This window comes from Hydra vulgaris, chromosome 04 (assembly GCF_038396675.1).
Source record: "Hydra vulgaris chromosome 04, alternate assembly HydraT2T_AEP".
NCBI lineage: Eukaryota > Metazoa > Cnidaria > Hydrozoa > Anthoathecata > Hydridae > Hydra > Hydra vulgaris.
The window spans coordinates 50212182-50355000 of NC_088923.1; the positions used below are offsets into that span (position 1 = coordinate 50212182).

Sequence of the window (142819 nt, forward strand, 5' to 3'; positions counted from 1 at the left end):
AAGTATTGATATAGGTCTATAATTGGTTATGACTGAACGTTCATTGCATTTAAAAATAGGAATTACTTTTGCTAATTTAAGTACATCAGGGAAAGTCCCCGATGTTATTGATAGCTTAAGTATATGGATCAGAGGTCTGCTTAGACTGATTTTATAGAAGATAACTAAATCGCTAGTTATTTTATGAAACCCTAGTGCTTTCTTTTTTTAAGAGGAAAAGGCTTCTTTAAATTCTTTATAGTTGAATTCATTATCATACATAATAGCGTTATTTGCGGGTTTTAGATTTAAAAATATTTATAATTTTTGTTTTGTATCTCATTTTCAGTGTTTTTATTTTTTTTTTTAATTTTTTATAGAGTTTTTGCTTCTTTTTTATCAGTGATTTATCCATCCACGGATTGGCAACTGCTTTTGTCTTAATTTGTATGTTCTCTTGAGGACAGGCTTTATTAAAGCAATCTTGGAATATATCTAAAAAATTATTAAAAGCTTCGTTTGTGTCATGACATCTATACACGTTGGACCACATTTCTTGTTTTAGTCTAATCGATAATTCATTAGTTTTACTTGTTTCAAGATTGCGTTTTTTCAAATTTATAACTTTTGGTTCACAATCAGACATGGATTTTAAATTTCTTACTTTTATAAATATCGGAAAGTGATCGCTAATATCAGTCATAAATATCCCGGTTTCAAATTCCATTTCCAGGTTACTATTAATTAAAATATTGTCTACTGCCGTTGCCGAGGTTTTTGACACTAGTGTTGGCTAATTAATTGCTGACAAGACATTAAATTTAAGAAGTATATCAAAAAAGGATTTTGTTTTCGGAGACTTTGAATAAGTTAGAGAATCAAGGTTCATGTCTCCAATAACGTATAAAGTTTTATTTTCTTTATTTATTTTTTCAATCGTATTTTTGATAAAAGTTTGAAATGATTTGATTTTGCCACTTGTTGGACGATAAACGCATCCAATTAAAATATTTCGAAATTTTTTATTTACAACTTCAATGAAAAGGCTTTCATAATTATTGTTTGAGAAGCATAGTATGTTTTTTACCTTAAACTCATGCTTTTTCAAGACATAAAGCCCTAACCCTCCACCATTTTTATCCACTTCCTCTTGTTTGACTAATAAGTTTATAAGATGGCAAATTAAAAGTAGAATTTAATTCAAGAGAATTTTCAAAATCATGCCAAGTCTCTGAAAGAGCTATGACGTCGAACGTGTAATTTATAATATTTAAACTCTTTTAGTTTCTCAAATTTTTGCTGCATGCTTGTTTATAAGCACAACTGAAAAAGAACAATGATCGTTTTTTATTTTAAAGCCAAAAGGATCAATATATGTGTGTCAATTAAGTTTATTTGGGTTTCTTGAAAAGTATTTATATTTTCTTCAGACAGGTTATTCAAAAAGTTACCCTCAAAAGAATTTATATTTTCAAAATGCGTAGCCGTTTTTAACGAATAATTAAAAAGATCAAATAAAATATCCATAGATAAAAAACAATGAACTAAATCAAAACTTTAAAAAAATCTTACTCGTTTCTGTGCGTCAAACAACCAGCTGCGCTGTGGTCAATTTCTTTATTTTCGTGCGTCGAATTAGCAATTACTTTGTGGATGTTTTCTTTAAATTCGTGAACAATAAGTTTATTGTACACGACTTTAGCGTAATGACCATTTTGTCGATGAAGCTTGGCCTGCTCAAAACGTTCTTTTCGTATTTTTCAAGTCGTAAAAGTAACATCTTCATTTATAAAGATATTTCTCCCTTTTAATTTCATTGCTTTTTCTAAGATTACCTTTTTATCTTCATAATCACGAAGCTTTAGAACAATTGTTCGAGCTCGTTCTACTTTAGCTAGTCTCACTCGATGGGCTCGTTCAATCTTAATATCTTTCTCTATTCCAAGTCGTACGTTAAAAAGTGTCTTTATTTTTTCTTTTGTTATATCCCAATCTTTTTCTTCCTTTATTTCAACTACCCCATTGATTCGTAAGTTATTTCGCCTATTTCTATCTCTGTTATCTTCGCTCTTTAGTTTTAGTTCGGTATTGTCCGAAGATATTTTTCCCTGCATTTTTCTGACATTTGTTAAATCTTCACAAATCTTTCTCCTACTGCTTTAACTTTGTCTTCGCATACGCCACCAACGAAATTTAATCCTGATTTTATATAGTCTAGTTTGCGTCGAACATCTTGGAAGCTTGTTTGAAAATAATCAAACTTTTGATTTATGTTTGAAATATCTTCACGAAAAAAAGATAAAATCGTTTCTTTTTGTGGATTTAGCATTTCCCTCATCATAACAATGGAAACAAATTCGTCCGATTTAGCCATTAGATAAATAATATTCCGTAAAAATGATATCCACGAAACTTTTTTTTTAACTTTTTATCGCTTCAAAGAAAAACGCGTCCGTTCATCACGTTGCCCAATTCAGAACTCCATAAGTTAGTATTTTTTAGTTAGTATTTTTTAGTTGGTATTTTTTTAGTTAGTATTTTTTTTAGTTAGTATATTTTTAAGTTAGTATTTTTTAGTTAGTATTTTAAGAACTACATAAGTTAGTATTTTTTCTAAAATGCGTATCTAGACAATTTTTCTAAAATGCGCAATCTAGACAAGCAGTTCTTGCAAAATTAATTGTACAGGCTAATTTTCTTCCAAGTAGTGAGCGTCACTGCGAACTTTGTGTGCACTGGCGTGTTAGAAGCAATTTTTTGCCTTCAAGTTGTTTTTTAGATTGAAACTAAGGAGAAAAAAATATGTGCTGAAAAATTTTTACATTTGGGGCCGGGACCCATGACGTCTAATTTATTACAGACAACAACAAAATTATCGTAAATTTAAAAAATATACATATGTTATACAATAGAGTTTGTCAAGTGGAACATTAAATATGTTAAAACCGTAAGCCAAGTTTACTTCCCAAGATTTTACACCTTATTGAGTATATTATTTACAAACCCAGAATTTACAGACAGGCACGTGAAGACAAAAAAAGACAGATTTTTCATTCCAATTTTGTTATATATCCAGATGAGTTTCTATGAGATTTATAGAATTTTTATTAATGTAAACTTATGTTCTAAGCAATTATCTATTGAATAAATGCATGATGGATGGTTTTAATGGAATTTTGAAGTTGTTTAATTCGTTTTATTTTTCATATTGCAAATGTCATTATAAATGCTCTTTAATAAAAAGATTAGTTTGTTTATCTTTTTTAAAAAAGCTTGAGACTGTATTGGCATGGATACCACAAGGCATCGCTTTTATACATTTGTGAAAAAAGAAAAGCCATATCCCCTTCTTTCCTATTCAGGCAAAAATTGATTTGAAAGAATTCGTCCAGTAAAACAAAAAGCATTTACAGATAAACTTATATTTTTATAAAAAGATCATATAAATAACACAACGCACTAGAAATGATAATTAAAACTAATAAAATTTGATAAACCTAAGCTTATTAATATAAACATTAGTTGTATCAGATTCACACCCTGTGCATTTACACATATCCGTACACGCAAAGTTGTTTTTATAGCATCTTTTTGTACTGCAAGTACCGCTACATTCAGAAACACTCAATTCAATCTAACCTAATGGAGCAGGAAGGCAATCTGTTATTATTGGATCAATGAATTCACCATTGACCTCCCAGCCAAAGTCTTCAGGAGAAGGAAGATTTTGTAAAGGTTTGTGAAATCTTCTTAACACTGGACATAAAAAAAGTGTTCTAAATATTTTCTATTATAGAGCGCTCATGGTAGGAGGTAACTGCGCAGCATCTTGACGATACTTTAAGAAAAGATACCATCTTAACTTAGTTGTTATTGATATGTTATTTGGGCATATTTTTTAATTCATATGAAATGAAAACAAAACTCTCTATACCCTAAAAAGTAATCTAATTCGGCAATGACTCAGTATTGATAACGTTGATAATGCACACTGAATCTTGTCATCCGCAACCATGAATGACTTCCACTACACTATGTACTACCGAATGTTTTTCTTTTGATAACAATTCTATCTCTATAGAATTTCATATTCATCTGTGGAAGGCAGGGGCTGTCCGTCATCTGTAAAAATTGATTTTGGTACAACAGAAAACCCGTAGTAGCAAATACTATCCTATAAGTCTAGATCTGATCGTTTCCGTGCCGTAACAAGAAGTTATGAAGTAATGTTTGTTCTTTTTTTAGTTGAACAAGTTACTTCTCAACACTAATAGTAATTTTTTTCCTTGTGTTTTCAACGTTAGCAGCGCACACTTCTTAAGTGGTGACATTGATTCAGACCCTTTTACATCGCTATTTTGAATCAAGCCTTTTACACCGCCATTTTGAGTCAAGCCTTTTACATCGTCATTTTGAGTCCAGCTTTTTACACCGCCAGTTACTTTCATCATTTTGTTTTCTTACTCCAATTTGTGATCAGAACCAGTGCTTGGGAATGACATTTCCCTTTTACTTATTGCAATGTTCTCTTTTGGATTATTCGAAGATTGTATAGGGCTGTTCCACGTTGTCACGGCGTGACATTTGACTTTTTTTTGTGGGAAAAACATCAGATTTTAGCGCATTTAAAATTAAAAATTTAAAAATTAAAAATAATAAAAAGTTTTCATATACATTACAGTTTCTAAAAACAAAATTATTTAGTTTTATTATTTTATAGACTTTTAGGTATACGCATTAAAAGGTTGCGTCACGATGTTACAAAAATTTTCTACCGTTTTCCGTCATTAGAAGAAATGACAGTAGTTCAGCTCTTGTAGATATTTTGAAACATTTTTTTGTTATGCCTTGGATACTTAAAAGGTGTTATAATAGTTTCATAACATTTTTAAAATGTTTTATAAATTAAAATGAAGACACCACATAAATATACGTCACGGTGACGTCACGGTGTGACCAGTACAAATTCTTTGAATATTTAAACTGTCCATGCCAGCTAAAAGTAGTAAGTAATGTTACTAATTTTGTGTTCCAATGTGCTGACTGAACTTCATCCTGCCAGAAAGTTGAGAAGTTTTCTGCAAAGTCAACTTGTAACAAAACTGAATCAAGATTGCTTTTTAAAACTTTTGTTTGGCTTTCATAACTCATTGATTGTTTTCCTTTTATAAACTAATGCAAAAGAAATTTGGGGAGCATTTTGCAAACGTTGTTATACAAAATTATGGTTTTATCTTTTTTTATAGCTTTTTCGAGGTACTTAGTTCAACTAAGTTGTGTAACTTTTTCCCAAAGGTACCAGGTAATTTCTTTATCGTGGTTTTTTTCATCTAATTGGTATGTTTTGAGAAATACCTTTCCGTCCTTACAAGCTTCACAAAGATTATTCCAACAGTTATCATTTTTCTCGTCACACACTAAAATATTTAGTAAAGCATGCGAATAAAGGGGAATTTTCAAATCGATGAAATGTAATGCTTTGAGTGACAAGATAATGCTTTTATGTTTTTGACATGAACAAACATTTCTAGGCATTAAGCTTGATAAAAGTATATGGCCTGGTCTCAAAGTAGCAAACTTGGATTTACTGATTGAAAAATGATTTTGTTCGTTTTTAAATATTTGATATGCTTTCCTTATATTCATTGTTAAATACCTTTTTTGCATTTTCTTGTTTTCTTTATTACTTCTTAAAACAATCGTATCTCTTACTCCAGGTGCCTGACAGGATATACCATCTTGTTCAAAAAAACTAATGACGCATAGCTTCGTTTCATCATTAAGAGCATTAGGTTCATGTGTCGGTTGCATATCTGGTAAATTTTTGTTAAACTGAATTGCAAGTTGTTTAGCAACAGTTGCTTTTTTAAGAGGAGAATTTGGAAGTGCACGTATTGCTTTTTTAACAGCTTTACCAAGTGAACAAGATGATTTGTAATCAGGAGAGATGTTAGATGTTATTTTAGATGAAGAAACTCTGCTCTTTTTTTTTCTTAACTTGTCCTTTAAACGTGCTAATTCAACATTAGAATTTCGTTTTTCCTTTTTCCGTATCGAGTCCTTTTCCTTTATAAAATCTGGACCAATTTTTTTCATTTGTCTTTCACAATACTTTCTCTGGCGTTCAGCATGAGTCAGAGGCACTTTCATTACTTTTAACGAAGAAATAAGGAATTGTATAAAAAATAAACATTCATAATAACTTCAGCAATGGCGCGACAAAATTTAAGAAAAACTAAATAACAAAGGCGTTAGTAAAATATGTCTACATATTTACAGGTACACCTACACGTTTAATAAAAAAACAATGTTAGTTATATTAAAGGAGGTTTCAAAACTTATCCACAAATAAAAAACAATAAAGATACTACAAATGTTAAACCAACATGTTTTTGCGTAACATTTTCATAAAAAGCAGTCTTTAAAAAATTTAATTTTAAAGAATGTCACGCCGTGTCGTCACAACGTGACATAAACTTAAGACACCTAACACAAAAACTAAAAATGTTTAAATTTAAATATCTATTGATATTTATTGCCCTATTTTAGTTACAAATAATTTATAAATCTTTATTTAAATAAATAAATATTCTTACGCAAGAATGAAAAATGTTACTATTAGTGTCACGGCGTCATGTCACAGCGTGACAAACTTAAAGAAGACAAATAGAAATTTCTCAATGAAAGACTATTTAATTATTATAATAAATTTTCAATTTGAAAAGCAAGAGCCCCATCTATATTTTGCGTGAGACAAATCTACATAGAAATTTGAAAAAGCTTCAAAAAAAAAGGTTTCAAAATGATTTACAAGAAAAACAATTTAAATTTGAAGTCTAAAAAGGTTTAAGCATTAAATCCTAAAATCCTTCGAAAACTAGTTCTACATGTTAGATATTTTTAGAAACCTTTAACTTTTGAATAATACATTTAGTTTTTTATTTTCTAGGATTTGAATATTATATTAAACTTTTTGTACTACGTGGAATAGCTCTATAACATTGGATTCAAGTTCAATCATTGTTGCCAAATATAACGGAGTAAGTCGAGCATAATTTATCTGGCCAAACGCAAAGAAATATATTACCATACTGTCAAATGAAATAAGATGTAATGATCAGTTTTTTCACAAAATGAACGAACAAAGAGTAGCAAAGCTTTACACATAATCATGTTGTTACGTTAAAATAGCGGTTTTGTGACTTTTATCGAGTTCATCAAAAATAGTAAAAACACTGCAATCTTTGATACCTAAACTCTCGGTATCAGTTATATGTCTCTTTATCTTTTCCGATTCGAATTTTATTTATGAGTTGCGAATGTTGTTATAATGAGATTTTTAAAAAATGTTTGTTCAAAGAAAGATAAATATTCACATGCGCTTCCATGCATTGCTACATGTGCTTTGCGTCAACAATTTAACGTAACGTTGTATGTCCACAACTAAGGAGGGGGTGGGAGGGAAGAAGACTAGGTGTGAATGGAGGAAATGAATCTTAATGGACATGTAACATCCAAGTTGATGGTATTTTTGCAGAAGTACTGTTACCGATTGAATGCAGTTATCATCTCTTTTGTTGCTTAAAAATCCATAAATCACTTCCTTAAGAGCTTCCAAATCCCCTTCAAAACTTTGTCAAGTGCAGGATCTTTCATAAGTTGACGTTAATGTGGCACAACAAAAATACCCATTTTAACTTTTGCATCATGTATTTTTGGAAACTTGTTTTTTAAATACCTAAAAGCCTGTCCTTCTTTGTACATACCTTTGACAAAATTTTTCATTAAACCCAACTTAATATGTAATGGTGAAAAAAATCTTTTTGGATCCACGAGCGCTTCAGCAATAACATTATTTTCACCTGTATTGAGATTTCTTGCAGGCCAGTTTTTTTTCATATAATGTGAACTTCTGTCTCTACTGCCCCACATTCACGAAAAGCAGCAGTATTGAGTATACCCTAATTGCATTCCTAAAAGTATACCAATGACTTTTAGATCACCACAAATATTCCATTTGTGTTCGTTGTAATTAAGGAATCCAATACCGGTATACCGGGATACTAAAAACCGGGACTTCGGTCAATTTTGTCTAATTTCGAATACCAGTATTAAAAGGCTTTTTATCATTTTTTATTTTTATTAATATTTGTATACTTTATGTACTTTTTTAAATTGATTTATAACGATAATTTCAATTAAAGTATTACAACATTTAAGTAGATATTAAAATGCAACTATTTTTGAGACGTATTTCATCGACGTATTTTAGATTATAAATATACGAAAATTCGTAAACAGTTGTTGCTTATTTTTAAAATATTTTTTATTCTATAAATAAATAAAGATTTATTAGAACAAGTTTAAAAAAAAATACATGATCTAAAGGACATACAGGTCCAATAAATAGACACTGACAATATGCCCTTAAATAAGAAAACAAAGTACATAGGAACAAATATAGTTTATAATAGAAACATTCAAGAATTCATTTATTTACTTTATAGACACAATGTTTATCGAAATTGCACGATTTAATTTTATTTTTAAAAATACAAAATTAGCATTTACAGCTTCTGATGTCAGATTGTTCCAGATATTTACAACTCGTTGAGCAAAACAATATTTGCAAATGTCGAGTTGACATCGTTGCTTTCGAATCCTAAAAGTATGACCACGGGTGTATTTATTATTGTTAATTTCAAAAAACAAGTTTCTATCTATGCAAACCAAATTATACATAATTTTGAAACGTATGACTAAATCATGCTTTAAACTTCTGAGTTCCAGAGAATCCAAACCAAGCAACTGAAAACGGCTAGAATAGCTTAAACAACTAATATAAGCAATTTTTTTTGTGAATCGTTTTTGAATATTTTCAATAGATTTAATTAACATAGTTTGGTGTGGCGACCAAACTGGAGAGCAATATTCAATAATTGGTCTTCTATAAGTGGTAAATGCACGTACTAGCATAATAGGATTGCAAGTTTTAAAGCATTTTAAGATTAGGTATGCTCTAGTATTTGCTACACGAATGACTCTGGGAATGTGTTTTTTGTAGTTTTGGTGGGAGTCCATAATTACTCCAAGATCTTTAGGGTTAGATGACCAATCTAGAATACAATCACCTAACTTGTAATTAAAACTAATACTATGCAATGGAGAAAGTGCTATTCTGTGTGAAAAACATTTTTTGCTGGCAATTGGCAATTGCCAAGTATCCGACCAAATAATTATTCTATCAAGAACAACAGTTAAATCGTGGCTATGATTCATATCGCGATACGAACTGTATAACTTTAAATCATCAGCAAAAAGTTTTATTGCACATTCGGGATTGTTTACTACAGATGATAAGTCATTTATAAATAATAAGAACAAAGTTGGTCCTAGCACACTACCCTGAGGTACACCACTTACAATTCGAATCGGATCTGATAAAGCACTACTAATCTTTACCTGTTGAGATCTGTCTGTGAGAAATGCAGTGATCCACTTTAAAAAGTTACCACGAATATTGTATAATGAAAGTTTATATATTAATTTTGAATGAGATATGGAATCAAACGCCTTTCGGAAGTCGATATATATAACATCTGTAATCAGATGATTGTCAAGTGCAGTACTCCGATCGTTAGCAGGTTCTAAAAGATTCGTACATGTAGAACGTTTATTGAGGAAACCGTGCTGACTAGGAGATATTATGTTATATTTATTTAGATATTGAACAATATGTGAGTTGATAATTTTTTTCATGATTCGACAACAAGTACAAGTTAAAGAGATGGGTCTATAGTTGTTAGGATCCGATGTAGCTCCGTTTTTAAAAATTGGGGAGACGAAAGCTTTGCGCCATTGATTAGGTAAAGCGTTTGATGTAAAACTAGCCTCAAAAATATATGAAAGAGGAAAACATAAAACATGAGCTAACTTTTTAAGAATTAAATTAGGTAGTCAATCAGGACCGAACGAGGTACTTGGATTAATTCCCATTAGGGTTTTATACACTGACTCCACGGAAAAATAAACCGTGTCAATACTTATTGGATCATTAACATAAGTAGCAATATTAGACAAATAGCAATTATCGTACGTAAAAACACTTCCAAAGTGATTATTAAACACGTTAGCAATTTCTATATTACTGGAAGTGACCTTGTTATTGTTATTTATTTTTTTCTATCACGTGTTTAAACTCTTTGTTTGAGAAAAACCTAATATATAAAAGTAAAGTTGTCAAACTCTGATTCATTGACAACTTTTTGATGAAACTCTTCTCATTATTACTTGCCTCATTTTTGAAATTATTTAAATTCCCAGTAGGTTTACAATTGCATGTTGTTGTTTTTATATTCTTTATTGAAACAATCATAAGTGCGTATACTTTAAAGCAATGCGTTAAACATTCTTTAGTTCTTGAGTTCTTGATTTTACATGTTTAGTTACTCGGCGAGGATCTAAAAGTAAAATACGAGTTCACATTTTTGCAAATTACAAAATCTTTATATAGCTATTTCTTTGATAAACCTATTTCTTTTTAATTTCACTCTCCATCGGCTAAATTATTATTCTAATTTAGCCGATGGAGAGTGAAATTAAAAAGTTTATTGTGAGTTCAAAAGATAAATATTCTGTTTGGTTTTTCTTTCTCAAAGATGAAAAAGGGCGTAGTGCAAAGTGTAAGAAGTACGCAAAAATTTTAAAAAAAGCAGGTAGCTCAACAAGGGCCTTCATACACATTTAAAAACAAAGCATGATGTAATATTACGAAAACGAGATGCTATTGAACCTCTTGTTCAATATCTGATACGCCTCCTACAAAAATTACTAAATATTTTAAAAAAACTACAGAAGACTCGCTGGCAACAATCTTATCTAGAATGACAGTACTAGGGTTTCCACTCAGAATTTTCATAACATCCGATGGGCTTCCACTCAGAAATTTCATAACATCCGATGATCTTCGAATATCATTATAAGCATTAAATTTAAGTAATAAACTTCCGAAATCCGCCACGACTATACAAAAAATTGTCACTAGTTATAGCGAAACACTATTCGACTATTACTATTCGACAGTTAGTAATTAAAGAAATATCAGAATATAAATTAAATGGAAAAGGTTTAAGTATTACTTTTGATGAGTGATCTTGCTTAAGGAACCAGCGATACATAAACATAAATCTTCACTCGGAGTCAAAGTTTTGGAATTTAGGACTTCTCCGAACCTGCAGAAAAATGTCTCTTAATTTTAAGTGAAAAATTGAATCAGTATGGTTTGTCATTAGAAAAGAATATTGTTTGTTTAACAAAAGATGGTGCAGCAGTTATGCAAAAAGTAGGCAAATGCCCATTCAACTTGAAAGTGTACATGTTCTATATAAAAATGAAACAACCGAAGAAAGAACCTTTTTGCTCGAATGAATTAATAGACTTCTATTCAGATGCCGAAGAGCACGAAAACTATTGTGCATTTGACAATATTTCAAATCATACAAGGAAGGATAAGTGATGGATTACAATATACAAGAACAAGATACAGAGTTAACGCATAGTCAAATTGGTCCATTTATACAAAAAGTAAGGAAAATTGGGCAAATATTCAAACGTTCACCTTTAAAAAATGAGGTACTACAGAATTATGTAAAGCTTGAACTTCGTAAAAAATACTTCTTTATTGCAGATTCCAAAACTAGATCGAATAGCCTAGCAATTACAATGCTTTAACGTTTTTACAAATTAAAGTCATACATTCAAAAATCGATATAGACATAAAACTTAATAAAAACTTTACAGAAACTGATTTGGAAACAGTTTCAGCTACTATTTCAGCACTTTTGTCGGTAAAATTAGGATGCTAACTTAATTTCTGCGGATGCAGCATTGACATTTATGTTTGACAGGCTATGTGAAATTAAGTCATCATTGAGCATAGAATTTATGTGTGCTTTAAAACAACGTATTTTTGCAAGAAGAAAGCAGTTTTCCAATTTAATTTCTTACCTGCATAAAGGTCTTGACAATGGTATTAGAAACTCAAACTTATTAAATTTTAATTTTCCACGTGCATCAAAAGCGAGTAATCTCAATTCACTTATGGGCATTGTAAATCACAAGGGACTTTGGAATCAAAGCACTGCTGTTAAAGAACGAGCACGAGAAATTCTTCATTTTGAGTTAGTGAAGTTGAGATTGACGAAGGAAAAAGTTCTGAGAAATCAATGAAAAAAGACACGTACAAGGCCATTTGTAAACAAATAACTATAAGGTTGTACGGAAACAACCACAACGCGCTGGTGATACAATCAAGTGTCTAAAAAAAGAAACGAGTCTCTTCGAAGATGTGCGAAGAAAATATCTCCTACAGGTTTATGAACTTCTTTTAACGATTCGGCCAACTAGCGTAGAATCCGAAAGAGCATTTTCTGCTGCCGGTATTACTTTAAACAAGTTGCAGTGCATAATGGACAACAAAACTCTGGATGCTCTTTGTTTTTTAAGAGGTTACTTTCCTGGAATAAAAGATAAAGGTTTTACCAAATAGATCAATAAATTTGCATTCTTTTTAAGTTTTTGTGATATTTAAACTTATTTACTTTGCTTTAAAAATTTAAAATATTGAATACCGATTTTAATACCAGTATTCCTGTATTATATTTTTATAATACCGAAATACCAGTATTGATTTTTTGAACGGTATTGGATACCCTAGTTGTAAATAACTGATTTGAGGAGAACTTTCCTGTTTATATAAGTCTCTTTCATGTGAACTGCATGATCGATTGAAACAGAAGGACGACGGTTTCCATTGTGCAGTTATACAGCCTCCAAGCTTAGCTTAGATGAGTCTATGAATAATCTCCATTCGGTTGGATCATAGTTTAAATTAAGACAATAAATTAATCCAAAGACATCAATGCAAACAACAAGACTATTTTTCTTCTCAAAAAAAAAAAAAATTCCAGATTCTGCTGCCGTTCTCTGTAATTTGAAACTAAGACATCAAATTGGAGAAGGTTTGACTGCTTTAGTCTTGACCCTAGAAGTTATGTCTTTTTCTGTGACAAATTCAGATCTCGAACAAGATCACTTGCTTCTACTTGACTCATTATGTGTTGTACATCATCTGCCAACACAAAACCAGGATCATTCGATGTGGAAGGCTTGTTTTTTTCTTTTTTTTCTATTTCTACTTCATTTCTGCCTTGGTTTTCTGCTTCTAACTCACACCATGGGTGGAGTACGAACTGGTAAACTATCCGAATGTGGAACAGGTCAAATGACAAAGAGAATGACTCTGATATTTAACTGTTCCTTTTTTCTTCAAACCTGCCTTAATTTGTGAGGTCAAGCAGAAATCGCAGTCATCTGTATGGTTTTTAGGCTCCCTCTATATCATAGCAACAGCAAAAGCCAAAGCTCTTTTTTTATTTTTCAAATATTCTCGTAGTGTACCCGAAGAAGAGCTACAGGATATATGTGGAGCCCATGACTTATACTGGTCCCCTACATTCATATCGAAGTAATGCTAGTTCTTTTCTGTGAGGAAAATGTAATTACACAACAAGTGTAACATAAATTATCCACTAATATGTTCATAATATATAAAAAATGTCCACTTCCTTGGCATGCTGATTTGTCAAAATTTACACTAATAAATAATAAAAAAAACTAAGAATAGATTAGAATTCATTTTGTGATCTCATTCGTTTACAGTTAGTAACATCCTTCTTATCAGTTTTTTATCTTTTGTTTTACTTATACAATTCCAAAAAATCAAGATGATGATGCTTTATTTATTTTATTTTTATTTGACGAATAAATATACCGGATAAATTACTTCAGAAACTATTGAAATTCTAATATCAATATAAGTCCTGTTATAAAATATAATAAAATTATAACCAATTGAAGTAATAAATTTATTTTTAAATAATGTTATAAAAAAACATTATTTAAAAATAAATTTTTAACTTATTTTTGAATTCAGTAAACGAGTTGATTTTCCTAATTTCTAATTGGCTTTTTTTAATAAGCAGTTTTAAAATAACTACTCATGTATAGTGTCGATTCTAGATCGATACCAAGGTATTCATAGCTCAAGGTAAAAGATATTGAGTTGAAGTTCTAAAAAACGTTCATTGTGTTTGGTTGTCTTGATAGAGATATCATAACTTTACTTCATTAAAAAACAAAAGAATCATTCGATACGCAATGAAAAAACATGCCAATCAAACAACTTAAATCCTCATAAAACGAACTTTTATTTGATGTATATAATGGATAATTGCTTTTAGTAGAAAATTCAAATCAATTAAAACTCTTTTAACAAAATGCGTCATTGATATATAGCAAACCTGTAATGAAAAAACCATTTATTTGAACTTTTTATGCAAATGGTATAGAGTAGAAGCGGGTCAAACCGATCACCGAACAATAAAAATAAAGTAACTTTATTATTTTTTTAAATTTTTAAACTATTTTTTTTAAATAAGATAAAAAATACCAACAACCACATTATTTATTTATTTTTTTTTTTTTTTTTAATTGTAATTGTAATTTTTATATAGCATGCAGAAATAAAAGATTTAAGGTTTACATTTTTTAAACAAAAAAAATCTGAACCCATTACAAAATTTTTGGCAACATGTTTTGTTGCAGAGCCAAGTATTGCAATTTGGATTCTCGCATGACATCATGTCCGAATGTAATTTTTTTTTACACTTTCTGCATTTAATAATTTTTCTTCTTTTGGCTGAAGGTGTTGTAATCGGTTCTATATTTTGAGTTACATCTTTTTCTGGAGCGTTTGGCAATGGCATTATGAGTTTGCAGATGGTTTTACGCTTTTTAGCTTGCTTTTCAGCTAATTTGAGTTGCTTAACTTCTCTTTTTTTGAGATGATCTGTAATACATTGGCCAGCAATTTTTGAAATATTAGGTTGCCTTGATTTTTTTACATGAGACTGATTTTTCTTGAAAAAAACTCTTTAGCTCATTTTCCATTTCGATTTTCATTCTCTCATGTAGTGCTCTGTACTTCGAACCTCGAAGCTGCTGTTGCTTGTTCAGAAGATAATGCTAAAGACTTTATTGTTTGCAATGGCATTGAAGGCGTCGGTTGGTTAAACGTTTCGGAGATAGCTAATGCCAGTTGATTGATTTTGTTTTTGTTAAGTGGAAATAACCCAGTACAGTCAAAACCAGTAATAGCGTGCAAACGTGTAAAACACTTACCGCTCTCATTCAAATTTTCTTTATCTAAGTTTTTGCATTTTGTGTCTTTGTTTTATAAGAGCTGCCTTCCACACTTGCTTAACATGGCAATAGACACCTCTGTCCAGTGGCTGAAAAATGTGAGATAGGTGGGCTGGTAGACAAATCAAAATTATATTGTTTTTCCGAGATAGCAATACAGCTGCTAAACTGAAGTTAGGCGTATGCCCATCAAGATGTAAAATATGAGTACCATTAATAGCTTGATATTCTGGTATGTACACTTTCTTCAACCATTCAATAAATGTGTCATGCTCCATTCAACCAGATTTAGAAATTGAATATTTGGTGCCAGTCGGACCACCTAAAGCCCACTCACCTCTAAAGTTTCGTTTTGCTTTTTATACCACGAATGGTGGTGTAAAGTATCCATCAGCATTACAGCAATTGTTCACTGTATAATGGATTTTTTCATTGTTACCAGTGAGTTTCAAAACACGCTTTGCACCTTTTTGACATACTACAGTTTCTTTGCCTTGATCACCGTTTCATCGCAATTCCAAATGTGACAAACATAAGTTATCCCAGGCAATTGATATTGCTTAGTGAAAACTTCAAAAAAAAATTATCAATTATTTCTTGCGTACAAGAAGCGTAAAAATTTATAAATTATTTAAAGAAACTAAGAAACAATCAACAAGTGATACGATTTTGGTACGTAATGAAAATATCTTATATATTGGCCATTACGTTTAATTGTGATCAGTAATATATGCATAGACGTTAGGAAGGAAGTTTAGAGTTCAGTTTAGGAAAGAACGACAGAGCGTCGTTTAATTTCGTTATAAATTGAGCTTTAAGAGTTCCTAAAATTATTTATTAAAACAAAGTTATGTAAAAACCAAACAAAAATGTTTTCAATAACTTTGAAAACTTTTTATTTTAACTGAGTACTTTTTTAAATGAAAAAATTTCCAAAGTAATGCAGAATTTAATCTTTTATTTAGTTGTGGTTTTAGATTGCGGGTGTTGGTCTAGAGCATTTATACGGGCGTGTGTGTACGTTTGCGTATAGAGCATTTATACGGGCGTGAGTGTACGTTTGCGCGGTACAATTACAACGACTATAAAAACCTGTATTAAGGCTGAAAATACTGGTAAATAGAAGTTCGAATTATTTATAATATAAATTTCGTTTAATAACTCAAAATATCGTAAAAAAGTTTTTTGCTTTGCGATATTTCGCAATTTTAAACTAGTTTCAAAAAAATAGTGCTTAAATAAAAATCGTAATTGGTGTTTTTAACAGTTTAAAAGAAAAAAAAAACCTAAAGTCATTCAAATAAAATATCTGTTAAATAACATGTTGTCATGGTTTTAAGCATAGGTTAAGTAAATCTCATATGTAAAAAAAAATCTCTCACGCGAATTTTATTTAAAGTTAATTAAGGTCACTAAGCTAAAAAAGTGTCACTAATATTAATTTTTATCTAAATATTTTAAATGTTTTAAATATTCTATTTATTCTATTATTTATTCTATGTACTTCACCATTTTTTTTGTTTTTGAAGTAGTATCCCGTTATAAATAAAGAATAAAAACAATATATCAAGACTTACAGATAAACTATGATTTTATTCAGGTTATAGATTAGTTATACTTAGCTATATTTTTAATTGAGAATTTTGTTTAATAGAAAATTTAATTCAAGTTTAAAACAATATACACGTAGTTTTTGTTTATTGTATGGGAACCAACTTAATGCAGGGTATGTAATAACTTAATGCAGTGAATAACTATGACAAATTCAAGGAGTCTTAAAATTACATTTTGTAAAAACGCGTATATTTTTTTATTCTATAAAAAAATTTTCACAAGTTGTACAACTGATGTTAGTGATATTGGTAGTGGTGGGGCCAACAGCAAAATTTTTGGAAACTTTGCTTTTTTAACCGGTTATTGCTAGCAAAAAATTTTAAAAACTTGATTAGTAAAAGGACGGTTTTGCGATATTTTTGAAAAAAACCTTTTTTTCTTAATGTAAAGGCGTGATTAGGTAAAAAAAATCGCTCGCGCAATATAAAAAATAACTTATATAAAAATAATTTATCGCCTTGCCTTGCCGGAGTAATAAGTTTAAAAAATAAAATTTAGTTTTATATGTAAAACAAAATCTCGTGCATAAAAATTTTCACCATATTTTAAATAGAAAAGGTGCTAAAATTTTGAATTGTTTTACATTTGTTTTAACTGTTTATGGTGATGCTATTTACCAGTTTTTTAAGTATTAGTCTTAAAGAGAAAAAAAACTGAATGAAAATGATAGTGTTAAAAATTATGAAAAATGTAAGTTTGCGGTCAAAAATTAAAATTCTGATTTGTGGAAATTGTAAAATGTCGAAAGAAATTTTTTTTAAAAAAGAAATGGAAACGATTTCGAAACAACGACAATAAATCTTCGTAAATATTTTTAATAAGCAAATACAAAATAATCATCTGAAGACTCTCGATGAAGACTCTTGTTTTTGATTACTTTTTTTATATTTTGTCTAGACAAAGTAATAGAAAAGTTAAAAAAAAAAAAAAAAACGCCTTAAAAACGTTTGATTTACAGATATTTAAAAGATAAAAATAAACTTAAACTTTCATGATGAGATACTTAATAAAAAAATAACCAAGAACAAAACGACAAACGAAAGTATCACCTATAAAATTTAAAGCATTAAATTTTATCGGTGAATTAATTTTAGAGAAGGAATTAAGGAGAAATAATTTTTGAATTGTCTATTTACCTGAATGTGTCAAACAAACTTGAAATAAATTGGAGAATAAAGTTAAACTATGTTGTGCAAATAAGTTTTGTTTATTATAATATAATGATGAAACGAAGATTTTTCAAGAATGCTACATACTAAAAGGTACAAACATATACTTCAACGAAGAATCTCTCTTAAGACAGTAAATATTAAGACGAGACAATAGAAGTAACAGGAAGATGTTTAAATGTTAAAAAAATGTTGCTATTAGGTATGATAAAATTGTAAGATAAAAAAATACTTTTCTTAAAAGAAGTGCAAACAAATCAAAGTATTTATTTAACTAACTTTGTGAATTAATTTAAAAACAATTATATGATAAACAATTATAAATTAAAAAAAACTTTATGTTAAAATGGCGGGAACCAATATTTTCAACATATCTTAGAGTAGGCGCTTCGGTCGATTTTATTAACTCGCATCTGAAATTTTAAGTTTTAATTTTCAGGATCCAAATTTTGTTTCAAAATGAGTCCAATTAATTTTGTAGCAGTTTTGCTTATCAAGAAATTTGCATTTTTATAATACCTACTTCGACTTTTTATTTGACAAATGTTCTGTTGTGTTTAGATCAACACTTAGGCTGGCAGATTCTTCTTTAAACTAAAAACCACATTCGATGTGCGCCCACCTCACGGCGCCTATCCCTAAATCAGTTATTGTATATACACTCAACTGCGCCTATCCCTATATCAGTCGATATATGCTCACTCATTACATTGTTCCCTTAATAGTTTTTTGTTCGGCAAAATAATAATAATTATGTCGTCCAAATTTTGTAATTAAAATAAATTTTTTTTTGCACCTTTTTTTAATTTGTTGATTTTTTCTAGCAAAGATATCCGTTTTAAATTTTTATTACGCGACAAATGACATCTGGATGACTTTCTGGAAGACAAGTAAACAACAAAATGTACTAATATGTCAAAATTTGGATTTAACATTCGAATATATTTGTCAAATATTATTCGAGTAATTGAGTAAATACTTAGTATTTGATATTCGAATATTATTAATCATTATTTATCGAGTAATTAACGTTTAATCTTAGTTTGTGATTTAGCCTAAAAAACATTTTAATTCTATAAAATACTTTCATTTTGTTAGACAACATAAATAACGCTTATGTTTATGGTTTTTATTTAAACTATTTTTCTTGCGCTATTTGTGAAATAGTGAGAGCGAGTTAAACGTTTAACATAAAATGTGATATTGGTACAGGTATATTAACTTATCATAATTTTATTGATTATTATTTGAGTATTGATTAATATTATAATAAATTAATTTAAAAAAGTGTTTTATAAACATGTCATTGTAATTGTAATGTTTACACAAAGAGTAATATTTATTTAGCTTAACTACAACTTCTCAAGTTAAATCACAAAAAGCCATAACAGTTCAAATTATAAGCAATTAACTAAAGACTGGTGAAAGATTAAGTTAAACTCTCAATGAGTGGACAACTCTTGAAATCAAACAATATTTCAATTTAATGAGTTTTTTCCAATCTTTTATATAATCAAGTAGAATTAAATTCTATTATTAAAATTCAAGAAATTAATTTAAAAGTTCTTAAGGATATGTAGGTCGTTCTTTCTTCTTTAAAAGTTGCTGTTAAAGCACTTAGCAGAAAAAATGCAACTTTACTAACATGCGAAACATTAGCATATGCCAAATAACTAATGAAACGGTTCCAACAGAAGCAAAAAAAGGCAAATAAATGGTGCAGAAGATTCAATATATTTATATGCATATATATATATATATATATATATATATATATATATATATATATATATATATATATATATATATATATATATATATATATATTTATATATATATACATAAATTTATTTATACATATATATATATATATAATTCAGCCTGAACATAAATCTGAGGCCAAACCTAGATCAATATTAATTTCCGATAACTTAAATTCAGCAATATATATATATATAAAAAACATTTTTAACTCCAATCAATGGAATAGTTTTAATCGTTTAAACAAAGAAATTCAAATATATAGAGCCATTGGAATCAGATTGCGAAATATGGATTTATTATATAGTGCTTTTCTAACCATGGAACAAACTTCAACAGCGAGTGAACGAGTATTTTTAATACCCAGAACTTTGGCGACAATATCTTAGTTATTAAACGCATATCTTTTTAAATTTATGTTTTTCAGCAAACTTAATGATGTATTTTGATTCTCGCGCAAAACAAAGCACACTAAACGGTGCATTTTGTTTTTTACGCGAAACAAAGGAGCTTAAACGATGTATTTTACTTCACACACGAAACATGGCAGATTAAATGATTAGTTTGCTTCTCGCGAAAACAGGGCACAATTAAATTAAAATCATTTTTAGAAGTCAAAAACAGTGATACAATTTTAAAAAAATTTTATTTTTAACACTTTCACATCTGTCTCAAATCTGTGATCAGTTACTGAAATAGGTTGCGTTTGTGCAGTTGCATAATTAATAACGTAGTGGCACTTCATTTACTGAAAACAAATTTTAGAAATTTTTGAGAATTTTATAAAAGTTTTAATTGAGTAATAAAATAATAGAGTAAAATTGAGAAATCTGTAGTTAAGCAAACTTTCTTCTAAATAGAAATTTCTTGTCTTAAGGAAAATATTATATTTTTCTTAAAACAAGAAATGTATTTCTATTTAGAAAAATATTTTCTTAACTACCGATAATGGATTTGCGACATTGCTGTGAATCTTAAAACAAGAAATATATATCTAGTTTTAAATGATACATTTTTATAACTATGGGCGATGGATTTACGACTTTAGTGTGCATTTATTATTCAAGAATCCATACCACTCTTAGAGCTCTATGTTATTTATTGTAATGTAGATAATTTTATGCAGATGATATCAAGTTATTTATTGCTATATTATTTTTATTATATTGGTTAAAAAAAAGGAGAAAGGAGGGTTTAACTTATAAAATTTATTTTATACCTAACAACATATTATTTTATACCTAACATTTCCTCATTATAATATTATACAGAAAAAATAAGAAAAGGTTAAATATTAATTAAAAGGTCCGAGAACGCCAGCAATCCTGCGAATGCCAGCGATAAATATAACTACAAAACTGAAACCCTTCATACAGCTAGAAAAACTCTTACAAAAAACAATTTTTGAAATGACGTTTTCTGAAAGTTTAATCTTTATGCTTAACCTTTCTTACTAATCCCGTAAATAATTTTTCTACTTGAAAAGAAAACACGCAAGTTTTAACAGATTTAAAAAACTTTCAAATTTTGAAAATTGGTAAAAATCATTTAAACTTTAGTATCAATTTATTATTAGATATATTATATTTGCATTGTTTTTAAATCTTATTTTGGATTATTTTAAGATTTACCACTAATTTGTTGGCTGTAAGTTTGAATCAAAAGGTGTGAATTTAGTGTGTAAGAGCTTAAAGCAATTAGTTCGAGAAATTTTAATGTATTTCTAATTCTTAAGTATTAAAGACATATCTTCTTAAAATTGACCATGATGATAATGATGATGATTTTGATGCATCTTCTTTAATGCTTATAAACTAAACATAGTTCAACGTTTACTATTTTTGTTTAATTTCAAATTATAAAGACAAATGTTAAAAATGGAGTTATTAGCAACACCGGATAACAGATAGGAGAGTAAACAAAACAAAGCAAAAATGTTATCTTGATTTTTGACCTATTTACAGCTTTTTGTGCGGGACAATGTAATTTTTGAGAAAATTAAACTTGAAAGTTCGCATTTTTTTAAAGTTTTATAAGTTGAGTTTGATAAAGAAGTTAGTAGTTTTTTTCTGTTTTTAAATGTAGAGTACAGTTTATATTACTGGTAGAAAGTTTCACATCAATAATATTACAAAAATTCCGCAAAAAACGGAATTTTTGTAATACTATTGAGCTTACCTAGTAACTTCTAATTTTAATTGCATAATGGCTAACATTATTATTACTAATAACAATTAAAATCATAGACATAAGTTGTTTATGTTGTTTGAGCAAAGCTACAGTCAGGTTGATGCCTTAAAAAACGTCAGTGTTTATTCCGTATCGGCTTTTTGTTTGGGGCAAACTGGTGCTTTTTATAGCATTTTATTAATATGTCCAACTTGTTTTCAAAAGGAACATGTGGACGGTTTCTTTATAACATAAGAGAAACCTTTGGAAAAACTTGGCTTATATTTCGTAAAACACTTTTATGTTTTACAAAAATTTTCGTAAAACATAAAAGTGTTTTACGAAATATTTTGCTATCGTTCGCTTCTCTCACGTTGAAAGTAAAAGTAATTCAAATTAATTAATAAAGTTCTTATTGTTACCATTATTAGTAATAAATTGTAAATACAACAACTTTGTTTTACTTTTATTTTTGACTCTTTTTATTAAATTCTATTTACAACTTTTATACAGAAACAAAAATTCTGGAGGGCGTAATTATATACAAAAATAGCTTATGACTTGACTAATAAATTACATTAATTAACTTTAATAATATTATGACAAGAATTTTATAAACGTAACAATAAATTTTCATAACGATCAGCTATTATCACATCACCCCAAGAACTGAAGTTTTTAAGTAACATAGTCATTTAAATATGTCGGCTTTCTCCTTTCACTGGTTGATCGTCTGATCGCTGATAATAAATTTTCGACGATTTCTCTGCCATCAGCTTCCTCCTCAGCGTCAACAACTGTTTCTTCAGTTCCTTCGTCTTGTGCAGCAAAAATGTTAAATCTTCAAAATCACTTTCATCATTGTCAACCTCTTCACTGATAACAATTTTACTTTAAGCGTTTGAAGAATTTGAGGCAGGAGCTATTCTCACGTCTCGCACATGTCTTGGTACACCATTAATTTCAATATTTGTGTTTGTGAGTATGTCAGTTACAGTAACAATTTTCCAAACTGAAGTGAAATTTGCATCAGCGGGGCGAATATAAACTTTTTCTCCAATTCTATGAGTTTTCATAACTTGTCGCAATCTTTCCTGAGTTTCAATGTTTTTCTTCTCTTGAATTGGTAGACGCCAAACGTACTTATTTTTTTGAGAAGCAGGTGCAGATTCCTCCTTTGTTCCCACCGTTGGTGTTGCATTGTACCAAAATACCGCTACTAACGGACATATTTGTGGCTTCGCAGCTGTTCGTTTTACTGTGCGGTGGTTATGCTCCACAATCCCATTTCCTGATGGTCTATATGCACATCTATACTTCTTTTTTACACACCATTTTTCACATATGTTTGAAAATTTACTAGACTTAAACACCGCTCCATTATCCATCAACAGTTTTTGCGGTGGGCCATGCTCCCTAAATACGGACTCAAATGTGACTTACTACATTTTTGGTATCTTCGCGAGGCAACTTTCTCCAAATTGCAAACCGACTTGGTCCACAGTCAATCGTTGTTAAATATGGCAACCCTTTATAGTGAGTCACATCACAAGCAATTCGATACCATGTGTCTGGTACATCTAGCACTCCATTTTTCCATTTTATTGGCGCTGGATTAATTGAATTACATTGACAACATTTGCGAACACATTCTTCAACATCTTTTTTTAATACGTGCGGAAGTCTTCGTTGCACTGTAAACATTGTCCGATTAACGCCAAAATGATGCTTTGAGTGACAATTACCGATTTCTTTAGCAATACTTACTCCACATAGCTTTTTAGTATTTCTTCGTGAAAGCTCATTTAACCAAGTCTTTAGAACTCTTGTCAACACGTCAGCTTTGTTTTCTATTCTATTGTAATTATTATAAATACCGTTAGTAGCGGTATTTTGGTACAATGCAACACCAACGGTGGGAACAAAGGAGGAATCTGCACCTGCTTCTCAAAAAAATAAGTACGTTTGGCGTCTACCAATTCAAGAGAAGAAAAACATTGAAACTCAGGAAAGATCGCGACAAGTTATGAAAACTCATAGAATTGGAGAAAAAGTTTATATTCGCCCCGCTGAAGCAAAATGCACTTCATTTTGGAAAATTGTTACTGTAACTGACATACTCACAAACACAAATATTGAAATTAATGGTGTACCAAGACATGTGCGAGACGTGAGAATAGCTCCTGCCTCAAATTCTTCAAACGCTTCAAGTAAAATTGTTATCAGTGAAGAGGTTGACAATGATGAAAGTGATTTAGAAGATTTAGATATTTTTGCTGCACGAGACAAAAGAACGAAAGAAACAGTTGTTGACGCTGAAGAAAAAGCTGATGGCAGAGAAATCGTCGAAAATTTATTATCAGCGATCAGACGATCAACCAGTGAAAGGAGCAAGCCGACATATTTAAATGACTATGTTACTTAAAAACTTCAGTTCTTGGGGTGATGTGATAATAGCTGATCGTTATGAAACTTTATTGTTACGTTTATAAAATTCTTGTCATAATATTATTAAAGTTAATTGATGTAATTTATTAGTCAAGTCATAAGCTATTTTTGTATATAATTACGCCCTCCAGAATTTTTGTTTCTGTATAAAAATTGTAAATAGAATTTAATAAAAAGAGTCAAAAATAAAAGTAAAACAAGGTTGTCGTATTTACAGTTTATTACTAATAATAGTAACAATAAAAACTTTATTAATTAATTTGAATTACTTTTACTTTCAACGTGAGAGCAGCGAACAATAGCAAAATATTTCGTAAAACACTTTTATGATCAGTTCAAGAAACAGTCAATAAGCCAAATTTTTCCATAGGTTTCTCTTATGTTATAAGGAAACCGTCCACATTTTCCTTTTGAAAACAAGTTGGACATATTAATAAAATATATAAACAAGACCAGTTTGTCCCAAACAAAAAACCGATACGGAATAAACACTGACGTTTTTTAAGGCATCAACCTGACTGTAGCTTTGCTCAAACAACATAAACAACTTATGTCTATAATTTTAATTGTTATAAGTAATAATAATGTTAGTATGTTAGTCATTATGCAATTAAAATTAGAAGTTACTAGGTAAGCTCAATAGTATTACAAAAACTCCCTTTTTTGCGGAATTTTTGTAATATTATTGATGTGAAACTTTTTACCAGTAATATAAACTGTACTCTACATTTAAAAACAGAAAAAAACTACTAACTTCTTTATCAAACTCAACTTATAAAACTTTAAAAAAATGCGAACTTTCAAGTTTAATTTTCTCAAAAATTACATTGTCCCACACAAAAAGCTGTAAATAGGTCAAAAATTAAGATAACATTTTTGCTTTGTTTTGTTTACTCTCCTATCTGTTATCCGGTGTTGCTAATAACTCCATTTTTAACATTTGTCTTTATAATTTGAAATTAAACAAAAATAGTAAACGTTGAACTGTTTAGTTTATAAGCTTTAAAGAAGATGCATCAAAATCATCATCATTATCATGATGGTAAATTTTAAGAAGATATATCTTTTATTTTAAAATTTCTCGAACTAATTGCTCTAAGCTCTTACACACTAAATTCACACCTTTTGATTCAAACTTTCAGCCAACAAATTAGTGGTAAATCTTAAAATAATCCAAAATAAGATTTAAAAACAATGCAAATATAATATATCTAATAATAAATTGATACTAAAGTTTAAATGATTTTTACCAATTTTCAAAATTTGAAAGTTTTTTAAATCTGTTAAAACTTGCGTGTTTTCTTTTCAAGTAGAAAAATTATTTACGGGATTAGTAAGAAAGGTTAAGCATAAAGATTAAACTTTCAGAAAACGTCATTTCAAAAATTGTTTTTTGTAAGAGTTTTTCTAGCTGTATGAAGGGTTTCAGTTTTGTAGTTATATTTATCGCTGGCGTTCGAAGGATCGCTGGCGTTCGCAGGACTGCTGGCGTTCTCGGACCCTTTAGTTAATATTTAACCTTTTCTTATATTTCTGTATAATTTTATATTGAGGAAATGTTAGGTATAAAATAATATGTTGTTAGGTATAAAATAAATTTTATAAGTTAAACCCTCCTTTCTCCTTTTTTTTAACCAATATAATAAAAATAATATAGCAATAAATAACTTGATATCATCTGCATAAAATTATCTACATTACAATAAATAACATAGAGCTCTAAGAGTGGTATGGATTCTTGAATAATAAATGCACACTAAAGTCGTAAATCCATCGCCCATAGTTATAAAAATGTATCATTTAAAACTAGATATATATTTCTTGTTTTAAGATTCACAGCAATGTCGCAAATCCATTATCGGTAGTTAAGAAAATATTTTTCTAAATAGAAATACATTTCTTGTTTTAAGAAAAATATAATATTTTCCTTAAGACAAGAAATTTCTATTTAGAAGAAAGTTTGCTTAACTACAGATTTCTCAATTTTACTCTATTATTTTATTACTCAATTAAAACTTTTATAAAATTCTCAAAAATTTCTAAAATTTGTTTTCAGTAAATGAAGTGCCACTACGTTATTAATTATGCAACTGCACAAACGCAACCTATTTCAGTAACTGATCACAGATTTGAGACAGATGTGAAAGTGTTAAAAATAAAATTTTTCTAAAAATAGTATCACTGTTTTTGACTTCTAAAAATGATTTTAATTTACTTGTGCCCTGTTTTCGCGAGAAGCAAACTAATCATTTAATCTGCCATGTTTTGTGTGTGAAGTAAAATACGTCGTTTAAGCTCCTTTGTTTCGCGTGAGAAGCAAAATACACCGTTTAGTGTGCTTTGTTTTGCGCGAGAATCAAAAATACATCATTAAGTTTGCTGAAAAACTGTAACGTAGACTACCATCTGATGCTCCCACCAACTCGGATCGATGTGTATTTGCATATAGGCGCATCTATGATCAAGCGTTGCAAATTTGTCACCAACAGTTCTCAATTTTCTAACTTTTTCATCACATGCGTCGCTTGAGGCATTATGTGAATTAACATACTGATTCAATTCGCGAAAGTCCAGAACAGGTCGTATCTTTCCTTTATTTTCCTGCTCAACAGCCATTAACGGGAAATTCCCTTTTGTACTTTTTTCTTCTTTGTTGCATGCTTTCAACCAGCCATTTTTTACTCATAAGTCCATCTCGTCATTAAATTGATGTAACAACTGGGGTTTTACCTTGTACTGCGCGGCAGAATTTCTCAGTTGTGGTTGACCTTGTTTCCATTTATATTTAGCAGTCCACTTTGTACCATCAAAATAAGCATCAAAATCCTTGTCCTTTATACCAACAGCTTGTTTCTCTGCATGAATTGAAACAAAACCAAATTCAATTTTTCGATTTTACAAATGCATTCCTCCATAGCGATTAATGACATCCATACCAATAATAGCATCAATACCGTTGACAACACTTTTTAGAATCATTACTGATGTTTTGAGTTATTTTCCTTCAATAATCAATGTTACTGTAGCTTCTCCCTCCGTTTTCACAAATTCTCCATTAACAGCCAACACCATTAGTTCATTTCTTCTGATATTAACACCGGCTTTCTGAGCCATGTTGTTTGAAATAATAGTTCGAGCACATACGCCGTCAACCAGTGCTTTTCCTGCAAAGGTGTTCACCTGCACAGTGCATATTGGAAGCGCCGTTAGTTGTTTAGGGAAACAGCTGGCGCTAACAATTCCCCATTTGAGTTTGCCTGATGCAACGAACAAAATCTTGCAATGTGTCCAGATTCTCCACATCTAAACCATTTTATTCCATCGCTAACAATTTGTTTCTTCGAAGAACAGATTCGGGCAAAATGTCCAGGCTTGCTACACTTGTAGCAGTAAAATTCAGTAGCGGATAGTTTTTTAGCATGTTTATAGAAACCAGAGATTGTTGTTGAAACACACTCTTCTTTTGTTTTTTCCGTCATGAGTACTCGTGCATGATTTAATGCAACCTGTAACCTGATCCCAAATATTTTCACTTGCGCTCGTAGCTGCATTAAAATTTCACCCAGCAATCCAGTTATGAACGCTCTTAGCAATAATTCTTCGCTTTCAATGTTGGCCAAACCCATAAGTTGACGTAAACTGGCCAAATACACATCAACAGATTCACCGTCATTCCATCTCCGATCTCTGAACTGCTCGTAATCTTAAAAATTATTGACTGCAAATGCATCTAGTAGAGCTTTTTCAATGTCCGCAGCGGCGGTTTTTTGGTTCTCTCCAAGTTGCTCATATAATGCGAACGCACTGCCTTCAAGAAACAACGGAATGATCAATGAAAGATTGCCCATATTTTGCAACTCTCCCACTAGTTTGATCTTTTTCAGCCACACTACAACGTCTCCAGATCCATCAAATTTTCCAATCATTTTCGCCATAGATGCCATACTGCCGAAATAGCTTGTTAATACAACAACTTTGTTTTACTTTAATTTTTGACTCTTTTTATTAAATTCTATTTACAACTTTTATACAGAAACAAAAATTATCGAGAGCGTAATTATATACAAAAATAGCTTACGACTTGATTAATAAATTACATCAATTAACTTTAATAATATTATGACAAGAATTTTATAAACGTTACAATAAAGTTTCATAACGATCAGCTATTATCACATACAGTGTGAGACTGTGTAGTTTGGTAGAAAACATCTTCTACCCTCTCCCAAATAAAGTTTGGTTAGGTCTTCACAGTATACCTATTGGAGATAAAAAAATTTATTACGCAGGAAAAGTTAATAGATATTAATACTATTTAAAACTAAATAACAAAGTTTCCGAATAATTATGTTAAAAATATGACAAATACGGAGATGTATATCTCCGTATTTTTATTCTTATAATGATCAAAGGTTTAATAAAAAAATTTCAAGCCTTAACCTATCAACTTGCGGCTTTTGACAGACGGAATCTTTTCAACGTTCTTGAACCAAACTTCGTAAGAAGAATATTTGTGGCATGGTTATTTCTAAGATAAATTCGTATTGCTGTACTTGGAAATTGACCTTTGCACTGTCTGAATCGGTCTTGCGTGTAACCACTACAAGTTACCATAAAAATTAATTTTAAATTATGGCATGCCGAAACGTTTATAATACAGCAGTAAAAAATTATGAACGGAAAGTTCCTTATCTCTGAAGAAGAAAACTTTTTCACAGCAGATCAAACAGTTAGAAATTGATGATGATACCCCCTCACGTTAAAACCGTGTTGTCAGCTCTGCTGTGGCATAAAATGTATAAATAATTATAACTGTATAATTATTGTTTAAACTGTATTGTATAAACTGCATAATTATTGAAATAGTAAAAAAATATTTTAATGACTGGGGCAATGACTGACTGGAGCAATAACTGACTGGGGCTAGAAGAATGAAAGTACGGTCTTATTACGAAAATAATATAAGGTATATTAATGCCATTACCAGACAACTAGATTGATAAAACATTGTAATCAGTATTTTATCAGCATTTTAGGTGTTTATTTAAGGTTATTAACGTTCCAACTAGTAAATATCTATAAAATAATTTTTTTTAAATAAATAATTGATTGTTTTATGAGTAAAGCCTTCAAACTTTATGAGTAAAATCATCTAACATAAAAAGGTAAGGTGGTTAGCTGGTAAAAAATCATCAAAATTCGTTGTTTTTTTTTACTGATTTGTATTCAAAATTTATCTTAGATTTCAAAAATATATATGATTATAGTGTTTTTTTTTAATTTCTTAATTAAAAAAACAACAGTTTTTTAGGTTATGGTAAAATTTTAATTCAAAATATTTTGCGGCAAACAAAATAATTGAAATCGACCGACTTTCTTTATTACTTTATCTATATTTACATGGGATGACTACAAGCCTGTATGTCCTTTTTTACTGCTTCTAAAAAGCAATGTGGTGGAGACACTTCTTAAAAGTTATAGATTAAAAGAACAATTTTATTGAGGCATTATGATATAAAATTTAGAAGTGCTTTTATACAGTTTTCTTCACAATGCTTTTTTATTTTATTGCTCTTATTTTGGATGGCAAATAAAAGAAACGTTGCCAAGAATAGACGAAGAAGAGTAAATTCAAAAAATCAACATACAACCTTAAAAAATAATGTTCTTCCAGCAGAATCAAATATCAACAACGAAGAAGAATCTAATCCATCTACTAGTTCTTCAAAATAGAATAAATTGATAAACAAGGTCTCAGTTATTAATTCTGATCTTGATAATGAGCAAAGTTTGTGCAACAACAGAGGTATAAATGTTTGCCATAAAGATTTCAAAAAAAATGGCTTTAACATTCAGTTTCAATTTACTTGTCTTAACTTTTTGTCAGATCAGGTTACCCTGCTACTGGTAACATGTAACCCAGTACAATCTGCTTCATGTCCTGCTGCCTTGTAGGATACGCCTTTTTAGGCAAAGGCTAGGAGATGCCAACTCCGATTTAAAACACCCCCTGCCTTAAGGCTCTTGGTTGAGTAAAGGCTAGAGATGGTGTCTCGATAAAAATACTCATCTTGGGCAGATGTTAAATGCACCCAGCTACTGTCTTGTAGAAGGCCTCCTAGGCAAAGACTTAAGGGGTAAACAGATTCTATCTGTTGACCAGCCTCGCACCCCTTCTTCATCTATTAGGCTGGCGCAGATGTATTTTTATTACATTGTTTCCAGTTTAGGATGTTAAATGCTGGATATTCTTGACTCAATGCATGGGTTTGCTTGTGTCACTGTTTTTATGACTGGGCAACTCATTCTATTATCTCCTTATGAGGGTAAAGCTCTAAAACTCAGTTTTATGGTTCTGAGGCCGGCTGGTAGTCAGGTTTCCCGAACTCTGTGGTAGCTCTCAGAGAGGCTGATTCCATCAACAGCTGAAAAATATCAAAGTATTAACAGTGCCATGTTGCGCATGGATGTTGTCCCTGTTTGTACTTTTGGTGTGCATTGCGGAGGCCACATTTGGAGCCCTTTGTTACGGCTTAGGGTTTATTAGTAGTAATTAAACGGTGTTCTGAGTACTATCTCTGCTTTGAGTCAAGTTCTTCAATCTAATTTAATAATGAATAAAGTACCAAAAACTATAAAACACAAAAAACCATCATCATCACCAAGTTCTCTAAACCTATCATTCACTAATATTCGTGGTCTTCGAAGTAACTTTTCTTCTGTTGAGCCTTATCTCTTGCAAAGTTCACCAGACCTACTTGCTCTTTGTGAGACTAATTTGAGTTCGGCTGTCTCATCTTGTGATCTTAGTGTTGATGGTTATCTTCCTCTGATTCGTAAAGACTCCAACAGTCACATGCTTGGCCTGGGCATACATTCGTAAGAATTTACCTGTTTGTCGTGAAACTAGGTTTGAATCCACAGACTATTCTTTCATGTGCTTTCGTTTAGCACCACTTCACTCTATTGCCTTTCTCTTTGTTCTATATCGCTCTCCTTCATCTCAAGACTGCACTCTTTTTGATGTTATTTCTGATCATATTGACCAAGCCCTCTCTCTTTATCCATCAGCTAATATAGTTGTTGTCGGTGACTTTAATGCTCACCACTCTGAATGGCTTGGCTCTAGTGTCAGTGACTCTGCAGGCATTAAAGCCCACAACTTTTGCCTTTCTCAATCCCTAACTCAAATAGTCAACTTTCCAACTCGCTTTCCTGACAACCCTAATCATTTACCTTCTCTACTCGACTTATGTCTTGTTTCTAATCCTAGTCAGTGCTCAGTTTCTCCACATTCACCCTTAGGTGCTTCTGATCACAGTTTGATCTCTTTAAAACTAATATCTCATTCTTCTTCATCACCTGAATACCCCTATTATCGAACCTCGTACAACTACAGTAAAGCTGACTGGGATTCTTTCCGTGATTTTCTTCGTGATGGCCCTTGGGTAGAAATCTTTCAACTTCCTGTCGACAAATGTGCTTCTTACATAACTTCGTGGATTCAGGCTGGCATGGAATCTTTTATTCTCTCTCGACGATTCCAGGTCAAGCCTCACTCTCCTCCATAGCTTTCCTCACACTGTGCTGCTGCGATTGCCAATCGAAACCATTACTTCCATATTTATCAGCAAAACAATTCTCCAGAAAACAGACGTCTGTTTATTACTGCTAGAAACAACTATAAAAAGGTTTTGTCTAACGCCAAAACCCGCTATTCTCAGGTCATGAAATCTCGTATCTCATCTCAAAAATCAGGCTCTTGTGACTTCTGGAGAATCTTTAATAATATCAATAAGAAGGGCAAATCTATAATTCCACCTCTCTTGTATGGTTCAGACTTTGTCACCTCACCTAAAGACAAAGCCGAACTGTTTGCTAAAAACTTTTCATCAATATCATCTCTTGATTCCACTAATTGCGTTCTACCTGATATTGCCAACAAACAGGTTGATCCATTGCTTGACATTCATATCACTCCAGCATCTGTATCTAAAGTGATTTCCTGCCTAGACTCTTCTACAGCTTGTGGCCCAGACAACATACCTGTTATTGTCTTGCAGAAGTGTTCTCCGGAGCTGTCGTCTATACTCTCAAAACTATTCAACAAGTGCTTATCAGAGTCTTGTTTTCCAGCCTGCTGGAAAGCCGCATCTGTTATCCCTATCTTCAAATATTCTGGGGAGCGATCTGATTCGTCTAACTACCGTCCCATAAGTCTTCTTCCTATCATAAGCAAGGTTTTTGAATCTTTAATTAACAAACACTTAATTTCTCATCTTGAATCTAATAACTTACTTTCTGACCATCAATATGGATTTCGATCTTCTCGTTCTACAGCTGATTTGCTAACAGTAATAACTGACAGGTTATATCGTGCATTAGATGAAGGTGGAGAGGTTAAGGCCATCGCTCTTGACATTTCAAAAGCGTTTGATAAAGTTTGGCATGCTTGTCTTCTCCATAAGCTTTCTTCTTATGGTGTATCCGGCAACATCTTTAAGATTATTGAATCCTTCCTTTCCAATTGTAGCATAAAAGTTGTCCTCGATGGACAACACTCTTCTTCTTATTCTGTAACTTCAGGGGTTCATCAAGGTTCTATCCTTGGCCCTATACTCTTTTTAATTTACATTAACGATCTTCCAGATATTCTCACATCTAAGGTGGCATTGTTTGCTGATGATACTACTATTTATTCTTGTCGTGATAAGAAACCAACACCCTCTGATTGCTTGGAGGGGGCATTTGACCTTGAAAAGGATCTCACTTCTGCTACAGCATGGGGCTCACAGTGGCTGGTGAACTTTAATTCAGATAAAACTCAATTTTTTCAGCCAATCGTTATCGCAATAATTTTGATCTTCCTATATTTATGAACGGTGATGTACTCAATGAGTCACCTACTCTTCATCTTCTAGGATTAACTCTTACTTCCAATCTTTCCTGGAAACCATATATCAAATCGGTTGCAAAATTAGCATCTGCTAAGGTTGCATCTCTTTATCGAGCTCGCCACTTTCTTACTCTGGATTCTATTCTCTATCTCATTAAATCTCAAATCCGGCCTTGTATGGAATACTGTTGCCATATCTGGGGCGGATCTGCTAATGATGCCCTTTCTATTTTGGACAAGGTGCAAAAACGCATTGTAAACATAGTTGGACCTGCTCTTGCAGCCAACCTTCAACCATTATCACATCGTCGTAATGTTGCTTCTCTTTCTCTTTTCAACAAATACTATAATGGGCACTGCTCTAAAGAGCTAGCATCTCTTGTGCCATCTACTAAAATTCATTCTCGTGTTACTCGTCATTCAATTAAGTGTAATCCTTTTTCTGTGACTGTTCCTAAGTGCTCCAAAAACGCTTATTCGTCTAGTTTTTTCCCTCGAACATCAGTTCTTCGGAATTCGCTTCCTTCATCTTGCTTTCCTGATTCATATAATTTGCAATCTTTTAAATCGTCCGTCAATCGTTATCTTGCTCTACAATCTTCATCTTTTCTCTTCCAGTAACTTCCAACTTTAATTAGTGGCTGCTTGCAGCCTTGTTGGAAGCGAAGATGTTTAAAAAAAAAAAAAAAAAAAAAAAACTGGAGCTGGTTTCATAAATGTTTTTCTTCTCCTGACATTCAACTTACAGGAAAAGATAATTGTGGTAAAAAATTATTTGAAGTAAATTTAAGATCAGCATTTTGTGCACTGGGAAAAGGACATGAAGCACTAAAAACTTTTGCAACCGTTATGAATATGCTTTCACCAATTGTTCATTCAGCATATGATGATATCAATACATTTCTTTTACCTTTTTTATATTGGCTGTGCTGTTACTAGATGCAGATGAAAATTTAAGATTGAAGATGCAGTTGAAGAAGCAATTGAAGATTTAAGGTTTAAGGCATTAAAACCTGATAATATCAAAACCAACATTGTTGACTGTCGAATAAGTTTGGATGGTTCGTGGCAAAAGCGTGGCTATTGTTCACTGAATGGTATTGTCACTGCTATTTTAACAGAAAACAAAAAAGTAATCGATTACAAGAATTTTTTAAAGTTTTGCAAAGGATGTTTAAATTGGGTAAATCGAAAAGGAACTACTAAACACAATAAATTGATCAAAACGCATTAGTGTAAGTTGAACCATGTCTAAAGTTCAGGAGCAATGGAATCTGCTGGTGCGATGGAAACATTTTCTTCATCTATTGAAAAATATTGTATTCGCTGTTATCATTACATTCGTGATGGTAATACTGAAGCTTATTAAAAAGCAAAAGAATATGGCGAAGCCATATGGCGAAGATTTAGAACCGATAAAATCTGAATGTGTAGGTCATGTTCAAAAGAGACTCGGTACACGACTCCTTAAACTTCGTGTTAGCATGAAAGGTGCAACCTTATCAGATGGCAAAAGGCTTAGCGGTAAAGGAAGTTTAACTTATGAAATAGTCAATAAAATGCAAAACTATTTTGGCATGGCTATTCGCCAAAATTCTCTTGCTCGTTGGAATGGTAACAAAAGTATTGCTCTGTACATGATGAAAAAAGGAGTACTGACAGTGTTATGGCACTGCCACAGGTGTTGAAGATCATAAAATGTGTCACCAGTTTGTCCCCATACTAATAATAATTGGTGTAATTACTGGAAAAATTTCATGCAATACAAGCCAACAGATAGTTTATCCATTGCAGTAAAAACTGCCGTCTATTCTATTTTTACGGATTTATGGGTAGAAAAGATGTCCAAAAGATACATTTCAAAATAAAATGTATTTTTTGGACATCTTTCTAAAGTGGTTTCAAAAACCACTTTATAAAATGGATTGCTTCTGCAATAATAAATTTTAATGATGGTATATCTGGACAAGTGTAACTTTCTGATAAGATTGGAATGTCTTTTGGAGCAAAAATAATAATTGGTTCAATCAAAAAAGACATTCTACGGATTAAAAATACGAGCATCAACAAAAGAGGTTATGAATAGAAGAAAGTTGATTAGAGCTGTAAGAAAAAGTTATTTGGACAAAGAGAAAGAACTAGAAGGAGAGGAATCATATCAACTTGGAAACTTTTGAGATTTTTTTCCTTTATGTTTCGTTTTTTTGGTTTTCAGAATTCTTGTTGTTGGTTAACAAAAACATAGATTTCTAAAGATCTAGTAGAGCTTTTATCTTGAAATTTTCAAGACATGTTAACTTAAACAGTACCAGTGTCTAAAGCAGAATAATGCTATATACTCAAAGACTTAATGAGATATCAATCACTAACCACTGAACTATTTATGGAAAAATTAAAAATTAAAAGAATCTCCGCCATTTTGAAACCGTTGATCAGTTTCGAAAACTCTTGATTTAGGCACTTGTTAAGTATATTTTGTCTTACTGTAGCACATTTCAAACAGATACCAGTTGTAAATCTTCAAAGAATAATGTTTTGCTTTTTAGTTGATTTTTTGAATTGTTGCTGACCCATCAAAAAATAATTAATTCTTATAAATTTTTTTTGTTTGAAACATTTATTTTTATGATGACTGTTGTATGTATTTGTTTCAGTATCAAACTACAAATATTAAAGAAGATAATTTTTTTTACCAGCTTATCACCTTAAAAAGTTTGATACTGGGCCGACGACACGGGTTTTGAAGTGGAGGGGCACAACCATCAAATTTTTGAGAAGTTCTCTATGTCTAGAGTTTTCTTTTAAAAAAAAAGTCCTTTAGAAAAAAAGTGGGGGGAGCGTTTCCCCTGGCTTTCCCCCCCTTCCTCCCCGCCCGGTGTCTTCGCCTCTGGTTTTAAAAAAACAAAAATATTTAAAAATTCTATGTTATATATTAAAATGATGTTAATATAAAGTTAATATGAAAACATATTACACCAAGATGCATCTTTTCGTTTTTGCCGTTAAATAGGCATCTAAAAGAAAAAATTTTAATATAAATTTTTAAAACTAAAGTTATAAGTATAATGTGTTTTTAGTGAATGAATAATATTTTAAATTTCATTAAATGATACTGATTAATATTAATAATCGATTTTAACGATCAATCTTGTAGCGACGAGGACATTTGCGGATAGAACGTATGAGAGGCGTTTAAAAAAGTCGTACCACTTGCGGTTTGGTCATCCTAAGCAAAGATATGAATTATCGCAGGTCGAAAAAATGAGTTATCGCAGGTCGCACTATATTTTCAGTTCTGAACGTTTTCGCTTTTGTTTTCTCATATTTGTCGATTAAACCTTACTCGCATCAAATGCGAATTATAAGTGCAAATAACTATTCCGTATATCTGTATCTTCCTGTATCTTTTATGTAGTAAAGATATATATTAAGCGTATGTGAAAAAAAAAAAAAAAGCACAAAATTTTATTTCAGTTTTATATACTTTAATCTCCCAATTGTGACATTTAACATCGTAGAGATTTAATATCGAAGAAACCTATTCATTTTGCCCAAAATAAATAGGTTTCTTCGATATTAAATTTTTACGATATTAAATGTCATAATTTTTCTAAACATTGTAATTCATATAACACTAAATGAAAGCAGCAATATGTCATCAAGCATGTGAAATTATTATAACGTCATTTAGTATTATTAAATGACACTAAAAAGTTTAATTTTGAATCTTTATTATTAATAAAGAATTAAAATAAAACTTAGTGTATAAAGTTTATACACCAAGCTTTGATAAATCTACCAAATTAATTGATTTTTTCGATGTTTAATTTAAAAAAATTTATTATGTATTGTAATACTCGTGACAGCTAAATAAGAGCATAAACCGAAATTTACATTTCTAGGCTGACCTGGAATGGTTTTTTAGTTTTTAGCAAGTAACACCAATTATGGTACATATTAAATAGTATACTCTGGCCACCTAGTGCAGACAAAATATCTCACATTATACAAGCTATCAAATTTTTATTCTTTCATATATTAAAAATGTTCCCATTATACATCATTTAGTGGTCATTATTTTTATTTTTTACTACTTGGTTTAGATTTCACAATTAAGCCATGCTTATAAAATCGCACAACACACTCACACATGTATGTGTGCATGTATGTATGTATGTATGTATGTATGTATGTATGTATGTATGTATGTATGTATGTATGTATGTATGTATGTATGTATGTATGTATGTATGTATGTATGTATGTATGTATGTATGTATGTATGTATGTTTGTATGTATGTATATATAGCAAGTCTATACATATTAAATATTTTAACCTATCCATAGTTAAAAAAGTTAAGCTAACAAAGCTTCTTAAAAAAGCTAAATAAGCTTTTCAAAATAGTAATCAAAGACTCATAATTTAAAAAGCCAGCTCCTCCATGCTCCTTAGAAAAAAAATGAAATCAAAAAAGTAGATAGAAAAGCTTTATCAGTTGTTTATTTTTTCTTTAACCTCAGTTAAATGAACTAGAATGCAAGAAGATGTATAGTTCAAAAAATAAAATTTCTAGATGAAGTATATTTTTTGCCTTTTTTTTATTCTTTAACTTTTGATTTCAGAACAAAATGGTTAAATGATATGGCAACCAATACCATTGAACAAGTAAAAATTGAGCGTTTTGGTTATTTTTTACTTATGACACTGGTTGTTTTAATATTTGCTATTGTGGCTTGTATATCATCAAAGAAAAAAAAAAGGTAGGCTATTTATTTTTTTTACTTGTAGCTTTAAATTGAAAGTTAATAATTTTTTTGTTTAGTAACATTTTTGAAATTAGGTTTTGAGATTCAAAATATAGTTTCTAGATTTTTAATTATTTAAAGTTATATCCGAAATTAAATACTAGCTTTTGATTTAAAACTAGAACATTATTTTATTCTTTTATTATAAGTTTAAACTTTTGTTATCAATGAAAAAATTTTTCTAATTTTTGGCATTTTAATTAGTTATAATTAAATATCTGAAGCAAAACCTGGAAACTAATTTTCCAAATGCAATGGAAAAAAAAAAAAAAAATCATCAACGACCATCCACAAAATTTAATTTTTCACATCATCATTGTTACTTTTATTATCATTTTCAAAACAGGATTTTTTTATTTGCTCTTTTCTGTACTTTTTTCCAACTTATGGAAACTAAACTATCTAAATGTTAGACATAATATAGACAAAAAAATTAAGCGCAACATTAAGTTTTGTTTTTTATAAGACTATACAAGCATGGTACATGTAAGAAAAGTGTTCTGCTGATATAAATTTTACACAAAAAACTACAAGTAAAAAATCAATTTTATTTCCTTGTCTTTATCCGATATAATACAAATAATATAAAAAGAAAAAAATCAAAATTTATAGATATTGGGCATATGTCCTCTTTGACATTATTAAAAATTATAAAAATTGATCTAATCATCAACAACTGGAAAGATTTTTCATTATTTTTTGGTCTTATTGCTAGTTTATAATGAATTCACACAAATAAAAATAGTTTCCAAAAAAAGCTTTTTTGAGAAATGATATAAAAAAGGCTATAGCACAAGTATAACATTGCGGTTCTACGTCTAGGGTTATCATTCTCCTTTTTTGTAGGAAAGTGCAGCACTAAACTTATTAAAATTATAATTTTTGCTTTGTTCTCCTACAGAAAAACCGGTGTATAGGCTGAGATGTTGAAGGCTTCAGATGCGAGTGTTTGGTGGGCCTCAGATCTTTGCTATGCTATTGTTTACAAAAGTGAAATTCCAAGCAACTAAAAAAAACATAGTAATAATTAATACTGGAGGCAAAGATGCACCTGAAAGTGGTTTATGTTGAATTTGATGACAACATCTTTATTATATTTTGACTTTTATTGGCTCTGTTTTTATATGCTGTATATAATTATTATTTTTAGTGTTTGCCATGAGGTTATGTTTTATGTATACTCTTAGAAATATTTACAAAAATTGTTATTTTGAATAATTTTCCCCATAATCACAGAATGCAAAATATTAACAGGTTATGAACCCAGCAAAACCTTATTTTTGATGGAGATGAGTAAAAAAATTAAAGATACTTTAATTGGAAATGGAAAAATTGACAAAGATAAAAATAAAATAGCGTTTGCTAAACTTGTACAGTTTCTGAATGAAAGATTTATAGCTTTAATTATGGGAGATGCTAAAGATCGAGGTAGAGAAGTCTTTAAAATCCTCAAAGATCGTTATACTGGTACAAATAAACCTTGAATTATAACTTTATATTATAAATTAGCAAGTTAAAAAAAATTTACCAGCAAGTCTATTACAGATTACATTATTAGAACAGAAAAATCAGTACTGGATTGAATGCAGCTGGCAAAAATATAAGCAATTCACTGCTTATTGCTATAATATTTAAAAGATCGCATGACAAGTAGAGAGTTTTTGAGGCTTTTGTTATCTTTTGTTAGTAGGCTTTACAAAGTTTTGAAGAAGCAGAATACACATGAACAACTCATAATAAACATTCAGGTTACAAGATAATAAAATTCAAAACTAGTTGTGGTAATATAAAGAAAGCTTTGACTTATTATACTTGTTGGACTATGAATGTCAAGAAAAAACTAAAACAAATATGTGGTGTAATTATTGTTTATTCAAAATGATAAATCTTCCAGAAAACATGTAAAGGATAAGGCTTAGATTGTTGATAATGTACAAAAAAATACCTATGCATGTAAAATAAATAAACAGCAATAAAGATACGCAAAGCAACACACAAAACATCCATACAGTAAATAATGATAAACATTTTAGCTATATCAATGAGTCTTTTAACCATGAAAAACACTTTATAGAATTAGCTGATGGCTCAAGGGCAAACAATATAACAATGATGGGCAAACAATATAACAATGATGGCTCAAGGGCAAACAATATAACAATACAATATATTAAGTATGCTATAAATTTTGTTGATTATTATTCAAGTTGTTTGTAAACTTATTTTCTACAATAAAATAATGATGTTGTGTAAGCTGCTGATACCTTTTTCCCCACACTAAAATGGAACTGCAAAAAGGAATTGGGGTTCAATATTCTACATTGCAAGACCCATGATTATAGAATCAAAACTTCTGAAACATTTTTGGGCTTATGCAGTTAGCATTGCAACATATATAAGAAATTGGTGCTATAAGAAATGAATTAAAGGTACACCATGTAGATTAGTAACTGTGTAAAGCTAAACATTTTTTTTATTTGGTTACACTTATTTGGTTCAGTATGTTATCCAGACATGCATAATGCTAAAAAATTGCAACCTCAAACTGTTAAAAGTGAAAAGTTTTTATCATATTTGTTAAATATGATAAAAACTGTCCATCATAGCTACTCTTATGTGCTTAATTCATGGTAGGAGGCATTTATTATTTTCAGAAATTTTCCCACTTACCCCAAGCTTATTAGAAACCTCATCATTATCAACATATTATCTCTCATATTTAAATATTATCTTATAATTTTCTCGTTTGGAGGAGTTTAAAATAGCGTTACTGTTATAATTTACAGCCTAATTTATAATTTAAAGTTGCAGTTAAAGTGCAATGAGCTAGTATTTAATATTATTAAGATATTACTTTTAGTAATTGTTTTTACTTAACATGATACTTAAAAAAGTAAAAGTAAAAACTAAGAGTAAAAAGCAAACATTACAATATTTAAACTTTAATTATAGAAAACTATTTAATACGTTCATGCTGACGATAAAACATGTGTTATTTTTAAAGAGTATTTAATTTTTATTATAAAAAGCTATAAAGCAATAAAACAAACTGCAAAGTTGTTTTAAAAATATAAATAGCTAGTGTTAATGTAAAACAACTTCGTGACACTGTTTTGTTGCTGTTTTATAAAATAAATAAAATTGTTCTAATTAATAAATTAAAAAATTATCGTCATATTTGCGCTTAACTTAACCTAATATTTGCGCAGAAACATGCCTATAGACAATACGAGTCTATAATCTATAGGCTATATCAGTTAGATCAAAGAAAAAAAAATTAGGTACCATGTTTTTTATAATTTATTGTTTCTTGATCTAGCTAACTATTAGAAGTTTAAGTATAATTAAGTTTTTCATTCAAATTTTAAATTGATGTTTTCATTCAATTTTTTCATTCATTGTTTTCCAATAAAAAGGGAAACTAAAAAATTTGGTTTAATAAATTGAATTATATTTCTTTAAGTTTAAGAATATGCCTAAAAATGCTGAAGCAAAAAAGTAGCTGGTTTCTAACAGCATTGAATAACTATTAGAAAAAAAATTTAATAAAAATGAATAAATATACTTTTAATATACTTAAAGTAGTAAAATTACTAATATATAATGTTGATAAAATGATAATTTAAATTATTATAAGTTAATTTGGTGCAATGTTTTGAAAAACAAAGATAAAAACCAGGCTGTTTTGTTAAAAAAAAAAGAATGAAGAAAAATTAGCTTTAATGTCTTTTCCTATTTTAACTTTTGGCTTTAACAACCTTTTTAATTATTATTGGCTTTCACGCAGAGATTTTAAGTAATTTGATTTCAAAAGTGTTTTATGTTAAATAAAAATCTCTGCGCGAAAGAGCAAATAATCATCTATTCAGAAGATGAATCTAGCATGACGTACTTTATGACAAAAGCATTACTTTTAAGAATTGCCAAAAAAATGCTAAACTAGAAAGAAAGTAAATAAACAATAAAAAAAAAATAAACAAATTTCAGTATAATCAGGCTTTGAAAGTTGTTGAACGTTGAAAAAATCTCAAAAATCTGGATTTGCAAAAAGTTATGTTTTTATTTATTTCTCACTTTAGAATGAAACTAATTTAAGCATATGAAATCCTCCTGATGTCATGATTAAACAACTGTTAAAAAAAATAATTGGAAAAGTGCCATGGATAATGAAATCAAATCATTAATAAGTAATAATGCTTTTATTGTTAATGATTTCTCAGCAAACTGAATATTTTTCTTAACTACTTTTTATCGCAACAGTCTAGATTTATGAACAATGATGTACTTGATGAGACATCTACTTTTTGTCTTCTAGGATTAACTCACTTCAAATCCATTGCTAAATTAACCTCTGCTTAGGTTGCTTCTCTTTATTGTGCTCACCACTTTCTAACTCCGTATTCTATTCTTTATCTCTATAAATCTCAAATCTGTCCTTGTATAGAATACTGTTGCCATATCTGCAGGCTTTCACTTTCAATTTTGAAGGTAAAAAATTACATAAATATAATTCCGATTCCGGACGGAATTCAAAATTTCCAATCCTATACACCCCTTAATAAAACTTTCTACCTCATTTGCACTATGTTCTAAATTTTGTTTCTGTAGCTAGATATACTTTTAACTTTTAGGAATGATCCTCGCTATGCCAATGAGTATTACGCACGTTGCTGCAATTAAATTTATAATTATTGGGCATAAGAATTTTTTTAAATTTTTCTAATTTTTTCAAATTGCAAAATTATTTGAGTCAAAGAATATTAAAAGACTAAAATTCTTTTGTTCAGATTTTTTAAAAATGAAATCCTAAAAATAACTTGCGTATTTATAGAAATTGTTTAATTTTTATATCTTTATATCTATGTATATTTTATATCTTTATATATTTATAAAGATATAAAATGTCTTTATAATTTATATTTTTAATTTATAGAAAAGTTTAAATTTGATATCGCTTTAAATAAAATGAAAGTATTTAAAAAAGTATTTACAAAAGCTATTGCCTTATTCATATTCTATTCGAGATTACTTGTTAAAATAATTTTTTGGTAAAAGTTTATTATGTGTTAACAGTATAAGATATAGATAAAAACATTTGTATGGCTAACTTTTGCAAGTCTTTGAGTAAGTTAATGTAGAGGAATTCGTTATAAGCTTAATGATAAATTCATTAGTTTTTCTGAATAAATACTTTATGGATGTCCCCAAATATCAACTTAATTTTGATAAGAAAAATATTAACTTTTAATAGAAAAATAAATATTACATTCTAGTTATAATTGTTAAAATAAGATTTTTATTGTTTAGATGGTCATCTAAAAACAAAAGTGAAGATCAAACGGTTAATTTGTATTTTTTAAATATTTCTGATTATAATTATGATGACAATGATAATGATGATGATGATGATGATGGTGATGATGATGATGATGATGATGATGATGATGATGATGATGATGATGATGATGTTAATAATGATGATGATAATGATGATGATGATGATGATGATGATGATGATGATGATGATGATGATGATGATGATGATGATGATGATGATGATGATGTTGATGATGATGATGAAGAAGTGATGATGATCCTGATGATTATAATAATAATAGTAATTATAATGACACAACTTGAGTTAATGTGAAATTTTATTTAAAGTTAAATTCAAGAAATTTTTACTTTTCTCAAAAAAAGAGCAACATAGTAGCATTAAATACAAAATTATTTTTACTTCAATTACTTAAATCTCAGTTTCTCCCTAACTTTTGGCTTATAATTGATACAGTAAAGTTCACATCATATAAGTTTAATATATATAAACTGTAAGTAAACTAATTAAAAGATGCCAAAAGCAATTAAAAAAAAATAATTTAATGTTCGGATTTATAATCATTTAAATATAAGAGTATTGTAAATAGTAAAATTCGTACTTAGGCTTAGTTAAGAACAGTTAGTAAGACAAAATTACTTTCTTCAGCCACAGCATACTTAATTATTTAATTTAGAAGTAAAAATGAAAGTAATCTTGTTTAAGCTTGGTTTCTTTCAAAGTCATTGAAATTGGGTTTTAAATTTTAGTAAATAATTGTTTTTTATAATAAATTTGTGTTTTTTATAATAAATAAAAACTATCAATTGCATAATTATTTAGAAAAAAAATTGCTGAAGTAATGCGTTCGTTATTAAAAATTTTAAGCTAACGCCAACTTGTTTTTACTGCTTCTAAAAAAAGTATTATATTTTCTTATTGTAATTGAATGTAGGCATTTAAGGAATTATTACAACAATTAAAAATTCTACAATAAAAGTGAATAATATGTTAAAGTAATTAATACATAAAATATTTGTTACATAAAATAAAAATTATTGCAATAATTTAATGTAATAATATTTTTTTAACAGTTAAATAACTTTATATTTTATCAATAAAATTGAGAGTTTATTAATTTTTTGTTAAAAGTTAGTCTCATCTAATAAAAAACATTTACATTTAAATTAGCGCTCTTTTAAAATTTCTTTCTTGGTTTCTTTGTTACAACCATGTCTTTTCTAAAAAGCATTACAGTTTAATATGAAATAAGTTTTTTTTTTTAATGACTCTGTATTTTTATTTAAGTTACAATGATAAATATACTTTTGATAGGAAAAATTATACTTAAACTAAAGCTCTCACTTCCCGCCTAGACTTGTATATAGATACAGCCCTCGAAATTAGGGTCAGCATTTGGCAATGCCAGCCTAACTGCTGACCTAAAAGTGTTTAAGGTCATCTAAAAATTGCCAACCTCATTTCTATGTTTTATGGTAAGACCTTGCCGCCTGACCTAATGCCGCCCTCTAAAAGATTAAGGTCGGCAAATTATTGCCAACCTCATTTTTCCTAATTCTGAGGATTGTATATATATATATATATATATATATATATATATATATATATATATATATATATATATATATATATATATATATATATATATATATATATATATATATATATATATATATATATATATATATATATACACACATATACACATATATATATATATATATATATATATATATATATATATATATATATACACACACACATATATATATATATATATGTGTATATATATATATATATATATATATATATATATATATATATATATATATATATATATATATATATATATATATATATATATATATACAGATATATATATATATATATATATGTATATATATATATATGTATATATATATATATATATATATATATATATATATATATATATATATATATATATATATATATATATATATATATAATTAATTAGTAAAAAACACTTATCTAACTTTTATCTTCGACTTGAAGTTTCACCATTGCTGGATCATCAAGAAGAGTTACTAAATCTCATAAAAAATTCAATTTATAGAAAAAAATATTTTACAGGAAGTTATAAATTATTATAAAAAATTTTTAATTACTATATTTTTTTGTTAACGGGAAGTTACAGAAAGTAATTATGAAATAATTTTTTTTGGAATGGGGATAGTTTAATTTGGTCATTTGTTTTTATAATTTTTTAAGAGGTATTTATTTTCGTGCCTACATTTAGAAATTAATTCAGATTTTTTACTTAATAAATTTTCTTGATTTAAATGAGTAATCATTTCAAATTTTTCTTGCAAACATAGCAATATATTTTGATAAGCATTTGCCATTCAAAGGGCAGTTATTTTTTTGTTTCCAATTACAATTATCAGTATTTTTATCTTTTAAAGATTCCTTTTTAGTAGTCAATGCAAAATTATGGCCTTTTATAATACTTTCAATACTTTTTGTACAGCTATAGCTTACTTTAATTGTGTTTCTGTGCAATTTATTAGAGGGAGGGGAATTTTTGTTAAATAATTTAAAAATGTTTTTCCCATATTTGCTGAAACATTTTTGCTGGGCGGAGGATTGAACCAAATTATATTTCTATTTCTATTTTGCTTTTTTGCAATTTTTGTTTCAAATTTTAGCTCGAAATTTTTAAATCCACTTTTTTTGAGAGCATCTTCATACACATATTTGAAAGATTTAAAAATATTTTCATTAGAAGAGTTTTGATTTAGTCTATTGTTAATTGAAATAGGAATTTGTTTTAAGATTTGTAGGGGATGATGAATTTATATTAATATACAATATGATGAATTCATTAGGTTTTTTATAAGACCAATAAGAATTTTCTGAGAGGATAAATGTGACAAAAAGAAAATTCACAATTTTTAAATTAATATTTATTTCAATTTGGAATCCAATGTTTTTGAAAATTTTTATAATATTTTTTCTGATTTTGTCAAATTGAGACCCTGATTTTTTTATTATTATTATTAAATCATCATCGCGATACAAGCCTAATTGATTGAAATAAAATATTTTTGCAAGGAAATTTAAAGTATATAAGCCTACCGACTCGCAAATTTCTGCTCTGTCGTAACTTCCCATTGTTACATTAAAGCATTCATGCATGGTTTTTTTCTTTTACTTCTCATTGTTAAAATAGGGTAAAGCCCATTTTTTCTCATAATCTGAAACCAATAGAAATCTTTTAATTGAAAGTAACCAAAAAAAATTTTTGGATTCAAAACTAAAAATGCCCCACCATTTATTCCAAACCTAGAAAACTTTGAAAATGATTTACTTCACTTGATTAAAATAATAAAATTTCAAAACAATTATCAATGATATTCAAAAAGAACTCAACTTAGACATTAATAATATAAAATCAAACCCTAATATCTAGTTTTTGCTGATTAAACAAGCAACATTATAATATCAAACTACCCCAGATAATCATAATAAAATACTGCGCATATATTTCTAATATTTATGCAAAAGCCACTAAAAACTTGGAAGATGCAGTTAATTTAGAAGGCCAAAAAATTGCCAAAGCAAAGAATTTCAGGGATTATCTTTTTCCGTATATTTCCGGAATTCCGGATATCTCTTCAAAATTTTACTTTTTCCGGATATCCAAATAGATTTCTAGAAATAGTTTAAAATAATTTTTTGTCATCCAATAAGTAAGGCAGCAAAGGTTCATCAATTATTCTACATTAGTTACTTAGGTTACGCATTATAGTACAACTAATTTTTTCTTATTTGTACGCATATACTTATCAGTAACTATTTTGATGATTTTACCTAAAAATCTAGTTTGATTTATTTTTATTATGTTTTTTATATTAATTTATAAACTCTTTCTTTTATATAAAAGAATTCCTGCTAAAACTTAAACCCTTAGTCAATGTGTATACACTCCACTGTGCCTATCCCCATTTAAGTCAGTCAATGTATGTACACTTCACTGTGATTATGATTTTAACAGTCAATATGTAAACATAATGATGCACAAATTCTAAAAAACTTTGAAAAACAAAATGATATACAACAATAGTAGTTAAAAAAACATAAAACTACATCGAAATAAAACTTTTATAAAAAAGCAATAAAAAACAACTTCTCTATAGAGGGTTTAAAAAAAGTTAAAAAAACAAGTTCTCTATGGAGAACTCAAACTCGCAGCCATATCCAGCTGCACCTCTTTACCACTGTAAACACTGTAAACGCCTCTATTTTACTAATTTGAAAAAAAAAAATATTTAAACATTTGTTGCATGCAAATAATGTTAATATTATGTGCATGATGTTAATATTATGTTATTATAATAATTAATTTATAATAACATATTAAATAATATAACAATTTGTGCATACAAATAATAAATTTCTTTTCAAACACATGAGATATTCTCCGCCACACAAAACACATTTTTATTTCTGGATATTATTTTATAATGTTTCATGGATGCTTTAGGAGAAAAATTTTTGGATTTTCAAAATATGACTAGGATAATCCCTGTAATTTAAAAGCTAGAATCATTTGCACATGCGCAAGCCTTTATTACACTAAACCATATTTTCAAAACAAACTCCCGTGTAGGCTACTAGTACCTTTAAAAAGTGAACTAGGGCACGTTAGTAAAATTAAATTAGGCAAAATAAATAATACTATTTGAAAAAAAATTAAATTAGCAACAGTCTCACTAAAAGTAAGCAAGTCTAGTGAATTTTGCAAAAGGTAAGATTCAACTGATGGAAGGTTGCTTTGCAGACCATGAATATTAGTAAAAGATATATTAAAACAGTTCGGTGGTAGGGATGGTTTTTTATGCTTAGTATTTTGGGTTACATTTGGCATGATTTAAGTTTAAAGAGAACTTGACTCATTCATAGTTAGAGCACAGCCTCCTAACCAATGAACAGTGCAATTTTCTCAGTCCTATTAATTAACTGTAAGTTGTAACATAGGGCTCTTTATATGGCCTTGACCATGCGTACCAAAAGTATTAACAGGGACACCATCCATGCGCAACATGGCACTATTAATACTCTGATATTTTGCAACTGTTTATGGAATCAGCCTCTCTGAGTGCTATCACAGAGTTTGGGAAACCTTACTACCAGCCAGCCTCATAACCATTAAACTAAGTTTTAGATCTGTACCTTCATTTGGAGATAACAAAGCAAGCAAAATCCTACAAGAAGAGTCAAGAGGATCCAGCATTCATCATCCTGGGCAGGAAACAATGTAACACAGGTTTACATCTATGCCAGTCTAATAGATGAAGAAGGGCTTCGAGGCTGGTTAGCAGACTTATTTTGCTTACCCCTAAAGTGAAGATATTAAAAAAAATTTTCAAAAAGATATACACCCTTAAAGTGAAGATTTTTAGAAAAAAAAAATGTTCTGAAAAGACTATAGGCAGAACAAAACCAAATAAGAATTACACTGTACTAAATAAACTTATATTCAAGCCATTTTTATTTTCCCAAGAACGAATGTAACAGATTAAGTAAATTAGGAAAAAAACAACCAACAACAAATAAATATTTGTTCATTAAAATGACTAGTTAAAAAGTTGAACAAAGAACATAAGCAATTCTCCTTGAAAGCTAGTAAAGATTTATCCATTCTAATTTGCTAGCAGATCTTGTTTAAAAGACCAAGTGAACTTTAAGAAATGTGTTTAGAAAAGCCTAAACTACTTGACCTCTCCCCCTCTACTCACCCATTCCAAAAAATGAATCTTTAATTCTCAATAAAAGTTTTCCAAGTAACTGCTTGATACGTCACCGACTGTATACATCTATGGTTACGGCACTGACTGTATTAAAATAGTTTGTGTTAGAGCATCAATTGATTAAAAATTTCAACGTTAAAAGCTAAAACATAAAGCAACATTAAATATCAAACTAACATTTTAAAAATATGCATGTGTGTGTAAGATCAAAATAATTTGTTTAATAATAATTAACGTCAAAATAATTTAATTATGTATTTTAAACCCTCATATTGCAACATGCATTTATAAATGCATTGCTGTTGCTAAGTATGAAAAGTATATATCTTTGAGTATATTAAAATAAGTTAATTTTGTGATAAATAATGATTAATTAATAAATAATATTTTATTTAATAATAAATATATAATAATTAATAAATAAATAAAAAATAATTAAAATATTTTTAAAATAAATATTTTAATGAATCAACTAACAGAAACTATATAAGGATAAAAAAATTAAAGAATCACAAGAAATATTCAGAAAATGTAATCTTAGTGACGCAAAAAGCAATTAATGATCATAATTTGTTTAGTTTGAGCCTTAAAAGATGATGATGATTTTTCTAAATTATTATAACTAATTCTTTTTTATAGGAGGCTGAAGAGAAAAAAAATCCTATATATGATAGAGTTAATCAAGCAAGTGAATTTGAAAATGTTGTTTTGAAAAATGATTCTGGAATTGTCGCAGAGTCTTATGTTCATAGTGAAATCAACTCTAATTACAAATCAGAATCAATTGAGGCTATAGAAACTAGCAGTAGTGGAAATGACATGTACACAACAATTAAAAATGTTCCACAAAAAGTTGAAATAGCATATGCAGTAGTTCCACTTCATGAATTAGCTGAAAAATACTGTGTGATAAATGGAGATATTGTACGCAAGCATGATGACTCACGGTTAAATAAAAATAGTGATCAAATGAATGTACCAAAACTTTATGAACAGGTTACTGTTCCTGTGCAGGACACTGTTATTGAAAATTCAGGAAATTCTAGCTATTATGCTTCTGTCAGTGAAAAGCCTAAAATTGAAATAAAAAATGAAGTACAAGAAAACTCTGCTGGGAGCTCACTGTATGCATCATGTGGTCCGGTTTTACTTACTGGAAATGCTCCAAGTTTAGATAATTTGATAAACTTGAATAAAAAGGAAGAAGTTTTGCATAGGTTTAGTTTGCCCAATAACCATAACAACCATCAACTACCCTTCGATATCCAAACAACACATAATAAAAATCAAAAGAAATCAAAGAATAAAGAGTTAAATAGTCCACCAAAAGACCAAAAAATTGTTAACTCTCCAAAGGAACCACGATTGTCCCGAGTTTTCAGACTGAGTAAAAAATCTCATAGCTCTGTTGAGGAAAATGTTAACAACCAGCCCCACCATGAAGTTAAAATACAAAGACATTCTGGCGAACTTGCTAGTGAAATTTCACAATATAGTGAAAAAATGCATGACTTTTCAGTTCATCAAAATCAGGATCATAGTTTGCCCCCTCCTCTTCCATCGGTGGACAGATTAAAGCACATCACTGAGAAAAAAATAAGAGCAAAATCCAAGTCAAACAGCATATCCTCCACAATAGGTACAATCATGTTAATTTTTATTTTAAAATGCATATTTATTTACTAGATCACTAAAATTTAATGATCTTGTAAACAATTGATTTTAAATATGCATAATTTGGAATTGTGATTTATCATTGATAATTGCGATATATCATTAATAATTGTGATTTATTTTTACTAGGAATTGAGACGTAACTTAAATTACGGTTCCTAATTATGACAGCAAGGTTTACCTAAAACAAAAAAAATACAGATAAAAGTTTTGCTTTTTAAAATGAAATCTTTTACAAATAAAAAAAAAGACATTTTTTCCGTTGTTAAATTTTTTTCTAAAGAAAAAGAAACTTTTTTATGTTTATTTTTTATGTTTTAACATATTATTTGAGTTTGTAAGTTATTTCCCAAAATTCTCCTAAAATTTGAGCTACAAGTTATAAAAAGAAAATAATGAGGCAGAAAGAAAATTGTAATGTGGTATTTTATTGGTATAAACACATAAAGCAGAGTAGGAATCTGAACATCATTTTTATTTTTAGTAAGAGAAAGAGTTGATAATTCTGCTAAAATTGCAACTTCAAGATAATAATAACAGATATCTGCTAAAAATGTAATGATAAATAAACATTAACTATATTTCCTTATTTTACAGCTGTTTGAAAAAAAGATTCATGTGCTAATCAGGAACATTGGCATTATGGGTACTTTTACCTAAAAACTTAGGTACTAGCTCTTGGATATAAATTGAATTTAACTTATATAATTTAAAATATACTTTGAGGCACCTAAGACAGTTACTGCAAAATTCTTATAAACAAAATTATTTCTAAAGTTTTCAATAATAGTTGAAATCAGACTGATGTTATTATTTAAGAATCTTGGGGGTTTTTTTGTCTTGATTTTTAGTCCATATAATGCAATATTTTTCCGAGACAAGATATCGTACAAAACTGATATAGAACCGCAATTTTTCAAAAATATAAAAAACTATGAAGCAAAGTAAAGTTTTCCAAAAAATATATGTTTAATAATTTTTTGTTATTATTGATGAACCATAAGTTTTCAACGCATTAAATTTTGGGGTCATGATTCGAGTGCGGTTTTATTTGAATATTTGTAATGGCTTCTTTTCTGTAGACTTTAAACTCATACTTACCTTTGCTGTTATTTATTACTGTTATATCTAGGAAATTCAGAGTTTTGTTATGGTTTCCTGTCTCAATTGTGAATTGTATTGCAGGGTGTTGTTTATTTAAGATTATTTTGAATTTCTCTGCTTCTTGGATGTTTGAAAATCTAGCATGGCTATCATTGATGTATCTTAGATAGGATTTTAAGTCGAGACGAGGATTTAATGTCATTGCAATTTGGAAAGCGTTTTCTTCGTGATGTTGTAGAAAAGATTCTGCCAATACAACCATGAATGAAAGACCAATAGGACCGGAATTCTCCAATTCATGGATCTCGTTGCTCCACAAAAAATAGCAGTAATGTAAACAAAGCTCTATAAGTGTTTTTGTTTCTGATATAGTAAGCTTGGTAGAACATCTGTAGGATTCATCTTTATTTAATTGATCTATAAGTATTAAAGCAGCTTCTTTAAGTGGAATTGATGGATACAGGTTTATTACATCAAATGAAACTTGAACTTCGTTTTTGTTAACATTCCATGAGTTTGCTTTGCTAATAAAATCAAAAGAATTTTTCAACGTGTTTTATTTTTATTTAAGATAAATTGTATTGCTTTAACTAAGTAGTTAGATATTCTAAAATTAGGTGTGCCGATAGTTGATATAACTATTCTCATAGGGTAAGCTTTTCCAGGCTTGTGAGCCTTAATTAGACCATACATACGAGGTGGTATTGGATCACTTGGATGTATACTGTCATATTCTGTTTTTGAAAAACTTTGTTTTTTATTAAGTTATGAGAGATTTTAATTTTTATAGTATAACTAGAAGTAGGATCTTCACTTAAAACCTTTGTTTGACCAATTTGATTCTTTCTAAAGCTTTTTCATGTTTAATTCTCACAAACCCATTACCGTTATCAAATGGATATATATCGATAAGTTTGTTTTCCTTAATTTCCTTTAGAGCTTTGCTTTGCTTTGCTCTCTTGTTAAGTTTTGGCTAATTTTTTACCCATTTTAGATTCTTTTGAAACATTTTTTTTTAAATCCTGTGCATTTTCAATTTTTTTTGTTATATTCTAGCTTTAAAGCAAACGACTCAGTTGTAGTGATAATATCCATATAAGGGATATGTTTTAAAGAAGGTACGTTTTTATAGGTTGAGTAAATGCTAGAGTTGGTGTAATTAGATCTGGCTAATATGTTTTAAAAGGTCTTCTAGGCAAAAAAGGTTTGCAGAAAATTTCTGTTGACCAGCCTTCACTCCTTTTTCATCTGTTAGGCTGGCTTGTACCTTTAATGACTTTACATCTCTTTTTATTATCTCCTAATGATGGTACAGTTCTCAGCTAAATGGTTCTGAGGCCAGCTGGTAGTAAGGTTTCCCACAACCTGTATCTCTCAGACAAATTAATCCCATTTTTTATCATAACTTAATAAAAAACTTTGTTTTTTATTAAGTTATGAGAGATTTTAATTTTTATAGTATAACTAGAAGTAGGATCTTCACTTAAAACCTTTGTTTGACCAATTTGATTCTTTCTAAAGCTTTTTCATGTTTAATTCTCACAAACCCATTACCGTTATCAAATGGATATATATTGATAAGTTTGTTTTCCTTAATTTCCTTTAGAGCTTTGCTTTGCTTTGCTCTCTTGTTAAGTTTTGGCTAATTTTTTACCCATTTTAGATTCTTTTTTTTTAAATCCTGTGCATTTTCAATTTTTTTTGTTATATTCTAGCTTTAAAGCAAACGACTCTGTTGTAGTGATATTATCCATATAAGGGATATGTTTTAAAGAAGGTACAAAGTTTGGACCAAGATTAAGAAGATTGTTTTGGTTACTAGGAATTTTGGTACTGCATAGGTTAAAACAGCATTCTTAGTATGCGTAGTTAATTTACTGTTTTTAATTTTTTGTTTATTTTTAAATTCGTTTTGAACAATTTTAAACTTTTTGAACAATCTTTCTTTTGATCTTATAAACATTATTTTGCAGGCTTTTTCAGTGACTTGTTCAACTTTTTCATAGTCTTTTTCATCAAGAGTAGATTTAAGATTTTCCTGAAGGTTTTTTGTTTCATTTATAAAGATAAAATACCGTTTTTTAGCATCATTTTTTAGACAAACCAAAATTTCAAATCGAAAAACAATACTCATTGCTCTCTTTGTACTTACAGGACTGTTGATGCGTAACGATTTTGGAATAATTTTGTGTTTTTTGCACTTTTGTGAAAATATATACTGGTTTTTGGATTTAGCTACTAACTTTTTTAATAACTGTAGCTGTTCAGTTTGTTTGTAGATATCAGCTCCGTATTTAGCAAATCATATATATATATATATGTATATATATATATATATATATATATATATATATATATATATATATATATATAATATATATATATATATATATATATATATATATATATATATATATGTATATATATGTATATATATATATATATATGTATATATATATATATATATATGTATATATATATAATATATATATGTATATATATAATATATATATATAATATATACATATATATATATATATATATATATATTATATATATGATTTATATATAAATAATGATTATATGAGTAAATAACTTGTATATAATATACATATAATTAATTTAGTATTATATAAATATATATATATATATATATATATATTTAATAAATAATATATAAATAATGATTATATAAATAGTTGAATGTACGAATAACTTGTGTATAATATACATATATATATACATAAAAATAAGATAATATATACAACTTGATACTTGATGACCTTCATTTGCCACTATACATTTATATATATATATATATATATATATATATATATATATATATATATATATATATATATATATATATATATATATATATATATATATATATGCTTATATTTATGTATAATATAATATATATATAATATAATATATATATAATATATATATATATATATATATATATATATATATATATATATATATATATATATATATATATATATATATATATGTATAATATAGTATATATATATATATATATATATCAGGGGCTACTCTAGACTCTTATTGACAGCGTCAACCGTATTTGGATGCTGCCCAAATTAAAATTCGAGGATCTTTTTATTTTTTGCTTTACTTCTCCCGGTTTGAATACAGTCGCCCAAATTTTTTTCCTAGAATAGCCCCTGTATATTCATATATATATATATATATATATATATATATATATATATATATATATATATATATATATATATATATATATATATATATATATATATATATATATATATATATGTATATATATATGTATATATATGTATATATATATATATATATATATATATATATATATATATATATAACAAACATATTTGTTCCGGACAATTTGTCCAATAAATACTTAAGTTAGACAGACATCTTTGATAGAAATTAAAGAAGTGCAATTGAATACTGTTCCTGACCATGCATAAAATTTTTTGTTTTTACTACTTGACCACTCAATTTGTTTTTCAACTAAATATTTCAAAATGCGCTGAAAATAAAAAGGAATTTTGTATCATAGATTATCTTTAATAAAAAGAAAAAATCTACTTTCAAAAAACTAAAATTTTAAAAGGAAAATATATTTATATTACATTTTTTAAAAATTACTATACAATGCAAAATGCTTTGTAAGTTATTAAATACAAATTGTTATGTAAATATATTAAAACATAAATTATGTAATTATTAAATACATAATTAAATATATAATAAAAATAAAAAAGAAAAAGTCTATACTCAAAAAACTAAAATTTGAAAAGGAATATATATTTATATTTAATTTATTTAAATTGTCCAGAGAATTTGATTTTGTAACAATCATTATGCTCAAAAGTACTTTCTACTTTATAACTAAAAAGTACTTTCAACATACTGTACTTTTTTACTATTCCTTAAGTAAGTTAAGTTAAGTGGTTTAACAGAATTTTTTATTTTTACTTTGTTACTTTTTGAGTAATTTTTACTGATTACTTTTTTGCTGTTTACTTTTTCACTGTTTACTTTTTTACTGTTTACTTTTTACTACGTATTTTTACTACGTACTTAATAATTTTTAAAAAGTAAAGATTCTAACTCTGATAATCTATGCTAAGGACTCTTGTCCTCAAAAACATTGGGACTCTTCTCTCATTAAAAATTTTTTTAAAGATTTTAAAGGTTTTCAATATTTTTCAGTAATCTTGGTTTTCACATTTTTACATTAATTTTCTTGGTATTCTGAGACCAATATTGCGAGACAAGTGAGATCTGAAAGTATAGACTAATGTACATTTATGTGCATAATTATCTTATGCATGTATAATAATATTTTAAAAACATTTTTTTCTTAAAGCCTAGTAATTTATGTTATGGCCATTTTTGCATTTCCCACAAAATCCTGGAAAACAGAAATTCTTTGTTTGCTATATTTTCACAATTAAATTCCAAAAGCTTTAAAAATTTAAAAATTAGTGAGTAATTTTCTTTGTTTTTATTTGATGAGCTGTTAAAAATATTTTATTCAAGAGAAAGAAAAAAAATCTGTATAAGGTTTTTTTAGTTTTTAGTTTTGTTTTTAGATAAATGTTAGTTATTTCAAGTCTATTGTAACAATATCTAAGATTGATATATTGCGTGCATGTTATATTGCCAGTTTTGAGTCTGACATATTGATGGCTTGTCAGTTTTTTGAGCCTCTGGCATGGTGTTGGGTTGGGGAATGATAATTGGCTGCAACATTATAATAGTTTACCCTTACTTCTGTCAGGTCAGGGTCACAATGATCACCCTGGCACTTGTAACATTTAATCCAGTGCAACCTGTCCATTATTTCCTTTTATAAGCAAACGTTTTTATAGGTTGAGTAAATGCTAGAGTTGGTGTAATTGGATCTGGCTAATATGTTTTAAAAGGTCTTCTAGGCAAAAGAGGTTTGCAGAAAATTTCTGTTGACCAGCCTTCACCCCTTTTTCATCTGTTAGGCTGGCTTGTACCTTTAATGACTTTACATCTCTTTTTATTATCTCCTAATGATGGTACAGTTCTCAGCTAAATGGTTCTGAGGCCAGCTGGTAGTAAGGTTTCCCATACCCTGTATCTCTCAGACAAATTAATCCCATTAACAGCTGTAAAATATCTAGGTATTAACAGAGCCATTTTATACATAGATAGTTTCCCTGTTAGTGTTTGTGTTTATTGTTAAGGCCACTTACAAAGTCTTTTTTTTCAACTTGGGTTGATTAGCAGAGGCATCTACATAGCTTGTTCCTTTCTGTTTGTTCAAATATTTTGAATTCAGCTGTTTTGTTTTTGGATTTCAAAGTAGATGACTATTATCCTTTTATTTGTAAAAATTTCAAGATTTATATGATTGGCCTGGGCTCATACTATACATGTGTGTTAATTAAACTATTTTTTTCAAAATCAGGTTTGAATCTTCTGGCTATTATTTCGTCTCTGCTGATAATTGTGCCTCCTCCTTGTGTAATTTCTTGGATTCGTGCAGACATTAAAGCTTTTATTTATTCTTTTTAGTCACATAGTTACATAGTCACCTTCTTGTGCTGCAGTTTTTAATCATAATTATTTCTTTCATCTTTTTTACAAGATCAGTTCTCTTGAAAACAAACTTCTTTTTAGAGGGAGAACTCAATTCAAAAGATTCTTGAGACTTTTGGAAAATAACAGTTTCATCAACAGAAAGTATGTAATCTCTAATTCACTGTTCTGATCTTATTAACTTTATTAAGGATATTTCAGAACTACTTGCAAAGAACTTTTTCTCTGATTCCTCTCTTAAATATAATGACCACCCTTCTCCTGTCATCTCAGAGATACAGATTGACTCATCATTTAGCAAAGTCACATCCTTTTTCTGTATCTGATTCTTCATGCAATAAAAACTTTTATTCATTTAGTTTTTTCCCCATACTTCTATGCTTTGGAACTCTCAACTATCTTCATATTTTATTGACTCATACAACCTTGAGAATAGTTTTAAAATCGTTTGATCATTTCTTTTTAAAACCAGAATTAAAGTTTTGCTTGAAAGACAACAATCTTCATTTTCATTAACTTTTAGGGTGCCTTGGTCCTGTGTTTTTACTAATCTATATTAATGATTTTCCTGATTTACATTTAAAGTAGCTCATTTTTTTAATAACACAACTAATGGCACAACTATATACACTAGTCTTGACAAAAAGTCATCATCTGTTGATCACTAAGAACAGTAAGCTGATCTTGAGTGTGATCTTTCCTCAGTATCTTTTAAAAGGTCAAAAAATGTATTGAAAATGTACTTAGATGCAAATGTAGTTATGCTCTAGTTTTCATGCTGAAGCCTTTGTCCTATTATTGCTTTCACTTTTCTTCAAACAGTTGTAGCTCAAAGGAGCTATTATCTCTTGTTCCATTCACCAAAACTCAATCTTGTGTGACTTGTCATTCAGCAAAGTCGCATTTTTATGTTGTATTATTATGTTATCTATTTTTTGTGTTTTAAAAACATTTATATGTTTAGCCTTTTGCCACCTTAGAATTCTCTTTTGCCTTCATGTTTTTATTAATATACATTTTTTATTATTTTTTATTTTTAATTATCATTTTTTATTAATTTTTTTTGCTTTCTTGCTCTTTTACTCCTTTTTTTTTTTATAACTTTATTCAAAAAAACTTTCGACTTATTGGTATCCTCATTATAAATAAATTATTTTTAAAAAAATGTTTATTAAGAGCTTAGATCATAACTAAATGCATCTGGTGCTACGAATGTTGCACTAAAATGTTTAAATTTATCTTTGTTAGTTGTCAACAAATTGTTCTGAGAATGAAAAGAAAAAAGATAAAACTAATAATGATCTGTATGGCACTTTGATCTCTTAATTTAAAAATCAAGATGCATGTTTTAATCCAATCAAAACAAACAAATTATTGGCACTTTTTTAATAATCACTGTTGTATAGTAGTATCAAAAAGTATCAGTGCAAATACAATCTGATAGATTATTAGTTCAAATTTGCAATCCACTCTATAATCCAGAATTAATTGGATTTTCATTTAAAAAGTTGCCAAATCTAGCGAATTGATTGTAGCTCACCATTTCATTAACTACAACTCTAAACACTGGAAGCCAAGAGTACTGAATTTAATACTGGAATAAGCGAAGACTATATCAATCAACATTTTCATTTAACCCCTTAAGAACCAATATTTTTTCAAGTAAATGCACCAAAAAAATCAATTTTTTTTTTATGCTTAGAACTTAGATATTGACATATTAAGAATAAAAAAAAAGTCTGTTATAAATCTAAATATTATTAATTTTATTGATTCTTAGTTGATTTAATATAATAATATTGTTATAAGATTATTTTCACGAATTATTTTGGGCTAATACATAATGAAACGTAAAATATGTGACCGCCCGAGTTATCACAGGTTTGGTCTTTTTGGACCATATAGCATGACCCGAGATATCTTGGGCCTGGTCCTTAAGGGGTTAGCTTTGTTACTGCTACCAGGTGCTTTGTTTACTTTTAGATAAAATGTTTTGGTTTTTACTTTATAATTTATTTAACTAGGATTATTTTAAAAAGAAAGCTCTTTGTTAAATTCTCTGAATGTTATTTTACGTTTATATGGTTTATGAACTTTACAGATACATGATCTTCAATGATATCGTGTGCTAAATATTTTTAGTAGTCAAATTCTAAGTTTGTCAACAAAATATAACTTTTCCAAAAAACTTTTCTACAGGCGGACTAACACGAAACATGATTTGCAGATTATCAAAACTTTAATTTTAAATATAATTAAATTTATTATTTATTATACTTCATGTCATTCATACTTGATGTTTTTATTATTTTGTGTTTTTTATTGGAGAGCCTGTGGAAACTTGTTTAATGATAAGAAACTGTTTCTCTCATTTATGTCTTTTTAAAGGCCAGACCAAGCGTTGAACCTCAGGTTTTAAAAGTCAGCACTACTGACTACTAACTACTGAGCCCTTTGAACCACAGATATTTAACAGGGTTCCCACTCCTCCTTAAAAACCTTAAATATCCTTAAAAAAAAAAAAACTCCTTAAAAGTCCTTAAATAACCTTAAAATAAGTTAAAATTTGACTGCTCTCCTTAATTTCTCCTTACTTTCTTTTTTTTTTATCATCTAGGAAATTTTATTAAAGCAAATGGATTATACTTATCTATAGAGAAGCATAGTTACATCTTTGATGAGTTAAAATCCTATACTTTTGTTTGTATATATATGATATATATGTATATGTATATATACACACACATATATATCATATATCAGCCCTCTGAGTATTAGAGTAAGTTTTTTAATGTATTTTTTTTGGCTTTTTGTATTTAACTTTCACTTTCTTTAAATAATTTTATTTTGTTTTTTTAACAAGTGAGCACCATGCTATAAGGGATAAGTATTTATTGACCCTCCTTTTTAATTAAAGCTATATATATAAATATATATATATTAATATATATATATATATATATATATATATATATATATATATATATATATATATATATATATATATATATATATATATGTATATATATATATATATATATATATATATATATATATATATATATATATATATATATATATATATATATATATATATATATACTTTAGGGAAAAAACCATTAGCAAGATGTTAAACAAACTTCATATTAAAAAGATTGTTATATTTTTTTCACTAATTATCTTAAGATGCCTAAATATAAAAGTTTCCGGAATATTTTGTTAAATAATGATAGTTATACTTCTTGATTTCAGAAAGATAAATATACCAGCCTTGCAAGATGCAAAGTTTGTTTTAAGTTGTTCTCATTAGCAGGCATGGGTATAAAGGCTCTTTTACCCATTTTACCTGTTGAAAGTTTCCGTATCTCTGCATTCCAGATTTTACCAATGCCCAATATAAATTATTTTGCAATAATCAAAATTTTTTCGTGCTTTTTTAAAATTTGAATCGTGCAAATTTGATTTTTTAACTATAACTTTAATTAAATAAAGCTAAATATTAAATAATCACCTAAGTACCTTAGATGTATAAATGCATTGATGGAAAAACTTGATTTATCAAATTGTGCAAAAAATCTGTTTCAGCAGAGAAAAATATTTTTTATGGTTTAACCACACTTACGGAGTGCAAAACTTATTAAGAATTTTAAAAAACCATATTGGTAACTCTAGGAAATTTCTATACTATAATTTTGCACTTTGCTACACACCTAGATCTTGAATAAAGTGTTTAATATTCCTAATAAGTTCAAAAAAATCATATATTCAAATGTGTAATTGTATGAAATAATATGATGTAAAGCGATTGGCTTAAGAGGGTTATGTTGTTGTGTTCAAAGAAACTTTGCAATCAGTACCACAAAAGCCTACCTGATCAAAGCAATGTATCATTTCAGATATGCTTCAGAAGGAAGCAGTTTTGAAAGCAGAATTAATTTGGTATTTAAATATTGTTCAAAGCAAATACTCTTTTAGATCAAATGAGAATAAGTCTAAACAATTTGCTTTGATGTTTCCAGATAGCAAAATTGCCAGCGACTTTTTATGTGGTCGAACAAAATCTGGCTATATTGTAACTCATGGTCTTGCCCCTTATTTGAAAAAAATTCTGATAAAAGATCTTACCCTGCTGGATAACTTTGTATGTCTTTTTGATAAGTCTTACAATAAAGTTGTAAAGAAAGGTCAAATGGACTTACATGTGCGCTATTGGAATCAAGAGAGGAATACTGTTTGTACAAGATATTATAGTTCAGAGTTCATGGAAAAAGCTGCAGCCCCAGATATTCTAAATATGTCCTGCATGACTGGTTTAAATGCTGAAAAAATGCTTCAGGTTTCTATGAATATCTCTAATGTAAATAAACTGTTTTTGGAAATGCTCAACAAAGAATGTCATAACAATGAATTAAATACACTCATTGATGTTGCCTGTGGTTTACATACTATCAATGGATCCTTACAAACTGGTGCTAAAGCTACAGATTGGAACTTAAAGAAGTTAATGTCTTCAATGTACTAAATGTCTTCAATGTACCAAAGTCCATCAAGAGCAAGTGATTATGAAAGAATAGCTGAGACAACATATTTTCTTTACATATTTTGTGGCACTCAATGGGCTAAAAATCAAAGTGTTGCCGAAAAAGCAATAGAGGTTTGGTCAAAAGTAGTCTTGTTGACTACTGGAAGTCTTTACCAAAGAGTAAGCAACCTGGACTTGTTAAATCAGGGCAAAACACCAACTTTGAACATCTAAGTACTCAAACAAATAAAGTTTTAGTTCCTTTAGCGTTGAAGTTTTTTGAAGAAATTAGTGGCAGTCTAAATACATTCCTTCGTAGGTGATATTTGATCCAAATGCAATTTTATTGCTTTTTATGTAATATAATTTGTTTTATTAGAAAAGTATAGAAATATTCTGAGATATTCTTTTCATATTATTTTTAAAATTTTGAGAAAAAATCACAAAATGTTATTTTCAATCTTGCATTTTTTTTTCTTCTAGTTTCTTTTCAAACAAATAAACCAATGGCTCCTTTTCTGGTGGTGACTCTTGAAGAACTATTATGCAACTTTTATGCGAAGTTCATCGGTTAGATGTTTCTTTTAAATGACAAAACTACAACGTCTTTGTTAAAAATAGATTTGTTTAATTACACAAACTGGCTTTCAACCAGCAAGATTAATGTTAGTTTTTCATTGAAGGATTATCTGCAGGAACTCAAGAGTAAGACAAAGATTACTGATGTTCAAATGAACAAGTTCAAAAAGGAAATATGTAATTTTGGTGTCTCAATGTGAACTCATATTATTGGGAAAAGCCCTTTGTCTTCACTAGTTGCTTGCTGTCTGGTGTGTATTTCTCCATCGTTTATGGTTGAATATCACAGAAAAGTGTGATTATTTTTTTGACAAACTGTTGATGAAGCTTGTTACTTTCAAGAAAATTAGAGCTTCTGTTGATTTTTTAGCTAAGAAAGAATATTCCAGGTTCTGTAAAAGTGTGGTCGTTGATAACAAAAGTATTTTTGACTTTTGACAAAGATATGGATTGTTTGGACTACTTTTTGTGGGAATACAATGATTTAAAGATGTATGCAAATCTACAGCACATTTTCAAATTGTCCTCATTTTATTGCCTGGACAAGCTCTAGTTGAACGTGGTTTTAACAGCAACCAAAGTCTGAAAAATGACAATATGTCCCAGACACAATCTCTTTACGTTCAATCCAAGATTACCTCACATTTCATGGGTTCATGGCTCATGAAGTTGAAATAACAAAAGATTAATTAGACTACTGCAAACAAAGAAAGAAGTATTTTGATGATCAATGTTCAAAAGTCCTGTCTATAGAAAAAACATTGAAAATGGAAGCAAAAGGAAAAGTTATGGAAGATATTGAAATTGTCAATACTTAAATTTGAAAGACATTATCTATAATTGAGAATTTAAAGAAGTTATCTGATGAAACTGGATTCTGTGCTGAAAAAAGAATAGCCATAGGTTTATGCCTTGAATATAAATGTTTTTTTAGTTTATATCACTAAATGTAATGTCATTATTTAATGATTCCTTTTCCATTTCGATGACATTAAAGCTGATATATCATAATCTAATTCATTAAAAAGAGCCACTTGCAAAAAACAAGAGTTAGTAGAGAAGCTATATGTTAAAAAAAAGAAACTTGTTGGAAAAAAAAAAAGAAATTATATGTTGACGACGATGATATATATATATATATATATATATATATATATATATATATATATATATATATATATATATATATATATATATATATATATATATACACATATATTTACACACACATATATATATATATATATACATACATATATATATACATATATATATATATATATATATATATATATATATATATATATATATATACATATATATATATATATATATATATATATATATATATATATATATATATACATATATATTAGGGTGGTCCTTATTTATAAGGAAAAATTTTTTTTACGAATTGTTTTGAAATTATTTGCCAGAATGTACCTTTATATACGACATGAAAATATACCAAATTTCAGCTCAATCGGTTAATATTAACACGTGCCGTATCGACGCTGAAGTTGTGAGATTCAATGTAAGGCAGTTACCTATAAGAACGACAATGTACGCTCGACTGTAAACATAAAATCGCGCTTTTTTTTTTAAATTTTAGTATAAAAACATACTCATTAAAATGAAAACGTAAAATAAAGATATAGTTTATCCTAATACCATATTTTTTATTTATTGAAATGATACATCCACTTCAGATACATATTTTGGATTAAAGTAAGCCTCCTTTTGTGGCGACTGGGAACTCTCTCCGGTACTCCTGAACAACCTGAATCAAATAAAAATAATATTGAATGTGTTTTCTAAACCTAGCCTATAGAATGTGTTCAAGAAAAAAATAACAAAAAATTAAATTTGTTTATACATACCTGTATCAAAAATTGTTTTTGATGCTCATTTTTCGTCATTTTTTCATTGTAATCCTCAATCAACTTCACTCCTCTTTCTGCAATATCATTTGTACATTTTAAGGTTGAAATGATATTTTTCCCTGTGCCATAATCCTCTCTGTTTTCCCAATTCAGCGGATTGTCCTGAAGATATTCAAAACAAATACCGAATCGTTTAAATAACTGAAGTGAATTGGCGGACAATAATTCAGTTGGTAGATCTTTTTGAACAAAATTTTGGACATCTCGGATTTGCAACGATAGTTTTTTCTCAATGACTTCTGTCTCTTCATTTTCTTCTTCTTTTTCATTCACAGTCTCTATGTTTTTACTTGCACATTCCATAATTTTTTGAGCCATTCTAATTTTTTTAACTCTCTCAATTCTATCGTCAAATATTGCCATGGCAGCACACTCTTCACTTAGATACCATAAATGGTTTAAAAATTTTGTTATTGCAATGGTTGCAATGTTTTCATTAATATTTTTAAATTTAACCAATTTTCTCAAAAAATATATATCATTTAGGGGAGCTCCTGTAGTATTCGTTGCTGAAAACCAGGCCTCTACATAACAGTATACAATGAAAACGCAAATTTCTGCATTCAGTTTTAAATTATCCTTTCTCATTTTCATTTGATCGCGAAATAAAAAAAGTTTTAAACAATAAATCGCTTTAGACATCCATCTCGCTAAATGATATGCACCGGGAGCCCTAAAACTCACATTTGTTTTATCTCCCAAAATAATGAGCGTCAATTGCAAAAACTCTTTGTAGTCATCACGTGGTTGCTCTTCTGCAAGTTTCTGTTTCTCATTTTTTGTGATATCAGGCAATAATTTGGAATCCCAATGCACTTCCATAAAATTTGCATCATTTCCTACTGATTTTATTGATGAATATTTTATTTTCTGCAAAATCTCTCTATTTCTTTTGATAGACGATCTATTGAGAACAAACTCGGTGATCTATATTAAGAGCTTCTAGGATGGCAGAAATAATATGCATTGCATCCCTGTCACTCACTTTACATTTGTCCAAGGCAGCGGCCAGGCGAGGTGTCATTAACGTCTTTCGTCCTTTCTTGTTTGAAGATGGACCCTGTTCAGATTCCGATATTAAATATGTGTCATCTTCACTGTTCTCTTGATTTTTCACTTTTTTCTGTGAATCTTCGTTTTCTTTATCTTCCATTTCAAAATATGCAATCAAACAACTAGAATTTTCCAACAAATCTTCTTTTCTTTTCAACTCTGCAGCTCTGCGTTCTTCTTTCCGCTTTTCCTTACGTAATAATTTGATATTTACTCCCAACATACAACCTACTCTACCTTTCTCCCTTTGCTTATTTAAAAATTCTCTATCTTCGGCGATTTTAATCTCATTTAATGCATTTAAGGTGGCAATATTGAAAAGGTTGTCTAAATCTTCTTTAAAATCATTTTCTTTTTCTCTCTGTCGTTCAGTATCTCTATTTTTAGATTTTTCTAAATTTCTGACATTATCGTACAAAGATTTTAATTTCGAAATACAGTTTGAACGGTTTTGAACTGGGATTTTTGCTTTTTTCCAAAAAACGACCACTTCATCAACAACTAAAGCACTGCTGTCATTAGGATTTAAATTTACCACTCTCATTTTATAAAAAAGTACACTCAAAACATCTCGTTTACATGGTAATTTACTACCGCAGATTTGATTTTTCATCACTCCAGCTAGATAAATATTTTTCTGAAAAGTGGACATTTTAGCACTTTTATCAATTACTTATATAGCACGTCTTTTCTTATGCACTCCATGTACGAAACTAAAACGAATGTAGCATTGAACAAATAATATGTAAAAACAAAATTGACTTGTAGAGACTTGAAGTTGCGCTTGTAGCGAATTCAGAATGCACTTAGTGGTTAGTTGCGCATAGCATCGTCATAGCATATTAGACAGTCAGATGCATGAAACTTTAAGGCCAATGCGGCACGTGTTAATATTATCGGATTGAGCTGAAATTTTGTATTTTTAATGTTTTGGTGTAACTGAACAAAATCACAAATAATTTTGAAAAAATATGAACTTTCGAAAATAAGGACCACCCTAGTATATATATATATATATATACATATATATATGCATATATATATACATATATATATCTATACATATATATATATATATATATATATATATATATATATATATATATATATATATATATATATATATATATATATATATATATATATATACGTAAGTGTATATATATATGAATAAAGAAAATATCTTTATATTATCATGTATTATATTGTATACTTGAAAGAGTGCTCAATAGATAAACTAGAGCTATATAATAAATATATGTATATATATATATATATATATATATATATATATATATATATATATATATATATATATATATATATATATATATTCATTTATAATAGTTTATCTATTTGTATTTAAAATTTATGGAAAAAAGAAAGATTCTGTTTTTAATATAATTGTTTTCTCCTTAATTCTCCTTACTTTTTCCTTCAAAAAGTTGTCGTTCGCGAACAAATCTCCTTAAATATTAGGAAAATATCTCCTTAAATCTCCTTAAAATCCTTAATTTTAGCCCCAGTTTTAATAGTGGGAACCCTGTTTAAAGTCAGCCAGTCTCTTACCATGGACCAACAGTTAATCTAAACTTGAAAAAGTAACTTGATATTGAAACCTAAAATGCAAAATAAAATAACTCAATTAGCAAACAATTAGCATAAACAATTACATTATCACATAATTGAACTTATTAAAATAAACTTAAATATTATTCATTATACAATATTGTTTAAATTATTTATTCAGATTTTTCTCATTTATTATTTACACTTTAGATTTATCTCCAAAGCTTCAGAAGCATATTGCTAATGATGACATACAGGAAGATGATAAGTACTCTAAAGTTAATGAAAAGATGATCTCCATTGTAAAGAAGGATATCAGTTTTGAGATATCTTCTGAAACAAATCATACCAATGAAAACTCAGGCCAAATAATAAACACAGAATTTCATGTACAACATCCAGACTCTTGCCAGATTTCTAATGATCATATCTCAGAATCACTTTCGACTAATGCTTTGTTGAACAACTCAGAAAATGATATTATAAATAGGGATGTTGAAGAAAGTTTAAAGTTGAAAAAGGATATTGCATTATTATACGCAGTTGTAGTCAAGTCTAAAAAAAAAGAGAGAACTAATGAATTTGATGCATTAGATTCTAAAGAAACACACTCTAGTGTATCAACTTTAGATATTAAAAATGGATTTTCAATTTGTTGTAATGAGAGTTCTCACAGTGACAATAATTTTGGCTGTGGTAAAGGCTCAAGCTTAGTTGATTCTCCTTATATTTTATGTTCTGACACAGTAACTCTATTTCCTTCTGAATTTTCAGGTAAATTTTGAAAGTATTTTGTAATATTTTGATTTTTTTTTAAATAAAATTTTCCTAACTTTTTTGAATATAAAATATAGAATATAAAAATATAGAAATGTAATTAAAAATATGATTAGAATATTAATAATAAATTAATAAATAAGTTTAAACATAACTTATACAAAATAATAAAATATAAAGATGAATAAGTTTCCTTGCAGAAACATAGATACAGTATTGTGCAAATTAGTTCGGACAGTGGTTGAAATAACACAATTATTTGCCACATTGAAGTTTTATTCAAAAAAAACATGCCAATGGTAAAAATATGATAAGATTAATAAGAAACATGACCTCCTTTTGCTTTTACAAGCATTTGAACACGATTTGGCATGGATTCGACCAAAGTTGAACACATTTTAGTCACTTGCTCATCATGATACCAGGTCCTAATTACAGCACTAATTAGCTTTGCCATTGTCGAACAGTCTTCTTTCAGGAGTCTTTGTTTGATTATAGCCCATAAGTTTTCAATGGGATTGATGTCTGGAGAATTTCCAGGTCAGTCTAAAATCTTGAGTCCACTTTCTTCAAAGAATGTGTGCATTTTACGTAAAGTAGGGCATGGTGCGTGATTCTGCTGAAAAATGCCATCTCCACCAGGAAAGTCCCTTGTCATACTAGGAAGCAAATGAGTCTCCAAAATAGCCTTGTATTTATCACTATTCATCATTCCCTCTACGTTAATGAGTCGTCCAAGGCCTTTAGCACTAAAACTATCCCAAAACATCTTCTTAGGCGGATGTTTGGGTGCTTGTTGAATATGTCCTGACCGAAGTGCTTCACCTTTGCTTCGTCTCACAAACTTTGACCTGTAGCCATGGACTTCAAAATGCGGTTCGTCGGAGAATACTACTTTTTTCCAGTCGTCTGCTGTCCATTGAGAATACCTACGTGCCCATTGAAGACGTTTTCTCCCCATAACCGAATTCAATAACTATTTCTTTAGAGGTTTTCTGGCAAATCTGCCAACTTCAAGGAGCCTTCCTCGGAGAGTTGAAGAAGAAATATTTACGCCTGATGTGGACAAATCTCTCTGAAGGTCTGCACTTGTTTTCTTAGGATTCTGTATACTTTCTCTGATGATAACTGTATCATCGCGAGGTGTTGTCTTGCGTTTTCTTCCACATCTTCCTTGTTGCAGTGTTGAAGATTCACCAGTGTCTTTTTTTCTTTTCAAGATGTCACCAACTGTTGACTTGGCCACCTTCATTTTCTTAGAAATCTGTCTAATGCTCAAACCAGCATGTTCTTTAAGAGCTATAATGCGTGCACGTTTCTTGGGAGTGATGTCCATTGTGAATACGAGGTGAATAATCCGTCACAACCTTCGTCACAACCTTTCTGCACAAAACCTGGAGTAGCACTGAAGCCACTAATGCGTTTGCTAGAATGTCTTCCCAGCAGCAAAGAATTGCCAGACACCACTAGACTACAGTAAAACACTTATTTATCTGAAAAAACAAGAGAATCTTTAATATCATAGCTCAAAGTTAGGCTTATTGTGAAAATTATTCCAATTTTGCCACTGTCCAAACTAATTTGCACATTACTGTATATGTCATATATGGTATTTAATTAAAACAATTTATATTTTCAAATTTCTATTTAGCTTTACTCTATTTTATTTTTTAATTTTGCTTTATTTTTGCTTTGCATTTTTACTTATTCGATTCTGCTTCATCATCATCACTATCACCATCATCATCATCATCATCATCATTATCATCTTCATTGTCATCATTATCATCATCATCATCAATTGATGTTAGGACCAACCTTAATTGGTGTAACACACACGCCACTGCACAGTGGCCAGGTAGTGGACAAAACTTATATGTAATTTGTTGCTTAGTTGCATATTAAATGAATTAAAATATATCAAGCTGATTTATATATATATATATATATATATATATATATATATATATATATATATATATGTATATATATATATATATATATATATATATATATATATATATATATATATATATATATATATATATATATATATATATATATATATATATATATGTATATTAAAAATAAGTTTGGGTTTAGAAGTTCATTAATTGCTGTTTATTTTTAAGTTGAAAATTTATATAGTATATAGTTATGATATGTTATAATATATATTTTATCTAGTTTACTTTTACAATATTTAACATACTTCTGGTAAATCTTCATTAATTTATCAATAGTTCAAAGTTTGATACAAATATAAGTTAAATTAAGCATTTATTAATGTTGAAATACCATAGTTTTTACATTTTACTCATTTTTCTAAACTGTTCATAAAAAACTAAATAATAATAGTCTAAAATTAGTAAATGACAGAACTGGCATTCAGAGGCGTAAATTAAGTCTTGAGGCCTCTAGGGCAAGCATATACATTGAGGCCCCTACCCCTAATTCTTCTATTAAGGTACTTTTAAAAACAAAAAATTTAATGACTTTAAAAAAAAAGTTTTGTTAAAAATTTATACTAGATTATATTGCAAATATAATTTTGTCATAAACAATCTAATGTAATAATTTTAATTTTTCTGCGCAATTTTAAATGGGCAAATTTTTCTATAACTCTAAGTTTAACGATTTTGCAATTTTCAATAGATAAAAAACTTTTAAATAAAATAGATAAATAAATATACATTTTCAATATATGAAAATATTGAAATAAAATAGATAAATACTTAAGTCTATCATAGTATTTCTCAAATAGTTTTAAATTAAATTCATTTTAGAAATGCTTCTTTCATTTGATGCTACTGATATTGGTAAAATTAAATAAATTAAAGCCGCAGTAATACTTTAATAGTCTAATGTTAATCCCCATTTTAAAATTACCTCCGATAATTCTTTTATATCAAACATTTGTTAACCTCTTCCGCCATGTTACTGTTGTTTCTTAATTCCATCAATTCATATTTTAAACTTAGTGTAATAAAGTTTGCATATTTTTTTGTAAAAATCTCGAGATGAATGAATAATTTCCGAATCTTTACATTCTAACAAATAAGATAGTTTAATAAGCTAAAAAGTTGTCTAAAGTTCAAATGTAGATTTAAATCTTTTCCCAAGTTGAGATAAAAGCAAATCAAAAGTTTTCTAATAAATGCTGTCAATAAAAATCTGTTCTTGACATTTGTTAAAATTTTCTTTAAAATGCGGTTCATCAAAAAATGTCTTACATGTTGGTGTTCATGTTATAAAATCAGTTGTAATTTCTGCAATTTTATTTGCATCACTCTTAAATGAGTCATAGTTATTTTTAAGTATTTTAAGTGTGTCCATGCATTTTTCTAACAAAGAAATGGCTTCCTATAAATTTGTATTCTTTTTTTTGAAGAAGTATTGCGTTATATTCAGAACTTATTGTGTTAGATTCATTTAATATTCAACTTTTAAATTGTAAAATAACAAAAAATTAATGTTGAAATCGATTTTTTTATTTTCAAAGCTTGTGTTCTTCTGATTTTTGAGAAGTCAAAATAATTTTATAGAGTGCTCTAAGTATATCTATAAATCTTGATTTAACAGCATAAAGAGATTTTTTTCAGCCCATCGAATTAGATTGAGTATTTTTAATCAGTATTAAATATAAAATCACTTTTATCAGTAAAAGAAGACAATATGTCTTATCTGTTTATGCTTAAACCGAAAAAATATATATATTTTGTGTACTCTTGCAAAAAAAGTTGATATTTCTGGAATATGTTTTATGATGTCATTTATCACTAGATTAAAGTTATGCGACTTACAATGAATATAATTAGCATTTGGTTGAAGTTCTTTTTAACACCATCGCGTATTCCTGGCATAAAATTGATGCTGTCATAACCTTTCCTAATCAGTTTATCGATAGAAAGTTGCCTTTTTTCTACAGATTGTATTGATATATTTTTAATACCTGTAACATCTCAGGAGTTTACTTGTTGAAATCCGAAAATGATTCTTTTATATGTACTTTTGATAGAAGTCCGTTGTCATCATATTTAATTTTAACATATCTGAAGACTTCACTTAACGTATTCTTTTTTTTTTGAGTCAATTATTATGTCTGTCATGATGTGTGTCGAAAATGGGGCAGATTTTATTTTTTCTGTTGTTTCTTCTTCTACCATACTTCCAAGGCACTCTATCATTTCATTTTGTATTGTGCTACTCATATATTTGTCTCTTATGGTTTATTTAATAAATGTTTCATGAAGGATCAAATTCTCCATGAATAGAAGCTATTTCTTGAAAATTTCTGTTATGGTTCTTCTGATAATTTGTTATGACCGCAAAATGCCATGTTACTTCTAGATAATTTTAGGGTTATTGGAAACAATTGATGCAGAGCTTCTATCCAAAATCCTTTTTTTTATTTTAGGAGGTTTTCTGCTGCCATATCAAAACCTTTGTTATTATTTAAATGTTATATGTCAAACAGGTTGATAAATCATGTTTTTCAATTTTTGTAGATAAATTTTTTAAGTTTCTAATACCTTTACATCAATTTTTATTATTTTTGTTTTCCATTTCAAACATCCAACAAGGTTTGCAATAAACAACATCTAATTTAATTGAATAGCTAAGCAAAGCTCTAATTGATTTTCCCATTGCAGATTGTTTAAAAAAGTATGTTGAGGAAAAGGATTGATTATTTTGATTTGGATCACGTGGAAAATTAAAATTTTTTAAATGCTTAGGACCTAAATGGATAAAAAATTTCTTTCCATTTTCACAAGTTTTTTCGATATAGTTGTACAAATCAAAGTTATTAAAATTTAAGTTTGTATCAAGATGATCAACCTGTTCATTAATATAAATTGACGATTGTAATGATTCATTTTTATTCTTTAAAACATCTTTTACTTAATGCACAAGTATGCACTGTGCATTTGCTATCTTCAAAGCTTGTCTATATGACTATGGCACAATTATTATCATTGTTATTAATTTTGTTTCTTTACTTAATGAAGATATAGATGGTTTATCAGGAGAATAAATCTTTAATTAACAAAAGTGAAGTAAGTACTGATGGTACTTACTTCACTTTTGTTAATTAAAGATTTATTTTCCGTTTGAAAAAATGCATCAATTTTTGCATGTTTTTTAATTAAATCTTGCTTTTATTTGGCCCTTTTTTTTATTGAAATTCCAGTTTCAAATTTTCTTTTTATATACATTTTGCAATATTGCTCACAATATAAATATAAGAATGTTTTAACTTGTTCTCAGAGTTTTAGTGCAACAAACACTGTGTTTAATAAGAAAAAGAATTTTGATTTTTGTTTGTGAGGTAAAAAATTGGTAAATACCACTAATATTAACTCTGTAGAATTATTTTATCAAATATTCAATTCGCTAGTTTTTATTTCAGGCAGGCGAGGTGTTAATTTTTTTCTGAATATTTTGAATTATATTAGCAAAAGCAATAAGCAAGGAAGGTGGGGGGCCAAGGCTCAGTAGAAATATTAATAGTAATTTTGGCATAACTGTTAATAAAAGGTCTGCTCTTCCAATAAATAGTGTATTTTTGTATTGGATTTCTATGAATAACTAATTTTCCAATTGTATTTACATTAATTCAAGTAAAAATAATAAAATTAATCCATGGAAAATGTGACTTGGGAATTATGACTAGCTTGATGATTTTAATAGTTAAGATGTTTGTATTAGACAAATCTTAACCGAATTCGATACTTAGTTTTTCAAATTTCTAATATAAGATTAATATAACAATTGTCTTGATAAGTCTTTATTATGCTTTAATCAATCAACTAAAATGTTTACAATGTTTTTAAAAAAGTTTATTGCTTCTTGAGCTGCTTCAGATTACACACTAATATGAAGAGATATTGAGTGAGTGTAAAAAAGCTCTTATGAATACTTGCTGGCATGATGTTCCATGGAAATAAATTTACATACATGCAAACAACTAGCAAACAATACTCTTAGAGGTTATTAGCATCATTATTTAGACCATTTGATAGTGATGTACCGATAGCACGTTTTCAACCGATGCCGATGGATGGGAAAAGACTAATACCGATGCCGATACCGATGAATTAATTAATTATTAAAATTTTAAAAATATAAAACCATAAAACTTAAAATCATGTAATCTTTTTCATGGAATCAGTACTGGTAAACAAATACTTGGACCAAATCAGAGCCCAACCATTATTTTAAAAGATATTAAAAAAACTCAGTTAAAAAATATACATTTTTTTAGTTTTTTTAACTATGAAAAGAAAACTTCCACAAAAAAAAACTAATTTAGAGGAACGCTTTTTATTTTAAAAAGAAAATGATACTCTCATAAGCAGTTGTTTTTTTTATTATTCTGATTCACTCCCAACAAGGCTGCAAGCAACCACTATTAAGTTGGGTGTTACTAGAAAAAAAGAAAAGAGTTAAAAAGCAAGGAAATGTTTGACAGAAGACTTAAAAAGTTGAAGGTTATATGAGTCAGGAAAACATAAAGATGGTAGAGAGTTCCAAAGAGTTAAAGTGCAGGGGAAAAAAATAGACGAATAAAAGTTTTTGGAGCATGCAAGGACAGATACAGTAAAAGAATGAGACTTTGATGAATGATGAATCAAGCAAGAATGAATTTTGGTTAATGGAAGTAGAGATAAAAGCTCCTTTGAGCCTCTATCTCTAGTTTCATCAATGTTTACAATGCATCTACGGGTCCAACTATGTTTACAATGCGTTTTTGGATCTTGTTTAGAATAGAAAGAGCATCATTAGAAGAACCAACTTAAATATGACAACAGTATTCCATACAGAAATGAAGTGATTTGAAGAGGTGAATGAAAGAGAGAATGGAATCAGAAGAGAGAAAATAGCAAGCACAATAACGAGAACCTTAGCAGATGCTAATATAGCAATTGATTGTATATATGTTTTCCATGAAAAGTCAGTAGTAAATGTTAATCCAAGAAAATGTAAAAAAGAGGACTCAGTGAAAGAGTCACCATTCATCAATATAGAAATGTCAACTGTACTGCCTTTTGTTGGAGTTAAAATTTAGAAGCCACTGTGAGCCCCTATCTGTTACAGAAGTGAGATCAGATTTAAGATTGGCTGCCTGTTCTAACCAATCAAAAAGAAAAGTCTTTTGTCAAGACAGGATTATAAAGTTGAGTCGTCAGTAGAAAGAGCTACTTTAGATGTAAGATTGTCTGGAAAATCACTAATGTAGATAAGAAACAAAATAGGACCAAGGATAGAACCTTGAGGTATCCCAGGCCAACACTTTTATACATAAAATGAATAAAAGTGTTGGCCTTCGAGGATGACTTTAATAAAGTGGTTAGAAAGAAATGATTTAATAATCTCAAAAACATACTTAAATACACCCTATAAAACAAGCTTTTGGAGAAGACCAAACTGCCAAACTTTGTCGAAACCCTTAGATAAGTTAGTCAAGATCTTACTTAGAGTTCTTTATTAATTTATTAGTAGTTTAGATATATAAACAACAATCGTATGTTGTTTAGATATCTAAATTATTTTTAGATAATTAAGTTGTTTTTAGAATAATTTTATTTTGTGATGTTCCATCCCTGTTCCATCCCCACCACATCCCTGGTAGTACAGTGCTTAACTTGTTTCACCGTGCAGCGGCCTTGTTTGTCAAGGTTTGTGTTTAGAAGTTATAAAGTTGAGAAAGGATTGTAACCATGACTAAAGTAGCCTCCTCAACTAAATTGGCCTTCATGGCCTTGGGGAGATGAATTAAAGTAAAAAAAAATAAAAAATTAAAGTATAGAAATATAGTAAGCTATACTTGAACACATATAGATAATAATCCTTAAATAGATTACTTTTAAGTATAACAATAAAACAATACAAAATAAAATTATTCTGAAAGCAAGGTGGTATTAAAAGTATAATTACATTCATCTGTAAAATTAAAACTTAAAAAACATCTTAAGAATAAACAATATTGCCTGTAAACAAAGTCAATATAAACAATTTCTCAACAAAATTCTAAGTAATGCATAAAGTTTAATTTATTTATTATTTAATTATTATCATAATGCAGGATAAAAATATTAAAATACCATTGGTTAGAAAATCAGTAAATTAACAAAAAAATGCCAATGCCGATTAAGCTGATGGAGATTAATCAGTACATCATTACTATTTGATAATGTACCTAGGATTAAAAAAACTTGTGAGGAATAGTTTTTAGTAAACCAATTACTTTTTATACTTTTACAGATTCCCTAAAGAGACAATGTGTAGTGTTTTCATCATTTCTTGTGCCAGAGCCACTAACTTTAGACATGTCAACTATCAAGTTAAACTCCATATACTCTCCATTTGTCAACAGCTCCACATGCTCTCCATTTCTTTATCTTTAGCTTGTAGGCATTTTGTAGAAGCATTCCATGCATCTTATCCAGGTATGTAATGTTGACAAGTCATACTTAAGTTCAGTTTGAATTAATTTGGTTTATAGTTAACAATGAAATTAATGAATTTTTTTTGTTACAAAAAATGTTACAAAATAACAAATTAATGATTTTCATTTTTTGACAAATTTAGAAAAATCTAAGAAGTATAAGTACATGTACAAAGTATACTGTGCATAGCACAAATAAACACTGCAGCTAGCAAAAAATGTTGATGTTATGCGAATTAGGTACCTAAAGCAACCAAATAAAATCTTTAATAGTAGTACTGCCCACACAAAAATTTACGTGACAAATTTAGTGTATATATTAATAATAAAAAATTTGCAATTACCTATAATAGCTTGTTGCTATGCAAAATTATGTATCCATGGCAACCAAATAAAAAATACACTAACTTTACTTGAAGCCCAGACCTCATATTGGTATTCCTACCAAGTTTAGTTGATATAAATAATTGATAATTAACTTATACTAAATTATAAGTTTTGTCTCATAATTTATTATTCTCGCCTACTGTGCATTAACCAATAGCTTATTTCTATCAAGTGGCTCAACAAAATAGCCTATTTCTATCTAATAGCTTATTTCTATCTAGCGACTCAACAAAACCCAACTATGTTATGTTGTATTTTAGAACAACTTTGTCTTATTAATTGCTTAGTTCACGAATATTAGTGGCACCATCACTATAAAAATTAGCATTTCTTCCTAAAGAAAATAAATCCAACATTTTTTATAAATTGAAAAGTGCAAGCTGTATTGTTTATTACATGCTATAAACAGTCCAAAACTTTATCCCAACGCAGTGTTCAGGATCTCAAGGAAGATTTTAAATATCACATTTTTCAACATTTATAAAAGCAACATTTATAATAGCATATAAATGTTCAGGCTAAGTTTGTTAATTATGGATTTTCCCAAAATGAATTTTAAACCAGAAGTTTTTTTTTTTCTCAGAACATCTTCGCTTCCAACAAGGCTGCAAGCAATGACCAATAGAGTTGGATGTTACTGGAAGAAAAAAGATAAATATTATAAATATTATAAATATTGCAAATTACATGAATTAGGAAAGCAAGATAAAGGAAGCAAATTCCAAAGAACTGATGTTCGAGGAAAAAAACTAGGCAAATAAGAGTATTTTGAGCATTTAGGAACAGTCACAGAAAAAGGATGAGACTTAATTGAATGACGAATAACACGAGAATGAATTTTAATAGATGGCACAAGAGACGCTAGCTCTTGAGAGCAGTGTCCATTATAGTATTTGTAAAAAAGAAAAAGAGAAGTAATATTACGACGATGTGATAATGGTTGAAGGTTGGCTGCAAGAGTAGGTCCAATTATGTTTACAATGTGTTTTTGCATGTCGTCTAAAAGAGAACGGGCATCACTCGAAGATCCACTTTAGATATGCCAACAGTATTCCATACAAGGATGGATTTGAGATTTATAGAGATAAAGAATAGAATACTGATGTAAGAAAGTATCAAGCTTTATAAAGAGATGCATCCTTAGCAGATGCTAATTTTGCAATCGATTTGATATATGATTTCCAAGAAAGATTGGAACTAAGAGTTAATCATTGATGATGAAGGATAGATGACTTATCTATTACATTACCTTTCATATATATAGGAAAATCTAAATTGTTGCGATAATGATTAGCTGAAAGAAATTGACTTAAAATTAACCAGCCACTGATAGCCACATGCTTTAGTAGAAGTGAGATCCTTTTTATGCTTCAATGCCCTCCAAGCAATCAGAAAGTGTTGGCTCTTTATCTAGACAAGAATAAATGGTAGTAGCATCAGTGAACATTGCCAACTTAGAAGTGAGAATTCTGGAAGGTAGTTAATGTAAATTTAAAAAGTATAGGGCCAAGGATAGAACCTTGAGGAACCCCTGCGGTTACAGAAAATCAAGAAGAGTGCTGTCCATCGAGGAAAACTTTTATACTACGATTCGTAAGGAAAGGTTCAATAATCTTAAATATGTTACATGATACATCCTATAAAGAGAGGTTATGGAGAAGACCATAAATGTCAAACTTTTTCAAAAGCTTTAGAAACATCAAGAGGGATAGCCTTTATCTCTCCACATCTATCTAATGCAAGACAAAATCTATCAGGTATTACCGTTAACAAATCAGCAGTAGATGAGAAGATCGAAAAACCATATTGATGATCAGAAAGTAAGTTTTTAAATTCAGAGATTAAGTGTTTGTTGTATTACCACTCAAAAACTTTGAATATGATAGGAAGAAGGCTAATAGGACGGTAGTTAGACAAGTCAGATCACTTTCCAGAATTAATAGATATGGAAGTAATGGTTAAGTTTGGAAACTGCAGTATGATACTGCACAATGATAGGAAAACCATGGATTAGAGTGAGGCTTGACTTGAAATCTTCAAGAGAAAATAAAAGATGTCAGCCTGATTTCAAGAAGTTACATAAGAAGCACATTGGTCAGCAGGAAGATTAAAGATTTTTACCCAAGAGCCATCACGAAAATCCTGGAAATAATCCCAGTCAGCTTTAAGGTTGTTGTATGAGGTAGATAATAGGGGGATTCTGATAATAAAGGAAAATGAGATAATAGTTTTAGAGAGATCAAACCGTGATCAGAAGCACCCAAGGGTGAATGTGGAAGAACTGAGCACTAACTAAGATCAAAAATGATAGTCGAGTATAGAAAGTAAATGATTCTGATTTTCTTGAAGGTGAGTGGAAAGTTGACTATTTGTGTTAGAGATTGAGAAAGGCAAAAGTTATGGGTCTTAATGCCTGCAGAGTTACTGACACTGGAACAAAATTATTCAGAGTGATATCAAAATCACCAACAGCAACAATATTGGTTGAAATATAAAAATAAAGGGCTTTGTCAATTTGATCATAACTAACATTGAGAAGAATGCAGGTTTAAGATGAAGTAGAGGAATATAGAACAAAGAGAAAGTTGATCGCGTGAAGTGGTGCTAAACAAAAGCACATGAAAGAACAGTAGACTCAAATCTAATTTTGTGACAAATGGGGGAATTCTTGAGTGACTCTTGGAGTGGCTATTTGTCTTTACAAATTAAAGGAAGATAACCATCAGCACCAAGGTCACAAAATAAGACAGCTGAACTCAAATTAGTATCACAAAGAGCAAGTAGGTCTGGTCTTGTCTAGGTGAACTCTGCAAGTGATAAGACTCAACAGAGGAAAAATGACTTCGAAGACCACAAATATAAGTGAGTGATAGATTTGGAGAACTTGGTTATGACAATGGTTTTTGTATAAAATAAAATTAAAATTAAAACAAAAAAACGAAAAAATTTGACTTTTAAAAAAGATAATTAAAATAAAAACGGCATAACGAACATTTTTATTTAAATTTTAAATAAAACAAAACAGCAACAAAAAAATGTTAAATTTTAAATAAACTAAAAAAAAAAAACAGCAAAACGTTTTATATTCTAAATAAATTAAAATAAAAACGAAAGTTTTTATTTTAATTTATTTAGAAAAAGTTTTTTTAAAAATTCTAAATAAAATAAAGATAAAAACAGAAAAACAAAAGAGCATAACGAACGTTTTTAATTCTTAAGAAAGTAATATAATGAATAGTAATGAACCCGGAAAACTTTATGTTTTATTTAAATTCACAATGAAAAAAATGAAAATAAAACAGAAAAATGAACATGTTTTAATTCTAAATAGGAACCTTTTATTTAAATTGTAAGCAAACAATTAAATTAGAAATGGAAAAACTATTTTTTTATAAATTCTAAATAAAACAATTTAAATAAATTTTGCAAAAATAATGTTTAATCAAATTCTTAATGAAATGGTAAAATGTTGGGTTCGTTTTTCAAGGTTTCAAGCAAATGTCTACGTTAGAAAGAAAAATCGGTATTAACCCCTGGTGACAAAAATTTGGCACAAAATAAACACAGACAGTAATAGTACAACTAAAAGTTTAATGATCAAAAAATATTGTACAGAATATTAAACAATATATTAATTTTTTATTTTCGGGACTGCAATAATGATTTCTCGCCATTACGACATACGGCAACTTTTTTGTATACATGTTCACACATGCCTTGTACAAGATTTATATTAATTTTTTTTAAACAAGAATGGATTTTTTTTGCAGCTGATCTTCACTTTCAGCTTCCTAATTGTTTTCATACACGTAGCCTTTAAGGATTGACCAGAAATCTTCAATTGGTCGTAATTTTGGGACACATGCTGGATTATCAAATTTTGTTACATAACAGATATTTTTCTCATCGAGGTAATTGGTCACACTTCTAGCATAATGTGAAGAGGCCAAGTCAGGCCAGAATACATAATTACCATCACTGTGATGTTTGTGATAAAAGGAATCAATCGTTTGATGATGCAATCATTTTTGTACACTGTTTGGTTAATTGCCAGTCTCGCAGGAACAATAAATGGTTTCGAGATCCACGAGGGGATATGGTAATCCACACAAGAATTTTTTTTTCAAATTTGCTTTTGCGCTTATATTTTACATTTTTTGGTGCATTTTTTGCGTCATCTGAGTAAAATCCAACATTCGAATTTTTATTTGTATGTTTAAATGTAAAATAAGACTCATAGTCAATGACAAAGGCGCGGTTTCTGAATTTGCAACAAATTCTTCCACACTTCAGTTGCAACTGCTTTAACTGTTTCTCAGTGCGATCAGGGATTTGTTTTTTCTTAAAATAACAAATGTTTGTTTTGTTTTTTATTGTTTTTACAATGTAGGAATGATCACACTTGAATTTATTTGCAGTTTTTCTTGTTGAAGTTCCAGACCGGTTGTTCAAAAGACCTTTCAGGCGATTGATGTTCCCAGCAGTCATAATTTTTGTTCTTCCACTTTGCCATATAATATTTAATGGTTCTTTCAGGGTGATTAGAGGCAACAAAATACTCTACGGTGCTCTTTATTTTAGTGTTAGGACTTGTTCAATTAATGTAGTTGACTTCATTTTTGGATAACTTTTTTATTAATTAATCTAAGTAAACAAAACTTTCAGTAAAAAATAAGTAACACTTTATAAACAAAATAACTAAAAAATTAAGACTGGATAACTAAAAATTCAATAAGTTTTAGCTTATCAAAGATTGGGCCAAATTTTTGTCACCAGTGGTTATGCCAACCTAAAATAAGTTTAGGTCAGCAATTTTCTGCCGACATCATTTTTCCTTATCTCATGTGCTGATATATAAATATATATATATATATATATATATATATATATATATATATATATATATATATATATATATATATATATATACATAAATTTATATATAAATTAGTAAAAACACTTATCTAATTTTTGATTACTTCAACACTGTGTTTCACCATCAGTAGGTTCATCAGGAAGAATTCTTCCTGATGAACCTACTGATGGTGAAACACAGTGTTAAAGTAATCAAAAATTAGATAAGTGTTTTTACTAATTTATTATTGCTCTGTTCTTTTAGAACATTGAGCACTCTATTTGTAGAATACACTAACATAATTTATAAATTTATATATATATATATATATATATATATGTATATTTATGTGTATATATATATATATGTATTTTTTTTTTTTAAATTTAAAGAAACCAAGTTTCAGAAAAGATAGAGATGTATGTATTAAGGTCTTTATACTTACTTTTCATATATCATTCTTACATACAACACTTTAAATTACAGGGCTTAAATGTATGTTAGATTTAATTTATTTTTATATCAATATAAAAATTAGTTAAATAAGTTGTTTTCCAAATCTTTAAAAATAATTCATTGTTACATGGTTATATTATGTAAAAATTAAAACTATACATAGAGATTTAATAAAGTTGTTTAGTTCAGTTCATTCAATTAAATTAGGAATTGCAACGGTCTTGAATAAAAAATAAAAATAGCCTTACTAGTCTTGGTCCTGATTTTTTCTGTGAACAAATAAATGAAAATTTTCAAATGTATATAACTTTTAGTAGTTAAATTTGCAAAAATGCTGATGTATTGTAGTTATATTAAAATATATAATGAGGTCTTTTTGCAGTGTTTAAAAAAAAATATTATTTGAACACGATGAGATTCAGCACTGTTCAATCAAAAACTACTTGACAAGTTTTTTTGTTTTTTTTGCACCTGGAAACTAGTGTGTTGCTGTTTGATTGTAATAAGCATTAGTTTGTATGGTATGTAATAGTAAGTATTGTATGGTATGTAATGGTAAGTATTACTGTTACTATTAAGTATTGGTTATCACTTTATTAGATTAAAATAAGTAAACAAAATTTAAATCGAATTGGCATTTCAAAGTTGAGCAATGCTTCTTGATGCTCAGATAAATTTATTTTGTCACAATATAAACAGACTCATCTTATTTAAAGAAGATATGGAAGTGGAAAAAAGAAAAAATCAGGGTTTAATAAAAAGATCAGGGATAAATATGAAGCGAAATCTATTATTCGCTCCATGTCTGTTGCTGAGAGATCTTGTGAGAAAATTTAAATACCGTCAAGCAAATTCTTTAATTTGTCATGAGCAGCGATTTATTAAAAGTTGTTGATTAATTATAAAAGAAATCTTATTGAAAAGTGAGAAATTAGTTTTAGATAAAAAAGCTTTTTACAAAAAATGGATAACATCCACGTGTCCGCAGAATTTTTTAATATTTCAGATGTGACAGTTTCATGCATTGTGCTAAGACCAAACTTAAGTATGTTTGTGCATTTACCAAATAAGGATGTTTTGGGGGCATCCATAAAGTATGAACGCAGTAAACCCATTGATTTAAAACCCCCTTCCCTCTTGTACTCAGCTGTGTATGCTAACACCCTCCCTCCTCTGCATTCGTACGTATTATTTAATAAAAATCGACCCTTCCCCAACGCATGAATTTTTCAAAACATTAAAAACAAGAAAACTTTAAGTTAATTCAACAAATCTATGTATATAACATAACATGGATTTTTTAAACCCGTGAAATTTTATATTTTTTTAAAAACATATTAAAAAAAGTTTCAGAAAAGATTGAGAATAAGATATCAACCCCCCCCCCCCACCTTCTCTCTCTTTTTGTACGCATCTATACATTTTTGGGTAACCCTCCCACCCCACATTCCTGCTAATAATTACAATGATAGAGTCCTGGGAACAAAAAAAACCCAAAATGTTTACCCCTCGCCCTTCTCAAATGTGAGGACAGCGGTTTAGTAAAATTTTCGACATTACTACCTTATACTAAATTTAAAATTCATCAACAGATTAAATTTTGTTCAAAATATTATTCGAAAGTTATGACCATTGGAAATAATTCAATTAGCATTGTGTTTAACCGATATGTGTGAACTATTTGGTTTTGATATTGAGTTTAAAAAGTATTTATAGTTTTATTCAGTTCTAAATTTTAAAAATAACTGAGAAAAAAAGCTTCGCTTATTTCAATGTTGTTTGTTTTATTTGGTAATTGAATGTTGTTAATCTTGGTTCCTGCATTGCAAATAGTTCACATTTATTTTTCTTGCATTTGTCACTTTTTTTTAATTTATTTTATCTTTTTTATTAACTTTACTTTTTTATTTTTAAAACTGTAAATTTTTTTATGTAAATTTTATGTCTATTTATTTTTAGATCCCAAATTGATTGATGATGGCCTTATATATTGAAAGAGTATTAAACAATGATGACTTTATAAATTAATAATAAAGACTTTTTTTTTTTTTTTGAAAACTAGATTTAATATCTTTTTTAAAACATTTTTTATTCTGGAATATACTTTACAATCTTCCAATAACCTTAAATTCGTACGAAAGCAAACTTATTTAATAAATATTGATTTTTACAAGTGTGTGACGTCACAGTTTTATTTGCTAAATGCCTAATTATATGATTTAAAGTATATTTATTTTGGAATATATTGTAAATTATTTTTTTTAGAAGAATAGAGTTATATTTTTTTATTACAATTTTGGTAACGCTAAAAAAGATTCTCCTTACTTTTTTACCGGGTAAATACATTTTTTAATTATATACAAATGAACAATGAATTTTTTGTTGCAATTTAAAACAAAATGCTTTATTTAAACTTTGGCAAGCGCTTTTTTATCTGCCGCTAAGTTTTTGCGGGAGTGTGGGCAAGCGCGAAAAGACTTGAGCACGAAAGCGCACAGTGGGCCATGGTGTGCCCAAAGTCAAAATTATTTTTATTCAATTTTTGTATTAAAAACTACTATTTAATGATCGTAACATATTGATTTACATAAAAACATAAGGATTGTTATTCAAAAAATGCACCTTCACTAAAAATTTTCAATTTTAAGTTGTCACTCTGAACAATATTTTATGTGTTCAAGCGCTTTTCTAAAAAAGTTTGAAAAATGTTTTTTTTATGTGTGTTGCCATTGACTCATTTTATGATCAATCAAAGATAGTGAGTTTAATGGTTGAAATAAATGCGTTTTTTTTTTTGCTAATACTATGCTTATATTTTTTCGGCGATGTTTGGCAAGGGTTTTTATGGCTGATATTCACTGAAATAAATCTATTTAATGAGTTAAATACAGTTTTGGTCGCAGATACTTGCAGATATGTGTATATATATATACATATATATAAATAGGTTGACTTTTCTAATTTTAGAATAAATAATAATATAACAATGAAGTACCATTATATATATATAACTGTATTAGATCTAATAATATGTCTATACATGATCCAACAATTTACGATCAATTAATTGTCAAGTTAGACTTGAATGATTCTGAAATTATAAAAAATTTATTGCATTCTTAAAGAACTTGAAGTCTCGTTGGAATGATGTTAGCCGCAAAGCTGCAGCATTTGAGAAAAAATATGCAATATGGTTGATTCTGACTTTATACCTTCTGCATATGTTCCACCTGCTACTCCGACAATTGTTAGTACTCCTCATGGTAGGTCTACTTTAAATTTTGATGAGTCCTTTTAAAGATAGAAGTATAGAAAAGTTGCTGAAATGGATCAATATTTAGTTAGCCAGCTATTATTTGCAACTTAAGTCAAATTGGAAAAAAAATAATGAGTCTAAAAAAGTCAAAATAGCAGAAAATTTTTTAGTGGATACTATACCCCCATTTTATATGTCTACTGATGAAGCTTTTGCACTTATATTAGACTTATATTAAACTACAATAGTTTAACAAAAGCATCTTATCAACTGATGAAAAGTAAAGCTGATAAAAATGAATACAATCTCTACCCAACGTTTAATAATGTTAGAGTGGCAAAAGATCGATGCTATCCTAAAAACATTTGTGTAAATGACTATATTGCTAGTGTTCCACTTCAAGATCTACTGGATCACACTACAAAAAGGCTTTTTGAGACACAGACTGGTGTTGTAAATGCAAATGAGTATAAAAGAGTAACTCTAATATACAAAGCTGGTTTTGATAGCTCAAGTGAGTTACATTACGGGATTTCAATTCTACATGCATGGGTACGAGCATTCGAATGCTTAATCCACATTGCTTACAAATTACCAGTCAAGAAATGGTCATTAAAGTTACCTGCTGACAAGCAATAAATTGAAATGAAAAAGAAAAAAATTAAACGTGCTTTTCCAGAGAAAATGGGACTGATTGTCGATAGGCCTAAAGCTGGCGGCTCAAAAACATCTAACGATGACAATACCTCCAGAAGAGCCTTTCAGAATGAACAGTTGTTTTCTGAAATCACAGGACTCAATTTTAAATTTATAAAAATGATTCATGTTGTTCTGACTTGAATTTCATTTGGTTTTGAGCTTGACGCAGATTTATTCTTATATAAACTCTTATTTTTTAATATATTTCAATATTTTTTTCAAACATTGCGTTAGTAATAAACGTGGTAATATTAAGAAAAAGTAACGATATATGTTTGTATATTTGTTATCTTACATTTTAATACAATTATAATGCAACAATTTAATGTAAAAATGTTCTAAATATTTTTATTCTAATATATATCTTCCAAAAATGTTTATTGAATTATTGAATTTTGGTCTTAAAAAATCATCTAAGCGGAAACAACGATTATATATAAGGTACCATGAAAAAAAATGCTATAAAACAAAATCGGAATACAAGATTTATGCAAGTCTCTTTGAGAAAATTAAAAAAACCGCTAAAGCTAATTATTATAATAAACTACTTGAAAAGTGTCAAACAGATTCTAGGAAAACATGGCAATTATTAAATGAAATTATTGGTAAACCAAAAATTAACAAACCGTACTTTCCTAAAACTATAAAAATCAACCACAAAACAATTGATGATGAAAACGTCATTGCAAATGAGTTTAACAACTTCTTTGTTAATATAGGATCTAAACTTACATCCCAAATTCCTAGTGTAAATAAATCTTTTGATAAATATTTAGATCGTAATAAAAATATATTGAATAACGAAAAACTAACCATGTTAGAATTAGACATTGCTTTTAAAAGCCTAAAAAGAAACAAAGCAACCGGAATCGACGATATTAATAGCAACATAGTAATTAACTGCTAAAACGAGCTTAAAGTTCCTTTATTTAAAATATTTAAACACTCCTTAAAGGAAGGTATCTTTCTTGAAAAACTGAAAACTACGAAAGTAAAACCTATTTTTAAATCAGGAGATACAAATGAAATAGGCAATTGCAGACCAATATCAATACTTTCTACATTCTCTAAGATACTTGAGAGAGCTATGCACAATAGAGTACATACTTTTTTTAAAGAAAATAATTTTATTTACTCCAAGCAATTTGGTTTTCAAAAAAATATCTCAACTGAACACACAATCCTTCACCTAGTTGATGAAATAAAAAACTCTTTTACAAACGGAGAAGTTACATTAGGTGTATTCATAGATCTCTCTAAGGCTTTTGATTCAGTCGACCACAAAATATTATTATCAAAGCTTAACATGTATGGCATAAGGGGTAGAACGAACAAATGGATAGAAAGCCACTTAGATAAATGTGTGCAATCTATATACTATGGAGATAATAAACTCTCTAATCCTTCTGTATTAAAGTGTGGTGTTCCTCAAGGTTCAATACTTGGGCCTTTGCTTTTTTTAATCTATGTTAACGATCTCTATCGGGCATCTAAAAGAATTTCAACTATGTTTGCTGGTGATAACAACTTTTTTATCACCGGAAAAATTATAAACGAACTGTGCGTAGAAATGAGTCAAGAATTAGAAAAAATTTCTGATTTAGGGCAAATAAACTTTCTATTAACTCAAGTAAAACGAAGTTTTCTTTATTTCACCCTTTTTATAAAAAAAAAGAAGTCGAGTCTTCTCTTCCAAAATTGTTTATTGAAAATAGAGAAATAAGTAGGAATAATGTTACTAAATTTTTAAGTGTCTTTATTGACGAAAATCTAGATTGGAATAAAAATATCGCCTATTTAGGTAGTAAAATATCTAAAAGTATCGGAATAATATACCGATCACGCCATTTATTGAAAAAGCCGCTACTCAAACAAATCTAATATAGTTTTGTTCAAAGTTATCTAAATTACGGTAATACAGCATGGGATAGTACCTATAAAAGCAAACTAGAACCTCTCTATCGAAAACAGAAGCATGCTATACGAGTAATTAATTTTAAAAATAAAAAAGAACACACAAAGCCTCTTTTTGAACAGATGTCTTTACTAACATTGTTTCAACTCAATATATACAATGTTCTAAATCTTATGTATAATAGCAAAATGCAAAAAACTCCTTTAATTTTTTATAGTCTTTATAAACAGAAGCCAGAGTATAAATACCTGTTGCGCACAAATAGTACTTTTAGAGCCTTCATGCAAAACTAAACTTGAGCAATTTAAAATTACTTATCGTGCACCTCATACCTGGAATAAGTTTTTATTACTTAATCAAAATATTATTAACCTTAAAAACTTAAATGGCTTTAAAAAAACTACTAAAAAGAGTTTTTTAAAGTATAAAAATTTACTTACTGATTTTTTCTAAATTTGTTTACTGCTAGCTTCTTATATAAACTCTTATTTTTTAATATACTTAAATATATTTTTCAAACATTGCGTTAGCAATAAACGTGGTAATATTAGGAAAATTAAGATATATGTTTGTATAATTGTTATCTTACTTTTTAATACAATTATTATGCAACAATTTAACGCAAAAATTTTGTAAATATTTTTATTTTTATTTATGTATATATGCATGACACTGTAAAGCGGTTATTGATGATAAGACCTTTTGGTCTTCTGCAAGTTTCCCGCGTTCTTCTTACAGTTCGTATTACAGAAGTTTGTTTATTATTTATGTTTGTGATTTTTTATATTTATATGTATGTTCAATCTTTACGAATCTTTACTATGTAATCACGAAAATGTATGTTATGGAACAAAAATAAATGAAAAAAAAAAGTATTCAGGAAATACTGTACACATACAGCTAGCTTTTACGTGGAATGCTTTCCATGGTACTATATGCCGTAGAGCATTCACAAAATGCTAATTCATGCTCCCAGTGTTGTTGATTTCATCACATTACCAATAGGGCTCTTAAGTGAAGAAGCTGTAGTGGCCCGGAATAATGATTTTAAAAAGTATTGTGAGAATTTTACACGCAAGTTTGACCGTATCAAATATAATGAAGATTTATTTAAGCAATTATTGTGTTCTAGTGATCCAGTCATTTTTTTTCTAAGAGCAATGGTTAGTACTAAGAAGAAGGTTTTGCCAGAAGGTGTTCTGCAACTGTTAAAAAACAGTGTTTAGTTGTTCTTTTTATGGATTTTTACAGGCCAAATTTTGGTTTCTTGCTTTAATTATTATCAAAATTCAAATGTATGCATTGTAAATTAAAATTGTCAATATTCTATAATTAAGATAAATTAAAACGTTCCCACATATATTTATTTGGAACACCTCAGCATCAAAAATCTTATTTTTTTAATAATTTGCAGTAAAAAAGTAAAGAATTTGTATAAAATTGGCTGTCACTATAAAAAGCTTGTTGCTATGCATAATAAGGTATCCATAGCAACCAAACTTAATATCATAATATAAAATGCATACCTCGTAATGGTACTCTTACCAAATTTAATGTATATGACACATAAAAACAACTACAAGTTTGTTTTTTTTAGTTTTTTTATTTTGTTATTTAGGTGCCCCAAGAAGACCTAACGGTCTTCTCGCAGAACACTGCGGAAGTGCATAGGAAGTTCACGCCTCCTTCCTTACCGTGACGCAAAAATATAATATAAACATAAACAAGTAGGTTAATGCTACGCCAAAATAGGTGTCAATAACAACCAAATAAAAAATGAAACCTTCAAAAGAAATGCAGACCTTGCACTGGTGCTCGTGGCAAATTTAGTATGTATAGCACATATAACAAGTCAGCAAACTACGAAAAGTAGGTCTTTGCTATGCAAAAATTAGGTAGCCATAGCAACCAAATAAAAAATAACACCTTAATAAGAAGCTCAAACCTCATATTGGTACTCACGCCAAATATAGAGACTGTTGCACTAATATATTTAAACAACTTTAAAATGTATTCTACAAAATAGAGTGCTCAATGTTTTTAAAAGAACAGAGCAATTATATATTAGTAGAAAATCACTTAACTAAAATGTTTTTTCATTTTACACTGTGTTTCATCAATAAAGACTCATCAGAAATGAATGATCAAATTAATAAAACTTCAATTTATACAATATTTTTATCTTTTAATTCCCATATATATTTTGACATCATGGTGTCTTTTGAATACTTTTTATGTTTAAAAGATTGCTTATGATTGGTAAAACGTTTTTTCCATTCACCCCCTGTTATGCCAATATATTGCTTATCAGGTACATTCTTAGAGGAAACAACACATTTATACGACGTTTTTTGATAAACAACTTCCACTCATTTTAGTTCAAAATTTTCAAAACCTATTTTTCTAAGGGCATTTTTAAATATTCGTTTAGAGGAATTGAATACATTTTCATTAGAGGAGTTTTGGTTTAGCCTGTTATTAATTAAAATCAGGATTTATTTTAAAATTTGAGGTAGATGATTTCAGTTAATATTAATATACAATAGTTCGTTGTTTGGTTTTTTGAAAGGCTTATATGAATTTTCAGAGAGGTGAAATGTGACATCAAGAAAGTTCACAATTTTTAAATTTATGTTTGTTTCGATTTGAAAGCCAATTTTTTTAAAAATTTTCATAATATCTTTTCTAATTTTATCGAGCTATAGATGAGATTTTTTACGCATTACTATTAAACCATCGTCGCGATAAAGGCCTAAATCTTTTATAATGATTATTTTACTTAATAAATCTAAAATGTATAGTTCAACAAATTCACAAATTTCTGCTCCATCATAACTGCCCATTGTTACATCAAAGCAGTCATGTATGTTTTTCTTTTTCCAAGTTTCCTTATTAAAATAAAGTAAGGTTTTTCTACATAATAATGTTTTATTAGACGGATTGTGTCATCAGGAATAACTGTGCGTCTTTTTGCAAATTCAGTTGTCTTTTCTAAAATATCTCCTGTTATTGAGGGGTAAAAATAATTAATGTCAAATTGAATAAATGTACAGTCATTTTTATCATTTTATTCATCAAGTATTTTTCCACTGTTGCAAATTTAATTTATTTCTAAGAATATTATTAATTTTGCCCAATTTAATTTTGCTTACATGTCTAATTTCACTTTTTAAGGGAACCAATAACCTACAAGGAAGTTTATTTTGAAAATTTGGTTTATGGTCTTTTAGTGTTACAAAGGCTGGGCAGGGGCAGTTGATTCAATTTTGTAATCAAGGTTAATTTTTTTATCAATATTTTGTGCTTCTAAATTAATTGCATTTTCCAAATTTTTAGGGGCTTTTTCATAAGAACTAGTAATACTGTCGCGTAAAATGTTTTCATAGTTTTCTGTTGTGAGTTGGTAAATGTTATTTGTTATATCAGCAAAAACCAAAATATTAGGTTTTGATTTAATTTTTTTAACATCTAACTTTAATTCTGTTTGAAATTCGTTTTTTATAGGGAGAAACTGTATTGTTTTAATTAAATGCAATAGGTCATTTTCAAAATTTTCCAAATCGGGTATAAAAGGAGAGGTATTTTTTGTTTTAAATTCATAAATCCATTTTCATTTATCCATAAAGTCTTAAGTCCTTTCTGGCTTAGAGCCAAAAAATCCTAAAACATTTAAGATGTATTGACCCTAAACATTTTAATACACTATGCTACTTAAGATGTTTTGTCAATGGCTTTGAGAATATCTTACATTGACAGTTGCATGTCGTCCGCGTGATTTTTCCGTCGTTGTGTCAAGATTTTGCGCCAATTTTAGCTTTTGTTTATCATTTAGAAGAAAAATTACATTGTGAAGTACAATATTACTATCTACAAGATGTCAGCTTATAATAGTTATTCGAAAAGAACAAATAAAATGGTGAACATTGCATTGAATCGAGAACAAGAGGTAGACTATTTATTGTATTCTTCAGTGATCTATGTATAATATATGTCTTCATAATCACATGTTTCCCTTTCTAAAAATACTATGTAATCATATAAAAAATTTAATTTTGCCGCAGATATTTTTTGTATTTCCAACACAGGAGTGTCAACATCCAATCAAACTGATTGTATCTTGATTACGTATGATGATAAAAGTTGTATATCTGATTCTGATGATAAATAAAACTAAAAGACGTCCATTGCATAAAATGAAAGGTATGTATCACTGTTCAAACATTATTGAGTGTTTTATTTATTTAAAGCATCAATCTAATAATAAAAACTTTAATTTTGTTGCAGACGTTAAATACATCTCTGAGTCGGAGCTTGAAGATTCGGGTTCTGAGTATATGTCAAACCGTTCGAGATCATTATTTGGAAGTATATCTTCATTGTCTGATGTCGATTAGGAGAATATTATCCCAAGTACCAACATTAACGATTCGCAAGTTCCTTATTTGAGCACTGATAATGAGAAGACTGACCGCCAACAGCGGTTAAGAGCAGAACGAGAAAGAGAAACATACATGTATGGAAAAAAAATGTTAGAAAACTGGACAGAGTCAGTGGAAAGCAATACGATTCTTCAACAGGAAAAACCATTAAGTCCAGGGAACTAAAGAAGCCTTGTAAGGACAATTGTCGTTACAAATGCAGCATGCATTTTAGCACAGAAATGCGAGAATGTATTTTTGATGATATTTGGGTTGGTAATGCAACGTGAGACCTGAAAAATTAGTATACTGCTTCTTGCCTAACAATTGAATCTGTGAAGCGATCAAGAGCAATAAACAGTAGCAAAAATGGAAACAAAACAATTAATTATAAAATAAGCAACAGTGGAATTGAAGTTAGAGTATGTAAAACCATATTTTGAAACATAGAAAGTATTGGCTAGTCATATGTCAAATCTTTTATAGGTAAAAAATTAAGTCTTCTGCCTTGACAAAAGCAGATCACATTGAAATCAAAAAAAAAAAAAACCTAACTAGCACAGTCAACTGTGTTAAAACGCATATTGAGAAGTTCCCTGCATACGAGAGCCATTACAGCAGGAAACGTACTGCAAAGAAATATCTTGGCCGTAAATTAAACATAAAGAAGATGTACGATTTGTATGTTGAAGAGTGTAACTCAAACCAAACTGCGATAGGGAAGGAGTGGCTCAACGGCAAAATTTTTAATGAGTGTTATAATCTTTCCCTTCATTCTCCAGATAATGATACTTGTGATATGTGTGATTCTTTGTTTAATGAACTCAAAGGATCACATTCAGAGGAAGAATAGAGCGATATACAATATAGAAGGAAACTGCACCTAGATGATGCAACCAACAGTATCATTTGAAGGCTGAAGACAAAAAAATTGGCTGCTAAAAATACAAATTCCATAGTTTTAATGGGAGACCTGCAAAAATGTTTGCCCACACCATATTTAACGAATAGCCAGAGTTTTTATTTGAGAAAACTCTAGACATTTAACTACTCTATTTATGACAGCACCAAAAAAATACTTTTTGCATGATGTGGGATGAAGTTCAAGGAAGAAGAGGCGGAAATGAGACAGCCTCTTGTCTCCTAAAATTCATCCAAGAGTCATTTAAGTCAAATATAAAGAACATAACCGTCTTGACAGCCAATTGTCCCGGACAAAATAGAAACATCATGATGGTGATGCTATATTTCATTCTCATGAGTAAATATCTATCCCTAGAGACAATTAATCACAAATTTTTATTACGTGGATATACGCACATGAAAGTAGACGCGTCCCACAGCGTTATTGAAAGAAGAAAATAATCTACCAAGACAATGAACATCTTCACTTGCAATGATTGGTGCAATTTTGTATGAAGTTGAGGGGGAGTCCTTTAACATGTGTCCCATGTATTTACAAATATTTTTTTCATTTTTTTTTCTCTACGAAAATAGGGGGCCATTTTTATATAGAAAAAAATCGGAAGGTGGAACGTTAGCATCCATATCAACAATGGTATAGATGCAGGTACGAAAAGGAGACTACGGAAAGCTCTTTTATAAAACTTTGTTCAACAAAGAAGCCTTCTCTGTGGTGGATTTAAGAAGAAATAAAAAGAAGCCTGCACTGATTCCGGCAAGTCTTCCACAGTTTTGAGCAGATAAAAATCCCATAAGTAGACAAAAATACCAAGATATTATAACAATTCTTCAAGGGGTTATTGAGGAAAAAAAGACTTATTTTATTGCAATCCCTTTAAAAGATGCTATTATTTAAGAATCTTAATATCTCTGTTTTGTGTTAATGTATTTTTAACTTTTATGCGTAAATATAGTAATGCTTAAAATGTTATTTTTATTTTATTGATTTTTTTTATGCAAAAACCTTAATGAGAACCAAGATAACTTAACTTCACATAAACATCCACCGGAAAAAAAATTTATTAGAGCCATATATATATATATATATATATACATATATATATATATATATATATATATATATATATATATATATATATATATATATATATATATATATATATATATATATATATATATATATATATATATATATATATATATATATATATATTAAGGTGTCCAAAAACTAATATTGTTGAAATTAATCTGCTTTCACCCTCTAAATGTGTTCTATCTAATAAAGAAACTCTAGGTTTAAAATTTTTTTGCATATAAAAATTTTTAAGGGGTCCCTCAAGACCCTCCAATATTTAATGGGTCACTAATATTTTCAAAAAAAAAGTTTTTCAAAAATATGTCAACCTGGTACTCATATAAAGCGAAATTATATAAAAATTTCAAAAATAATATTTACTTCGAAAAAAATTGTTATATATGGTTTTATTACATTAAAAATTACGATTTTTAACAAAAAATGAAAAAAATGCATTTTTACGATAATTTTGTTTAAAATTTTTTTAAAAAGTTATAATTTTTTTAAAATGAATATTATTTTTGAAATTTTTATATAATTTGGCTTCATTTGAGTACCAGGTTGACATATTTTTAAAAAACTTTTTTTATGAAAATGTTAGGGACCCATTAAATATTAGAGGCTCTTGAGCCCCTTAAAATATTTTTTTTTCAAAAAAATTTTTAACCTAGTGTTTTTGTATGAGATAGAACACATTTAGGGGGTGAGAGCAGATTATTTTCAAAAATGTTGTTTTTTGGGACACCCTAATATATATATATATATATATATATATATATATATATATATATATATATATATATATATATATATATATATATATATATATATATATATATATATATATATATATATATATATATATATATATATATATATATATATATATATAAAGCAAAACATTAATTACGTTTTTTTTCAACTTTGTTAACTCTAGCTTTAAAACAATAAAAATACAAATTTTTTGAATTTAAATTACAAAAAAATAATAGGTATTGCTTAAATATAAAAAATTTTTACTATGTCTTATTTTTATTCAAAAAGCAATTACAGGGTGTCTACCAGATCAGGTGAAAGTCAGGGAATTCAGATATCTTCAAAAAAATCAGGGGATTATCATGAAAATTAGGTTGAATTTTAAAAAAATCAGGGGAAATGGCTCTTCGTCAAACTTGCATAACTTAAATAAGTTGTATATGGTATATATAATATAAAAGTTTATTTGGCAGATAGTTTTATGAATTTTTCTTGATACAATTAATGTGGGTTGTATCGTTGTTTACATTTTTGCAGTTGAAGAGCATTTTTCTAAACAAATCTAGGTCAATTTTTGTGAAGTTGAGTAACTTTAAATTAAACCAGAGAAAACAGGAAAAAGATCAGGGAAAAGTCGTGGAAATCAACCTTAAAATTTTGGCTGACACCCTGAATAAAACCACTGCAGTTTTAGGACTTTAAATTAGGTAATTTTAATGAGAACCCCTTGGTAATTTGAGCTTGCTCATATTACACAAAAGTAGTATCTTTAAAGAAAGTCAAAACTTAAAGTTTCTATGCATTGTTTTTCAAACAAAATAGAACAAATTTCTAGCTAACATTTTTTTTTATAAAAGTTTAAACTTTACACGGCAGATTTATTCAAGCGTGATAAAAATATTTTAATAGACAAATAAAATAATAACGTTTTAATTAGATGAGAGCCGCTAATTACTGCATATAGGTATACGTTAACTTTACTGATTCCTTGTATCATCACATATGGTTGATTCAAAAAATACAAAACAACTTGAACTTCACTGCTTACATCTTAGAAATCTTTTAGCATGCTTATTTTACCAAGGTGCTTTTACCCTAATCTACCATATATATATATATATATATATATATATATATATATATATATATATATATATATATATATATATATATATATATATATATATATATATATATATATATATATATATATATATATATATATATATACATATATAGATATATATATATATATATATATATATATATATATATATATATATATATATATATATATATATATATATACATATATATATATATACATATATATATATATATATATATATATATATATATATATATATATATATATATATATATATATATATATATATATATATATATATATATATATATATATATATATATATATATATGTATATTTATTAGGGTGTTTCAAAAAAAAGTCTTGTCTGAAAAAAAAAAGAGCCATAGCTTATCATCTGCCCAGACCATGATTTAGTACTAAGGAATTTTTTTTTTTAATTTTGAACCCTGATGGTCCCTCCAGGGAGTAAAAAGGGCAATTTTTATAGCGTTTTATACCATTTTTAAAAGAGTTTGGAGGATGTCTTAACATTAAAACTTTCAAATTTATTTTTTATATTTCTGTCTGTAAAGACCTATTTAATCTAAATAAAATGGGCTCTTATCTAAAAAAAAAATAGATAAAAATTTTAAATAGTTTTACAAAACCCCAAAATCCATAAATATTTAACAAAAACAAATATTTTTACGCAGCACTTATTTAGGCTTTTTTAAATAAAGTTCTAAATCTTTTCAGTAAATAATATGTTTTATTGAAATATATTTTATATAAAATTTTGTTTTTTAGATTAAATAATAAAAAAATTAATAAAATGCCACCAAAAAAAAAAGCTAGAAGTAATAGATTGGATGAAATATTTTTAGTTAAAAATTTAATCTCCAAACTTCCAGCAAAGAGATTCGCAACTGCTAAAGAGTTAATTCAATATTATCTCTTTCTACGAAAATCAAAATGTGAAACAAAAGTGAAATGCTTAGTAGGTTGTCCTAACAAAAGTTCTTCTTTTATACCTAACTGCCCAGTTAATCAGTCTGACTGCTGCATACTATCTAAACTGATGGATCCTTGGATACATGGTGGATTTAAAGTGCTTACAATACAAAAGCTTAGGTAATTTTTATCATTGAGTTCTAATCAGTTTATTCTATAAACCTTTATACAAGTAAATATTGTTTTTTAAAGGATTAAAGTTGAGAAATTGTTAAAGGAGTGGGTGAAATTAAAAGATAAAAGAAACAGAGCAAATCCTGCTGAAGTAAAAAAGAGACATTTATTTGAAGAACAAATGAATAAAGTATTTTGGATTGGAGAACACCCTCATGTTATGTTTGAAGAAATACTAAAAGATAAAATGAGAAGAGTGAAAGACAAGGAAGAAGATATTGCTTTTTTAAAAGACCAGCTTGGGGAAAGGAAAGGATTTCTTGGAGGTAGAGATAAAAGATATGAGTATTCTGTTGAAAGAAATAAAAGAAGCAAATCAAATTTAGAAAAAGAGCTATCAGTAGTGTTAGATACAAATGATTTAGACTATCTAAGTTCTTCTAGTGACACTAGCGACAATTTAGGCCAGGAAACAGATATCGACTTTGATTGTAACGAGATTCCTAATATTCAAAATTCTGTTCTTCTTCCTAAAAATATACTTGAATCTACCGCTCATACAGCAGTTGGGGAGGGTATAACACCCCACCAACATACAGCTTTGATTAGTAGTGTTATTGTCATAGTTGGTGGTTCTGTAGCAAACTTCAAGTGTTCTAAATCCACATCTTACAGAGCTGCAGAGAACATAATATCTGCCGGAGCAAAAGAAATAAGGGAATATATAAAAAACGCTGTAGTTTCATCAGACTCACTAATGACCATACACTTTGATGGAAAAATAGTCAATGAATTGACGGCCGGAAAGCAATTAAGAAAAGATAGAATTGCAGTTTTGGTAAGAATTGATGGGAAAACAGAACTACTTGGCATTCCTCCAATAGAGTCTAGTTCAGGGGATAATCAAAAGCAAGCTATTTTTGAATTAATGGAGTTTTTTGGATTAGAAGATAAAGTTAAATGTATCTGCTTTGACACAACTTCAGCAAATACAGGTGTTTGGCAAGGTACTTGCATGAGATTAGTTCGTCAAATTCAACGCCCATTGTTGCTGATTGCATGTAGACATCATGTAATTGAGTGGCACATAACTCATTTCTGGAAGATTTACCCTAGCAGCAAAACTTCTGGTCCACAAAACAAACTATTTGAATTTCTAAAAAAAAATTGGAACAATATAGATAATGAAACTAAGGAACTGAAAAGAATATTATTACCACCTGGAACATGGATATATACTCAAAAATTAGCTGCTATTCAGTTTTGTAATAATGTGATCAATTTAAAGATCTTTAAAAAGGTGCTATTATAATTTTGATTTTGTTTCTATTTATTCTAAATATTTAAAATAAACAATTGTAACAAATTAAAAATATAACAAAACTTTTTAGGATGGAAATGTTAGAAAAGAATACCATGAGCTAGCTGAACTTACTTTAATGGTTCTATCGTCAAATAGCTTTAAATTTCATTTACCCGGACCAGTTCACCATTCAAGATTCATGGGAAAAGGTTTATACTATTTAAAATTATATCTTTTAATGAATGAAATCCCAAACCTCACTGACAATGAAAAAGAAGAAATAACTGGTATGGTTTTATTCATTTCTCTATTCTATACAGAGTGGTTTCTAAAAGCAGAGCTAAGCTCTTTAGCACCAGCACAGGTATATGGTCTTTTAGTATTTTATTGAGAAGTTAGAGGGCTTGTTATTGAATAAAATGATTCAAAATATTTATTAATATTATTTAATAGGATATGAAAGCTTACTGGCAAATGAAAAGGTTTGAGGAATGGAATCTACATGGCTCCCAGGCTGTTGTGAGCTCTATTCTCAGACATACTTGGTATCTGGATCCCACTTTGGTAGTTTTCGCCCTAGCAGATGAAAAATGTAGGGAACGTGGTGATATGGCCAAGAAACTGTATAGTTTACAAAGATGTCCAATTGACAGTTTCCCTTTGGAGCGCCAAATAATGAACCAATCTGTATTGAAAAGTTTTAACTTCAGTAAAGATGAGCCTCCTAGTTTAGCTCCATTAATAACAGACAAGTCGTGGCTAGTTTTTGACATGCTTAGACATGGAAAGGCAGAAACTCAATGGATGAAGATACCTCCAGAGTTTTGGGAATTCAATGATTTTTATCTAGAATTTAGAGCAACAGTCACGGGACTTGACGTTGTTAATGACTGCTCTGAGAGGGCGATTAAGTTAGTTCAAGACCTAATAAACAGAGCAAATTCCGAGGAGAAAAGGCAGGACACCCTTCTCTTTACAAATAATTACAAGAAAAACAGAAAAAGTAGAAAAAAAATTGATTACGAAAAGGCCGCTAGCAAATCTAGTTTCTTTCTATAGAAAATCTAGTTACATTTTTTTGTTAAAAAATTTTTAAAATCTATTTTGCTTTGTTTTTAATAGATAACTGAAATAGAGATAATCATTAATTTACTGGGGTTTCAATTTAAAAAAAATTTTACTTTTGAAGTTTTTTGAAATTTTATTATTTTGTAATTTTTTTTTTAGTTAGAGAAAAAAAAATTGGTTGGTTGGTTTTCACTATTTTATTGCCAAAAAATATTTACTTGTTCCCTATCCTCGCCCTCTCTTTTTTATATTTCTTAAAATAAACCCTGCAGCTGAATACAAGTGAATTTAATATAGTACTGCGTTAAAACTAAATCAAAAATAAAACCTACTCAAATGAATTTCAATAATTTTTTTTAAATATTTATGGGTTTTATAAAATCCAAAAAACCCTAAAGTTAAGGTTTTTTAAAACTATTTAAAATTTTTATCTATTTTTTTTTTTAGATAAGAGCCCATTTTATTTAGAATAAATAGGTCTTTACAGACAGAAATATAAAAAAAATAACTAAAAATTTAAATTTTAAGACTTCCTCCAAACAGTTATAAAAATGGTACAAAACGCTATAAAAATTGCCCCTTTTACCCCCTGGAGAGACCCTTACGGTTTTCCAAAAAAAAAAAAAAAAAATCCTTAGTACTAAATCATGGTCTGGGCAGATGATAAGCTAGGGCTCTTTTTTTTTTTCAGACATGACTTTTTTTTGACACACCCTAATATATATATATATATATATATATATATATATATATATATATATATATATATATATATATATATATATGTAGATATATATATATATTTACTTGAAGACGTATATATGTCTTCAAAATTGGGATCCAGTGTCGAAACTAAGGTCTTTGGGGTCGTATAATATATTTAAGAAGATTAGGAGGAAGAGGGATCTGCAAAAAGGCTTCAACAAAGTAGTCGGGGGAGGGGGTGGGGGGAAGGGATTGCTAATTTTAAAGTAAGCTTACTCTAATTGAAAAAACATTTCTTAATTTATACACTTTTTTTTAAATTAAAGCTTTTTTCAATTAATAAACGTGAAGGAGGAGGGTGGGGGTGGGGTGGAGGGGGATGGGGCGGAAGGGTTTTTCAAAAGCCTACCTACTTTTTAGGAGGAACTTAAAAGTACACAAAGCAACAGAAGGTAAGGATGGGGTTTACATTTCAAATATTTTGGCGTACGTACTTTATGGATGACCCATAAACATCTGCATTAACCAGAGTTGTTAACAAAGCCAAAAGTAGCAAGGCCAAGGCCACACGTTACAAAGCCAAGACCAAGGCCAAAAGTCGTAATTTTTAATCACAGGACGTATTGAATATATTGTTAAAGATACCTGAAACAATTGTTTTAAAGTCGTATTATTTATTACACCATGCGACACAATTTTTGTTCCTGGCTTCTAAGCGTTATATTTGTATTGGTTATTTCTGAAGTATGTGAAAAATGACTTTATAAAGCACAAGCTTTGCTTACGCAACAGCAGCCCAAAGAAAAATTCTTTTTTTGTAAAAATAGAACAATTTTTTTTTTTTTTTGTTATTATGATCAGGTTAAAGCAAAATTGCACAAGGAATAAACAAACACAGTGGAAAACCACCAAACAAGATTCAGAAATGTTCCGATTTTCTAGATTTATGATTGTACTGTGAATCACTCTCTCGAAGTAGCCCCCGAATGTAGTCCCCCATCATGTTTTTGTTATACTGTCTTTGTTAACGACGTTTAAAGTCCAATATATTTTAATGAATGTGCTCGCTCTCGCCAAATTCGCGGAATAAAAAAATTAATGGCCTGCTTCTCTCATCTGTACCAACCTGTAACATAACACATCAAAATACATAAGAATTATAATAATTCGAGGACAGGAATTTTCAAAATATGGAGCAATTTTAAGAAGGAGCGTATTAGTCTACAGTATTCAAATTATGGCAAAACTTTGTAAATTATAACCCCCTTGAAATGAACTAGATCTAAACCATTAAAATTTTATTAAAATAAATTAAAACACTTCTAAGCGAGACGCAACTGTTCAGTTTACCTTTAAGTGTTTTCGACCAGCACACCGAAGTATGCCTTGTATGCCACTCACACTGTACAACTTGCTTCCGCGGAACACTTTTTCGCTCTTGTCTTTACGAATTATCCGCACACGTAGCAGAATGAATCAGCTGGATGAAAACATCCTCTTGGTGCCATGTTAAATCAATCATACTCTTTAACTACAAATTCTTGTCTTTTCAGACTGCAATAAAATGAATTGGGATCTTGGTTTGAGACACCTGTACTTTTATATTTGTACAGTTACTTATGCAACGTTCAAGAACGTTTTAAAAGTTCTGACATTTTATCGAAAGTTCTAAAAGTTTCTTCAATGTTCTAGAGTGTTTAGGAGAATTGTTTAAACACCTGGACAACTGTAGCATCTCAAAAATATTATAGGAGGAGGCTCATTATTGAAAATAAAGCAATGAGAACCTTCTCAAAAAGACGCCTTTTTCCAAATTTCATTGTCCCAGTCACAGACGCAAAGTTTTTCTTGAATAACAGCAAATTCTTTTCTGTTCTAGAGCTAGCAGGTTAAAAAAATACACTTTCAACCCAGGAACAGAACAAAAGTAAAAACTTGTTACATAGTATTATCAAAAAGCAAAAACGTTGATGCAGCTAACTTTCCAGGTTTACTAAAAACTTTATGTAAAAGTGCTTTTCCAGAACATATATATTGCATATATTGTGCATATTATTATATAGGAGGGTGTAGGAGGGTGTAGCCACTCCTACACCCTCCTATATAATAATGTTATAATATCTATATGAATGTAAATATTATAATACCAACGTGACCTTCACAAAAAAAAAAACACACAATGTTTACCTTATGGCCATACCCTTCTCAATTTTATAAATATTTACAAAATTTTTTCCTGTTTTAATTTTTATTGTTAATTAACTTTCTCTGCTTGTTCCAAAAGTTTTAAAATTGCGCAAGTGTGCTTTTCTCGCACCTTAGGTTTTGATAAAAAAAGAAAAAGGTCACAAGACAAATGAGTATACAAATATTGTAGACATGTTAAAGAGACTTACATTAATTGTTTTTGAAAAGAATTATGAATTATCAAAATGCAAAAACGCTTTAGATTGGTCATCATAGACGTAGACAAGTTATTCAAACTGAGAGGGCTATTAGGAGGAGGGGCAATATGTCTATTAACAATAGTAACAATGTCTACTAATATCTATTAATGTCTAATTATAGTATCAACTAACAATCTCTATTAATAGTAACAATTGTCTATTAACAATAATAACAAGCAATTCGTCTATTAACAATAAAACCTTTCAAAATTCTGTTGTAATGTCTTTCTCTTATGTATAGAGGAATATAGCTTGTTCTTAGGGGTTTTACAAATTTACAACAAGTATCAAATATCCTGCAATTGTAGCTGAATTGCTTAGATTATAACGCATTTTAAGTAAAAAAAAGGAAGTAACTTTAAATATGCGGAGATTCAAATGTTTATATGGGAGATCTGTGTATCTACGGCCCCATGCATGTACGTTGCACATGGGATTTATATGGCTTAAATAATATAAATGCGATTACATAAATTGAATAGTGTTTAGAACATCTTTATATACATTAAGTTATTAGATTGGTAGTACCGATTTCTATTTTTTCACGTAAATTTCTTGTAATTTCACATTAGGTTTCTGTAGTAATTTATTATTTGAAAATATTTTAGTAAAATATGGCCTTCAAATAAAATATTTTTGAAGGTCTACGTGATACAGAAAGTTACAGGAAAAAAAAAGTTTAGTTTTGAAAACCAAATTTTTTATAAAGCATAAAACTTTTTAAAACTCCATAACAAGCTCAAGATGCAGTTCGAACCTGCATTTATTCGAATTTTCGTCTATTCAAAGTAATTTTTGGCTCCCTCAAATAAACATCCCGTCGACTATTTGAAGTTTTTTTCGGCTCAAGATACCATTGCACTTCATTTCGAAGTATAACTTTATCGAATGTAATCAAAATATGTGTGCATATATTTTATAAAAAACACGATATTTTTTAATCTTGACATGTTTCGTAGTTAACATACAACATTTTCAAAAGATTACAATTTAAAACTCTGGATATGAATATAAAACCAAAATATGAAGACATTACAGAGAAATATTATCAGACAAATAAAATTGTTACAAACCAATAAAAATTATAATACAAATATGATACCTTAAATAACAAAAAAAAAATAAAATTATAAGTAAATCAAAAAAAAAAAAAAAAAAAAAAAACTTGATTGACAAATTTATATTATAATGAACAGTTTGTTTATTTAAAGATGGGTTTTCCCATTTCTACGAACAAAAATGGGTTAGTAATTGCTCTTCCTCCATACCGATTTTCTATAAACGTTATGTGGATGATATTTTTAATTCAGACTTTGAAGCACCGGAATTTTTTACACATCTTAATAAGCAACATAAAAATTTAAAATTTCCTATTGAAAAAGAACAATATAATCAAATTGCATTTTTAGATGTTCTTATCAATAAGTCTGTTTCGCTTTCCACATCAGTTTATCACAAAAAAACATATACTGGTTTTTTACAAAAAATTTCCAGTTTTGTTCCCTATTGTTATAAAATTGGTCTTATACATTGTTTAATTGTTAGAACGTATAAAATCAACAACATATGGCTAGAATTTGATAAGGACATAAAAAATCTATCTAATGTTTAAAAAAAAAACAATATCCACCTAAAATAATTGACACTAAAATTAAATTATTTGTTGATAAAAAGTGAAACCCATCTGTGATAAATAGTATTGATAACCATAATATAAGATATTATAAGCTTCCATTTATAAGATTTTACTCAAATTTTACTAAATCTAAAGTTAATAAAATCATTAAAAAATATTGTGAAGATGTTATAAATAATTTAATTTTCACTACCAACAAATAACAAAACAATTTATGTATAAAAGATCCACTTCCTAAGCTGCTCCAATCCAATGTTGTTTACAAATTTTCTTGTGCTGGATGTAATGCTAGTTATATTGGAGAAACCTCAGACACTTAACAACAAGGATTCATGAGCATCTTACAAGTGACAAACAATCTAATGTTTATAAGCATTTAATTTCATGTGTTAGTTGTAAAAATCTAAGTAACTATAATTGTTTTAAAGTTTTGGATACTGCTTCTAAAAAAAACAAATTGAAAATTAAAGAAGCACTCCATATTAAAATTGGAAAACCCATCTTTAAATAAACAAGCTGTTCATTATAATATGAATTTGTCTATCTATTTTTTATTTCTTTTTCTTTTTATTTTACATGTAATTTAGGGTTGCCAGATGTCCCGATTTTACGAAAGAGAACTAAGTAAAAAAAATATTTTTACATATTTGGCGCAGAACTCTCCTTCGTAAAATCGGGGCATCTGACAACCCTAATGTAATTTTATTTTTATTTTTTTGCTATTTACAGTATTATAATTTGGATAATAATTTTTATCGTTTATAACAATTCTATTTATCTATTAATATTTCTCTGTAATGTCTTCAAATTTTGATTTTATATTTATATCCAGAGTTTTAAATTGTAATTTTATCTTTTGAAAATGTAGTATGTTAACTACGAAACATGTCAAGATTAAAAAATATCGTGTTTTTCTTTAAAACATGCTCATATTTATTGCTATTACGTTGCTCAAGATATGTATGTATATATGTAAAAAAAAAAATGATATCAAATATTAAAAAATTGAACACTTTAAACGTAGTGCAATGAATATTAGCAGTTGCCAGATGTCAGCTAACGAGGAACTTTTTATTATATCCTAGTCGGCAAGAAATTTTTGGGGCCTTAGTGGGCAAAAAACAGATATGTCACCTAACCCTCCCTCCTCCGCGTTTAAAATCTCTTCGGGACGGCCCTGAAAGGAAGACAAAAACTCAACTGCAATGGCTTAGTAATTAGAAGCTGGAAATATATTCATAAGTTAAATGTTTATTTTATTTATTATATATTTTCATATATTTTACTTGTATTCACTTTTTGTTCAGAGCAAACTTTTTTAATTTTAAACGGTTTTATTTATTTGAAATATGTTCATAAGTAAAAATTTAATTAAATTTTTTTTCTAAACATTCAACTTTTAATCAATTTTAGTCTACCCTATGCGCGTATCACTAGTGATTTAGTACTGCTCAACGGTGATTAAGTGGTGATCACTAGAGATCGCCACTCAATCACCACTTCATCACCACTAATACATTACTTATTTATACGCAAAAATCAAATATATCGAAAAGATTTTATGTAAGTGGTGATTCAATGCATATTAAGTAGTAACGGTTTAGACATATATCAAAACACGAAAATGGTTCAAACTCGTGTTAATAAAAAATGGCAGTTGAAAATATAATTTTTAAACAAACTGTTGGCGAAAGGCAGGTTAGTTGATACGCAAGGCTAGTTGATACACACAATTTTCTAGCTAAATCTTTTTAAAGGTAAAGTGCTGCACCTATTATTTGCTAATGTAACAGGAACTCACTAGTGTTAACTTTAAGAGATAGAAAACCAAAGTATTTATAATATTTAAAAATAACTACTTTGCGTTATCGCAAGTGAAATCTTCGAAACCAGGTAAAGTGTCTTTTGTTTTTTAAAAACAAAAGATTCCTTACCGGGTTTTGATGGGAAATACTAAATACTCTAAATATAATAAAATTTAGTTATATTTAGAGTATTTAGTATTTCCGCATGTTAAAGTACATATTCGTGACTATCACTACAACTTAGTTTTATTCCTTAGAAATAATTTGAAATGCCTGAAAAGGGAAAGGTAAAACAAAATGGTGGTAATAAGGTAAGTTGATACAAAACATGTCGTGGTAGGTTGATACATGTATCAACTAACCCTTATTAAACAAAAAATTCTTAAGCAATTAATATCCACCTCTAAATACCTTACAGATCTGAAGTAGTTACTAAATTTTAATAAGTCAATGTATGAAACATACTTACTCAAAATTCCATCATTATATAATAAATCTAAACAGCAAATTTTATCAAAACTTTATTTTAAAGGTAAGGAGTTTCAATATAAAGTATGATTGCTAACCCTAACCCTGCTAGCAAGCAGTAACAAATTGTTATGTTTACAATGATAAAAAACTAAAAGCCCATTTGCTTTGGAGAAATCTTGAATTTCTTTTCTATTTGTTATTTTTATTTCATTTAACCTAATTTCTTGCTTTTGTTTTTGTTTAGTTGTAATTTTACTCCTGTATTGAAACATTTTCACCTGTAAAATGAATAAAGTTTTTCTAAAATAATTTTATTTAACTTAATTTGGTCATTTAAAACTCATTTAAATTTAATAAAAGAAATTTTTACTCGTGTAAGGATAAAGCATATTTCAATGTAGCAGGAAAATGCAGAATGTTCAGAATCAGGGGGTGTTCTTATTACCAAGGTAATAAGAGCACCCCCTGGTGTAATGGAAAGTGCTTCAGAGAAGGTGAGAAATTACAGTTCATTGCATACTCCAGAAGAGCAGTTTGACATCAATAAAATGTCTCAATATATCAGGAAACATCAAACTAATCCTGATACACTCACTTGGTATGCAGCTATTGCCCATGCTATTTTCATTTTTCTGAAGCTACATTACTTGGGAGAGCTACGGCATTTATTCAACATATTGTTTGAGAATTTTATGATAATTTAGCTCATGTTATGAATAAATTCAAAATAAGGCCCAAAGATATTTATAATCTGGATGGAACAGGATGCACTACAGTCCAGGACCCACAGAACATTATTGCTGAAAAGAGAAGAAAGCACGTTGGTTCTGTCACGTGAAGTGAAAAAGGAGATTTAGTTACTGTTGCATTCACAATCAGTGCTAATGGCAATGTGATTTCAGCCGTGTTTATTTTTCCTCAGGTTCACTACCGTGATCACTTTATAAGAGATCATTTATTTATTGTGATCATTTAATGGCTCTAAATCTTATGTTTTTCAATTGCGTTGTATATTTGTTATGTTATATGTTTTGTAACATGTTTGTATATTGTTATGTTATATTTTGTAACAATTTTATTAAGAACATATTAAATTTTCATTTTTTGAAAAAATTGTTTTGTTTGTTTTTGACTATCCCTACTGCTTTATTCATGCTTAAAACTTGTAATATTAGTTATGTATGTTTGCTAAAGTTTCTACTCAAATCCATTCTTAATTTTTTTTTTCATTTACTAGTGTAATTTGACAAATCAACATGCCAAGGAAGTGTGTAAATTTAGTAGACAATTTATGTTCTATTTGTGGTGAAATAACATTTTCCTCACAGAAAAGAACTATGAAACCTCTTTTGAAGACTTATTACCAGTATTACTTCGATATGAAGGTTGGGGACCAGGATGAGTTATGGGCTCCACATATATGTTTTAGCTCTTGTTTGGTTACACTGCGAGAATGGTTGAAAAGTAAAATAAGATCTTTGGCTTTTGCTATTCCTATGGTATGGAGGAAGCCTAAAAACTTTACAGATGACTGCTATTTCTGCTTGACCCCACCCATCAAGGCAGGTTTGTAAATAAAGAAAATAAGAACAGTCAAATATCCGAATCTTCCATCTGCCATTTGACCTATTCCACATTTGGATAGTTTACCAGTTCCTACTCCTCCACAAAGTTGTAAGTAGAAGCAGAAAATGAAGGCACAAATGAAGTAGAAATAGAAGAAAAAGAAGAAAACGAGCCTACCACATCAAATAATCCTAATTTGTGTAAACAGATGATGTGCCACACAGATTAAGTCAAGCAGAATTAAGTGTTCTTATTCGAGATCTGGACTTGTCACAGGAAAAGCAAAGTTTTTAGGCTCAAGACTAAAGGAGTGAAATCTTCTCCAATTTGATGCCAAGGTTTCACATTACAGAAAACGGCAGCAGAATCTGCTTTCTTTTTTTGAGAAGAAAAATAATCTTGTTATTTGCATTGATGTCTTTGGATTAATGTACTGTCTTAATTGGAACTATGATCCACCTGAATGGAGATTATTCATAGACTTATCTAAGCTAAGCTTGAAAGCTGTATCACTACACAATTGAAACCGTCTTCCTTATGTTCCTATTGGTTATGCAGTTCACATGAAAGAGACATATATAAAAATGAAAATTCTCCTCATCTCAATTAATTACAATGAAAACAAATAGAAAATTTTTGGTGATCTAAAAGTCATTGCTATACTTTTAGGAATGCAATTAAGGTATACTAAATACTGCTGCTTTTTGTGAACGTGGGACAGTAGAGACAGAAGTTTACATTATATAAAAGAAGACTGGCCTGCAAGAAATCTTAACACAGATGAAAAAAATGTTATTGGTGAACCACTTGTGAATCCAGAAGTTGTTATTCTTAACCATTACATATTAAGTTGGGTTTAATAAAAAATTTTGTCAATGGTATGAACAAAGAAGGACAGGCTTTTAGGTACTTAAAAATCAACTTTCAAAAAATAAGTGATTCAAAAGTATTTTTGTTGGGCCACAAATGTGTTAACTTGTGAAAGATCCTGTATTTGACAAAGTTTTGAAAGGGCAAGAAAAGGAAACTTGGGAAGCTCATATATATGAATGATTTGTGAATTTTTAGATAACAAAAGAGATGATAGCTACATTCAATTGGTAACAGAACTTCTGAAAAAATACCATCAACTTCGATGTAAAATATCCCTCAAGATTCATTTCCTTCACTCACACTTCGACTTCTTCCACCCAGTTATGGAGCTATTAGTGATGAACATGGGGAAAGATTTTAACAAGTTATTTTTGTAATGGAACAAAGATACCATTGTCGCTGGAATGAGACTATGCTAACAGATTACTGATGGTTTGTGTGTAGGGATGCTCCAGAACTAGTCTATAAAAAGAAAGCAAAAAGATCACGATCTCGCAACGATGATCATGATTTCTTTTTTTTAAACTGTTAGAATATATCTGTAATAAAAAAAACCCAAATGTACTTTAAATATTATTAGAGTATGTAAATTAGATATCATATTTCTCTGTTGCAAATTAATTAAAATAAAAATTTATTGCTATTGAATATCTCAGAAACTAGAGCTGATAAAAAATTTTCGTTGCCATTTTCTTCAAAACTGCTAAAGATACCAAAAACCTTTTTTGCTTCCCAGTATAGTTAGCATATTTAACAACAATTATTAAAAATTCTTTGTTTTTAAAAAACTACAGTTATACTTCTAAATTTCTGAAATCATTTAAACAAACAAGTGACATATTACAAAAAACGAATCAAAAGATAAACAAATACATAAAACAAACAAAAAACTATAACTAAAAATATTTTCATAACGTTTTATTGTGATAATCGTTAACTTTTTTAACAGGACTGATACTCAACACGCCAGCTAGTTGAAACTAATCTCCTATAAAACTGTGGAATTAATTTAATTTTTCGTTATGATAATCTTTTACGTTATCATGCTGACTCCTGACCGAATCAAAAAACAGAACATTGAGCATTGAAGAAATCTAGAGGTGTTTATTTGCATAAATGGAACATGAGTTAGTCCTATTTTTGTATGTACCATTTTGGAAGTACCATTTTTATACGACATCTTTTGAAACAATTTTATTATGAACATATTGCTAGTTTTTAAAAATAATTCACTTTTTTAAGACTAACTTATGAAGTGTATCAACTAACCTCACAGGATGTATCAACAAACCTTATTCATAAAGTTAGTTGATACATTGGATACATTTTTTTTTTGAGGGCAGGAGTTCCTGAATTAAACTTTATCGATGTTTATCGATGTCCACACACTGTCCGCATGTCCACATATTGCGTTTTCTCAATATCTGTTTTCTGTGGGTACAACCAAGTGCTTTGTAGTTTCTGAACAATTTCTGCGAAATTACGTGCACTTGTATTTCCAAAAAATTTCTTGACAAGATCTTTGAATGATAACCAAACATTGTTCTCGTCTGATATAGTCTAAGTGAACTGTTCATTTTTGATAAGCTACCAAATTTGTGGACCATCAAACACACACCCTTTTTAATTTTTGTAAATGAAAGTCCAGGAAATCGTGAGATGATATACTTTAAACAGTCACCCTCAGTTAGCAATGCTTTTATAAAATATATTTTCTTTCTGTTAACAAATGTCCAAGTTTTCTCTATTCAATCCTTCTTTCGAGTTCTGCTATCCCACGTACAAAGAAAGCAAGAATACCGTGTGCACCCATGTTGTTGGCCAAGAAAGAGACAAACCATCTTGAGATCAATACAGATGATCCAGTTGTATTTGTTGTATTGCATTAACTCAATGACTACCTTTAAATCTCCATGTTCACATTCAGGAAGAATAACCGTATTGGAACTACAGCATATAAACTGCCATTGCGTAAAAGAACACACTTTAGGCTCTGCTTTGAGCTATCAATAAGCAACCTTTGTTTTTTTTAGATGTTAAATTGAAATCCCTAGTTTCCTACAGAAAACCAGGAATTTTATTGCAAAACACAAAGCTACAGTTCCTTTCAAAGTGCTTCAGGTACTTTCTTCTACTTACTCTAGTACGATACCTCGAATCCGTTAAGTATGTTTTTCTCATTTAGCCTTGCAGCTAGAATTTCTAAGAAAATTAGAAATTCTGAAAAAAAAAAGCAACTAGAAATTCTGTTAGAGAAGTAGTTAAAATTGGTTTTCTTTGTAAAAAAGATGATATTTTCAAGATGCCTGTTTAAAAAAATGTTAAAATTTATTGTTAAATTATTATTTAATTGCTATGCTTAGTGGTAAAGTATTTTATCCTTACCTAATTTTCACATAATCAGATTAAAACAATACTTAACTCTAATTTTCAGGTAAATAGCTCACTAGGAACACCTGGGTTATTTTTAAATCTATAAAAATCTGAAAATACTTTGATAATTTTTATTACTATTAGAAACCCAATACACCAAGCTACTTCAAACTCCTTATTTTATTTTATTTTTTTAGTTTCTTTGTAATAACCGTTTTTAAAAAAAAGTGATGGTAAACTTGGAATCAGCGTGCCAATTTTAGGTATATTCAGTATAAAAATTAAAGTCAACAGATTTTGATATAAACATGATTTTCTATAAAACCATTTGCTTTATTGATTTATGTTATTTTTCATAAATAATAATGCTTTTCATCATTGTTTAAGTTATTTGTCTTATTGTAATATTGTGTGGGGTAGTACTAACCATACAAAGCTAAAGAAACTCTACAACAAACAAAAACATGCGTGCAGAATAGTATTTGGAGCCGACAGAAGTGTTCCTTGCGAACCACTTCTACGTGTGCTCGGTGTTTTAAATGTGTATAAACTTAATTTACACCAAGTTTTATTATTTATGTTTAAAACAAAAAATGGATTATCTCCAAAAATATTTCAACCTTATTTTAATAAAATTAACCATAAATACTCAACAAAGTTTTCAGATAACAATTTTATTGTTCCAAAATATAAATTAAAATTAACTTCCTATTCAATTAAATACCGCGGACCTAATCTGTGGAAAAAGTTTCCAGATATTGTTAACAACAAACAGACTACATTAGAGCAATTTAAGGACGAATCAAAACGATTATTATTATTCATGGATATATCCAACTTTAAATGTTTATTTTAAACTAAAAACAATCATATAAAAAATAAATTTAATTGTATCAGTGATTAATATAAATTAATACAAAATATTTAAAATAAAAATTATATATATAAAAAATCACTGATGATGTTAATAATTTATCTAGTGATTATATTAATTAAGAAATTTCATTTCTTGTTATCTTTTATCCTCAAGAAATTTTATTATTTTGACTTTTTTATTTTTTATTAATATATTTGTTAAACATTTTAGCAATTGTTTTCAACACTTCTTAAAAAAAAAAAAAAAAACAATTTTTTATTTCTAATTATATTAGTTATTTTCGGTTTTCATTTCTATTTGTTATTTTATATATATTTTTACGTTACGGTAATGTAGAATTTATTTCTATTTTTTTTTTTAAATGGGGCTCGGCGATAAGACTGAATACGCCTTCTTCTTGCTCCAGCCAATAGTTTATATAAATGTAATTTCAATGTAAACATTTTTAAACGGCAAAATAAACAGTTATAAAAAACAAAAAAAAACAAAATAAAAAAATTAGCTTTCATATTTATAATATATTTATTTTTTTAAGTGGTTTTTTACTCAAGGCAACCTTTTTTTGGTGACGGTTTTTGAAATACGGAGTATGTATTTGTCTGACAAAAAATACGATTTTATCTTTTTACAATTTTTTACATTGTAAAGTTTATATGTTACTTATTTCAGCGTCATTTCTTTTACATTTAAAGGACAATTTTAATAAGTTTTGACACCTTTTTTCCTAGTGAAAAAGGACTGCTTGTTTTTAAGGCTATTTGCCGCTATTTTTTTACTGCTAACAATTGCCGATATATACATTTCTAGGGCGGTGGATGTTTGGAAATACAATTTTCCCTAAACACTGAGGTGAAAGGACGTATGCGTAATTACTTGGAGGAGAAAGGTCTACGCTAAAAGTAAATATCCGCAATTCCGGAAATATCTGGATATAATAATAAATTAATTACTTGACTTTTAATACGCTTTTACGAATAAATGTTGATTACGAATCTGACCCATTAGTTTATTGCGAATTTCATTCAAAAGACAATTCCAATGAATTGTCTTTTGAATGAAATTCGTATTATAAAAATGAATAACTTATTCATTTAATTTATTTCATTTGGCGAATATTTATACAGGATAAACTACTTCAGAAATAATTGCAATTCAGTTGTCAATGTAAGTCCTGTTATAAAATATAATAAAAATTATAATCCATTAAAGTAATATGGTTATTAGAAATGTTATAAAAAACATTATTTTAAATAAATTCTTAGATTATTTTTAAATTCAGTTAACAAGTTAATTTTCTTAATTTCTAATGGTAGATCATTATAGACTCTTTTACCAGAGTAATAGAAAAAACTTTTAATTCAAGTCGGATTTTTGGAATTTTATTTAGGTTGCTATTATTTTTTGTTGCTTTTGAATGGTTGACAACTTTGAAGTAATTTGTAAAGTTTGAGCATATTAATAAGCATTAATAATAATAAACTGAGTGTGAAAACCTTAATGCTGGTTAAAAAAAAAAGTAAAACTTAAAGACTTAGAGAATGTAACTCCTAAAGCTACTCTTCATATATTGGTACATGCGGTTCAATGTTGGAATGTAAAACAACAGCGAACAATTTTTAAAAACACAAAGAAAACATTCCTAAATGATAGTTTTTTATCTCTCTTTTTTCTTAGTTTGTATTTTTTCCTAGTAAATGTATTTTACAGAGGGTGAATAATAAAGTAATAATAATAATAATAATAATAATAATAATAATAATAATAATAATAATAATAATAATGATAAACCAAGAATTTACGAGAATAGTGATTTTGTATAGACTTCGTGCTTGCTGTTTGCATTTATTATACAAGATGCATGTGTATGCAAAGAGTCTAGTTTATCATTTTTTTATTTTGGTAGGTTGAGGCAAAGATTTCCACAGTAGATTAAAACGGGTCAACTTATAATTAAATAGTCAATAGGTAAATGCGTTCTGCAAGGGGAGTAAACAAGTATCTAATTTTTTTAAGTAGTTTTAGTCTGCCACAAGCTTTTTTAAAAAGCATTCTTAAAATAACTACTCATGTTTAGTGTCGGGTCTAGGTCAATACCAAGATTTTTCTTGCTCAAGATGAAACATATTGAGTTGAACTTCAACTCAATATGTCTTTAATAGTATATAAAAAACGAGCAAATACTCAACCTTGGAGTCAATAAAACGGAGTCCATGTTGCTTGGTACAGGAAAATCTCACTTAAGAACGTTTCTTACAACTTCAACTTGAAGTTGTAAGAAACGTTCTACGCGATTCTATAATAAATATATTTTTCCCAGGAATGTATATGACTGTGTCGTCAGCATAAATAATAACTTTTGAATGTTTAAAACAAGGTATCAGGTCATTAAAGTAAATAACTAAAATTAAAGGATCTAATATTGATTCTTGAGGTCATATAACCACATATAACTTTTCCTGTTTCAGATATTGTGTTTTGAAAACAAATTGTTTCAGATCAGTTAAATAGGTAGTCTTTAAACCAGCAGAGTATCACGACCATCATTAAACTTGGTGATAAGTATTCCGTGATTTAAAGTGTAAAATGCCTTACTCAAGTCAAGAAATACTGCCTCAACTATTTTATTTTTGTCAACTTTTCGTTTTATGTTATCTACAAACAGCGTTGCAGCTTGTTTTATTGATCGTTTACGTCAAACGAAACTGATTGTCATCAAACTGGCTTCCTCTAAATAATTTGATAATTGGATGTGTACAACTCCCTCTATAACTTAATATTCGACACCTCGCTCGATAATTTTTCATGTAGTTGGTGTTAAAGATATTGGTTGGTAGTTTTGAACGTCGTTGTGGGACTTTGATTTGTAAATTGGTAGAATTCATTTCCAATCAGTTGGATAGGTTTTCCAATCAGTTGGATAGGTTGATTTTTCCAATCATTTCCAATCAGTTCAATCATTCAGTTCAATCAATCAGTTCAATCATTCAATCAATCAATCAGTTCCAATCATTGCAACCATTTCCAATCAGTTGGATAGGTTGATGTCTTCAAAGACATGTTTATTATGTGAGTAAGTGGTTTAGACAAGACGTTAGTTGCATGCTTCGGTATTAATGGTGATATACCGCCTAGACCGGTAGACTTTTTTTGTTTTTAACCCACGTAATTCTTTTTCTATTTGATCAACAGTTACAGGCATAAATTTAAAAGACCTGTAAGTACGATTTGGTGCCCGATGTGATAACGCCCATACACAGTCTTTTAGAAAGAAAGTATATTTCTTTAAAATAGATACCGAACTACAGAAATGTTCACAAAACGTAGACGATATTTTTCGAAGATTAAAGATTGGAAACAAATTAATAATAAGTATTGATTAAGTTTTAGAAGTTTTTTAAAAATAAAAAAAATATTTTAACTTTTTGAAACTAGACCTCTCTATGGCAATACTTATAGCAACAAATAAAACTTCTTATACTCAGAAATATTCAACTCTATTTCTATTTCCTAATTTGTCTAATTACGTGCACCTCTACCAGGTTATACAATAGCGCTAGTATAAAAAAATTAACTCGAAAATGTAGCTAGCCACATCTTCAAAATTGAGTTATTTTTTTAAATTCTAATCCAATGCTGATCATTCTAAATACTTTGCTTTATTGCTTTAAAATAGCGCGAAGAGTCATGGAATTTGGCGAAATATTGAAGAAAGTTCAAGTAAACATATTTTATAGAGCACCAGACAACATTGTTTGTAGAAAAAAGATAAATTAAAAGAAAATTTCTCTTACATGTTTGCAAAAAAAGACAGAATTAAACAAGGTTTTGGAGGTAATATGTATTGACCAACAAAGAATCAACGAAGAGCTGTTCGCTCTTCGTGTGTTCTTGATTTTTCGTTCACAACGTATTTGAAAACTATTTTGTAACTCATATTAGGATTTTTTTACTTTATCTAGGTGCCCCAAGAAGTCCTTACGGTCTTATCACAGAGCACCGCGGATGAGCATTGAACTGGAAGTTCACGCTATCTTCCTAAATGATGTCGCAAAACCTGTCTAGAGGTGGGGTTTTATTCACGGATACTTTGTATCTAAGAAAAGTGCGCCACGGCTGCTCTTGCATTGAAAAACCAATTTTTTCCTTTTTTTAGCTCCTCTATTTTGTTTTTGAAATGTTACGCAGATTTTTGATGTTCATTTGACCTCATTTTGATGTTAGACGGATGTCTAGAAAAGTTTGGCTAGCAAGGAAACGGAAATCTTCACTGCAAAACAACAAAAAGTTTAAAGTTACAGAGCTTTTTTGTTTTGTTTTACAGTGCTTATGATTTGCGAGTTGAACTTGGTAACAACAAATTAACGGTTGGATATTACTTGAAAATTCAGTTTATCCAGTTTTTCATTTACAAATTTCTTTATTATCTTATTTTGGTTGAGATTTTGCTTAAGAAGCCTTAAATCTATATTAACGTGAGCAAATGTTTTACATTATTCGCCAATTATCGCATTCAGAGCGGTGTGAAGGAGAATTTGGTCATTTTTGGAGAACGTTTATAATTGAGAGTAACAGAAACTATTAATGTTCTTTTTCTTTATAACAAAATCAAATTGGAGCAAATTTTTCTAGAATGGTTGCTATTCAACAGCTTTCAAATTTAGAAATATTTTAAAGACGTAAAAGTTAAATCAAAATAAGATGACATTAAAATATCGTTACTTTTTATAAATAACTTATTTGAAATAAGTAAGGAATCACGAGCGTTAGATTTAAAATTGTATCTATAAAAAAATCTTTATTGCTTTTACAATGAACAATATTTGTTTATTGACAAGAGATTCAATAGTTTTTTTTATACTTCTTTTTATAGAATTTTAAAAATCAGACAGAAAAAAAAAAAAAAAAATGCTGTATTGTTTGAATAGATGCATAAAGGTCAATTTTTTTAAATCTAAGTACATACAATTAGTCAAAGTGTCATCTTGAATCAAATATGTTTGACAAAGAAAAAAAAAACTATAATTCAATATTTAAATATAATTTTTTTTCTTTCCCCTCCCCTCTATTTAATGTTAAAGACCAATAAAAAAATTAAAAAAATTTTTTGAAAAAATTATTATTACAAATAATAACTTTATTACAAAATCTCATTATTAGGTGTGCGTGTTTATATACATACACACAGAACATAATACTTAAAAATACGAATATATATGTATATGTATATGTATATGTATATGTATATGTATATATATATATATATATATATATATATATATATATATATATATATATGTATAAATTCGTATTTATAAGTATTAGAGTTTTCTATATTCAGATATAAGTTTTTGACTTATTGTTCATTACCAACAGGAAACGATAACTTATCCATTAACTCCCAAAGTTTTGATTCTAATGTTTTGATGATGTTTGCAGCTACAAATAAATGAGTGGAATCAAGATCTTCAATTACGAATTTTTGCCCTAAAACACCTTTTTCGTCCATGTGTAAAAGAAATTGCTTTACAGTTGGATCGCTATAGAAAAATAAAAACAATAAAAGATAAGAAAATTGAAAACAATAGCTAAAAACTAAAATTATTAAATAAGGCGGGTTCAAAATATAATATTAAAAGACTTTTTTTTTAAACACCAAAACTTCGTCACCAAACAGTTTTTAAATTTAACATACATAACTTAAGCAGGTATCAATCGTGCGTATGCATGTAATCATCAATATCAATTGTGTAATAACTCAATATCGTTTAATAAATCAATTGTATAATCACCATCAATTGCATGTATTGTAATCATCTGAGTATATTCGTAACAAAAATTTTTTTATAAACAATATTAAACTTTTCACAGACTATTTTAAAATGTTTCGTAGAGACAGAAAATTGTAAGAACACGGGTTCTAAAGTCCAACAGCTGACCGACATCCACAACTTTAAAAAAAAAGTGTTAATAAGATAAGGGGGCATCCATAAAGTACCTATGCAGTAAAAAAACGCACTTGAGCTCTAACTATGAATGGGTCACGTTCTATTAACTTGAATCATGCCCAAAGTAACCAAAAATATTAGATATAAAAAACCATCCCCACCACCTAACTGTTTCAAATAACTTTTACAAATGTTTGTGGCCTTTGTAATAACTTTCCATCAGTTGAATTTTACCTCTAGCAAAATTCACCAGATTTGCTTGCTCTTTGTGAGATTTCAGTGTTGATGGTCAAGAATTAAGGGTTGCGAATCGAAGGATCTACCCTTTGATTCACATATAGTCACAAAGACACCAATAGCCACATGCTTGGCTTGGGGTTATACTTACGCATTGATTCACTTATTTGTTGAGAAATTAGGTTTGAACCCTTAGATTATTCTTTTATGTGCTCCTGCTTAACACCTCTTCACTCATTACCTTTCTCTTTGTTCTATATCGTTCTTTTCTTTTCTTCTCAAGATTGCATAATTTTAGATGTGATTTCTGACTAAATTGACAATGCGCTTTCTCTTTACCCTTCGACCAATATTGTGCAATAAATGCTCAATATTTGTCGAAGAGAACTTTTCCTCTTATTCTTATGGCCATACTTTTCTTTCCATTTCAGTTTTCATTTTCATTTTATATATAATTTGATTACATACATAATTCATACATGTATAATTTATTTTATTTTCCATTTCATTTCATACATAAACTGAATCTTATGACCATACTTTTCTTTCCATTTCAGTTAAAAAGGTTAACCCATTGTTAGATATTCAAACCACTACAGCTTCTGTTGCTAAAGTCATTTCTCAATTAAACTCTTATACGGCTTGTGTTCTAAACAACATTCCTATCATAGTGGCATCACTGTCATAGTGTTTTCATTCCTGCTGGAAAATGGCATCTGTGGTTCCAATTTTCAAAAGCTCTGGTGAACATTTTAACGCATCCAATTATTGTTAGATCATTCTTCTATCTGTTATTAGGGAAGTCTTTGAGTCTCTGATCAATACATTTTTATAATCCTGTCACGAGTCAAACAACTTATAGATAGACCCATCAATACAGTTTTCCATCTTCTTGCTCTTCAGCCAATTTGCTAACTGCTGTGACTGAAAGATTTTTTTGTACAGTAGATAGAGGCGGTGAGGCAAGGGCTATTGCTTTTGATATATCTAAATATTTTGATAAAGTTTGGCACGCTGGTCTTCTTCATAAGCTTGCTTCATATGCTGTATCTGGGAAAATTTTTGAGACAATCAGATCTTTTCTTTCTAACCGCTTTATTATAGTCATCTTCAAAGACCAACACTCTTTTTCGTTTCCAGTAACTTCTAGGGTACCTTAAGGTTGTATTTATGGTCCTGTTTTGTTTCTTATCTACATTAATAATCTTACTGTCAACCTTACATCTTAACTGACTGTATTTGCTAATGACTTAACTTAATACTCCTGACTTGACAAAAAAATCTTCCCTTTTCTATCACTTAGAATAAGCAGCCGATCTTGAGTCTGATCTCACCTTATTAACAGATTGGAGGTTGCAGTGGATTGTGAATTAAAACTCCAAGAAATCTTAGTTATTTACTGCAAACAACTATTGCAATACTGTCGACATTCCTATATTATTAAACGGCAATCTTCTCACTGAATCCTCTTATTTACGTCTTCTTGGATTATCATTTACTACTGACCTCTCATGAAAACCATATATACAAACGATTGCTAAGTTAGTATCTGCTGAGGTTACTTTACTTTATAGTGTTTGCTATTATCTTACTTCTGATTCCATTCTCTACCTCTACAAATCTCTTATTCGCCATTGTATGGAATACTAATGTCATATTTGGGCTGGTTTTTCTAATAATGTTCTTTCTATTCTTGGCAAAGTCCAAAAACGCATTGTAAACTTAGTTGGACCTGCTCTATCTGCCAAGCTTGACCAATCTCTCCCATCGCCGTAGACTTACATTTTTCTACAGATACCATCATAGTTTCTGCTTTAAGGAGCTATCATCGCTAGCTTAAATTAACCAAAAATCATTCTCACTTGAATGATTTTTTTCTCACGTCATTCAGAAAAGTCACATCTTTTTACTGTATCTAAACCTGCTTGCTCTAAAAAACTTTATTTTTTTTCGTTCCCCCCCCCCCCCCCCAGAATTCAATTCTTTAGAACTCTCACTTTATATATTCCTGAATCATACAACTTACACTTTTCAAGCCTTCTGTCAACTGTTTCCTTGTTCTTTAACTCTATTTTATGTTTTCTAGTAACTTTCAAACTTAATATTGTTTGCTTGCAGACTTGTTGGGAGTAAATTAAAATAAATAAAAAATAAAAACCTTAGAAAATGCAGATTTCATTTTCAATAACAATATTTCCATTTTTAATAATGAGTTTTTAAATCAATTAGCCAATACAGCTATGTTAAAATAATTCCACTTTTTGCTTGTTTAGAAATAAGATATATTAAAGAAGTGATATTATTTCTTTAAGATATGCATAAAAATGTTTGTAAAAAATTTCAAAAGTTACATGAATGATGACTTAAATGCTTTACTTAAATCAATAAATGTTTTAACTTATACATTTCAACAGCTCGTACAGAGAAAGAATCTAAAAGTTTACATACAAATGTAACAATCAGTACATATTTTTCAACTTTTTAGATAAAAGTTATTCTACATAATAACAACATGGTTGAAAACAAATATATTTTATAAACCTGCCATTCCCCACGATCTAAAATATGAAAGCCATCACCCTAAATATAGAAGAGAGAAATACCTTTTACTAAAATATAGCACATTCCTTATTTTGTTTTTAAACCCACAAAAATAGAAATCAGACTTCAAAAACTCAACATTTTTTAGTTTAATGTAATCATGATGCAAATGTAAAAACGAATATCTTGACTACATGGATGAGCACCACAGAAAAGAGAAGAAAACAAAACAAAACTTTTTGTAACTACAAATTTTAAAAACTTTATCAACAGTTTACACGGGATTATGAAATTATCTGTTTGAGAGTGTGTGTACAAGTTCTATTAAAAAAAATAGACATAAAGGTCAGAAGGGAACTTTATTTAGCGGAGAAAATTCCAAATCAACTATATACAATATAATTCAACAGGCAAATAAAAAAATCTGGCTATCGTACAATCTAGGCAAAAAAGCTTTTAAAATGCCTCCGAAAATTATGCCTTAAAACTAATGTTTGATCAGCATGATGGTGTATTCTTTCATAAAGCAGCTAGTATTTTCCTTTTTATGATTTTATGTGCTCATAAAATTGTAAAAATGAAAATAATCAAAAAAGAAAGAAAATAAAGATTCCAGGTTGAATTGAGAATCAAAAACTAACAGCATAGACTAAATGTTGAAGACTTTGTTAAAATTTCAGAAAGCATGGTTGAAATATTGATGATGAGTCTTATTTTACACTTTCTCATTCAACAATGAACGAAATGATAATTTTTATTCAAGTAACATTAAAGAGTGACCTTTTAGTGCTAAATGTTATATATAATCTAAGTATGAACAAAGACTTTTAGTCTATGTAGCATTTTGTCGTGTCAGATAGTTAGACCTACAAAAATCTCGACCTACTAAGCTGTTCTACAAAAAAAACATTTCCTAAAAAGTGTAACTAATTTTCAGATAATCTACTGAGGCCTAAATTGTTTTCAACTAATTATAGTCTTCTATTTTCAATAGATTTATGAGGTTTTCGTTTTTGACTAAAGATTTTCATTTTCAACTGATTTAAGATAAATTAAATTTTAACAGATTATCTGGTCTGCGTTTTTAACGTTGTTTTTTTTAAACTACGAAATTTTTAAAGTGACAATCAATAAGTTTTTCAAGCATTCATTGAACCTTATACCTCTCGATTTTGAAGACATTGCTTCAACCATTGCGCTAAGTCTGATCAAATTTTGCAAAATATACAAAATACATACCGGAAAGGCGTAGTTATATAAAATAAAGGCCTAGTTATATAAAATAAATCTTGGTTCCACTAGTTGCATTCTACCTGATATTGCCAACAAACAGGTTGATCCATTGCTTGACATTCGTATCACTCCAGCTTCTGTATCTAAAGCACATTCCTGCCTAGACTCTTCTACAGCTTGTGGCCCGGACAAAATACCTGTTATTGTCTTGCGGAAGTGTTCTCCGGAGCTGTTGTCTATACTCTCTAAACTATTCAAAAAGTGCTTATCAGAGTCTTGTTTCACAGCCTGCTGGAAAGCGGCATCTGTTATCCCTATTTTCAAAAATTCTGGAGAGCGATCTGATTCGTCTAACTACATTCCCATTAGTCTTCTTCCTATCATAAGCAAGGTTTTTGAACCTTTAATTGACAAACACTTAATTTCTCATCTTGAATCTAACAACTTACTTTCTGACCATCAATATGGATTTCGATCTTCTTGTTCTACAGCTGATTTGCTAACAGTAATAACTGATAGGTTTTATTGTGCATTGGACAGAGGTGGAGAGGTTGAGGCTATTGCTCTTGACGTTTCTAAAGCATTTGATAAAGTTTGGCTTGCTGGACTTCACCATAAGCTTTCTTCTTATGGTATATCTGGTAATATTTTTAAGTTTATTGAGTCCTTTCATTCCAATCGTAGTATAAAAGTTGTCCTCAATGGACAGCACTCTTCTTTATATCCTGTTACTACAGGGGTTCTTCAAGGTTCAATCCTGAGCCCTATACTCTTTTTAATTTACATTAACGATCTTCCAGATATTCTCACATCTAAGGTGGCATTGTTTGCTGATGATACTACCATTTATTCTTGTCCTGATAAGAAACCAACTCTCTCTGATTGCTAGGAGGGGGCATTTTAGCTCGAAAAGGATCTCACTTCGGCTACAGCATGGGGCTCACAGTAGCTGGTGAACTTTAATATAGATAAAACTCAATTTTTTTCAGCCAATCGTTATCGCAATAAGTTAGACCTTCCTTTATTTATGAACGGTAATGTACTCGATGAGTCATCTACTCTTCATCTTCTAGGATTAACTCTTACTTCCGATCTTTCTTGGAAACCATATATCAAATCAGTTGCAAAATTAGCATCTGTCAAGGTTGCATCTCTTTATCAAGCTTGCCACTTTCTTACTTTGGATTCTATTCTCTATCTCTATAAATCTCAAATCCAGCCTTTAACTAAGCCTTATCCTTTTTCTCACTCCTAAGTGCTCCAAAAACTTGTATTCGTCTAGTTTATTTCCTCGAACATCAGTTCATTGGAATTAACTTCCTTCATCTTGCTTTCCTGATTCATATAATTTGCAATCCTTTAAGTCATCCATCAATCATTATCTTGCTCTACAATATTCATCTTCTCTCTTCCAGTAACTTCCAACATTAATTAGTGGTTGCTTGCAGCCTTGTTGGAAGCGAAGCTGTTTAAAAAAAATATATATATATATAAAAGCCTAAATCTTTTTTTAAAACAATCTTTTTATATAAGAACACTATTACCACAATCCATGTGTATTTTCGATTCTTCTCATTATGCTAAATTCATGATTCAAAGGAGAAACTTTTTGTGCCAAAAAAAGATATTTCTGCCATTGTTCGAGAATCTAGGCCAATTAACGATTTATGATTAATTAACTAAAGACTAATAAAAATGGATGGCAAACAAAAAAATTTAAAAAGTTAAAGAGAAGGATAGAATATTGTTTGATAAAAGTTGACCAAAGCCTTATACAGCATTTTTCTGAACCAATAAAATCTAGATTAGATTTTATAAGTAGAAATAAAATAATTGAAAATCAATGAATTTTTTTTAATTAAAAATTAATTGGTTTTTTTTTAAAGCATTTTGTATTTTATAAATATATAATGGTAATAGTGTTGACTATTTAAAGTTATTTCTACTATATATTTGTTAATTAAAGTTTTTTGTCATCTTCAAGAGATGATTTAAAAAGAAAAAGTATTTGCAAAAAGTTCTGCCAAATCCTAGGAAGAGCTAATAAGATCAGATCCATGTAAGAAACAGATAATTCTACTAGGTTTTGTAAAACATTAAAGATTTTCCAAAAGTGTCTCGATTCTAACATCTGAGTTAAAAATTAAAAAAATGAAAATCAATAAGTTGATAACAATGCACCTGAATAAATGAATGAGTCAAATGAAATGAAAGAGTCAAATTAAACACTTTTGCATTAATTTCTTGCAAAAATATGATTAAAGTTGTTTTTGTGGAAAAAAATAAATAAAAGAAATGATAAAGATTAGAAAGCTGCACGCAAAAATTGAACGAGTTTGGTCAATTTAATCAGAAACAACATTGAAAAATTGCAGTCTTAGAAAGAAGGAGTAAAACAAAGATAAAAAAGAAAAGTGATTGAGTGAATAAGTGCTAAGCAAAATCACATTTAAAAAATTGAGAGGACTCAACATAAGTATTATTATAAAAAGTTATTAAGGTATTTATCAATTTAAGTAAATTAAAGCAATTTTTTATATATCTGTTTTTAATTTCCAATAAAATCATCTTGTCTCGATGATGTTAAATGAAAAGTTTTACACATCATTCTACATTTATGAAAATTATCAACTTTTAAAATCATTATTACAAATGATATTTAATACTATAATGTTAGCACCAAATTGTTTTATTAAATAAGAACTATTAACAGTAACAAAAAAACATCCTGTCATTACATTAGTATAGAAGAAATTTATTACCTATAAAATTCATCATTAAAATTTTTAACAGGAACACATTTATTAAATTAAATAACCTTGTTTAAGAGACAAAAAATTATCTTTCTTATTTAAAAAAAGATAAAAGAAATCAATCACTGATTAGTTTTTCATTACAAAGGTGTTTAACATATACAAACCCCTCCCCTCCTTTCCCTAATAAATGTCAAAGAAAGAAAACTTAAAAAAAGATTATAAACAAATATTACCATTCTACAAGGACACCTTTCAAAACATTCACCATGCTGTTTTAAAACTTCTGCTAAATATATATTTAAACATAAAATTAATTTTTATTTGCAATTTAATTGTTTAAATAACTTTATTTAATAACACTCCAAACTTATAAATAAAACTTCATTATTATTTAAACTTACTGTGATATAGTTATATACATATCACCATAAAGTAAAAATTAGAAACCTTCAAAATACTACTTTTGAGATAGTAGGGCTTTTAGTTGCATTGCCCTGAATAAACAGAAAAATCTGCAATAAGAATTTTTTGTGAAACAGGCATAAAAATTTTTCTTAAGATAATCCAATATAAAACCATGTAGAGCTATTAACTTTACAATAAACTGCATACTGATCTCAAAGGTAACTTATCCAAGATTTTCCTTTATCGCTTTTATATATATATATATATATATATATATATATATATATATATATATATATATATATATATATATATATATATATATATATATATATATCCTTATTTCGTAGTCGAAAGATGTAAAGATGGTATTACAGTAAAAAATCTTTTAACAATAATTATGTGACTTCAACAAACAAGCTGTACTTTATATGGTCTGAAAGTCAAAACAAATAAAATAATGCGAAAGTACATTAAGTTTTATAGTTTTTTAAAAACCCACAATAATAATGACTAGAAAGTTTTTAAATTAACAGTGTGTTTATTTTTGTTTTTTTAAAATATATATTTAAAACATGCACATAGTGTTGCTACATCAACTGTTTTATAGCCTGCTGCTACAAGGGAGTGTTGCTACATCAACTATCTTATAGCCTGCTGTTTTATAGCCCACCTCGACTAAGGGTTTATTTTGGACAAGCAATCTATTATTTAGGAAAATTTTTCTTTTCAAGTTTAGCAACATTCCACACACGATTTACAGTAAAAAAACAAAACATTTTATTAAAAAAATATAAATAAAAACACTGTTTATATTATTAAAAACATTCAGAATGTTTTAAAAATATTCAGAATGCTTTTAAAAACATACTGGTCAATTAAATTTGCATTTTTGCAGTTTTTTTAAAAAGTGATTAAATTCCAACTAAATTAATGGTTTTAACTTAATGACAACATGGAAATGTTGGATGAAAGTCAAAAGTAATTGAAAGTGACGTATTTGCTGTCAAAAGAATCATTTTTTACCTTTACTCTCAAATGCAACAATTTATAGAACTATACATATATGTATGTATGTATATATATATATATATATATATATATATATATATATATATATATATATATATATATATATATAATTATATATATATAATTATATATATATAATTATATATATATATATATATATATATATATATATATATATATATATGTTTATTTATGTATAATAATATATATGATAATATTTTATAGATTTGAGTTTAAAAATAATTTTATTTTGATGCTTTCTAGTTACTTCATAGTGCTCAATAAACATTTAAATTGCATTTGCTCATTTTTTATTTTTTCTTAGTAATAAAAGCTCAGAAACTGCAACAAAATTTAATATATGTAACTTTTATGTTGTACATGTTTGAGGCATAACAAGTATTTATATTTTATTATTTTTTTTTCTTCGAAAAAAATAAAATTTACGTAATCGATAAAAAAACGCGATAAGAAATAAGGGAAAAGTTATTAGCGTTAATCGTAGATGATAAACTTTCCAAAGAAACTTGTCTGTATTCAAGAGATAATTTTCTTTAATTTAACTCTCTATACCAATCATATCATATAGGCTCAAAATAAACGCAAACATGAAAATATTCAGGTCAGTTACAAATCTGTAGAGGTACCACTACAAGAGTTTATTTTTGATACTGATCCAAGAATATGTTTAGCTTACTGTAAATTTAACAATAGTACTTGAAAAAATTCAAAATATTTTTTCCTTATCAACCAACCCTTATCAATATTGTTCACCGTGTGATGCATCTCAAATGGAAATAATCAATCTATCTTCAATAGTTCAAAAAAAAACAACAAAATAACATTAGAAGGTAATATCAGATAAGGTGTTTTAACTTTGGATGCTTGGATAAGGTTTTTAGAATTTATGCTCCATATATCATAGCAGATGCCAATTATATAGAGGCAGGCTAGGACTGTAAACAAATTTTTTTTTTTAAGATAAGAAAGATTGAAGTCTGAGCTGAATTTCGAGAAAGGATGGGTGACCAACCAAGAGTAGGTGGGACAGGTACATTAAACGATGGTAACACCTCTAGACAATTTTTTCAGCAATACGATGTTTCAATTAATATATTAAACATGGATGCAAATCTTATTAAAAAATTTCATATTATTTTGGCCACAATGTCATGTAGTTATGACATTAACTCATCAAAGTTAAGAACATTGCAAAGTTAAGAACAAACTGCTTCGCTCTATGAAGACCTGTACCTTTGATATCCTATGACCCATACACTTCATAATATTTTGAATCATAGTTATGAAGCAATAGAATTATTTACTCTTTCAATAGGTATGTTATCTGAACCGATAAGGTTTCTAAGATCTTTTGTGAAACTTTGACAAGAAAATGCAATCGGAAAAAAAAAAAGATTTGGTCCTTTTTCATCGTCTTTTTTTATAATCCAAGTCTTAAATTTGCACTTCTTTATAATTTTTTTATTTTTTTTTATTTACATCTTCGCTTCCAACAAAACTGCAAGCAACCACTATTAGAGTAAAAAGTTACTGGAAGAGAAAAGATGAAGATAATAGAGCATGATAACGAAGCACTTAAGAACAGTTACAGAAAAAGGATAAGATTTAACTCAATGACGAGTCACACGAGAATGAATTTTAGTAGATGGTACGAGAGACGCTAGCTCTTGAGAACAGTACCCATTATAACATTTGTAGAAAAGAGAAAAAGAAGCAACATTACGACGATGTGATAATGGTTGGAGGTTAGCTGCAAGAGCAGGTCCAACTATGATTACAATGCGTTTTTGTACCTTGTCTAAAAGAGAAAGGGCATCATTGGAAGATCCGCCCCAGAGAGGGCAACAGTATTCCATATTAGGAAGGTTTTGAGATTTATAGAAATAAAGAATAGAATACGGAGTAAGAAAGTGTTGAGCATGATAAAGAGATGCAATCTTAGTAAATGCTGATTTTGCAATCGATTGATATATGATTTCCGAGAAAGATTGGAAGTAAGAGTTAATCCTAGTTAATACATTACCGTTCATAAATATAGAAAGATCTAAATTTTTGCGATAACGATTGCCTGAAAAAATTGAGTAATCTGAATTTAAGTTCAACAGCCATTGCCCAAATGCCCCCAAATCAGAGAGCAATCAGAGAGTGTTGGCTTCATATCATGAGAAGAATAAATGGTAGTGTCATAGGCAAACAATGCCACAATAGATGTGAAAATATCTGGAAGATCTTTAATTTAAATTAAAAAGAGTATAGGGTCGAGGATTAAACCTTGAGGAATCCCTGTAGTAACAGGACATAAAGAAGAGTGCTTTCCATCAAGGACAACTTTTATATTCCGATTGGAATGAAGGACTAAATAAACTTAAAAATACTACCATATACACCGTAAGAAGAAAGCTTATGGTGAAGTCCAGTCAGCCAAAATTTATAAAAAGCTTTAAAAATGTCAAAAGCAATAGCCTCATCCTCTCCACCTCTGTCCGATGCACGATAAAACCTATCGGTTATTACTGTAAGCATATCAACAGTAGAACTAGACTCGAAATCCATATCGATGATCAGAAAGTAATTTAATAGATTCAAGATGAGAGATTAAGTGTTTGTCATTTAAAGATTTTTAAATCTTGCTTATGATAGGAAGAAGACTAATGAAACGGTAGTTGGACGAGAAACAAGACTCTAATAAGCACTTGTTAAATAGTTTTGAAAGTATAGATGACAGCTTCGAAGAACACTTCTGCAAGACTACAACAGGTATGTTGTCTGGACCACCAGCTGTAGAAGAGTTTAAGCAGGAATTCGCTTTTGATACAGAAGCTGGAGTGATGCGAATGTCAAACAATGGATCAATCTGTTTGACGGCTATATCCGATAGAACGCAACTAGTGAAATCAAAAGACGATATTGATGAATAGTTCTTAGCAAACAATTCAGCTTTGTCTTAGGTGAGGTAACAAAGTCTGAGCCGTACAAGAGAGGTGGGTTCAACAGATTTTCAACGATTTAACGAGTTCGATTGAAAATTGTAGCAGCACAGTGCGAGGAAAACCATGGAGAAAAGTGAGGCTCAACCTGAAATTGTCGAGAGGAAATAAAAGATTTCATGCCAGCCTGAATCCACGAAATTATGTAAGAAGCACATTTGTCAGCAGAAAGACGAAAGATTTTACTCAAGGGCCATCACAAAGAAAATCACGGAAAATGTCCAAGTCAGCTTTAAGGTAGTTGAAGGAGGTACAATGATTGGTGGGTTCAGATAATGAAGAAGAATGAGATAATAGTTTTAGAGAGATCAAATCGTGACTAGAGTTTTATAGAGATCAAGCACTGACTAGGATCAGAAACAAGACATAGGTCAAGTAGAGAAGGTTAATGATTCGGGTTGTCTGAAAAGCGAGTTGGAAAATTGACTATTTGAGTTAGAGATTGTGAAAGACAAAAAGTGAGGGCCTTAATGTCAGCAGAGACACTGACACTAGAGACAAGCTATTCAGTGTGATGAGCATTAAAGTCACCAGCTACAACTTTATTGGTTGATAAATAAAGAGAGAGGGCTTGGTCAATTTGATCAGAAATAACATCAAAAAAAGTGCAGTCTTATGATGAAGGAGAGCGATATAGAACAAATAGAAAGGCGATAAAAGTGGTGGTAAACGAAAGCACATAAAAGAATGGTCTGTGAATTCAAACCTAGTTTTGAGACAAATCTATGAATTCTTATGAATGTAAATGCTGAGGCCAAGTATTTGACTATTAGAGTTTTTACGAAACAAAGGAAGATAGCTATCAACACTAAGGTCACAAGATGAGACAGCTGAACTTAAATTAGTCTCACGAAGAGCAAGTAGATCTGGTGAACTTTGCAGGAGACTCAACAGCAGAAAAAATAATTCGAAGACCACGAATATTAGTGAATGATAGGTTTAGAGAACTTGGTGATGACGATGGTTTTTTGTGTTTTATAGTTTATAGTACTTTATTCTTTTTTTAATTTTTTAAAGAATTTGACTCAAAGCTTAGATAGTACTCAGCACCTTATTTAATCATTTAGAAAGAAGATCGTTTATAGTTTTTTAAATATTTAACAAACGGTTATATAACTTTATACTGGGACTAAATTTATCTTTGTACTAATTTTTGAATACATTTGTAATCTCGATCAATTAAGTCTTGTCCAACATGGTCCAACTAAAACTAGTCGGTGTCAATATCAATATGATAATTTATATAATACTTCATATTAAAAAGAACATATTAATTATTTTAATTAAGATTAATTAATTTACCATTACGGATTAGTAACTTTTTAAAACTAGTGTTTTAAGATCTATCAAATGAAGAATTGTTAAATTGTGCACATGGGCAGACCAAAAATGCAAATGAAAGTCTTAATGCATTGGTTTAGTCTTGTCGCCCTAAAAACGTATTTACTTGTAAATAGGGTTTCTGAAAAACAGTGGTTTTCAAAAAACAGCTGTTTGCTGTTCCTAATTTTTCAAAAAACAGCTGTTAACAGCTGTTTTACTGTTTTTTAAAAAATACAAAGAAAATAGTAAATTTATATACTTTTTATTTAAATACTATATTGCATGACTTTTCTTACATGGTTTGTTATAAAAATGATTAAGGAACACAAGTGCATTTAGTGATTTGTCCGATAATTGTGATCGAATTTTTGTACAGTAATTTGCGCATACTGAAAAAACACGCTCAACGTCAGTCGACGTTGGTTTAATTGAAAGTAATGCATTGTAAAGCATTTGTAGATGCTCTGTTCGTTTGCCTGTATTTTTGAAAAGGACAAATTCACTTTTTAACCATTTGAATTTATCTTGCCCCAATATTTTTGATGACTTTTCTTTTTGAAGAAGCATGTTAAGTTCATTTTGAAGCGATAAACTTTCTTGCTCGGCATCGTTAGACTCTGTGACTGTCATTTCATCATCATTTTCCTCGTTATTGATTCCAAAGAGGCGAGATGCAAGTTTTCCAGCAAAAATAAAAGTGTTTTTTGACGGTGTCGTGGAAGGATCGTTCAAGCTTCGCAAGAGATTCATTATATCGCTTGTCCAGCGCTCATCAATTCGGCGTTTTAATTCTCGTACAATGTTTTACTTATTTCGTTGTTCATCATTGAAAGCTTTTTTAACATAAATTCGATGATTGTATCAGCAGTCTCTAATGTTGCGTCTTCTCGACTTAAATTCTCCGCTGCAAGTTTTACAGGATCTAAAGCTCTGAGCAAATTTTTAAGCGCACCAAAATCCAAGAAATCGATTAGATGAAGTGAGTTAAAGTCAAATAATGTTGCTCGAATAGAATTTTCTGTTTGTATAAGTGACTCAAGCATTGTTGGAATTGAGTTCCATCTAGTTTTAACGTCGAGATGAAGTTCTTTCTCATGCCCTAACTCATTTTTGACGTGAATTTGAAACGCATGGTTTTTGACAGATGATTTTTTTATAAATTTAACAAGTTCTCGTGATTTCTTAAGAAGGTCCTTGTAATCAGTTTCGACATCATAAAAATTTTCCTCGAGGAATTGAAGGTCACCATTCTCGTCAAATTCATCTGTTTCTGATACATCATCGCTATCAATGTATTCCAAATCATCGACTAGATTATTTTTCTTATAGAGTGTATCGCAAACGGCAAGATGAATTCCGTGATTTAGACAAAATTGCCCCTCTATCTTAGCATGACGAATAAATTTTTTGTTTACAGAGGCACCATCCAAAGTAGCAGCAACAATATCGGTTTTCATTGATAAACCAAAACTTAAAAAATGCTTTTTCATAATTTCTATCATATCCATAGCTGAGCATGAGCCTAATATGCGAACAAGTCCTGTCTTAAAAGTCAGCTTATTAACATTATTGTGAAGATTCACTCCGAAGTATCGCCGTCCTCGTATGCTTGTCCACTCGTCAACCGAGAAGCTAAACTTTGCATTTTTCTGCAGCAATTCTTTGATATTGCCAATCATTTTTTGTTTCTTATCATCATAATCATCGTGAATTAATTTCATGACGTCGCTCTCGTTTCTTGGCAACTTAAAATCGTCTCGTGATATGGATAAACGGATATATTTGTTGTTTGTGATGGCATGTATTGAAATATTGTCAGTGGCCAAGTCACTTACTATCTCCTTAAGTGTCATTTTTTTATAAAAAATATCAGGGATCATCATTGTTCTCTTTTCAGTTACAGCTTGTTGACTGGATTCAGCTGTATCAGGTGGTTTATCAAACGTAATACCATGTGAAATCAAGTGCCTCTTTAATGTGGTCCTTGAATTACCAGAACACTTAATAACTTTGTTGCAACGTTTGCATTGACCTTCGAGATCTTTTGTTTTTGCATTCTTGCGTTTAATTGCAAAATCCCAAACAGAAGACATAGCTGAAATCTAAATAAGTATTAAATAGTGCAAGATATTTAAACTTAATTCGTAATATAGCTTACTTTTTGTTAAATAATTATTTGTTATAATAAGTTATTATTTTAACTTAAATTGTGACAAAATCACTTTCTTCAAAGCGAAGGGAAAAGCCACGCAATTTTTTTTAAAAAAAGTAGTTACTGGTATGGAATTTTTTTTTTTTCAAATCACTTTAACTTTAGAAAAGTAAAATGTAATCGCGGTAACATATCAAAATTTAAAAAAAAAAACAGTAAAAAACAGTTACAAAAAAACAGCTGTTTGCTGTTCTTAGTTTTTGGCGAAAAAACAGCTGTTTTACTGTTACTGTTAAACAGCTGACAGAAACCCTACTTGTAAACAAACATTTGAAATAAGTAATAATTCAGCAATTTTACACTACAATGATGGTACTGAAGGTGTTAAAAATGTTTTGTATTAAATCGGACCATCAGGCGTTGTTACAAACTCTAAAACTTATATGAACAAAATATTTCATGTGTAAAGAGGATGGAGATAAAGTCAGCTGAAAAAGTAAAAAATAGAAGGAAAAGTCTCAGAGAAATAGAAATAAGATACTCAAAATGAAACATCATTTTATGTATCAGGAGGGTTTTAAACATAGTTTATATATATTTATAAATATATTACAAGATTCTTTTGCGTTTTATTTAACTTTGATTTTTTGCAAGATTTTGTAACTTCAAAACCAAATAACTTAGGTTAGAAAAATTCAATTTATATGAAATTTTCACAGTATCTTCAGTATACATATAAAATTCATTTGAACTAATACTTATAATAGTTAAATATATTTATTTCATATTATTTGTTTTTTATTCTTAATTTTTTTAGTGCATACATATTATTTATACATATTATTTTTTAGTGCATACATATTAAATGATGAATATTTTTTTATTCTATTACGATTAAATATGTCATTTTAGTTGAAATGAATTATGTATTGTTGAAGAACAAACCTACAAAAATTTATTGCGATTCGTTGATTATATTTTGTGATATTGTGTTTTGAAATTTCCTTTTTAGATGGCTTATTTTTTTATATAAGTATGGATATACATATATACAGTGGCGTAGCTAGCATGAGTAACACCCGGGGCGGACATTGATGGTGTCACCCCTTGAAAACGGTTAAAAATTAAAATTATGTAAAAGAAAAAAAAAATAAGCTTGAAGTATTATTTTAATTTCACAATTGAAATAAACATTACAAAAAGTATTCCTTTACTATTTATAACCACATTGAGTAATTGTTTGTAAAACCACATAGAGTAATTGTTTGTAAAACCACATAGAGTAATTGTTTGTAAAACCACATAGAGTAATTCTTTGTATAACCACATAGAGTAATTGTTTGTAAAACCACATAGAGTAATTGTTTGTAAAACCATATCGAGTAATTGTTTGTAAAACCACATCGAGTAATTGTTTGTAAAACCACATAGAGTAATTGTTTGTAAAACCACATAGAGTAATTGTTTGTAAAACCACATAAAGTAATTGTTTTGCATAACCACATAGAGTAACTGTTTGTAAAACCACATCGAGTAATTGTTTGTAAAACCACATAGAGTAATTGTTTGTAAAACCACATCGAGTAATTGTTTGTAAAACCACATAGAGTAATTGTTTGTAAAATAAATAAAAAGTTATTAAGAAAAAAAAATGAACAATATATCTTCAATACTTTAAGCAAAACATATATGAAGAACTATCTTCAATACTTTAAGCAAAACATATATGAAGAACTTCGACATACTCATACATATATGAAGAACTTCGACATATTCGGAAAAAGTTAAAATTTTGTTAATTAACATTAAAATATCAGCTATTTAAAAGTTTCCCTTCATGGTCTTCAAAGCTGCAAACCTGTCTATCACACCATCAAAATCAATATTTTTCACCATATCACTTTCAATTGGATAATATAACCAGATCAGAAAGTCTCGACTGTCCCATGGTTGACCGTAAATAGCTCTTTGTAGGTATCAGTTTTGAAAAGCTGCTCTCACATGAAACCATAGACACACAGATTGTTAGAAATAACTGTATACTTAGTGATAGTATTGGGAGAGATTCAAGAAAATCCCAGTCAACTATCAATTGAGGCGTTGCGAACGAAAGGGGCACACCAACCAATTTTCGAAAATCCGTTTTCTTTAACCATTTTTTACTTTAGTCTGTCATCTACAATATAACACAAGATCAACGTATCAGTGGGCCTCTTTCTGACTGAAAATCCCTTGTTATTTACACGTGATAAAATCTGAAGAAACACACTTTATAACGAGTAAAACGTTAGTCCGAAAGAGGGGTCTGAAAAAAACCACCAACAACCACAGAGGGAGAGGAGGTGTAAACTCTTCTACCACGTGGTAGGAAAAAGTGTAATTTCGCGCGCTTACTAAAAACTTGATTTTGGTTGGTGTTCCCTTTTGCAAATTTCAGTCTAACGGGTGATGCGGAGGTTATCGGACAAATCCTAATTTCATTATTTGAGCATAATAATTAGTTTTTGTGGTTTTATGCGTAGGCATAAACGTTCTATAAAATATAAACTTTATTATTTGAAATACAATTATTTAAAATGAGGTTAAATGCAGCTGAACGAGAATTTTTTCGAAAGCGACTAAAAACGTTTTTTGTAAATAAACCTAATATTAAAAAAAAAAAAATCGTAAATCATTTTGAAAAGGAAGGATTTGCTCGAAGTACAATATATGATAACCTAAAAAGACATGAAACTGTTCTATCGTTTTTTGATAAAAAGCACCCTGGTCGTCCGACATCCTGGACTAGAGAAAAGAAAGCTGAATTAACGAGACTTGTCAACAATCGAAAAGGGGTCAGTCAGAGAAAAATAGGTATTAAATTTGGTGTAAATCAATCGACAATTGGTCGTCAGTTAAAAAAAAATGAATATTAGATATAGAAAACGTGAAAAGACTCCAAAATACACTATAGAACAACAAATAAAGGCAAAGAAAAGAAGCAGAAAACTAGTTAACCAACTCTATAACACAAAATCGCTTCTAGTGATCGATGACGAAAAATACTTTTGTTTTGCAGGGGACAACATGCCTGGAAATTCTGGATACTACACAAACAACAAAAAGACATGCCCAGAAAGTGTTCGTTTTATAGGAAAAGAGAAATTTCTAAAAAAATTGTTAATGTGGATAGCCATATTTGACCGTGGTATGTCCGAGCCATTGTTTCGCACTTCCAAGGCTGTAGCGATCAGTTCATCAATCTATATTAATGAATGTTTAGAAAAACGACTTCTTCCATTTATTCAAAAGTATCATGGAGACTTTAACTATTTATTTTGGCCAGATTTAGCAAGTTCTCATTATTCTAAAGATTCTCTAAATTGGATGGACCAATATGTCTATTACGTTGATAAAGAATCTAATCCCCCAAATGTGCCTCAAGCACGACCAATTGAAAATTTTTGGGGACATTTGGCACAGAAGGTTTACGAGGGAGATTGGCAAGCTTCAACAGAGCAAGTTTTGATTGATCGCATTAAACTAAAACTACAAGAAATTGATTTAAACTTTTTACAGTCGCATATGAAAGGCATCAGAGCAAAACTGAGATCAATTGCAGATGGTGGTGTTTTTTCATATAAAGAATAGTATATTTTTATTAAAACATTTGTTTTTTTATTTTTATTAAAAGTTTGTTTTTTTATTTATAAATAAGTTATTGATGTTTTTATTTTGTGCGATAACTTCCGCATCACCCGTTAGAAACTTCAAACTCGATTTACTCAAAACTTGATTTTGGTTGGTGTGCCCCTTTCGTTTGCAACACCTCAATTTTAAAATATCAAATATTGACCAGTCTTTAGCTTTGTGGATATCAACATCTGAATGCCGTCATGGCTCATCATAGAAAGTTGTCAATTTTGGAACTGACACCCTCAACTCTTCTTCAGTTGCTAATAGAAGACTCTTGGCTTGAACAGTCTCAAACATATTTGCTACTTCCTTGATCGCTATTGATCTGGTCTGCAGTTCAGAAATAAAACAATCAATACACTCTAGCACCACCCTATTGTTTTCTTCTTGCATAGTGAGTTCAGCATCTCTGAGTTGTTTCACTGTCATTCTTTTCTTAAACCTTAACCTTCTTTCTACTGTTATTCCAAATTGGTCTGATTTTAAAAGTGCCTCTTCAATCGCATGCTCCACTAAATGACTGCGTTTCTCCTGCAGAAAAAGTCTTAATCCTTCTAACTTGGTCACTACTTTGTCAAGAGTTAAGCCTTTAGTCTGCAGGTACTGCTCTGTCAAATTAACTTCCTCAAGTACAGAAGCCCAAAAGTAAAGGTAGCACAGAAACGTGAAATCACAGACAGCAGGTAAAAGACCTTGTGCTGCACCTCTTGTTTCCACATTTTCATGAAGATCACATAGAGCTTCCATTGCCGCCACACATTCATCAAACTTATCTTTTACCGGTTTAACAGTAGCATAATGTGCACTCCAGCGCGTTGTTGATAGCCTTTTAACCGACATTGCAGTGTGTTCAATTAAAACATCCCATCGATGGGTGGAAACAGCAAAGAAGGAATACATTCTCTTAAGAGTTCCAAAAATTATAACACATAAAGTATTTTTAGAAAAATTGTGTTGACCACACAAGTTAAGCGAATGGTCTACGCATCCGTTAAAAATAGCTTTTCTATTCTTTCTTTTCAGAATGGCTCGAACACCTCCATGAAGTCCAGACATTGTGGCAGCATTATCATAACCTTGCACGCTGCCCATAATTATGTCAAGTTCATCATTTTCTAAATTGTTTAAAATGTCTAAACAGAGGTCATCAGCTTTTTTACCCTTTAAAGGAAAAAATCCTAGAAACTCTTCTCACACTTCAACTTTCCCGTTGTGGATTTTCACATATCTGATCACCTCAGACATCTGGCCAGTGTGTGATATGTCAGGTGTGGTGTCAAACATGATTCAAAAATACCTTGCAGCCTTTTTATCATTTAAAAGAACTTCCTTCACATGATTTGCAAGAACAGTTATAAATTCATTCTGAGTTTCTGGTGAAAGATAATATACAGTCACAGATGCTTTTACTGTTGCAGATGTACTTTGCTTTAATATCATTAAGTGTTATTTCAACACAGGGTAATATTTAGAAAGCATCTTAACCATCTCAAGAAATTTTACTTTATTCAAAGAAGATGCATCTTCCTTATGACCACGAAATGCTCGGTTTTGCTTAGCAAGAAACAATGTGATATCAAGCAACCTGTGATAAATATCCCTCCGTTTTTTTTTTTTCCCTGTTCATTACAGCAACACAGTTGGCATCAATTGTTTTGCAAAGCTTAAGGCTTGCTGCCAATTTTTTCCATTTTTCAAGGCAATATAGATGGTCATCTGATATTTAATGATTATGTAGTTTTGGGCTCAGCTTCTACCACTGCTGAAACCCAGTGACAAATTTTGAGGTTTGTTCTGTTACATTAACAATAAAGAGTCTGCAGCAAAAACAGTATAATTTCTCACTGATGAGTGAGTAAACAATCCATGACCGCAGTACTTTCTCACCATTTGACATCTTCTTGTAGAACCATTCCTTAGACAGATGGCGCACATCTCATTTAGCCTTTGCACCTTGTCTTGTCACAATACTGAAAGGCCCATCCTTGTTCTAAAAATAACCACTTCCTCTTTTGATAATTTCATTTCTAAAATGATCTCTAACATGTGCTTTCCAGAAAGAAGCATCAGATAAAATGTTCAGTTTTTTCTCATCTACTTGACTCAGCACATTTACAGTATCATGACAGGAATCATTTTCAGCATTTCTGTTTCAAAGTCATTCACTGCTACTTCATTGTGTATTTCTGCATCAATCTAGTGATAGTAGTTCTCGTCCGTTTCTGGCTTTAATTGTTTTTTTAAAGATTGCGTGCTGTCAGGATTTGTGGAATCTATATAAATTGCAGACTGTGGAAGAAGATCATTTGATAAAACTTAGCCATCAATTGGTCTCCTGACATATTGAAGCATGAATTCAGTTATTGATTTTAGTGATTCACATCATTTCTTCTTAGCTTTTTGCTGCTCGCATCCACTAGACCTCTTTCATTTGCGCACTCCATGTGACATGATGGAATATTCTAATTATATATATATATATATATATATATATATATATATATATATATATATATATATATATATATATATATATATATATATATATATATATATATATGTATAATAAATAAGGAACTTGAAAAAATATAACTAAAAAAAAGATATAACATATAGTTAACAAAAATATAGCATAACTTGATACTTGTTGGTAAGGAAAATTTTAAAAGCAATGCGAAAATAATTACTTTCTGTTTATTTGTTGATTGTATCATGTCCCTGTTTATGTAGGTGAGCTTCATAAATAAGAAGTAAATTCTCATTTGAGAGTTTTAACATTGGAAATCATTTAAAAAAAGGTTCATTTTTATGGCAATTGAAAACATGCTAATCAAATTTATCTGAACCAATACCTGTTCTGCATGTGTAGATGTGTAGATTAATTCTTAACCTTAGGTTATTAGTTTTACCAATGTATGTTGTTTTTTCATCTCATTCAGTACATGATAGAAAATAAATAATATTTTTTGAATTACATGATATTAAAGTTTTAATGTACCATAATTTACTAGATGATGTGGTAAAATGGTTAACAAACTGAAGATACATTGTACATAACTTACAACGTTTTGATACGCATTTTAAAACCTTGCATTCATCGTTAATAAAAACTGGTTTCTTATTAAAACTTGATGTACTAATGTGTCTTAAAATACTTTTTGGTTGGCGTTGTGATAGTACAATAGAAGTGTTTTCAAAAACTGATTTTAATTTATTGTCTAAAACAGATAGTTTCAAAATACCATGTAGAGTAGTTAACAAATTTTCAAAATTAATATTTGCAAAATTTGGAGTTACAAAAGGTATAATTTTGATCTTTTCTCTTTTTTGAGGTGCTGGTCCCTGTAGTCGAGCTTTAAAGATTCCATTATTAAAGATTTTTACTGGGTAATTGCATCAAACTAAAAATTGTTTTAGTTGTTGAAGTCTGATTTCCATTTTTATTGGATTAGATACAAAACAAATGCTCCGTTTAGCTTATGTAAAAAGGATATTTTCCTTTGTGTGTTTAGGGTGATGGCTTTTGTAATTTAGATCATGGGAGTTTGTAAGTTTATAAGAATTGAGACACTTTAACAGCAAATTAATATTACTTAATTTTAATAAAGCGACAAAACCATCATCCATGTATCTTTTGAAATTGTTTTGAATATTCTCGCATTCAATTTTATTGAAGAAATTTGGTAAAACTTCAGGAAATAATTTCACTTCTTCAAGATATCCTATTACTAAACAAGCATATAGTGGAGCCATTTTTCTTCCCATAGCTGTTCCAATTAGTTGATTGAAAAACTCATTATTGAAAGTAAAATTATTGTTCTTTAAAATAAAATTCAGGCTTTCTAAAATAAAAGCTTCCAAAAATCTGATAGGTATATCATCACGTAATTTACTTATCCAAAATTTGATTGCTTCTAAACCTAGTTCGTGAGAAATACTAGTATAAAGATTAGAAATATCAACACTGTATAAAGTAGTATTTCGGTACTCCATATTGTTAAGTAGTACTCTAATGAAATGCCAATCATCTTTGATATATCTTGTTAATTTTGGTACAAGAGAAGAGAAGATTTTTTCAACGAGTTCACTATAGTCTCAAAGACCAATTTTTTTTGGCTAAACATTTATATATGTACATATATATATATATATATATATATATATATATATATATATATATATATATATATATATATATATATATATATATATATATATATATATATATATATATATATATATATATATATATATATATATATATATATATATATATAAATATGTATATATAAATATATATATATATATATATATATATATATATATATATATATATATATATATATATATATATATATATTATATAATATATATATGTATATGTATAATATATGTTATTGTTATTTATTGTCAAGTGTAGAATGAACCAGTTATTGTTTTATTTATTACTTATTATTAGTGCTGAGGTTTTTTTTTCTTCATACCTTTTGGTACTTATTAGCCTCACTAGTGGTACTATTTGAACCTTCTTGTGGGTAATTAGAACCTACTATTTGAAACTTCTTGTGGGTAATTAGTTTTTATTAGTGTGCTCTTTATTTTAATATTTACATCTTGAAATCATGATTGTTTGTTTTATTTTCATCAATGGTTGTTTCTATCTAAAAATAAACTTTTTCCTACATTTAGTTTTATTTTTATTAATTTTTTTCCTTATCGGGTACTATTTAGCCCCCTTTCCCCTAAGTTTAATTAGATTTTTATTTATATTTTACTTATGTTAAAACATAAAAGATAAAAATATATACTTAACACTACATGTAATGTATTTTACAAAATATTATTTAATGAAAACTCAGTTATTTTATCTTTAGTTAAAAAAAAAAGCGTCTGAAGGACTGCAACAAATAATTAGAATTTGGGAAGTGAAGTGTAAAAAGAAGTATAACGTAAAAAGAAAGCTAAACTGGCTGGTTTGCGCACACCATACAAATAAACTTCCTCTGCGTCGTCTGATGACAACTCTTGATGGAGAGACTCTAAGCAGCAACAAATGGAGAGGCAGTATTGGAAAATTATTGAACGATGTAACTGCTCTGGAAAATAGTCCATCTATTCAAAAAAATGATGTCGGAAAAAGTTTATCATAATTCTAAAGGATGAAGTAATCAAAAGTTTATTCTCCGATTAGTTTTATGGGTATAAAATAGGCTTTGTCATTAGAAGTGAAAACATACCCGCAGACTTGGCTTTACCTGAAATTCAACTAGTTAATAATTCCAGATGGTTGACAACTGCCAACAGATATTGCAGAGTTTGGGTCGCAAAAAATGAGTTGGAAGACGAGAATTTAAAAAACCTTAAATTATCAAACAAGTTCGTTTTGGGAGTTTACACGCTTATGTGGTTTTAAACTAAAGTCAAACACAGGTTTACTGAAGGACCAAGAAACTTTCTTTACCAGCTTAGCCTTCTGAAACATTAATCAAGTGAAATAGTTGCAACTGTTTTGCCAACAGTTCGACGTTCAGCGTGGTATGCTTTCTCTGAGTCCGTCATTCAGACCATGCTCTGCTCAGAGAATGTAAAGGAAAGAAAGAACTGTATAAAATTAATTGTGAAATTTCAGAAACCCCGGTGATAAAAAACTTCCAACTGTAATAAAGATGTGAGAACTAGAATAACTCCAGAAATAAAACCTGATGCAACAACACCTGTACAGCTAGTCGACTGGACTTTCTCCTATGAACCTATTCTTACTTGTGATTTGACAACAGAAGAATTTGAAACACCAAGACTCTCAGAATTCTTAATTTCAAATTGTGGTTCCTATTTATTTAACAAAATAGTTTTACGAAACGAATCGCTAATAAATTGAAAAAACGGACACTCTCTGAAAATAAAGCTAAAATCTACAAAAGAAGAGACCAGGGCAAATTGGC

General features: G+C 28.9%; 1 protein-coding gene and 1 long non-coding RNA gene across 3 annotated transcripts; one reads left to right on the forward strand and one right to left on the reverse strand.

Moving 5' to 3' along the window:
* Positions 1–14311: 14311 nt before the first annotated feature.
* Positions 14312–84552, forward strand: LOC136079893 (uncharacterized). Of its 2 annotated transcripts, none has more exons than XM_065796566.1 (6): positions 14312–14429; positions 37922–38059; positions 43412–43445; positions 49871–50870; positions 67475–68038; positions 84148–84552. In XM_065796566.1, the coding sequence occupies exons 2-6, from the start codon at positions 37941–37943 to the stop codon at positions 84180–84182; spliced, it is 1752 nt and encodes a 583-aa protein (XP_065652638.1). In that variant the 5' UTR covers positions 14312–14429; positions 37922–37940; the 3' UTR covers positions 84183–84552. The 2 variants fall into 2 exon arrangements, with proteins under 2 accessions (XP_065652638.1, XP_065652639.1); XM_065796567.1 differs by lacking the exon at positions 14312–14429 and adding an exon at positions 36652–36697.
* Positions 84553–117999: 33447 nt separating this feature from the next.
* On the reverse strand, positions 118000–125603 carry LOC136079894 (uncharacterized). Its single transcript, XR_010638314.1, has 2 exons — positions 125516–125603; positions 118000–118107 (listed from the first exon to the last, which is right to left on the reverse strand). It is a non-coding gene; the product is annotated as an uncharacterized LOC136079894 (long non-coding RNA).
* Positions 125604–142819: the final 17216 nt, after the last annotated feature.

Bases quoted from the DNA above. Each gene is read 5' to 3' on its own strand.
- LOC136079893 (XM_065796566.1), top strand. From the start codon at position 37,941: ATGGCAACCAATACCATTGAACAAGTAAAAATTGAGCGTTTTGGTTAT. The intron at 50,871-67,474 runs GTACAATCATGT...TTTACACTTTAG, and splicing joins CAGCATATCCTCCACAATAG to ATTTATCTCCAAAGCTTCAG. The intron at 68,039-84,147 runs GTAAATTTTGAA...ATTTATTTTTAG, and splicing joins ATTTCCTTCTGAATTTTCAG to ATCCCAAATTGATTGATGAT.